The sequence below is a fragment of the Phragmites australis genome, chromosome 16, assembly GCF_958298935.1.
Source record: "Phragmites australis chromosome 16, lpPhrAust1.1, whole genome shotgun sequence".
Taxonomy (NCBI): domain Eukaryota; kingdom Viridiplantae; phylum Streptophyta; class Magnoliopsida; order Poales; family Poaceae; genus Phragmites; species Phragmites australis.
Genome location: NC_084936.1, coordinates 17,675,365 through 17,817,524, shown reverse-complemented (window position 1 = coordinate 17,817,524; position 142,160 = coordinate 17,675,365). Strand labels below are relative to the sequence as shown.

General features: G+C 43.5%; 11 protein-coding genes, 3 long non-coding RNA genes and 1 pseudogene across 19 annotated transcripts in view; 9 read left to right on the top strand and 6 right to left on the bottom strand.

Annotated features, from left to right (window-relative positions):
* The first annotated feature begins 20,551 nt into the window (after positions 1-20,551).
* On the top strand, positions 20,552-22,537 carry LOC133894840 (thioredoxin-like protein CITRX, chloroplastic). Its single transcript, XM_062335015.1, has 4 exons — positions 20,552-20,906; positions 21,017-21,139; positions 22,013-22,093; positions 22,207-22,537. Exons 1-4 carry the CDS (start codon positions 20,658-20,660, stop codon positions 22,321-22,323), a joined length of 570 nt encoding a protein of 189 aa, XP_062190999.1. The 5' UTR covers positions 20,552-20,657; the 3' UTR covers positions 22,324-22,537.
* Positions 22,538-50,876: 28,339 nt separating this feature from the next.
* Positions 50,877-51,679, top strand: LOC133895098 (uncharacterized; annotated as a pseudogene).
* An 11,464-nt stretch (positions 51,680-63,143) lies between these two features.
* On the top strand, positions 63,144-70,073 carry LOC133895609 (uncharacterized). The gene is made up of 7 exons (XM_062336044.1): positions 63,144-63,501; positions 63,607-63,691; positions 68,727-68,835; positions 68,934-69,022; positions 69,093-69,157; positions 69,246-69,324; positions 69,540-70,073. The coding sequence occupies exons 1-7, from the start codon at positions 63,206-63,208 to the stop codon at positions 69,705-69,707; spliced, it is 891 nt and encodes a 296-aa protein (XP_062192028.1). The 5' UTR covers positions 63,144-63,205; the 3' UTR covers positions 69,708-70,073.
* On the bottom strand, positions 65,137-67,790 carry LOC133895608 (uncharacterized). The gene is made up of 5 exons (XM_062336043.1): positions 67,284-67,790; positions 66,900-67,198; positions 66,190-66,822; positions 65,962-66,104; positions 65,137-65,877 (listed from the first exon to the last, which is right to left on the bottom strand). The coding sequence occupies exons 1-5, from the start codon at positions 67,771-67,773 to the stop codon at positions 65,304-65,306; spliced, it is 2,139 nt and encodes a 712-aa protein (XP_062192027.1). The 5' UTR covers positions 67,774-67,790; the 3' UTR covers positions 65,137-65,303.
* Positions 69,929-71,199, bottom strand: LOC133895610 (uncharacterized). Its single transcript, XM_062336045.1, has 3 exons — positions 70,815-71,199; positions 70,486-70,730; positions 69,929-70,390 (listed from the first exon to the last, which is right to left on the bottom strand). The coding sequence occupies exons 1-3, from the start codon at positions 70,980-70,982 to the stop codon at positions 70,030-70,032; spliced, it is 774 nt and encodes a 257-aa protein (XP_062192029.1). The 5' UTR covers positions 70,983-71,199; the 3' UTR covers positions 69,929-70,029.
* A 20,300-nt stretch (positions 71,200-91,499) lies between these two features.
* LOC133896203 (nudix hydrolase 15, mitochondrial-like) lies at positions 91,500-95,271 on the bottom strand. Its single transcript, XM_062336757.1, has 4 exons — positions 94,964-95,271; positions 93,527-93,669; positions 92,336-92,455; positions 91,500-91,933 (listed from the first exon to the last, which is right to left on the bottom strand). The coding sequence occupies exons 1-4, from the start codon at positions 95,196-95,198 to the stop codon at positions 91,709-91,711; spliced, it is 723 nt and encodes a 240-aa protein (XP_062192741.1). The 5' UTR covers positions 95,199-95,271; the 3' UTR covers positions 91,500-91,708.
* Positions 95,272-96,472: 1,201 nt separating this feature from the next.
* On the bottom strand, positions 96,473-98,426 carry LOC133895097 (nudix hydrolase 15, mitochondrial-like). Its single transcript, XM_062335292.1, has 3 exons — positions 98,361-98,426; positions 97,332-97,616; positions 96,473-97,029 (listed from the first exon to the last, which is right to left on the bottom strand). The coding sequence occupies exons 1-3, from the start codon at positions 98,424-98,426 to the stop codon at positions 96,781-96,783; spliced, it is 600 nt and encodes a 199-aa protein (XP_062191276.1). The 3' UTR covers positions 96,473-96,780.
* Positions 97,336-101,247, bottom strand: LOC133896075 (putative pentatricopeptide repeat-containing protein At3g25970). 4 transcript variants are annotated; one of them, XR_009905701.1, is made up of 3 exons: positions 99,072-101,247; positions 97,851-98,648; positions 97,336-97,451 (listed from the first exon to the last, which is right to left on the bottom strand). XR_009905701.1 is itself a non-coding variant. In XM_062336584.1 (2 exons), exon 1 carries the CDS (start codon positions 101,204-101,206, stop codon positions 99,101-99,103), a length of 2,106 nt encoding a protein of 701 aa, XP_062192568.1. In that variant the 5' UTR covers positions 101,207-101,247; the 3' UTR covers positions 97,609-98,697; positions 99,072-99,100. The 4 variants fall into 4 exon arrangements, 2 of the variants coding, with proteins under 2 accessions (XP_062192568.1, XP_062192567.1); XR_009905702.1 differs by having other exon boundaries at positions 97,358-97,451; positions 97,899-98,648; XM_062336584.1 differs by lacking the exon at positions 97,336-97,451 and having other exon boundaries at positions 97,609-98,697.
* Positions 101,248-107,899: 6,652 nt separating this feature from the next.
* Positions 107,900-109,422, bottom strand: LOC133894818 (uncharacterized). The gene has a single exon (XM_062334988.1). The coding sequence runs from the start codon at positions 109,305-109,307 to the stop codon at positions 108,093-108,095; it is 1,215 nt and encodes a 404-aa protein (XP_062190972.1). The 5' UTR covers positions 109,308-109,422; the 3' UTR covers positions 107,900-108,092.
* Positions 109,423-112,712: 3,290 nt separating this feature from the next.
* LOC133896389 (uncharacterized) lies at positions 112,713-113,774 on the top strand. The gene is made up of 4 exons (XR_009905747.1): positions 112,713-113,223; positions 113,363-113,437; positions 113,537-113,611; positions 113,702-113,774. It is a non-coding gene; the product is annotated as an uncharacterized LOC133896389 (long non-coding RNA).
* A 3,461-nt stretch (positions 113,775-117,235) lies between these two features.
* Positions 117,236-117,920, top strand: LOC133896390 (uncharacterized). The gene is made up of 2 exons (XR_009905748.1): positions 117,236-117,275; positions 117,362-117,920. It is a non-coding gene; the product is annotated as an uncharacterized LOC133896390 (long non-coding RNA).
* A 1,937-nt stretch (positions 117,921-119,857) lies between these two features.
* Positions 119,858-128,309, top strand: LOC133896388 (UDP-glucose 4-epimerase 2). 2 transcript variants are annotated; one of them, XR_009905746.1, is made up of 9 exons: positions 119,858-120,278; positions 123,525-123,574; positions 123,697-123,832; positions 124,776-124,877; positions 124,967-125,194; positions 125,951-126,032; positions 126,396-126,478; positions 127,392-127,508; positions 127,583-127,728. XR_009905746.1 is itself a non-coding variant. In XM_062336982.1 (9 exons), exons 1-9 carry the CDS (start codon positions 120,054-120,056, stop codon positions 127,821-127,823), a joined length of 1,239 nt encoding a protein of 412 aa, XP_062192966.1. In that variant the 5' UTR covers positions 119,859-120,053; the 3' UTR covers positions 127,824-128,309. The 2 variants fall into 2 exon arrangements, 1 of the variants encoding a protein (XP_062192966.1); XM_062336982.1 differs by having other exon boundaries at positions 119,859-120,278; positions 127,417-127,508; positions 127,583-128,309.
* Positions 128,310-128,433: 124 nt separating this feature from the next.
* LOC133896387 (uncharacterized) lies at positions 128,434-133,635 on the top strand. Its single transcript, XM_062336981.1, has 4 exons — positions 128,434-129,054; positions 129,702-129,802; positions 129,896-133,050; positions 133,203-133,635. Exons 2-3 carry the CDS (start codon positions 129,764-129,766, stop codon positions 133,007-133,009), a joined length of 3,153 nt encoding a protein of 1,050 aa, XP_062192965.1. The 5' UTR covers positions 128,434-129,054; positions 129,702-129,763; the 3' UTR covers positions 133,010-133,050; positions 133,203-133,635.
* Positions 133,636-135,654: 2,019 nt separating this feature from the next.
* On the top strand, positions 135,655-136,743 carry LOC133895546 (uncharacterized). Its single transcript, XR_009905624.1, has 3 exons — positions 135,655-135,785; positions 136,443-136,556; positions 136,675-136,743. It is a non-coding gene; the product is annotated as an uncharacterized LOC133895546 (long non-coding RNA).
* A 4,259-nt stretch (positions 136,744-141,002) lies between these two features.
* The window catches only part of LOC133895313 (uncharacterized), a 5,492-nt gene continuing 4,334 nt past the window's right edge, over positions 141,003-142,160 (top strand). For both annotated transcript variants that reach the window (XR_009905584.1, XM_062335539.1), the window contains exon 1: positions 141,003-141,232. The gene's annotated coding sequence lies outside the window, so the exon portion shown is untranslated. The remainder of the gene's footprint in view (positions 141,233-142,160) is intronic.

The window sequence follows — 142,160 nt, the reverse complement described above, 5'->3', positions numbered from 1 at the left end:
AGGCAGGGGAGAGCCGGCGCGCGTCAGCTCATCGCCACAGTGTCTAGTTCCACCTGTTGCCGTCGCTCCTGCCGATCAGGCTCTGGAGCACGAGAACTTGCAGGAAGCGAACCAAATCGAGCTCGAGTAGGGTGGTTGCAGACCTCAATTTTCGGGCGGCCCGACCTCGATAGGGGCGGCTGTAGACCTCGATTTGGGCGGCGCGACCTCGATTTCGGCGGCGCAAGCTCGACTTGGGCGGCGGCAGAGCTCGATTTGGGCGGAGCAAGCTCCATTTGGGTGGTGGTGGAGCTCCCATTTGGGCGGTGGCAGCTCGACCAGGCGGGCCTGTATGGAGGTTTCACACTGCAGCGAGATCGAGAGAGGCGACGCAGGCAGCAGACTCCCTTGGATCCCTTCCTGCTGTGACGGATCCCCTCCAGGTCATGCCCCTCTCTCCACCCTGTCCTATCTCTACTTGCTGCCAGTCCTCTATATAAACTGATCTAATTTGGGCCATTGAACCAAACAGATGAGAGCCTGTAAGTAATATTGGATCTATTCCAATTGGAAACTATTGAATTCACCGTTGTTAGTTTTGTAGCATTTGTTTGGCATGGCGTTCATCTAATCCTTGCACTTTCTACTACCTCTATTCAGCTAGATGGACCAGGGACAAGAAACATTTGCATAAGAGAGAGCTGCAGGTTTTGACAAGATAATTGCTGTTAGCCATCCTAAATGTATGTCATGCTCTGAACAACTTCAATTCAAAGAAATAGTGAGCAGGCCTTTGCTCATTGCTCTTCAAAATTTCTGTATTCGGTGATTCCTTAAATGCAGTCCTAGGCTTATTCTTCATATTAGTTTTTTTACCCATCACATTTCATATGCTAGCTTGCTATGTTAGTGAATAATGTGATTTTAGGAACCAGATTGATGACTAAATAGGTAAATAGGCATCTCAACGACTCTTTATTTAAGATCAATTCACGTGTCTTAGTACTCGAAAGATCATAACTTGCAAAGAAATAAAAAAATATGAATACCGAGCAACGAAACTCCCCTTGATTGTCTATAGGCAAGGAAATTGAAGACCTCATCATATAAGCGTGTGTATATGAATTTTATATCTCTACAACAAGAAAATGACCTCACAAGGTGTCGAAATTTCAGCTTAAAATCAAAACGAAAATCAAATTTGGAAACCGAAAAACTTGCAAACTTGCAAGTGAACAATAGAGGGAAACTAGAAGGAGGTGAGCAAAATAATATGAAGAAAAATAAATTTTATTGCAGCAGAGGTCAGCCCTACTTTAGACAGATTATAAAGATTTTTTCTCACAAAACTCTCACCTAATATATAGGCCAAGCATTTCTCGTCCTTTCCTTTAAAATCCTACCATAAGACTCTCATATGGATGGCACAGAGGGCACAAAATGGCTAGTTCATCTCCTCTCATAGCCCTACATCTATATTTATAAGCCTATGAAACTTGATCCATAATTTTCTTAGCTTTTTTCCAAAATATCCATATCTTGTAGTACACTCCTATCTAACACCAAGGATATTTTGGTCTATTTTCTTCTCGATTCATCGGATGGCCACAACGCATTCATGACTTAGCTTCGCCTCGACGCAAACTTCGCTATGGTGCCACGTACTCCTCAAATCCTCCTACTGTTTTAAAACCAAATTGCGAAACTCTAGCATGCTTCTCAAAGCATGACTCCATACTTCTTTACATCTTAAGCAAGCACTCCGATGTCGAAACGTGTACTCTGCCTTGCGATCCTTACCGTCGGCAAGTCTCTCCCGCTCCCGATCTCTTGAACCGTCTTGTGTAGCATCTAGACCACTAGGTAAGTAGTAAGTGTTTCAGTGATTAATGAAAATCATATTATTGCGACTAACAATTCATTTTGAAGGGAATCAAAAATTTAGTTCACAATGATAATTAGGTATGCTTACTCCCTAAAGCGATTATATAGACGATAAAATGACATGTGTGCCAAGATTAATGATCTTCTAGTTCTAAGTGTCACAAAGGAGATGAATGACATTAGAGTAGTATAGGTCTATTTCCTTAGTCTTTTGACCATACTATAAAGAGAGACTAAGAGTAGTAGCTTGATCTAATGAGTCTAGACTTGGTTTGATGCACACTTATGAAATTCTAGTACTAGGTAGCTCAAATAAGCCCATGGTTGAGATGTCGAGAAGTTGGAGCTCAAGAAAATTTGAATTGGACGAGCTAAGAGTCTTTTTAGTTCACGGATGATCCGATCTTGTGAAGCTTGTTCTCACAGAATCATGTTTGTTCATCAAGTCAGAAAACACTTTTCATACACAAGATGGTGGTGATTAAAGTTGTAGAATCATCGGATACTTTTTTGGGTGACACATGTCCAAAAATACTAGAAGTGTTACACCAGATGGTCTGGTGTTAGTTTATTCAGTGCATCAGACTAATTTCAGCATAAGTGGAATTGTTCAAGAAAGAATTAGTTCAACTCACCAGATTATCCAGTGATGCAACGATAAAACACTAGACTATCTATTCCAGGGGAGATTCCAAGTGATGAAGTTCATCAGATGGTCCGGTGATCATGATGTGTGCACCAGACTCTTATCACTGGAGCAATATTTTCGGAGAGGGTTTCTTCGAATGGTGTGAAGGAGTTCTACTCACCGGATAGTTCGGTGATGGATAAATATGTACACCGAAGCATTTTCTGCAGAGAAATTTTTAAGGGCAGAAGAAGTTCAATGCACCGGATAGTCCGGTGCTAAGTGTGTGCTCACTGGATGATAACACCGGACTATTTCTCAGTAGTAACGGCTAATGACAGCTTGCACAGTGGGGATTAAATTTTGTACTCACCGGATTATCCAGTGTCAGTAATACCAGATCATCCGGTGTTAACAGAAAAAGTGAGTGGTCAAGCAACAGCTAAAATTTGGATCTCTAGCCTATAAATACCTCTCCACTTGATTTTATTTGGCTCTCTCACGATCCAGAGGAGTTCATGCACTGTGTGTCATCAAGAAGCAAGAGATAGCACTTGAGTTGATTTTCAAGTCCCTAATTGAAGGCCAAGGACATCATTAGTGCTTGGAGAGTAGCAAGTGTGCACTAGCTGATGAGGGCATGCCCGATCTTTCGAAGGTAATATGATAAGTCGATTAGTGGAGTTTCGATGTTGATGATCCAAAGGCTCCGATCAGAACAGATCAAGAACCCTCGCAACCACTACACCAGTACTCCATGGTTACCAACCGTGTCAAGATGCGGTTGACCTCACTAAGAAGGCTTTTCTTTCAAGAGAATCGAGAACACAAGCAAGAACAGGTATATGCAATCTAAATATTGCTAATTACCAATAAAGCACTCGAATTTGGGGTTCAATAAACCGATAAACAGCGAAATTGTATTAAACAGAATAATATAAGCTAAACCTAAGCTTAAACTACGACAACTACTGTGTATATATAGGGGGCGTGAGGAGGTCAACCTAGGGTTGTGCAACCGTGGAGAGAGACGTGCACAACCTGGACTCCGACTCTGACACGATTACAAAACCCAACATGGTTCAAAACGGTGATGCAACACCTTATTCCTTTTAATCTAACTAAACTATAAGGAATATTTGGTCGAGCTCATATCCATTGGAAAGGACTCGTCGTAAGCTTTCCAGAATATCCAAGATTGCCTAAAACGAACTTCGTATAAGGGAGTTATGCACGTTTTACTTACGTGCTGTTCTGGAACTCGATCACGACAACGACCACAACTTTGACCACGACCATGACCACGACTTCGACCAGAGGTCAGCCTTGAGTCCGAGTAGACTTGGCCTTCGAGTGATGACGTCCAGGAGGGGTTGTGATGCTTCTCCCATAGTCCTAAAAATAACACAAAACTTAGTAGTACTCTATTCTTTTACGAAGAAAATATAAACAATAAGGGGCGAATTCACCTTGTGTGTATCTGAGGGAGTCGTGCCCTTATCACTAGCTGTAGTCTAGGCTTGATCTTGGTCAAGTGAAACTATTGACTTGTTACTTTTGGTGATTGGCAACACCTAACCAGTCTTTGGTGATTGGAGGTGTCTCGGTGAGCTCTTGGAGTTTTTGTGAGAGTTCCGAAACGAGCTATATACTTGGTTTGATGTTCACCAATCTAGATATGGAGAAGTGGTAATTATGAGGGAGCACTTGAGTCTTGTTGACTCAAAAGGGAGCGATATCCTTGGTGGATGCTCCAACGAGAACTAGGGGGAGTGCCAACTCCTAGATACCTCAAGAATAAATTCGGTGGTATCTTATCCATCTCTTTACTATTTCGCAATTTAATTTGAGCATCTACTTTCTTGCACACTTTAAATTCTATATTTTCTTAGTGTCTTTGCTTGATTGTTTTGTTGCCTTCTCCTAACTTGATCATGTAGTTGTATTTCCTTTCTTTTAGGCTAAGGTTGCTATTTATTCTAGATTACAGTAGAAGTTTTAAATTGCCCAATTCACCCCCCCTCTCTTGGGCCATTCGATCATTTCAATTGGTATTAGAGTCTCGTGCTCTTGATAGGCTTAAAATCCTAGAGCAATGGTCCCAGGGAGTGGAAGTAGCGTGCCAAAGCTCGAGAGAAAGAACTTTACCTATTGGAAAGTTTGCATGACGAGCTATCTTGAGACTATTTCCCCTGAAGTTTGGCTAGCCGTCTTCATTGGGTTTGATCAACCTTTTACTGACCAACAAATTAGGTGGAATGCTAAGGCAAAGAATGATATATTTGAGGGAATTAGTGAAGAGGTTTTCTCTAGAGTTAGGAGCAAGGAATTCGCTAATGAGATTTGGACCGCTCTTTGTGAAATTCATGAGGGTTCTAGGAAAATTTGTAAGGAAGGATATCATGTGCTTATGAATGCTCTTAATCAATTCAAGATGCTTTATAATGAGCTATGCAATGATATGTATTCTCGCATTAATATGCTTGTGGAAGAAATCAATTCTCTTAAACTCACTCAATTATCTTAAGGAGACGTTATTCGTAGGATTTTGATGGTGCTTCTCTAGCCATAATATAATATTGTCATATCTCTTCTTCATAAAAGGGACATGAATGACATGACCATCACCAGCGCTGTTAGGAAGATATATGCTCATGGGATGTTCTTGTTTGGATATCATGAGTATTCATCCAAGAAAAATTTTGCTCTCAAGGCAAATACGGTTGACAAGAAGAAGAAGAAGAAGTTCTCATCATCAAGTGAAAGTGATGAAGATGATGATGACTCCGACATTGAGCTTGCCCTTCTCATGAGAAGAACCACAAGGATGATCTCCAAGTTTCAAAAGAAGGGCTTACAACTATGATTTCAAGAAGAACAAATTTCGTTCAAAGAAATTTAACAAGTTTGGTGGCGGAGGTAAAAAGAAGTGCTACAACTATGGTAACCTTAGCCACATATCATATTATTGCCCTCATCTCAACAAGAGAAACAAGAATAAGTCCAAGAGGATTGATGCAATTGAGAAAGAGGACAAGCATAAAAAGAAGGATCAAGACAAGCGAAAGAAGAAGCTCTTCAGCAAGAAAGGTGGAGGCTGCAAGGTTTACATTGTTAGTGAATGGGTCTCTGACAAAAGCTCAAGTGATGATTCAAGCAATGCTGAAGATAACAAATTCGCAGGCCTCGCCATCACCAATGATGATCCACCTCTACCTCCACCACCTATATGCCTCATGCAAAAGGTAACAACAAGGTGAGTAGTCAGGAAGATAATAGTAGTGATGATGATGGTATTTCTCCTAATGATCTATCTAAGCTCATGAATGACTATGCTACTATCATCAAGAAACAAAAAGCTAAAACTATCATCAAGAAACAAAAAGCTAAAACTAGTCTCTTGAAAATGCTAATGCTATACTTAGTTCTAGTCATGATGACTTGTTTGCTAAATACAATAACGTGCTTAAGAAATATGATGAAGTAGTTGCATCTAGCAAGTCTCTTAAGGCTAGTAACAAGAAGCTAAAACTTGAGCATATTGACTTGAAATGCAAATATCAAGAACTTAAGTTAGCTTATTATGGCCATTGATCCTAGCATGAATGAATTGCCTACTATTGATGTTGTTAAAGTCAATACATTTACTTCTTGTGAGGATCTTCTTGATATACCATGCTCCTCTTCATGTGATAATATATCATCTTCTAAGGCTAATCATGCAAGGGAATAAGAGCTTGAGAATGAGATTACGAGTCTCAAGTCATGTATGGCCCGGTTGACTAAGGAAGAGTATAAGCATAAGGAAATTCTCATGAAGAATACATTGTACTATAACAAGAGAGGCACTGGATGCTTCTCGAACCCGGTGAAAAAGGTCATCAAGACACCGAAAATCAAGAATTGCTTCATCAATAAAGTTGGTTCATATTGCCAACATTGTCGAGTCACTAGTCACAACACAAGGGAGTGTCTAATTCTTACTAAATACCTCCCTATTTTACCTTCTAAATATAAGTCCACTTTCAATGATCATCATTTCTTATTGCATAAGCTTAAGAGTGAAAAATTTATGGCTAAATTCATTATAATTCAAGCTAAGGATAAACTTCCTAGGCAAATTTGGGTGCCTAAGTCTCTTGTGTCTCACTTTAAAAGTACCAAACTTAGTTGGATACCTAAACAAAAAGCTTGATTTCATATGTATAGGTGAACTATAAAGCTGGTGGAAATCATTGAGTGTTTGATAGTAGATGCATATAACATATGACCAATAATGTAAAGATGTTCACCTCACTGGAAGATGTGGGAGATCATGACTAAGTCACATTTGGTGATAACGCTAAGGCAAATGTGGTAGGTTTGGGTAAGATAGTAATCTCTAATGATCTTTCTATCTCTAATATTCTTTTAGTTGAGTCTCTTAGTTTTAATTTGCTTTCCGTAGTTCAACTATGTGATTTAAGCTTCACATGCTTATTTAGTGATGCTGATGTTATCATAACTAGCAAGAAGTATAATTATATAATCTTTAAAGGCTTTAGACATGGATATATATATATTGTGGATTTCTCATCTAATGAAGCTAGCTTGACTACATACCTCTTCACCAAGACATCTATGGGTTGGCTTTGACATCGTTGATTTGCACACATTGGAATCAAGAAGTCGTACAAGAATGGAATGGCAGTTGGTTTGAAAGATGCTGTATTCAAGAAGGACAAGTTATATAGCGCTTGCCAAGCGGAGAAGCAAGTTGTAAGCTCACATCCATACAAGTCCATAATGTCTACATCAAGACCCTTAGAGCTACTACACATGGACCTCTTCGGACCAAGTACTTACAAAAGTCTTGGTGGTAATCTCTATTGACTTATCATTGTTGATGATTATACACGATACACTTAGACTTTCTTTCTAGATGACAAGAGAAAAATCGTTGGGATCTTCAAGAAGTTCGCAAAGAGGGCTCAAAATGAATGAGACAACACTTGTGAAAATCCAGAGAGATAACGATACGGAGTTCAAGAACACATACATTGAATAATTTTGTGATGATAGAGGCATCAAGTATGAGTTTTCATCAACCTACATCCCTCAACAAAATAGCGTGGTGGAGAGGAAGAACAAGACCTTGATCACTCTTGCAAGAGCAATGTTTGATGAATATGGTACGCCAGAGAAGTTTTAGGCAGAACCAATCAACACAGCATGTCATGTATCCTATCGAGTGTACCTCCACCGACTATTGAAGAAGACGTCGTATGAGCTTCTCATTGGGAGGAAACCCAATATCTTATACTTTCATGTGTTCGGGTATAAATTCTTTATCTTCAAGAAAAGAGAACGACTAGAAAGGTTTGAAAAAATGTTGCGATATTTGTTTTCTTGTTGGTTATACATCTAACTCCAAAGCATATCGAGTATTCAACAATGCCATTGGTCTTGTTGAAGAAACATGCGATGTGAAGTTTGATAAATCTAATGTCTCCCAAGAAGAAGGTGTTTCTTATGATGATGTAGGTGACGAACCCTTGAGAGATGCAATGAAGAATATGACAATTGGGGATATCAAGTCTAAGGAGGAGGATGCATATATATCTTTCACTTCCATTACATACACCTCCATGGCATCTCAAGTTGATGAAGATGAGGACAAGGATGATCAACCACTTCCATCACATGATGTCCATATCTCTCAAAAGGAAGCTCAAGCTCAAGATGTTGCACCACCTAAAGATACACCTCAAGAACAACAAGTAAAGCATACGCATATTTTCAAAGATCACCCCATTGACTTGATCATTGGAAGTCCATCTAGGGGAGTACGAACTCACTCTCATCAATATGCTTCATTTTGTGAATATTACTCGTTTGTCTCTTGTTTGAAACCCACACATGTAGATGAGGCTCTTAAGGATCTGGATTGGGTGATGGCGATGCAAGAAGAACTCAATAACTTCACCCGCAATGAAGTATGGATTCTTGAAGAGAGGCCTCAAGACAAAAATGTAATTGGAACTAAGTAGGTCTTCCGCAACAAGCAAGATGAATATGGTATGATGGTACGCAACAAGGCAAAACTCGTCACGCAAGGATTTGCGCAAGTTGAAGGTTTGGATTTTGGTGAAACATTCGTTCCCGTAGCAAGGCTTGAGGCCATTCGTATTATTCTTGTATTTGCTTCACATCATAACATTAAGCTTTATCAAATGGATGTCAAGAGTGCATTCTTAAATGGCTTCATCAATGAACTTGTTTATATTGAAAAACCCCCAATTTTGAAGATCTTATATATTCTAATCATGTCTATAGGTTGCACACTGCATTTTATGGACTCAAGCAAACCCCAAAAGATTAGTACGAATGCCTGCGTGACTTCCTCATCAGCCAAGGATTCAAAATCAGGAGGGTAGACACCACATTGTTCATAAAGATCATCGACAAAGAGCTTTTCTTGTGTCAAATTTATGTTGATGATATAATATTTGGTTCAACTAACAAAGAGTTTTGTAAAGAATTTGGTGACATGATATCTAGGGAGTTCGAGATGTCAATGATTGACGAGCTCAACTACTTCCTTGGATTTTAAATCAAGCAATTGAATGAAGGGACTTTCATCCATCAAGAGAAGTACACGAGGTACATGCTCAAGAAGTTCAAGATGGATGATTGCAAGCCAATCAAAACTCCCCTGCCTACTGGACATCTAAGTTTTGAGGACTTGCTGTAATCGACAGCCCCAGCTCAGGAGCCCCTAGTTGTGCCTCCAACTATCTCGCAGCTTGTGCTTGATGCGGTTGATCCAATTCTTCAGGAGTGCTGAGTCAGGTTAACCAGGAGATGGCTGGGCAGGTCTCGACACCTCCAGCTCTGACCCCCATCCAGACTCAATGTAGAGTCAGCCTACAGCAGGAGCATCCTCATCTTTCGACGACGCTGACGTTGAGATTATCTCGTCTGCATCTAACTCCGAGATTGATGCTTCTCAGTTCGTGGTGCAACCTTCTTCGGCAGCATCGGCTCCCTCATCTCCTCTATTTCCAGATGTGTAGATGTGTTCTCTTTTTGGTGCTTAGATGCAAAAGGGGGAGAGAGACTAGTGTTAGGGGGAGTTTTGGAGAGACATAGGTAGTCTTGAGTGTCTAGAGAGCTTGCTAATTTCAGGGGGAGTCTTGTTTAGTTTTTGGGTATCTAGATTCAGTTTGTTGGATCTTATGGATTTTCATGTAATGATATGCCATTTAATTCTTAATCGATGTGTTTAGCTTGTCATCACATTGTGTTTCATTTCATGCGTGCTTGATTGTATTTGTTCTGGCATGTTAGGTTGTTCTAGTGCTAGGATTTCTCTTGTTTTATTGTTATATGCTATCAATTGCCTAATATGATTGCGTATGCTTTATTTCATATCTCTATATTCTCATTTGTGTTGTAATTAATCATCAAAAAGGGGAGATTGTAGCATCTAGGCCACTAGATAGGTGATAAGTGTTTCGGTGATTAATGACAACCGTATCATTGTGACTAACAATTTGTTTTGAAAAGAAATAAAAAAATTTAGTTCACAATGATAATTGGGTATGCTTGATCCCTAAAGTGATTATATGAACGATCAAAGGACATGTGTGTCAAGATTAAGGATATTCTAGTTCTAAATATCACAAAAGAGATGAAGAACATTTAGAGTAGTATAGGTCTATTTCCTTAGTCTTTTGACTGTACTATAAAGAGAGGCTAAGAGTAGTTGCTTGACCTAGTGAGTCTAGACTTGGTTTGATGCAAACTTATGAAATTCTAGCACTAGGTAGCTCAGAGAAGTTCATGGTTAAGATGTCGAGAAGTGTGGTAGGAGGAAGTAGTGGATCATCCTCATCATCACCAAAAGCTAGAATGTCATTATCTACAAAGATGCTTTCGCTCATTTCCTGGTCACCTGCACACTCAAAGACAGAGCTAGCACAAGGGATTGATTCATCAAAGGTCACATAACAGGACTTCATGATGGTGTTAGTGTCAAGATTAAAGACCCTGTATGAATGACTATGAAGAGAATGCCCCAAGAAAATGCCATCGGAAGAACACGACTCGAACTTGTCAAGATTGCCATGCTTTAGGGTGAAGTACCGACATCTAAAAACTCTCAAATGTGAAACCTTCAACTTCCTCCCAAAACGCAACTCATAATAAGTCAAATTCAAGATCGAGTGCAAGAAAATTCGATTGGAGACGTAGCATGCCGTGCTAATGGCCTTACCCTAAAACTTCCTACGAGTTCTATGCTCATCGAGCATCGTCCTAGCCATCTCCACCAAAGTGTGATTCTTCGTCTCAACCACGCCATTCTACCGAGGAACGCGTCGGGTAAAAAATTGATGCTCAATACCATGCTCAAGACAGAAAGTATCAACGAGATAGTTCTTGAATTCGATGTCGTTATCACTGCGAATTGCTTTCAATACACCAGGAAGTTGTTTAAACAATCTCAAAACTAAGCTCTGAAAGTGTGAAAACATTTTATCCTTGCTCACAAGAAAGAAGACCCAAGAGTAGCGAGAGAAGTCATCAATAATAACAAGAACATATCACTTTCTGCCCGCCAAACGAACCCGGGAAGGACCAATAGTGTCCATATGGAGAAGTTCTTCTGGTCGTTTAGTCATCACCAGATTGACTGGTGGGTGAAGAGGGGCAACCATCTTGCCATACCAACAAGGAGCACAAACAAGGTTCTTCTCAAACTTGAGCTTGGGCAATGCTTGAATCAAACCTAGGGCACTCAAATGAGTAAGCAAATCAAAAGTCATGTGCTATAGTCTCCTATACCACATCCAAAGCTTAGAAGAAGGCTGTGCAATCAAATAATGAGAAGAATCAAGAGACTCAGAAAAATTAGCTCCGAAAACTCTCCCAACTCTAGAAATTTGGCAAATCAAAGCTTTGGAAGAATCAAGAATTCGAGAAGTATCGCGTTTGAAACGCACTTTCAAGTCCTCATCTAGTAATTGAGATACAGAGAGAAGATTGTATCCTATATGCTCCATCAAAGCCACATTTTTTAGAGTGAAACTCTCATTCATCCTTACCATACATTTGGCCTTCACTCTTCCTTTCGATCATCCCCGAAAGTGATGTACTCATTCCACTTCAGCGGGGTGAGGCTAGAGAACCATGATGCATCTCCAGTCATATGACGCAAACAACCAGAGTCGATGAGCCACTTGTTCTCCAGGCCTCGACCTGCCACATACATATGAGAAGAATAGTAGGTGGATGGCTCAGTACTGGGGTTAGACAGAAATCCCTTGAGAATCTAGTATTGGGTCATCCGTCCTAAAGCAGTGAAAGTAGGTGAATGCAGATCAACACTAGCACACTGGGGGTGAGAACTACGATGAGGAAAGTGTGGTCCTCCAAAGCGCTGGGACTCAAAGCCTCTTACATGTGGACCAAAACCATATGAGTCATGGTAAAATCCACGCCAGACAAAGCCTCTAGAAGAAAACTGATGAGCGTATAGGACTCATGGGCGAGAGCAGAGAGAAGGCTCATATACACCAACAGAGGACGGTACATGTCCTGGGTACTCCACTCCCACTCACGCCGCTCATCTCTCCTATGACAAAAGCGAAACCCAACAAGGTGACCCTCTCTCTGGTAGTAGGTGTAGTTGTAGCGCCTCTCGAGAACTCGACTGCTGATCACTCTAGGCTCTCTCATTGGGACTCTCACCTTAGGTTGTAGAGCTTTCTTGGATTGTGGTGCTGGATTTTTCTTGTTAGGCTGTGGTGTTGGTTTCTTCTTGATGGGTTATGGTGTGAAATTGATTTTGGACTTCCCAGCTTCTAGGGTAGTAGGTGTGGTGAAAATAGTCTTACTATCTCCATTGTAAGCAATCCTCTCAAATCCCAACTAAAGAGCCAAACCCGCCTTGTCAGCACACATCTTGATCTTGGCCAAGATTAAATTAATTTTTCTCTTTCCCTATGAGTACTTCTCATCTAGAGAAAGGAGATACTCATTCTCATCCAAGAGTTTCTGAACTTGCCCTCTAATCCAGCTGAGTTTATCCTGAAAGACTATGCAAGTAGAATAGTTCAGTTGCACATCCTTCGAACATCTAGCACTCGCCAATCTAGATTCTAGCTCTTTAAGACACTTGTCTTTTAGTTCAATATACTTTGCAAGAAAAGGGCAATTCTTACAAGCATCTAAGAGAGTATACCTAGACTCCTCCTCAAAGAGTTTCTTCTCGGCATTCTCAAGCCGACTGGCGACTTGAGCATGCATATTCTGAAGCTCGACAAATTCAGTCATAACCAACAACAACTCTCACACTCCTCATCATCAAACCTAGACCTAAGAAATGCAAGCTCAGAAAAAATAGACTCATACTTAGGCATAAGCTCCGTCAACTCACGCACAACTTTCTTAAGTAACTTGTCATGGATAATGAGAGCATCATTCAAGGTATCAATTTAGACAGAAAGTTAGTTGTAGGAAGGTAATACCTTGGAGGGATCAAGCTCGGGGTCGCTTGTCACCCGCCATGAAGCAAAGGCCGGTGAAGTCATTGTTCTTTTTCTTCTTGTCCTTCACGGGAAGCTCCTCCTCCTCCGAGCTCTCCTCCTCGCTAGAAGAGGTGTCGATGTCGTTGAGAGCAGCCATGAACGCCCTAGAAGCCGCCTTGGCCGCCTTCTTGATCATCTTGTGGCGGTTCTTCTTGAAGAAGGGCTTCTTATTCTTCATCTTATGCTTATTGTGGTCGTGGTCGCGGTCTTCCCTCTTCTTGAGCTTAGGGCAGTCTGTCTTGAAGTGGGTGGTATCACCACACTCAAAACAGGCACATGAACTGCCCCTCCTCAGGTCTTGGTGATTATTGTAGAAGTGTGCAAACTTCTTCACAATAAGAGCAAGGTCCTCATCATCCAAAGTGTCTACCTACTCCTCTATGATAGAAAGCAAAAAAGATAAAGCAAAACCACTTGATGAACTATTAGCACAAGAGAAGCTAGCTCCAGCCTTATTGCCACCATCCGATCCGAAACCAACGCCATGTTCTGAGACCGAGGGTTTCCAAGACCTATCCAAGTCGCCTTGGCTATCTTGGTGGATTTGAGCTTGCTTAAGAGTTCATCACAAGTCAATGTGTCATAACTTGGTACTCTTCAATACTCGAGATCTTCACTTCACATATGCTACGGTCAAGAACATAGAGAAGCTTGATCGCTCTCTCGTGGTTAGAATAGGGCAGAACACTAGTGGATCAAAGATTGCTAATGATCCCATCAAAATGAGCAAATATTGCATCCAAATACTCTCCGGGGTCTTGCATAAACATTTGATATTCTTGGTTGTATATACTTTCGTATCTAGCCTTAATTTGATTAGTGCCTTTATGAAAGACACTCAGAGTAGACCAAATCTCCCAGGCAGTACGGAGGTGCTGGACCTTGTCGAACTCATTCCAACTCAAACTTGTGAACAAAATATTTATGACCTTGTTGTTGGTCTCATACTGTTCGATTTGAATCTAAGTCGTGTGAGCAGTAGTAATCACATAGTTGGAATTAACTATTTCCCCAATTGCACTTCCTTGGCTTAAAAGATAAGTCACCACGCGCAACTTCCAGTACGAAAAATCTCGACCATCAAATAAAGGAATCTTCTCACTTCTCTCCATTGTTATCTACAGATCACAAAGCTGGCAAAGGTCAACAAGTGATCAAACCGGCTCTAATACCAATTATAGGAACAAGATTGGTAGCTAGAGGGGTGGTGAATAGGCGCCTCAACAAATTTCTTGCGAAATCGATGACTTTCTCCTATTTGGATCACCCAACATACCTCAAAATTCAAGCGGAAGTAAAAATATAGAGAAGTTTTAACAAAAGAAAATCGAGGCAACATGACTCCATATATGGTATATGAAACATAGGCTCTATTTAAGATCAATCCATATGTCTTCACACTCGAAAGATCATAACTTTTAAAAAAACAAGAAAAGATGAACATCGAGCAACGAAACTCTCCAAATTGATTGTCCAGAGGCAAGAACATTCAAGATCCCATCACATAAGCATGTGTATGCAAATTTTATGCCTCTAGCAACAAGAAAAATGACCTCACATGGTGCTGAAATTTCAGCCAAAAAATCTAAACCTAAATCAAATCCGGAAACCCAAAAACTTGTAAACTTACAAGGAAACCAATAGAGGAAAACTAGAATGAGGTGAGCACAACAATATGAAGAAAAATAAACTTCATTGTAGTAGAGGTCAGCCCTATTTTAGATATATTACAAAAAAAAATTCTCACAAATCTCTCACCTAATACATAGGCTAAGCACTCATCTTCCTCTCCTCTAAAACCCTAGCACAAGACTCTCAAATGGATAGCACAAGGGGCTCAAATGGCTGGTTCATCTCCTCCCATAGCCCTACATCTCTATTTATAAGCCTAGAAAACTTGATTCCTAAGTTTCCTAACTTTTTTTTTCCAAAATACTCCTCTTTTGTAGTATACTCATGCCTACCACCGAGGGTATTTTGGTCTATTTTCTTCTTGATTCATCGGACGATCATAACGCCTTCATGACTTAGCTTCCCCTCGACACAAGCTTCGCGATGGTACCATGTATTACTGCAGTCCTCCCACGGTTTTAAGGCTAAACCGCGAAACCCTAGCACGCTTCTCAAAGCATGACTCCCCACTTGCTTACACCGTAAGTAAGCGCTCCGATGTTGAAGCGTGTACTCTGTCTTACGATCCTGACCGTCGGCTAGTCTCTCCCGCTCCCGATCCCTTGGGTCGTCTTTTGTAGCATCTAGGCTCCTAGGTAAGTGGTAACTATTTCGATAATTAATGACAATTGTATCATCGTGACTAACAATTTGTTTTGAAGGGAATCAAAAATTTAGTTCACAACGATAATTTGGTATGCTTGGTCTCTAAAGCGATTATATGGACGATCAAAGGATGTGTGTTAAGATTAAGTATCTTCTAGTTCTAAGTCTCACAAAGGAGATGAATGACACTTAGAGTAGTATAGGTCTTTTTCCTTAGTCTTTTGACTATACTATAAAAAGAGACTAAGAGTAGTAGCTTGATCCAGTGAGTCTAGATTTAGTTTGACCCACACTTAGAAAATTCTAGTACTAGGTAGCTATTGGGGGTCATTATTAAGGACCCCCGACGGCTCCTTAGCTTAATTAGCTCAGCCTCCCAAAGGCTGAGCCTGTCTCCGCCTTCTGAAGCCCCAGCCTTCTGGAGCCTGGCCTCCCGAAGCCTCCCCCTTCCGAAGCCTCGGCCTTCCGGAGCTTAGCCTCCCGAAGGCCCAGTCCCGGAGGCTTCAACCTCCCGCTGCCCGGACCGGCTAGGTTACTGGGTGAGTCATTAGGCCTCAGGAAAAATCTGCCAAAAGGGAAGAATCAGTCGTACTTTTCCTGCGAGGAAGTGACCGGCATTAAATGCCTAGGCTAGTAGACACCGCTCTGACACCCCAGCACGATGGTACCTATCCTAACACCTCTGGCGGTGCGGCGCCGGGGCGCAATTGGCGATCGGCTCACCCCCTTCAGGGGGCAGGCACCACGATAGTTACTACGGTGGATATTTATCTCCTAAGAAGGGTAGAAAGTAGTTATCTAGGATAAGGCTCAGTAATTTGGCCGGATCTCGGATATTTGTATATTATGATAACTTGTACACCAAGCTACGCATGGCCCTATAAATAGGAGACCATGGTCCTCTGGGCAGGAGACGACAAAAAGACACAGAGGTGGAAAAACACCAAGTCATGTTGTGATACTCCTCTAGATCGATCCATTTTTTCTACTATCAATACATTCGTGGTGTTCCTTCCTCTTAAACTTCATCTCAAAGCTTGAGTCTCCTCCTTAGAAGAAACTCTCACCGTACTTGCTGGGGCAAGATGAACTCTTGCTCCAACAGCAGCTAATAGAAGCCCATGGTTGAGATATCGAGAAGTTGGAGCTCAAGAAAGTTTGAATTGGATGAGGTAAGAGTCTTGTGAAGCATGTTCTCACGGGATCATGTTTGGTCATCAAGTCAGAAAACACTTTTTATACATAGGATGGTCTGGTGATTAAAGTTGTGAAATTACCGGATAGTTTTCTGGGTGACACATGTCCAAAAATACAAGAAGTGTTACACCAGATGGTCTGATGTTAGTTTGTTTAGAGCACCAGACTAATTTTAGTAGAAGTGGAATTGTCTAGGAAAAATTTAGTTCAACTCACCAGATTATTCAGTGATGCAATGATGAAATCACCAGACTATTTATTCCCGAGGTGATTCCAAGTGATGAAGTTTACCGTATGGTCCAGTGATCATGATATGTCCACCGGACTCTCATCACCAGAGCAATATTTCCAGAGTGAGTTGCTTCGGATGGTGTGAAGGCGTTCTACTCACTGGATAGTCCGATGATGGACAAATATGTACACCGGAGCTCTGAACAATTTCAATTCAAAGAAATAGTGAACAGGCCTTTGCTCATTGCTCTTCAAAATTTCTATACTCGGTGATTCCTTAAATCTAGTCCTGGGCTTATTCTTCAAATTAGTTTTGTTACCTGCCACGATGTCACATGCTAGCTTGCTATGTTAGTGAATAATGAGGTTATAGGAACGAGATTGATGACTAAAGGGGTAAATAGGTGCCTCAACGACTCCACGGATGGTATATGAACTATAGGTTTCATTTAAGATCAATTCATGTGTTTTAGCACTCGAAAGGCCACAACTTGCAAAGAAACAAGATAAGATGAACACCGAGCAACGAAACTCTCCAAATTGATTGTCTAGAGGCAACAGAATTGAAGACCCCATCACATAAGCGTGTGTATGCGAATTTTATATCTCTAGCAACAAGAAGAATGACCTCACAAGGTGTTAAAATTTTAGCCCAAAAATCAAAACGAAAATCAAATCCGGAGACCGAAAAACTTACAAACTTACAAGTGAACCAATAGAGGGAAAGTAGAAGGAGGTGAGCACAATAACATGAAGAAAAATAAACTTTATTACAACAGAGGTCAGCCCTATTTTAGGCAGATTAAAAAAAATTCTCACAAAGCTCTTGCCTAATACATAGGCTAAGCACTCATTTTCCTCTCTTCTAAAATCCTACCACGAGTCTCTCATATGGATGGCACAAAGGGCTTAAAATGGCTAATTCATCTCCTCCTATAGCCATATCCCTCTATTATAAGCCTATGAAACTTGATCCCTAAGTTTCCTAATTTTTTCTAAAATATCCCTCTTTTGTAGTACAACCATTTCTCCCACCAAGGGTATTTTGGTCTATTTTCTTCTCGATTCATTGGACGGCTACAATGCCTTCACGACTTAGCTTCACCTCGACGCAAGCTTCGTGATGGTGCCACGTATTTCTCTAGTCCTCCCACGGTTTTAAGGCCAAACCGCGAAACCCTAGCACGCTTCTCAAAACGTAACTTTCCACTTTTTTACACCTTAAGTAAGCACTCTGATGTCAACGCGTGTACTCCGTCTTCACATCTTAAATGACGGTAAGTCTATCCTGCTCTCGATCCCTCGGACCGCCTTGTGACTTGCACCAGCATCCCCTTCGCTTGACTTTGTCAACACGCCATCTTCATCCGCCTTCCATGCTTTGCTTGACCTCTACATGTTCAGATAGAATCACCCTTGACTCTGTCTGGCCTCCTTGATCGTCCGACACCAAGCACTGCCCCTTGGCCCCAATCATCCCGCCGTTAACCGTTAAGATGCATTCATCACCTGCACACTATGAGACAAGCAAACACATATCTCCAACTCTAATTCTAATTAGTTCATAATCAATATACTCAAATAAAATCCCAAATCAATTCAAATCACATTAAAGCTCATGCAAACCGAACATTATGAAACCAAATAAATAGTAATATCAATCATTTATTATAAGTAAACTAATTCATATTTTAACTTGGTTTTTCAGAGGTACGCTATGATTTCAATTTGCATGAGTACCAGCTTATCAACAAAGAATTTGTCATCTCATCTCTATTGCATTCTTGCCTTTTGGCGCAAATTACTGTCATGTTTCCAGTTTTCTCCTGGCTCTGGAGAATTGAAATCTAATATGACTTGTGAGATGTAATATTACTGGTCCATGCCTTCTTAGGGTTATACAACTATGCCTTCTTTGGTTATCTGGCTTACATAGTGTTTTAGCTATCCAAAATGCTGAAATGAGAACCAATGGGAGATAACCTACTGCACTACTGCTGCAGCAACCAGCTTCAATGAAGAGGTCAGGGTATGGTCCTGTTTTATGCTGATTTTATGACGTCGATGTTTGCTGCAAGGCTAAAGATTATGGGGAACATGTAACCAATTTTATGCTGAAAAAGTAAATTTGTTCCTCCTTATTTAACTTTCGTCACAGATTACAGTGTCGAAGCAGAACAGGGGAGAGGGAGGTAGAGATGCCAGTGGGCCGCGCTGGATAATTAGCAGAAGTGCATGAAATCCCACTCTAATCTCCACGCCAAAGCTCCCACTAAACTGATTCAAAATTTTGCGCAGGATTTCGTGGGAAAGCTATAATTCACCAGGAATCCATTTGAATAGGTTTCAATTCAAAATCTTGAGTCAAATTTAAATTACAATTCTCCAAAGTTAACATCTTTTAAACTTCATTTCAAATTTTACAAGTTCAATTTTGGTTCCAAAAATCTTGAAAAATTCACTTATATCCAGTACACCTGGGGTAGTTTTTGTGAAATTATTTACAACTACATGTTCTGTAGCGAAAATTTGAGTTCCTTCAACCTGCTCAAATTGGATTTATAAAATTCGGTAAAATTCAGTAATATTCACCATTAGAGGGTTAATGATTTATGAAATTTTTACATGTCATGTGTTGTATTAAATTTTTTAAAGTTCATGCATATTGTACTTCCTGATCCAATTATAATCAACTTTGACTTTAAAAAGCATTAAACATATGCTCAGAGATACTTCTCCTTGACATAGTGATGAGGTATTCTCAACAGCAGCGACTAGTACCACCGTCGCCTCGCACTTCGTCCCACCAACCACGCACCTTCCGAGTAGCTTGTTCTTCGTATTGTACTTCTCCGTGACATATTGATGGGGTTTTCTTAGCGGCGGCAACTAGTGCCCTCAGTGAAGGCTAAATGGGCCAGTCGGGCTAGTCCGATATAGCCCGGTTAGACATAGTTCGATAGGTCTGATTAGTGTAACGGGTTATATCATATTGGTTCGTGTGCCGTGTCCTTGGTCTATAGTATGATCCGTCATGCATCGTGTTGTGTCGTGTCGGGTCGGTCTGGGTACGATTGCGGCTCGATAGCACGGTCGGCCTGGTGAGCACGATGGACACAGTGCCAAGAGCAACCCGAAAAAATAAAAATAAAGAATACCTACAAAATTTTAAAAATATATAGAAAATCAATAAAATGGGATAAAATATAGAAAATAGATTAAAAAAATAGCTAAAAAATTAAAAATATATATAGAAAATACAAATATCAGGGTCCAAACGTGTCAGACCGGGTCGTACCCATCCGTGCCAGCCTGTGCTGGGCCGTGCCTGTGTCGGCCCGACTTAATCTGACCGTGTCGTGCCGGCCTGCGGTGCCGCGCACTCGGTTCAAGCACGACCTATGATCTCATGCCGGTCCAATTCAGCTCGGCTCGAGCCGTGCTGTGCCTAGACCATGTCTACAGCACCGGACTTTGGACATATCTAACAAACACGACCTATTTATCCATCTCTAAGGGCCACCATCCCGCCAACCATATGCCTTCCAAGTGACTTGTCCTCCCCTCTATATGCAAATACAAATTCATAGTTATATATTTTTCTGCTCTTAAAAGAAGTCTTGTACTATCAGCTGATCAATTCACATGTAATTTCCTAGTTCTGTATTAATATGACTAAATTATATTTCTTATTTTCACTTCCTACTTTCGCATTATGGCTTGACCACACGGGCCATAAAAGCCGCGCCAACTTTCTAGTTTTGCTCTAGACGGGGACCCGCCGTTGCGAATTTCCCGGTTGGCATCCTAGTCTGACTCTGACACTACACGGACCCCCGCTCCATTTACACGCGCGGACAGGATAGGATTCGTCTCCCTCCGCTTTCGCCATGGCCATCGCCGCCTCCCTCCTGCCGGCCTCTGCCGTACGTCCCGTTCCCCGAGCACCCGCCCCGCTCCCGCAGATTCGCCTCGTACCCGTCCCGCTGGCCCCAGCGCGCAAGGACGACCCTCGCGGATGCAGCGGCGTCGGCGCCAGCGTCAGCAACCGCCGCGCACCAACCGTTCGACGGAACGCCGCCGAGACGACGGCCTACGTCCCGGGCTCCGGAAAATACATCGCGCCGGACTACCTCGTGGTACGCCATCGCGCTTTGCCTCCGGGCTCGATCGGAAACCTTGCGCTCGCTGCCCTCCGGTCTGGGGAGTCTGACTGACTGAGTGGAGCTTTTCTTTTTCGTGGTTGCAGAAGAAGGTGACGGCCAAGGAGGTGGAGGAGCTGGTGAGGGGTGAGAGGAAGGTGCCGCTCATCGTCGACTTCTACGCGACGTGGTGCGGGCCCTGCGTTCAAATGGCTCAGGACATAGAGATGGTACGCCCCTGCCAGTTCCGCATCCTTTGATTCTGTTGGTTGCTGTGTGATTCCATTGTTTTTTGGCCAACGCAAGACCTGTCTGTAAGGCTGTAACCGATGGTAAGTTTTTCCACTGTTAACCTTGGGATTGATGGTATGCACGAGGTATTCCATTGGTGGCACCTTCAGAGATATAGCAAGGAGATGGAATGGAAAGGAATGCGCCACTTTGAGCTATTGGAGCAGCCGGTTTAGGCAATTTGTACAAGCTCCTGAAGATCTCTATTGGACGATTTAGTCTATAGCAGTACCTGCCGGACATCATTTGGTAGCTAGTGTAGTCTGGTAGTGGTCAAGCTTTATGAGTAGACAGTTTAGAATCTCACCTTAATGAAGACAATTATTTTTTATATAATGAAAGACTTGCTTCCTCAAAAAATATTGGTGTACCTGACTATTAGTGATTCTTCTTTCTATTCTTTTGAAGAATATTGTGAAATAGCGTGGTGTCAACATTGACTAAAACCAATTTAGGATGTCTAGCTTCTATTAAAGCATATAGCATAGTCTAGGGACTTTGTTCAATTATTGCTGGTATCTTGAAACTTGGAGCTGGTAGCACTTCCATGCGCTCTAAATTTTTGTGAACGTTCGTTCGCATTGGGATACCTATCATAGGGAAGATGGCCTTACATCATAGCTGGAAGGGCATTATTAGGATAAAAGGTGTTTGCGGAGCGCCTCAGTTTGGCATCCTCAATGATTACATGATCCAGGGAAAATAAACATATTGGGTTGAAAGGATATTTGGGAGAAGATAAACTAATCGTTCTGCCTTTCTCAATACACCTTGCAGTATCTTTAAGCATTTCTTGCAATATATTGTTGCAGCTTGCAGTTGAATACGAGGACAACGTCCTATTTGTGAAGGTGGACACAGATGATGAATATGAATTTGCAAGAGACATGCAGGTAGGTACACATCCTGGCACACATTTGAGCCATCAAAGCATTGATCACAGTCTTCTTTGTGTTCTCTTCTTTTCCTTCAATTTCTAAAGAGTCACCAATGCTGAAACATTCAGGTAAGAGGACTTCCGACGTTGTATTTCTTCAGTCCAGATCAAAGCAAAGACGCCATACGCACGGAGGGGCTAATTCCTATTGATATGATCAGAAACATTATCGATAACGAGCTGTGACTGTCTGCTAGGCTTCTAGGCAAATAGTGCGTGCTGTGTTTGCTGTACCTGCTGAAATTTTGGCTCTAGACTAGTTGCTGTGCTGAGTTCGAGTTTTGTATTGCTCCAATGATAGGGTTTCCTGTGTGCAAAATCTGCAGTTTTAGCATGTTAGCGTGTAGCTTGGGATTGGTACTTTGAGACTCACGCCTAAGTTACTCTTGTTGTTGCATTATCGTCTTCTTCATCCTCACCAAAATCCTTACTGTGTTGTTAGTGATCATTATAAGGACTAATTTGGTCCTCCAAATTTTACAAGGACTAAGTTGGTCCTACAACTGACATGTTTGGGCTGAAATTAATCCATATGAAGGCCCATTATAGGATCATCCCCACCCCACCCCACCCCCTTTTATTAGGATGACATCATTCCCGACTGTTATGCGTACGAGGAATAAGTGGACTAGTCGATTCCAATGCAAGTAAAAAATCCATATTACCTTTCTTAATTATTACTCTAGTCTGTTTGTCTTTCTCAAACCGTAAAATTAGATATTTTACTTCTTCCAACTATTTAAATCAGTGTAATTTACCTCCTTAACTGGTTTTAATAGTGATTTTGTTCTACGTGGTGATAACTCGGCCTGCCTTGTTGGTAGTGTTTCACTGGCGCGACATCGGCCTTGATGACTCAGTAGCTGGGTTAAATGGGCTCGTCAGTGTCAAATCTTTCGTTCCCAAACTGAAAGGATAATAATATCGCCTAATAAGGGTGAATAGATATTTTTACGAAAATTTGTTCCTTTTTAACTGTTGATCTAAACTTGCATTAGAAAATAAACTAACAGATTTTTCACAAGTAAAAATTATAAATATACTAAGCTCAACTAGTGCATAATCACCTAAATAGTTGTGAATGTTACAACCCTAAAGTAACAAAGATTATTAAAATCTAGCAAAAAGATATGAAAGAAAACTCTATTCGAAAGTTCTGAAATTACTGTTTATCAAGAAGTTCCGAAATTACTATTCATCGGAAGTTCCAGGTTCACACAAAGAAAGGGCTTGAAACTGAAATTAAAGTACGCCTAATGAGTTCTAGCTCAAACCAAATGAAGTCGTGTGCTTCAAATGATGATCCCAAGTAAATCTACGAAGAATCTATAAACAATTTTACACGAACAAGTAAATCAAGCAAATATGCACAACTAGAAAGCAAAAACTCAAGAACAAGAAAACAAGAGATCAGACATAAGATTTGTTTTCCGAAGTTTAGACACATCCCTTACAAGTTCCTACGTCTCCATTAAGGGGCTTGATCACATTTGAGCCGGGTTTCTCTCAACCCTTTTCCTCGCCAAAATCGGTCACACTTAAGCTTGGGTTTCCACTTTTGATTTCTTTCCTTCCAGAGGCAAAATCAAATCCTTAACAAACTTCCTATAGCACACCACAACCTTGGGTGCTCTCCATGCAACACCTAGCCACCTAGGAGCTCCAAGCTCCAAGAATAACAAACGTAACGATGAACTTCTTGTCGATGAACTCAAGTGCTTAAAAATAGAGTTTAGCTCACCTACACTCAAACTTCCAATCTATCAACTCAACTCGCTTTTTTTCCTCAAATCTCACACTAGATTAGAGTGGGAGGGAGTTCTTTTGGCTCTAGAAAGTTTTCTCATTCGTGCCCAAGCAGCAACCCCTTCAAAAGAGGTGAGGGGGTATTTATACTCAACCCCAAAAACTAGCCGTTAGAGAGTTTTCTGGCTCAACCTAGAACTTTCGGATTGCTCAAGTTAGACCAACCCAAGACCCTATCCGGATCAAGTCTGGAACCTCCGAACTAACCATAGAATCTGGAACTTCCGGGTTCAACCCAAAACTTCCAAATAGAAACTTCAAACTAAAACCGAGAACCCTAACTTGGATTTAATTCGAAACTTCCGAGTTAACTCGGAACTTCTGAGTTTAACACAGCAGACCATCTGAAAGAAGCGATAATGTTTGATCCCGATGTCCGATTTTGATGATTTTGAACTCTACAGAAAGCTTATTCAGAGGGCTACACCTCCCAACTGAATTCATGATCTCAAAAACATTGGATCAAAACTAGTAACACTCTGAAACATGATTCGGACACTTCCATACTTTCCGCATCAGACTCCTAAAGTGAACTCTCACTTTGGGTTGGTTAGAAACTCTTGAGCACTAAGACACGACAATTATCTCTACGTTGCATCCCTCTTAATAGTGTGGTATACCTATACTCAAATTTAAATGTAAAACTCGTTTGAACCAAATTGAGCCTTTGAACACCTTCAAGTACCACTTCCTTCTTTCAAACTTAGACGGTTGCCAACTTTTATATTGTCTCCACTCTATCTCTTCTTGATTTTTTATGTGATTGATGTGAATCACTCATAGCTTCCCATGGCATTGCACGGTATTAGCGCAAAGCCTTCACTCGCTCTTCACCACCACCTTGGTCCTTCGATGCCAAGCTATTTGTTTGTCCTTCACCATCGAATGGTCCATCGCAGTCGAGTCTCATTTGCCTTTCACCGTCTTGCCATAGAAAATAACTTTGTATCCAACATCTTCAATGAATTCACTTTATCAAATATTGAGTCCAATCTTTGTTGTTCACAAATTTCAATTCAACTTATGTCTTCTTATAGATCATAACCCCCCAACTCACTCTCAAGCACAAAGCATATGAGTTAGTCCATAAAACGTAACTGACAACTTTATACCTCAAGTTACTTGATCTCCACAAGTAACTTAGCCTTCATGCTTATTGTCATTCTTCATATGGAACCTAACTCTACTCATTTTCAAGCACATAGCATATGGGTTAGTCTACAAAACTCTATTGACAATGTCACGTTTAGTTACTTGATCTCCACAAGTAACGTAGCCTTCATTCTTCAAGCTTCTTCTTCTTCTTATGAGCATCACTAAGATCTCAATGACTATGATGCAATTCTTTGAACTCGTGGCATTTCTCAACTAATTCATGCTTCATCATTTATGCATCTCATATGGAATAATCTAATAACAATTCTTAACATAATTATTAGTCCGTATGTATTGTCATTAATTATCAAAACCACACATAAGGGCTAGATGCACTTTTAGTCTCCCTTATTTTGGTAATTGATGACAATCTCACTAGATTATTATATTTGACAAAATTTTAAAGTTCTAAGTAAACATTTAATCCAAAGACGAATATATACAAAAAAACATGTTTTGGAAATATCAAACATCACAAAGATATTTGAAGTTAACAAAAACTAGTTTTACTAGTATCAAACATCACTAAGATTTTGATGTTAGTAGAACTAAACATATGTATATAGCAAACTCCACCACAATCTATGCATGTGTAAATGAATATTGAATATCATTGCATATATTGTTTATCTCAAATTTTGGAAGGGGTTTCCTTTATACATATGAAGCAAGCATGACAAAGTATATATCAAAATGAATATGCACATATTCTTTGCAAACAAAACATCTATTCTCCCCCATAAGCAAAGACATCTTACAAAATATAACAACCAGTACAAATTCTCCCCCAAATGACATCAATGCCAAAATAGAATCAGCGAAATGAATTCTCCCCCAATTGAAGTCAATTCGGTAAGAAATTTGGAGGACTTCGCCAAAAAAGAGAAATTTTCCTCCAAAGCACATTAGCTCTATCCCATAAGAGGAAATCATCGAAAGGTAGTACATGACCATGTATAGTGTAAACTCCTCATGATATGTGTATTTCTAATAATTTGAGTGAACTCAAATGCACTTATCTAATTGTGAACTATGTGAGAAGATCATGCTATACAATAGAACAAAGGGGTTTAAAGATGTACCAAATGAGATTTCAAAAGGCTACCAATAAAAATTTCAACGGATATCAATTTAATACCCGCAAGAGATACTGTCGGAGGATGAACTCCTGTCGCAGGGATCCCGAGAGACCCCTTTTTAAAGATTCGGCCGGGGGGATGATCCTGAACGAGCTCGTCGGGGAAATAAATGGAAACGGAAATAAATACAACGGCTGGTGGTGGGGGATGATCGACCTAGTGCAAAAAAGAGATAGATGCACCGGGGTTTAGACAGGTTCGGGCCGCACGGGGGCGTAACACCCTACTCCTGTGTGAGTGCAATATCTTTCCTTGAAGGGAATTCTTCAAGGATGTGTCTGGTTACAAGGGTGTATTGTCTACAGAGAGCTTGAGGCTCCCGTGTTCTAGCTCTGCTCGAGCTTGTTCGTGATGTTCTTCGTCTCTTGATCTGGGCTTCTGATCATCCCTTTTTGGCTTGGGACTGGACTTAGTTTTGTACTCAGTACTTAGTCAAACTGCCTTCATGTGTTCTCCATCCTTTCCTTTTATACACACGCCGACCTCGACTTATCCTAAATGGGAAAGAGGGGGCGCTAGTGCCAAGGCACCACGGAGAAAGGCGTCACCATTCCGTCTCGGTGAAGTGACAGGGGCGGTGGAAAAATGCGGCGCGCATCCGACCACCCGCCACTGTGGACGTCCTTCGGCGCCATTGAGAGGGCCCACCGGGCGGCCACAGAGGCACCCGGCGCGCCCACCCTGTCTTGTTCTTCTGTCAGGGCAGGGTGGCAGGCGGAACGCTTCGAACCTGGCAACGTTATCCCGAGGTACCCGGATGATACGGGACGGGACCCGTGCAATTAATGGACCCATGCCCCCCTGCCAAAGCATGGCAGGGACTGACACTAGGGCGTGGGCAGCTGAGAATGTCAGGATGTCAGGATGTCAGGCCGCGCATGCCTATTAAATGCGGGATTGGACCTTTGACTGGCTGACACTCCGCCGACAGGACCCTTCGGGTCGTCGGGCGATCTTGCGCGAACCTTCGGGGAACCAAGTGCTAGGGGGCTGCCACGTGCAGCCCCGAGCACTCTCTCCCGAGCACTCCTGTAGGACCCTTCGGGGAACCGAGTCCTCGGGGACTGCCACGTGCAGCCCCGAGCACTCTCTCCTGAGCACTTGGGCAGAACCTTCGGGGAACCGAGTCCTCAGGGGCTGCCACGTGCAGCCCTGAGCACTCTCTCCCGAGCACTTGAGCAGGACCTTCGGGGAACCGAGTTCTCGGGGGCTGCCACGTGCAGCCTCGAGCACTCTCTCCCGAGCACATGGGTAGGACCTTCGGGGAACCGAGTCCTCGGGGGCTGCCACGTGCAGCCCCGAGCACTCTCTCCCGAGCACTTGGCTGTTCGAACCATCGGGGGACTATGGTACTCGGGGGTGAGTGGGAACTCTTCCGAGTACTTTCTTCCCGGTACTTGGACTCTGTGGGTCATCGGGGAACTGGGGTGCTCGGGAACCAGAGGCTGTGGCCCCGAGCACCTTCTCCCGGAACTTAGATTTTCCTCATCCTGCAGGGGGGACCTCGCGGGATGGTGACACGTGGCGGACAGCCGGCCTGGTCTCGGGACTCTGGGACCCCTGGTTCCTGATACACCGACAGTAGCCCCCGGGCCCATTGGTAGGCGATGGCACAAAGACTGCGGATGGGCCCTTCGTCGCGGCCGAGGCCGAGGCTGGCATGGACGCCACATGGCAGGCTTTCGAGAGGCGGTCGCGATCGAAGGCGTCCAGGTGGCGGTCGGGCGGCTGGGCGCGGCAGTGGGCGTAAAGGAGGAGCAGCTCGAAGCCGAGCGCGCCCGCCTGGCTTCGGAGAGGGCGCAACTTGCGGGCGCCCAAGAGGAGGCCCGCGCGGTGGCCGGGCGGGAACAGAAGCTCCTGGAAGACACCCGCGCGGAGGTCGCGCGGGAGCAAGAAATTTTGAAGGCCGCGCGGGCGGAAGCCGCGCGGGAACGAGAAGACGCCGCCCGCCTGGCTGAGGCGTCGAGGCAGCAGGCTGCCGAGGCCCTTGCCAGGATGGGGCAGGCACAGGAGAAGGAGGCGGCGGTCGCAGCTCGCGAGAAGGCGGCGGAGGAGCTGCGGGCCGAGCTGACCCGCCGGGAGGGTGAGGCCGAGCAGATGCGCGCCGACCTCCAACATTGGGAAGATGACCTCCGGAAGATCAGAGAAGACATCCGCCACTGGGAGGAGGACATCTCCCTTCGGGAGGTGGACAATGAGATGTCAGCGGCAGATCTTGGTGCCCGGGAGGATTCGATGACCCAACAGGAGGACGCGCTGGCCCGGCGGGAGGGCGAGCTGAGTCATCGAGAGGGCGAGCTGAGTTGTCGAGAGGGCGAGGCTGCTGCGGCGGTAGCGGCCGCTGCTACTAGGGCGGAGGAGAACGCGAAGCACGAGGCGGAATTAACCGCCCGTGAACGCGCCTTGTCCGAGATGGTGGCCAAGACGAAGCAGGCTGCCAGCTCCGCAGCCGTTGGCGGTTCTTCTGGCCCGCCCGGGGACCAGGGACTTGAGGCGCAGCTGCGGGCTGCCAAGGAGAAGCTCGAGACCGCGTTCGTCTCGTGGGTCAACCTGCAGCACATGTTGGAGGATATACTCCGGCGGATGCGGCGGGCCGTGGAGAAGGGCGGTCTTGGACGGCTCGTTGAAGACCAGAAGAACGACAGCCCTGCACGACAAGTGTTAGGGCTTCAGCAGGTTTGCGAGCGCCTCGACGCCCTGCCTTGGGCTGTCCAAGAACTCGCCGCCCGGGAGGGACGCGGCTTGGCCCATGCAGTGGCCGAGCACGTCCTGGCCTGCTACCGAAGCAGAGACCCGAACTTCCCGCTGGAGCCGGCGCGGGAAGGAGTGGTTGAAGCTGAGGGAGAGGCTGCCCGGGAAGTGGTTCAGAGTACCGCTGCCGAAGTGGCGGCCGGCTTCAGGCGGGAAGTGCCGCCGCCGCCAGCCCCCGGGGACGACTCAGAAGACTCAGCTGCCGCTTTTGCTGCCGACTAGACCTTTTGTAGTTGTTTTTCTTTCTTTTGTTGTTGTCTTGATGGATGTAAATATGGGAGTGATCCCTCAGAAATGCTTGTATGTGCCTTGTGAATATAATAGCAGCTTTTCTTTGGGCTCGCAACTCCAGTTTTCTTTAGTGCTTGATGTTCCTTCTGATATTTTGCCTTGAAGCCCCGGGGAGTACTCAGTCGGACCGTTCCCGACCTTTCCATCCCCGAGAATGAAGTTGTCCCGGTTGCTGTTGTTGGCGCGGTCAGCCCTCGAGCTCTCGCGAGTCCGCATCGTCTAAGTTTGAAAGACAAAAACACGAACTTCCTTGCTCGGGAGATAGATCGATCCAGCACGGAACACGCCGTGACCGATGAACACTTTTTCACCTCGCGACCACTCAGTTAGTAGACGGGAGACGCGTGCGGGCAGAAATGTGATCAAGAGTCCCCGTGGTCCGGTGGTGCCCGGGCTTAAGACGGACCGGACCGAGCACTGACAGCCCGCCCCTGAGGCCTGAGCTCCGGACTACTCGAGCAGCTCGAGCGATAGGATTACCCAGGGCACCCAAGGACTCAGTAGTGCTCAGGGTCCTTAAAAGCGGACCGAACACCACGACCACCACGAAGGGCTTCGGTCAGACATTACCGTACGCGCGGTACTCCTTTCTACGAACTGCTCTGTCGTTCCAAGAAAAAGTAGACACACGGTAGGGTTTTGTGCGCGAGGAGATCATCTCGCCGAACAGATTAAAATGCGAGAGCCCCCGAGGATGACTCGGGAACATAAAATTATTGAACGCAGACTTGTCTGAATGTAACCACTCACCGGACAGCTGTTGGCCTTCCGGCCAACCGATCCAGGAGGGGTGTGTGCTTCCGAGCTCGGGGTACCCGGGGACTTGGTTCCTTCAGCGAAGTGCCCGAGCGCCCAGAGGCACATGAGGATCCCGGGGTCGGGTGATCTCGACCACTCATGCCTAAGTGGTAGGACCACCCGAGGACCCTTGGGGCCGACCAGAGACCGGGGCATTGAAGCCCTCGCGGTCGAGCTGCTCTTGATTGTCGGCCTGTGACTTAAAAGGGAATAGAGAATTTCTTTGCCTGGTGCGCTCTGTTAGTGCAGTACTTGTTATAGACTGCTCTCGTTTTCGACCCGAGACCTCTTGAATACCCAAACCGGCGGATGAGAGCGGACAGAGGCATAACCCAGAGGTCCTATGGTTCGGTGGCGCCCGGGTATGACAGACCAGACCGAGCACCAACAGCCCGCTCTGGGGGCCTGAGCTCCGGACTACTCGAGCAGCTCGAGCGATAGGATTACCCAAAGCGCCCCAGAACTCGGTAGTGCCCGGGAGCCTGCCACGACACCGAACACCACAGCCTACCATGCCGGACGTAAGTCAGCGGCAACTGCCCACATGCATATCGATTGGGATTCTTTTATCAGCGGGGAAAATGAGAGAGCAAACTTTTTTCTCGCACAACCGAGCACCTCACCAGACAGATTAAACATACGGAATCCAGAAAAAATGAATTTGACATAGCGATTGCCTATTGAGATATTGAATTTACAATGTTTACAAGGTTGGGCGACGGTGACTTACCCAATGGGTGGAGCCCTCGGTCAGCTTGGGCGGGGGGAAGCCCCCGGCCTGGTTGACTTGAGCCGCGAGCACGGCCATCTACGGGTAGAACCTGTGCAGGTGCTCGATGTTCCACGGGTTCGGGAGTGGCTGCCCATCCTCTGTCGCCAACCTGAAAGAACCTTCTCGCGGGACCCCGATCACGGTGAAGGGACCTTCCCACATAGGGGACAGCTTATTCATTCCTTCGCGCGACTGGACGCGTCGGAGAACTAGGTCCCCCACCTCGAGAGATCGGGCCCGGACATGGCGCAGATGATATCGCCGCAGACTCTGCTGGTACCGAGCCGCTCGGACGGCGGCATGCCGCCGGCGCTCTTCCAGGTAGTCAACATCATCGCGCCTTTGCTGCTCCTGCTCACCCTCAGAATACGCATGCACCCGAGGGGAGCCCAGAGTGAGCTCGGAGGGGAGGACCACCTCGGCGCCGTAGACGAGGAAGAACGCAGTCTCCCCGGTGGTGCGGCTTGGCGTAGTCCGATTAGCCCATAGCACGGCGGGCAGCTCGTCCACCCATCCCTTCCTGTGCTTGGCGAGCACGTTATAGGTCCAGGTTTTGAGGCCCTTCAGTATCTCCGCGTTGGCGCGCTCGACTTGCCCGTTACTCCGAGGATGAGCGACGGAGGCGAAGCAGAGCTTGATGCCGAGGTCTTCGCAATAGTCCCCGAACAGGGCACTCGTGAACTGGGTGCCGTTGTCGGTGATGATCCGTTCAGGACGCCAAAGCGACTGGTGATGCCGCAGATAAACTGGAGCGCCGTGTTTTTGGTCACCTTGATGACTGGGACCGCCTCCAGCCACTTGGTGAATTTGTCAACGGCGACATATAGGTATGCATAGCCCCCGATTGCTCGGGGGAATGGACCCAGAATGTCCAACCCCCAGACCGCGAAAGGCCATGACAGGGGGATGGTATGAAGAGCCTGAGCTGGCTGGTGAATCTGCTTTGCGTGGAACTGGCACGCCCTGCAGCGCCGAACCAGCTCGGAAGCATCCTGGAGAGCTGTAGGCCAGTAGAAACCTTGCCGGAAGGCCTTCCCGACCAGCGTGCGGAACGATGAATGGCCACCGCACTCGCCCTCGTGGACCTCAGCAAGAAGATCGCCGCCTTCTGCCCGGGAGATGCATTTCAGGAGGATACCTCCTGCGCTACGCCGGTAGAGATCCCCATCTACTATAGCATAGCATCTGGACTGCCGAGCAACTCTTTCGGCAGACGCCTCATCCCCGGGAAGGAACTTTTCCTTCAAGTACCCTCGGATGTCAGACATCCATGAGGCATCTTGAGAACATTCGGTGAGCGCAGCGCACTCACCGGACGGTGGCGCCCTGACGGGGCTTCCCACTGAGGGCACCGCTGGGGTCCCCTGAATTGAGTTCGAGGTTTCCCTTCATCCTGTTCGGCAGGCAGGACGGAAGGCCGTGCGAGTCTTTCTTAAAAGACTCCGGCAGGGACGCGCGCACGGGAGGAGGCCAGGCGGGAGAGCTCGTCGGCCAGAGTGTTGTCGCGGCGAGGGATGTGCCGCAACTCCAGGCCATCGAAGCGCCTCTCCAGCTTCCTGACCGCAGCCACGTACGCCGCCATTTGAGGATCCGTGCACTGGTACTCCTTGGATACCTAGTTGACGACCAGTTGGGAGTCCCCTTTGACCAGGAGGCGACGAATCCTGAGCCCCACCGCAGCCCGGAGGCCGGCGATGAGACCTTCATATTCCGCCATGTTGTTGGATGCGCGGAACTGCAACTGCACGACGTACCGGAGCTCTTCACCCGTTGGGGAGGTGAGAACCACTCCGGCCCCTGCGCCTTTCAGCGAGAGGGAGCCGTCGAAGTGCATGACCCAGTACCCGGGCGCGTCGTGCCCGGGATAGGCAGAGATCTCTTCTGGGACGATGTTGGGGACGGGTGTCCACTCTGCCACGAAGTCGGAGAGCGCCTGGCTTTTGATCGCCTGGCGACTGACGAAGTGCAGGTCAAATTCCGCCAGCTCCACTGCCCACTTGACAATGCGCCCGGTGCCTTCCCGGTTTCGAAGAATGGGTCCCAGTGGATACGTGGTAACCACCGAGACCTTGTGCGCCTGGAAGTAGTGGCGCAGCTTCCGGGAAGCGATGAGCACGGCATAAAGCAGCTTTTGTGCCTGGGATATCTTGTCTTGGCTTCCCGGAGGACTTCACTGATGAAGTATACCGGTCGCTGTACTAGGCGGGCCCGGACGGCGGCTCTACCCGGGGGGCTGCTGCAGCCCCCAGGCTCGGCGGCACGGTCGGGGCTGGCCGGCACTCGGGCTCTACTCCCTGACTGGGAGGAGCGGTGTACTCGGGCTCGACCCCTTGCTCAGGGGGAGCCGCGAGGACGGGTGAGTGCTCGGGGGCCTCTGGGAGCTGGGACCCAGCACCTGGTCCCAGACACTCGTCACGCTCCACCACCAGCACCATGCTCACGACCTGAGGAGTGGCCGAAACGTAAAGCAGCAGGGGCTCACCTTCGGAGGGAGCCACCAGCACGGGTGGCGAAGTGAGATACTTCTTTAGATCGCGGAAGGCCTGCTCGGCCTCCGACGTCCAGTCGAAACGACCAGACTTCTTCAGAAGCTTGAAGAGGGGGAGCCCTCGCTCCCCGAGCTTGGAGATGAAGCGCCCGAGGGCTGCCATGCAGCCGGTGAGACGCTGGACCTCCTTGAGTCGAGCCGGGGGTCGCATCTGCTCGATGGCCCGGATCTTCTCTGGATTGACCTCGATTCCTCGGCCAGAAACCAAGAAACCAAGGAGCTTGCCCGCCGGCACCCCGAAGACACACTTCTCCGGGTTGAGCTTGAGGCAGGTAGTGCGGATACTGTTGAAAGTCTCGGCAAGGTCCTCGAGCAGGGTGGCGCGGTCTCGGTTTTGCCACGAGATCGTCGATGTAAGCGTCGACGTTGCGGCCCACCTGTGAATCAAGGGCAATACGAATAGCACGCTGGAAGGAGGATCCAGCATTGCGCAAGCCAAAAGGCATTGACATATAGCAATAAGTCCCCACCGGAGTGGTAAAAGCAGTTTTTTCCTCGTGCCCTACGGCCATGCGAATCTGGTGATACCCAGAGTTTGCATCTAAAAAGCATAAAAGATCGCATCCCACAGTTGCATCTACAATTTGATCAATGCAAGGTAAGGGGAAGGGATCTTTAGGGCAAGCCTTATTCAGGTCGGTGTAGTCCACGCACATGCGGAGCTTGCCGTTAGCCTTCGGGACGATGACTGGGTTTGCCAGCCAGTCGGGGTGGAGGACTTCTCGGATAAATCCAGCGTCGAGGAGCTTGCTGACCTGCTCGCGGATAAACTCCTGGCGCTCAGGCGCCTGCCGCCGGACCTTCTGCTTCACCGGGCGGGCGTCCGGACGCACCGCCAAGTGATGCTCGATCACCTCCCTAGGGATCCCGGGCATGTCGGACGGTTGCCAGGCAAACACGTCTGCGTTAGCCCGGAGGAAGGCGACAAGCGCGCTTTCCTATTTGCTGCCCAGGTCACCGCCGATCCGGATGACCTGGGTAGCGCCTTCGCCTATCACGACCTCCTTCGTCGGAACAGAGGCATCGGCGGCGAGTCGGGGTTTGGATGAAGAGGGTCCCGGGCCCCCTGTAGAGCCATCGACCTCGGCCTGCGCTGAAACCAGAGCCATGTATGACTGCTCAGCGCAGGAGACGGCACCGCCGGAGTCGGCGATCACGGAGATGGGGCCCGCGGGGCCTGGCATCTTAACCGTGAGGTATGCGTAGTGCACGGCCATCATGAACTTGGCGAGCGCCGGACACCCGAGGATGGCGTTGTAGGAGAGAGGGAGCTCCGCGACGTCGAAGAGGACGCACTCCGTGCGGAAGTTGTCCCGGCTCCCGAATGTCACGGGCAACTCGACCTGCCCGAGGGGCAGGGAGTGCCCGTGGGTCACTCCGCAGAAGGGGAGCGATGGCCTTAGGCGCCTGGAGGACACCTGCAGCTTCTCAAAAGCCTCCTTGGAGAGGAGGTTGAGGCCTGCACCACCGTCGATCAGCACTCTGCCGACCTTAACATTGCAGATAGTGAGGGACACCACCAGGGGTAGTCGCCCCATGGATGCAGTACTTGCGGGGTGATCGGCCATGCTGAATGTGATCGGAGCGTCCGACCACCTCAGGGGCCTAGCGGCCTCCTCGCTCGGGGTTGCCGAGCACACCTCGCGTCGCATGACCTTGATGCCACGGCGCGAGGAAGGCGTGTACGCGCCTCCGTCGATGAAGGCGACGGCATGCTCGGGCTCCTGGAAACCGAGCTCGGCGTTGTCGGGGGTGACCTCAGCATCGCCTCCTCCGCGAGACTCGTCGCGCTCCCTCTGGCGCTGCTCGACGAGTCCTTTGACCGTACGACACTCCGTGAGGTCGTGCCATCTGGTCTGGTGTATGGGGCACCATTTGCCTGGCTCGGGCCCCGCGGGAGCGGGGACCCTCGCTGGAGCAGGAGCCCGGCCGGGGGCCGGGGCTCTTGCGGGAGCCGGTGCCCTAGCTGGTGCCAGGGCCCTCGTGGGCACGGGGGCCTGAGGAGGGGCCCTAGCAGGGGCCCTTGCGGGCCGTCGGTCGACGCCCGGCCGGCGCTCTTGCCGGCGGTCGGGCTCTTGAGCCGCCCTATGGGCGGGGCCCTGGGTCGGCTCGACGGGAGCGGCCTCGCGCTTCCTTCTTTTCTTCTTTTCCCGCTTGTCGGAGCGGGAAGAACTTGGCTGGTCGGTGGCGGGGCGGGGAGCATGTCACGCCCTGGCCTCCGCAGCCTTGGCGCACTTATCGGCCAGTGCGAAGAGCTCCGCAGTGGTCTCAATCTCGTGCGTACCTAGCTTTTCGAGCATCCGCTCGTCGTGGACGCCCTGCCGGAAAGCAACAATAACAGCATGGGGGGCCACTCGCGGGATGGTGTTGCGGACCTGGCTGAAACGCTGTATAAAGCGCCGCATTGTCTCCCCTTCCTGTTGTTTGACGGCGTGGAGGTCGCACTCCAAGCCGGGGCGCGTGAATGTGCCCTGAAAGTTGGTCACAAACTGGTGGCAAAGGTCGTCCTAGGAGCTAATAGACCCTGGGGGTAAGTTCATAAGCCAAGAGCGGGCAGAGCCCCTCAAGGCAACATGAAAATAATTTGCCATCACCTTTTCGCTGCCTCCGGCCGCTTGAACGGCCGTTGTGTAGATCTGGAGGAACTCGACGGGGTCGATGGACCCGTCGTACTTCTCCGGCAGCTCGGGGCGGAACTTGGAAGGCCACCTGACCCGGCGGAGCTCAGCGGTGAAGGCACGGCAACCGGTGCCGTACCCCGCAGCGCGAGCGGGGGTCCTCGGTGGCGAGTGGCGACGAGCCGGGGATTCCCGGTGATCGTGGGCCGGGAAAGAGGAAGCCTGGTCCTCTGCCCCGACCTCCTGCCGGGTTTCCCGCTGGCGCTCGAGAGTAACCCGGGCGTCCTCGTGGCCCCTCCGCTCGTTAAGACGCAAGCGGAGGTCCCGGGCTTCGGACACGGCCAGGGGGACGGCACTCCACCTGGAGGCCCCTCGGCCCGTGCGGACGTTGCCCGTTGAGGATGAACTCCTGTCGTAGGGATCCCGAGAGACCCCTTTTTAAAGATTCGGCCGGGGGGATGATCCTGAACGAGCTCGTCGGGGAAATAAATGGAAACGGAAATAAATGCAACGGCTGGTGGTGGGAGATGATCGACCTAGTGCAAAAAAGAGATAGATGCACCGGGGTTTAGACAGGTTCGGGCCGCACGGGGGCGTAACACCCTACTCCTGTGTGAGTGCAATATCTTTCCTTGAAGGGAATTCTTCAAGGATGTGTCTGGTTACAAGGGTGTATTGTCTACAGAGAGCCTGAGGCTCCCGTGTTCTAGCTCTGCTCGAGCTTGTTTGTGATGTTCTTCGTCTCTTGATCTGGGCTTCTGATCATCCCTTTTTGGCTTGGGACTGGACTTAGTTTTGTACTCAGTACTTAGTCGAACTGCCTTCATGTGTTCTCCATCCTTTCTTTTTATACACACGCCGACCTCGACTTATCCTGAATGGGAAAGAGGGAGCGCGAGTGCCAAGGCGCCACGGAGAAAGGCGTCATCATTCCGTCTCGGCGAAGTGACAGGGGCGGTGGAAAAATGCGGCGTGCATCCGACCACCCGCCACTGTGGACGTCCTTCGACGCCATTGAGAGGGCCCACCGGGCGGCCACAGAGGCACCCGGCGCGCCCACCCTGTCTTGTTCTTCTGTCAGGGTAGGGTGGCAGGCGGAACGCTTCAAACCTGGCAACGTTATCCCGAGGTACCCGGATGATACGGGATGGGACCCGTGCAAGTAATGGACCCACGCCCCCTGCCAAAGCATGGCAGGGACTGACACTAGGACGTGGGCAGCTGAGAATGTCAGGATGTCAGGCCGCGCGTGCCTATTAAATGCGGGATTGGACCTTTGACTGGCTGACACTCCGCCGACGGGACCCTTCGGGTCGTTGGGCGATCTTGCACGAACCTTCGGGGAACCAAGTGCTCGGGGGCTGCCACGTGCAGCCCCGAGCACTCCTGTAGGACCCTTCGGGGAACCGAGTCCTCGGGGACTGCCACGTGCAGCCCCGAGCACTCTCTCCCGAGCACTTGGGCAGGACCTTCGGGGAACCAAGTCCTCGGGGGCTGCCACGTGCAGCCTCGAGCACTCTCTCCTGAGCACTTGGGCAGGACCTTCGGGGAACCGAGTCCTCGGGGGCTGCCACGTGCAGCCCCGAGCACTCTCTCCCGAGCACTTGGCTGTTCGAACCATCGGGGGACTATGGTACTCGGGGGTGACTGGGAACTCTTCCGAGTACTTTCTTCCCGGTACTTGGACTCTGTGGGTCATCGGGGAACTGGGGTGCTCGGGAACCAGAGGCTGTGGCCCCGAGCACCTTCTCCCGGAACTTAGATTTTCCTCATCCTGCAGGGGGGACCTCGCGGGATGGTGACACGTGGCGGACGGCCGGCCTGGTCTCGGGACTCTGGGACCCCTGGTTCCTGATACACCGACAGATACCAATTGAAAATTTAAATTATATCAATTGAAAGAGATACCAATTCCAATTGAAATAGATGTCAATTGAAACAAATTCAACTGAAGGCAAATCAAGTATGACTCCAAAATTAACATCCAAAATATAAGTGCAATGGATTAGGCTCAAGGTTGAACATAGCATAATTATTGATATTATAACGAATTTCTCGTTTATCATAAAGTGTCAACATCACATAAGCATATATGTCCAAAAGAGCCATTTAAAGTAGACTATAAATCTTAAGTAAATGATTTTGCCATTTTCATCAATGTTGTATATAAGAGCAACTCAAGCATTTGATATAAATTCTTTTGCATATTTGGGATTGGATGAATCATAAACATGATTATAAAGTTCCCATAAAAATATGCAACTTTAAATTACTCATATTTACTATAAAGAAGTTTTTAAACACTTGCAAGAAAAATAATTTTTCACAAGTTATTTTCATGATATGATGAAATCTACATGAGGTTGAATATATGACATTAAATACATGAATTAAGAACCCGTAACCGAGATGACATTGGATCGATGTAGTAGATCACTATTCAATCTTGTCTAGCTTTACTTTGATATGATTCTTCTTTGTGATTCCAATTGAAGTTGGAGGAGAGAATCTTCTTTATAAATTTCAATTGAAAGATGAAAACCTTCTTCATGAGCTCCAATTGAAAAGATCTTCCTTTTGGAAGGACCTTTATTATGATTAACCTAAGATTCCAATGCATCTCCATTGTACCTAAAACTTATTCAAGTATAATTTGTTCCTCAAACTCATTAGGTTCAAAGAGGTTAGCAAAAACCTACCACATAGAGCAAACTCTCTAATAAATGGTGCATATGAAATAGATACCAATTGAAGATATAAACCAATTGAAAGATTGAATGCATATAAGACTTGAAGATACCAAATGAAAGGCTAATATTCAAAAATGATATCTAAATTGCATCTAAGATAAAAGATCGATAAATTATCACTCACAAATTTTAACTATAGAACTAAGTGAATGGATTGAGCATATAGAGAAATGAATAAGTTTCAAACATGCTACTTATCTCAAGAAATTATATTGAAAGAGATACAAGTCATTGAGATAGCAAGCTTCTATAAACTCCAAAAGGAAAGTTTCTTTGAAAAAACCAATTTTCCTAACATAGTAGTTAAATGAAATCTTTCACAAAGAAAGAAATCACTAAGAAGCAAAAATTGAACCAAAGATGATCAACAAGGATTACCACTTGTATCACTATCAATTGTAAGAAAATAATGGTATATGGAGACATCACAAGATGGCATTTGCATAATTGCATGGATCAACTTTCACTCAAAGAAGCATATGAAGAAAGGTTTAGAAATAAAACAACATGCTTCAAAAAAATTCTTCACAAAATCAACTATTACAAGTATACACATAAAAATAATAGTTTATTTGATTCAAATGAGGAATAATTCAAATTAAAATCTTGAGATTACATAGATCACTAAAGAAGTTCCAAGAATCTCGAGTTTCAATTTAAAACCAAATATGGATCAATTAATGGATTCTTGCGAAATTGAGCTTTATATGAGCTTAACATACCATATAGATGCTAGATAAATAATTATATCAATTCCAAATGGTATTGCTCAAATGTTCACACTTTACGGGTATTTAAGATGAACAAAGCATAATATTTCCCAATAGTGTGATGATTCATTAATATCTCCAAAATAGTCAAAATATAATTCAATAAGACGAATAAGATCAAATAAAGCTTCAAAACCACACAATCAACATATGAATGTGCAATGCATTATACACATAGTAGTTATAAGACCTACACATACTAGTTGGTAAGAAAAGCTAGATGCGCTAGAAATAAATTCATAACGCACTTAGCAAACAATCAAGACATGTTAGGATATAAAATACAAGCATGATAAGATTGCAATAAAGTATATACATTCTAAGATAATCATAAACTCTAAAACAAGCATAGATATAAAATCTATACATGCAAAGAGCTAGAAATTTTCAGAATCCGGAATTTTCGAATAGAACCCAAGACTTCTGATTTTTGTCAAACCCGTAACTTCCGGTTAAAATCGGATATTCCAAATTCTATAAATTCCAGTAATTGTATAGAACAACAAATCTATCACAAAGATGTAAACTATGAATTTAAGTACATTGTGATAGAAGGGTAACTTCATAGAGTGGTATTGGATAGATAATAAACATAATTCCACACAATTTGGCTCTTTAATTAATTAGACAAATCTTCAAATAATTGAGTCAAGTCTCCAATTCTCTCCATATCACCAAGAGACTAAACATAAATTTCACTTGAAGAAAGATTAGTCTCAAAGCACAAAACATAGGATGAGCTCTCGCTAAATATGTGCATCTAAGTATTTGAACTATTTGTAATATGCACTTAGTTTATTTAAGAATCTAAAGGAGCTTATCCTATATTTTGAGTTAAGGCACAAAAGAAATTTACAAAGGAAATACTTGTGCCAAGAATGAACTTACAACTATGAGATCATGTAGATTACCACAAGATTTGAATTATGGCTTGGCAATCTGCATATTTTTTCACTCGCTTTTTCTTCACATGGTAGATTAAGTTTATCTTCCATAGCCATCGCCAAGTCCAAATCCTCTAATGTTTCTTTTACCTTATATATCTCACAAAGACACAAAAAGGTAAAATTCACACGAAATTGTAATTAGAGTTTTTAGCAATTACCATATCTCTTTCAAATGTCTCCTTGAACATCATTGATGGAATTGTTTCTTGGACACTTGATGAGCTCTTGAACGAAGCACTTGAAGTGGAGATCCAATTTTAACTTCTTTCTTAATCTTAACATACCTCCAACCTTTTGTAGATTTTAGAACTTCCGAATTTAGCCCAGAATGTTCGGCTTACAAAGACAAGAACTTCTAGATTCAATCCGGAATATCCAGATTATCTAGAAAAGCTAAGATGCTTGGAGTTTTCATGAGCCTTGATCTTTTCTTGATATTTTTTATGACCACCATTAAGTATTCATTGCATGCATCACTTACAAAATTTTGTTCTACTAGAGAGCCATTAAACGCATCACTTAAAAAATATAGAAATTTAAGCAAAACTACCTAGCCAACTTCATATGTTCACAATCACCAAAGATTGTGAATGATTCATACCTACACAAAGTTAAGGAGGCTAGATATTCCAAAGTAGATACTTTTTACCGAGATATCATTGGTTCTTGATATTGGAACAATAATCTTCATACTTGGCACCCTTTCCATAAATAATGAGAAATACCACTTGAAAGGAAACTTGATATGATATGTGCAATATAATTCATCTCAAATAAGCAAGTCTTCAATGCATCTTTAAGTAACTATTTAGCAAATTAAGCATTTTGTGGTACCAAAACCATGTTGGGTCCTTTAAGGTTAGTCATGAAAGACTTAGGTATCCTAATGACCCTTGCATTAGCATGAGACGAGCTAATCACCTTAGCAACACAAGTACCACTCTTAACCTTAAACAAATATTGATCATTATTGAAATAGAAAGGCATAGTAATGTTACCCTTCGGATAATTTTTATCAATATGTCCCTTTTCACGGTATGTGTAGCAAATTTTATCGCCAATCCACTTCACTTGAAGCTTCTCATCTTGATAACCATTTATTTGACCTCTTCGCTTTATGATCTTGAAATGGCTTGGGGCTTCCTCTTTTGATGTTGGTCGTCTTGATTAGAACTTCCTTGATTGTTGATGATGAAGGAGATTCTTCCTTTACAGACCTCTTATCTTGTTGTGTCTTGATCAAGGATATCTTCTTCTTCTTCAAAAGGCATTCCCGAACATGATGACCCTCTTTATTGCACTTGAAGCAAGTCATAAGTGTGGTGGTCATCTTTTGACCTTGACCCCTCTTCTTGGCATTGTTAGACTTATTCTTGTTGGAATTGAATTTAAGTCCACTTTTATCTTTTAGATGCTTTTGGTCAACTAGCATCTCATTAAGAGCGGTCTTCTCTTCGAAGCACCAAGTCAAATCTTTCTTCAAACAATTGACTTGATCCTTGAGCTCCTTAAATTTCTCTACAAGATTAAACTCACAAGTGGAGCTAGAGGATATATTAATATTAGAGCAACAAGGAGTAATAGGTAATTCATCATTAGATATATAATTGACATTAAATGAATTGCTAGGACTGCCACATGTTAAATCTACATTATGCAAAGAATGTGTGTTATTGTTCACATGAGGTTTATAAGATTCTACTGTTGTGATTATTACCTCATGAGCTATTTCTAGAATGGTATGAGAAGCTACAAGATTTTCATGAGTGTATAAAATCTCATTATGATTTTCTTGTAGTTTCACATACTTGCTAGTTAGCTTTTCAATTTGAGCCCTTAGCTTAATATTTTTCTTCTCCAAAGATGCTACATGAAAAATATAGTTGTCCTTAGATAAAATATTGCAATTAGAACATGATTTTTCTAAATCCACTCGATGCATAGCATCTAATTTATCAATTAAAAAATATGCTTAACTTTAAGATCCACATAAAGATTAGATATCAAACTATGAGATTCTTGAAGTTTTTCATATTTCTCATTTAAGATCTTAAGTTCTTCTATTTTCTTAATGAGATATTCCTCTTGCCTCTCGAGCCTTTCCTCATGGGCTTCTATTACGCGCATGAGTTTGATCATTTTAGGCATATTCTTTTTATTCAAGAGATCAAACCCGAGCTCATCACTATCACTAACACTAAAACTAACATTGACATAATTATCTTCATTTACCGCTCTCTTTTTACCCTTTTTCCATAAGGCACAGTGGAGAATGAGCACCTTGGATAAGTGGATCCTTCACTTTTACATTGAGAACAATCCATGCTATAATATCCATATTGATGACATATATAGCATGTCCGCCTTGATCTTCTCTTAGGTGGACCTTTCTTCTTGATTTTTCTTGAGGCCTTTCCATCTAAGCTTTGTCTCAAGTAAGCCTCAATTTCCTTCAAAATATTAGTCTCACAAATACTAATCAAAATAGATGTGTTACAATGAGGATAATTAACCATATCGTCATGATAAATAGGAATTTTTGCACTAGATGATATGCAAAGGTTAACAACACTACTAGATATTAGAATTTCATTGCAAGTATTGTTAAAGTCAAAAGGAGGGATTGAAAACTTACTAATCTCACTCACCATATCATTATCTTACTCATATTTGTCAATTGGTGAGGTGGATGACAAAGTGGCATCCTCTTGGACAAAGGAGGAAATCATTTGGCGCTTCATGATGTGATGATGAAGTAGAGCACTCTTCAAATGATGTCTCGATGATGAAGTAGAGCACTCTTCAAATGATGTCTCCGGAAGAAGAACCTCATCATCACATTTAAGCTTGTCATATGTTTCTTTAAGTGTTGTCCAAATGAGATGAGCATCCTCAAGTGGCATGATCATGTCAAAAACATCTTCGTTCAAAGCATTGAATAAAGCAGTAGTAACTTAAGCATTGAGATGTATGCATTTCTCTTTCTCATCAAATGATATGAGTTTATCATTAGGAGGGGAAATGTTCACATCTACAACTTGCTCTATTTGAGGACCCATAGTCCTAAAATTATGAAGCATGCAAGTACTTCACTCAAAATAATTAGAGCAATCTAATAAGAGTGGTTCTATGTGTACTAATCCACTAGTCGATATTTTTACTTTCTAGACGGTAAGCTCTAAAAGAGAGACTTGACTTTGATACCAATTGAAAGGATAATGATATCGCATATGGGGGTAAATATGTGTTTTTACAAAAATTTGTCCTATTTTTGCCGTTGGCCTAAACTTGCAGCGGTAAATAAACTAATGAATTTTTCACAAGTGAAAATCCTAAATATGCTAAGCTCAACTAGTGCACAATCACCCTAAATAGGTGTGAAGGTTAAAATCCTAGGTGACAAAGATTATTCAAATCTAGCAAAAGATATGAAAGAAACTCTAATAGAAAATTCTGAAATTACTATTCATCTAGAAGTACATAGGTTAGTCTATAAAATATAATTGATAACTTTATACCTTAAGTTACTTGATCTCCATCAGTAACTTAGCCTTAATGTTTATTGTCATTCTTCATATGGAACCTAACTCCACTCATTTTCAAGCACATAGCACATGGGTTAGTTCATAAAACTCTATTGACAATAGCATACCTTTAGTTACTTGATCTCTAAAAGTAACTTAGCCTTCATTCTTCAAGCTTCTTCTTCTTCTTATGAGCATTACTAAGATCTCAATGACTATGATGCGATTATTTGAACCTGTGGCATTTCTCAATTAATACATGCTTCATCATTTATGTATTTGCTACAGAATAACCTAATAACAATTCTTAATATAATTGTTAGTCCATAGGTATTGTTATTAATTACCAAAACCACATATAAGAGCTATATGCACTTTCATGAACCACTCCGAAGCCCATCACCGCCACGAGCGCGTACCATGATGGGCATTAGCCCCTCCAGGTGCGTGGACGCCGCACTCCGTCGTGTACCGGTGTTCACCGTCGCTTTCGACTGTTGCCTCGTCAATGCGTAGCGCGCCTTTCTAGGGTGTCCACCGCTACTAGCTCACCGATGCCACCGCGCATGTCCATCGGAGCTCCAGCACACCCTCTCGCTGGTCCAGCACTGGGTGCCCTCGCCGCTACTCTGGGCCCGTGTTGACGCCGTTCTTTGCATCGCAGGGCTCGAGGGCAAGAGGGAGCTCTCACTGGCCAAGTTCAAGGAGTTTGCAACTGACCTATTTAGGGAGGCCATGCTAGACGATGTGGCAGAGGCGGCGCTTGTCCACGCCTCCCTAAACAGCTTAGCCCAACTCTCCCGACCACCGCGGGGGCGTCTACATCGTCTATGTTGTCGCCATGATGATTTCCTCGACCACCGCAGGGGTGGCGCACCACCACGCCCACCTCGACGATCCTGGGCGTGTCGGCAAAAGATCGACGAGCACCGCCTCAACCCTCTATATAAGCTACGACCAAGCCCACCTATCTCTCTCTTTCACCACACACTACATTCATATTGCACCAAGTCGCACTACCGGATTTTGAGACTTTGCCGTGTGCCCAGGGCACACGGCAAAGCCCTAAAAACACTCGGCAAAGTGTTTGCCGAGTGTAACACTCGGCATAATACTGTCGGCATACACAGTGCCGGCAAACAGCTGTTTGCCGAGTGTTTTATATCACGCACTCGGTAAACATATTTGCCGAGAGCCAAATACGACACTCGGCCAAAAAAAGCGACCTAACGGCGCCAGGGCCTTAACGTCCTCTTTGCCGAGTGTCTAAGGGATACACTCGGCAAACACGAGGACACGTGGTGCTCGCACATCGTCCCTTTTTTGGGCAGTTTGCCGACTTTGCCGAGTGTCCATGGAATACACTCGGCAAATCACGGCACGTTTGCCGAGTGTATTGGAGGGTACTGGCAAAGTGAGCACAGAATAGCGCCCAGATAGCATAGTTTGGCGACACATGGCACTCTTTGCCGAGTGTATTGGAGCACACTCGGCAAACTGGCATCCAAAATGCCAGATTGAACAGCCTTGCGACACGTGTCACGTTTGCCGAGTGTTACACTCGGCATAGCCTTGTTTACCGAGTGTTACACTCGGCAAACTGTTATATACCAGATTGCCAATTGATCCATACCAGATTCAAAATTATCGCTGCAATTCAAAACAATTTATATATATTTCACAGATTACCACCTTCACATAAACATCGCATATTACACAAACATCACATAAACCGTCGCATAAACATCACATATGCCACAAACATCACATAAACCGTCGCATAAACATCGCAAGTGACACAAACATCACAAATTGTCGTGACAAGATAGCAAAACATAGTCCAAACAAAAAGAAAATGTTGCAGGCCGTAACGGACTCCACAGTTGATTACCACCTTAACCTGCATCAATCAAGGAGTAGAAACACTAAGTAAGAAGTATGCATTTGAAAGTAAACAGAAATGCTAAGTATGGATATGGGGTTACAAAAGTAAGTTTTCAAAGTGAGGAGAACAAACCAAAGTGAGGTGGAGTACCAAAATGCGAACCTCCAGCTCCAGGCGTATTCGATCCCTCTGATGGATACTGCACAAAGGAGGAGATAGTTAGCACAACACTCTATGGTTGCAGGAATGGCAATAATGGTGATTACAAGGTTATAAACTAACTCACAGGAGTGTGTGGAGCCTGTGGAGCAAGTGGACGAGAAGGGGTTGGCATCGGTGGCGGAGTTTGGCCCATTGCAGCATAAAGGGGCGTCATCATCGCATACCATTGGGATTGTTCTGCCGCCATCCTCTCCTCGAACGATCTCTCTAATTCGTGCCGGAGCCTCCTTTCTTCATCCAGCTAGGCCTACAGTATGTCATCGCAATCTCATCATCGTTCCAATGCAAAGCATGTAAAGATCATGGAGGATGAATGAAATAGAACTAACCTGGATTTCGTTCATCGCAATCCGTGTAGGCTCTGGGCGAGGGCGTATACCCGGACCTGAGCTCGTGCTCTGAGCTCTAAGCTGAGAGAGAGAGGGAGTGGTGGCCGTATCGAGTGTGCCGTCGCCAATCCAGAACCAGCCATGTTTCTTGCCTCCTCCTACCCTCATAACCACTTCCCCATCAAGATCATGCTCGCTCGGATCAAAGTCTGGGCCATGGACCTCCTTTGCCATCGATGTGTATCCATCCAAGCGAGCCTTGAGGTTCTCGTTGGTGTACACTGAGGCCGGGTCATTCAGGTCATAAGCAACCCCGTACATCGCCTTTGACTTATGGGCCAAAGCATAAGCCTTGAACTGGGAGAGAGGCTGACCATCATTTTTTGCCGACTGCAACAGAAAAGCAATAACATTCATAAAGGGGGCGCCCGCACAGAAATTAAGGAGAACTGAGCTTGGGAACAACAGATGCTATTGCATACCCATCTAGCCGCAAAACCAGCCAGCCCAGGTTTGCTGAGTGCCAAATCACGGACACTCGGCAAATCACTTGTTTGCCGAGTGTGAACGCAAGAACACTCGGCAAACACCTGAATTTTTTTTGGCTACAAATGCACTTAATGAATTAAAAATAGCAAACGGACCCACAAAAATGCCAGATTTTAACATCGAATATGCTATGTTGTATGTTGAGTGTAGAAAAAGTTTCAAGGTCAAACGACGATTCAACCGTCACTTCGGCTTCAAACCTGATCCTTTCCCTCTCGAAACCACGATTCTTCCTCGAAGATGTTTCGGTTTCTAAGCATCGTACGTGATAACTTTTGCGAAACCTTCTCAAATTTTTATCACAGCCTCTACGTATCATATCATGACACTATGGCAAGTCTCATATTTTTCAGACTTCGTTTGTTTTTTTAGAATTAGAAAACCAATAAGCTACATGTTGGTGGTCGAGTGTTGCCGCCCAGATGTTTCAAATTTCTTTTCATTTCTTGGGTAAGGCCTAAAAATAGACTCAACAACATGAATATGATTTTTCTACCCATTTTTGTTCATTATTTCATGTACTTGCAGATCAAATTTGACTTATATCCATTAAAAGCCAAGAAATGCACTTAATGAATTAAAAATAGCAAACAGACCTAGAAAAATGCCAAAGTTTAACATGGAATATGCTATGTTGTATGTTTAGTGTAGAAAAAGTTTCAAGGTCAAACGATGATTCAACCGTCACTTTGGCTTCAAACCTGATCCGTTCCCTCTCGAAACCATGATTTTTTTTCGGAGATGCTTCGGTTGAAAAGCATCGTACGTGATAGCTTTTGCGAAACCTTCTCAAATTTTTACCACAGCCTCTACGTATCATATCATGACACCATGGCAAGTCTCATGTTTTTCTACCCATTTTTGTTCGTTATTTGACTTATATCCATCAAATCATTTCTTATGCAAAAGAGTTGTCCATAAAGTTGGATTTCGATGGAACATAGCAAACATGTTATCCATCCAAGAATCACCAAATGAAGTCACTTTTTTGTTCCACCACTTCTCACTATGCTACCAGCTACCTTCTCTGATACACTTAACGATGAACCAAGCAAAACCCATAGATCAGAAGGGCAACTTGGTGTGTCAAGCTGATCTACTTTTGCTTCTTCCACTTGGCAAGCATTGAAAATTCCTTCTTTGTCTGGATGACAGCTGGAATGATAGTATATAGCAGAGAAATTCTTTTTTTAAGGCAAGGAAGAAGAATTATCATTCTCCTTTGTTTGTGAGCTCAGCTCATCACACGGTAGCATCTTTGACACATGTTCAGAGCACAACTGAGTCCAAGGGCTGCTCCCAGGAGTCCACATCTGCTGCATCTCAATCTTGAAGCACGACTGAATTCTAACTCCAAGTTCATAACAATATCATCCTTAAACCATACTGCAGTAGTACCGGAATCGATATGTGACGGCCCTTGGTTGGTTGTTATTACGAGAAAGAAAAGAGAACAAAAGGAAACCAAAAAGAAAATAAAGGAAAAAAATAGTTTGCCGAGTGCTTAATATCGGGCACTCGGCAAACATTTATGCCGAGTGTCCGTTAGACGACACTCGGCAAAGGGGCGACTCGCCGTCAGCCGCCGAACGGAGGGACACGTGACGCGTTGTTTGCCGAGTGCCCGAATTCGCCGAGTGTTTTTTCTCTCTTTTGCCGAGTGCTATTGTTTGCCGAGTGTTTTTTGAGGTATTTACCGAGTGCCTAATTGTTTGCCGAGTGCTTTCGTCGGGCACTCGGCGTAGGTGGTTGTCTACCGAGTGCCCGATATAATGCACTCGGCATACACATCGATTCCGGTAGTGTCAGCCGAAATGGCTTAACTCGGGAGAATTCTCCTCTTCGCATAATTCTGGCCATCGCCGCCATTGTCGGCCTTTCTCCCTCTTCGGTGAGCCATAGCCTGATTACTCGCGTCTATGGCATCTCTAGCACTTTTCTGATCGTCCATGTATGCTTCTTGTTTGCAGTCCTAAGTTATAGCCTAGCCCACGATTGTTAGCTCCTCCGCTCCGCTACTGTACCTCGTCATCCGGCCACCGTAGGGCTCCACAGCTGCCGACTATTCAGCAAGCTTCACTACGATATGTAGAGACCAACGACATGGCAAGTTGATCATAAAACCCATAGCGACGAGGTCTTCTCCTTTCCGCCACCACACACGTCTGCTTTTCCTCACTGCCGGCATGCTCTAATGATCATAGAATCTCATGCCTCACCCGCATGCACTCGCAGTAGTTCTGCGAACCTAAGGCAACTCAAAAACCCCGCTAAAACCCGCTGCCATTTCATTTTTCTTAATAAAATTGTTTTAGCCAGGACTGGGTCTCAGGAATTTAGGGCTATTAGCAGTAATCTGAAGCCTAACAAAATGAGCCATAGAATCGAACCGAATCGATCAATTAAGTTTGTGGTATTCTTGATGGAATCAGCTGCTCGTCCTACTGTTGACCTACAGCAACGATTGTATGTGTGTGTAGGTACAGCAAGAAAGATAGGTGGTTCAGTTGTTGGGATTTGAAAGCCCTATTCAATCTGTTTGGTTGAGGCCTGGATGGCTTAGGTTCATGTAATTTGTGTTTCCTCTTTATTCATAAGTTTTAGATGTATCTTGGAAACAGATCCTTGGATGTTCAACTAATCAGATACAATAATGACAGTAGCAACGTCCTCATATTATCATCTGTTTTCAATTTTTAAGAGATGATTTTCCCCCCTTGGAAGTCATGATGAGATGAAAAATGGAAGAAACAAGCTTACTAATTCTGTTATAACGTTCAAATGGCCCATTAGGCACATTTTGGTTTGTGGGCTGGCCATGTCTACTTGTCTAGGCTAGTGCTTCACTTCATTGATTGTTCGCTGCTTTGTAGCTTCATTTGTCATACTTGTTAATTTACCTTTTAAACCTGGTGAGTGTGTTTTAGATACAATGGACCCCCTCATGCCAATATGACATGCTTGTTGGATTCAGTTATAGGGGCCTCATTCCTTGGTGATTGCGGTTAGTAAGGCTGTTACATCTATGATATGATCTGCGATGTAATGAGGCAAACAGGTTTTTCTGTTTACACACAATGAAGCAGTTAATACGATACCAGTAAAAGCACTAACGAGATGAAAATTAAAGTACAAATTGATGGGTTTAGTTAATTAACACTTGACGGATTAGACTTAGGCTTAACTATAGTGGAGAAGGTTGACTAAACTGGAAAGTCATGTTACAAATTGAAGCCAATAAAGATATATGTTTGCTAAAGTGGAACTGTAGTAGTCGGTTTACCCTTATTCTTCACCAAGTACATTTTATACTTTTTTACTGTCTTGAAGTACAATGTTATGCTCTTTAGTTTTGCTCTGCCCTCCTTTCTCTTCTAAATATGTTGTTTCATATTTTGGTGTATGTATAGTTAAGTTCCATTACATAGCTTTTGTTATCACGTTACATTCCAAGTCTGCGCAATATATAAAAGGGCTTTTTAGATTTATGCCATTATAAATATTACGGTTTTGAAATATGTCACTGCACTTTCGTTATTTGGAAAGATGCCATTATAAATCTCCTAAAATTGGATCCATGCTATTATGAATCTTCTGAAATTGGATTCATGTCATTACAGATCTCCTAAAATTGGATCCATGCCGTTACAAAATGTGCCTAGAGACTAAGGTAATGGTATGGATCTAATTTCATTAGATTTATAATAACTTCTTTCCAAATACCGAAAGTTTAGTGGGATATTTCAAAACGGTGATATTTATAATGGCATAAATCCAAAAAAACCCTATATAAAAATATAAAAATTCAATTGTTTCATTTTCAAATCTTATCAGGTACTTTTCAAAACAGTAAGGAGGCTTTGCATTGTGTGCATAAAAGACAGTATGAACACTTCACTAGCCACGCCCAGTATTTATGATGAGGAACAACCTCCAAAAGTTTCCGCTGATCTATCATGTTCAAGGAACAACATCGATGAGGATGATGACTGGGTAATAGTCGAGAAACAGCGGATCACCATATTAATTCCTCCACTATCGCCTGATGCTGCAAGCCCTCAAGCAGATATGCCCAAACTAAGTTCTCAACATTCTAGCTTAACAAGAAGGAGCAAGAGAGATTGCGATGCTGCCAGAAAGAAGCACCCAAAGCAGATGTCTGCCAAGAAATCTCAGGACTCTTCTCCAGAGGATGGCAGTAGCGAGAAAGCTCAAGTCATCCAATCTGAAAGTAAAGTCCATAAAAAAGTTCCAAGGATGACAGGTGAGATACCGACGCAAGGTAGGCCTACTGCCCCTGTTGCAAAATCAGAATGGACTAAAGGTGCAGGTCATGCTGTTCAAGGTTTGTTTCATCAAGGCAGCGAGAAAGTGACCAGTTCATTTGGAAGAATGGATAAGCCAAGGATGCCAGTTGTTTCTTCACGCGTTGCAAATAAGGAATGCGAGCATGGCTTCTTGAGAGACGAGTTGCTGTGTTTGGCGGACAGAGGAATTGGCTTTTCGATTGTGGTCTTGGATGGTTCGTCGACATATTGGACAGTGAAAAGCTTGGGATGTACCAGCTAGTCTCCCTTACAATGAACCAGCTGAAAGAGATGGGCGTTATTGCTGTAGGTCCACGGAGGAAACTGATCCATGCCATCGACAATCTCTGCCGTATGCACAAGTTTGAGATGGTTTCTTAATCTCAAGCACATCTTAGTCGGTTAGAGATTTCCAAAGCTATTCTAGGAAGGAATGTATGAAGTGGTCTTTGATTGTAGGCAGTTCAGTAACTGAAGCCATACACGTCCCTTGGATGTCCAAAAGGTTCTTTCATGACCAAGGCCAGAAGATGGAGCCAGTGCTGAAAATTTTAGAAGTAGAAAAACTAAACGCGATAGAGAGTTCGTCCTGCTTCAAAACGCATTTTCGAGATTATCCTCTGTAAGAACATCTGACACAGAAATAGATGGTACCATGTAATCTTGCATATATCATACGGTATATGGAGCGACATTTTAACAGCCTTTGATTCTTTTAAGAGCTGAGAACTTTGATGGACGTGTTGGGTCTCTTCCCGGGCGACTTTGAGATGTCTCAGTGGGAAGTGACACAATTGTATAACTTTTGTGTTTTGAGCAGCAAGTTTAATCTAACATCTGTCGTGCATCAAAAAAAAAAAAGTTTGTTCCGCATGTTTCATATAAATTTCAGCGAAGTACCATCTTGTTCCGCAAGTTTCAGGCTGGTTTCAAATTCGTTTCAGCAAGGTTCCATCATATTTTAAAAACGAACACCTGCGCTGAGGAGACGCGATGAACATTCAGCGGCAAATTGAAGGGGCAGTAGAGTGATTTGTAAGTGGCAAGTATGTTAGACCACTCAACTAAAATGTAATTTCCCTTAACTGATAATTCATGCTGTCCATGGGTTATAGTCATCAAAATCGGCATCTGGTGTGAGTGTGATATATGTGTGCGTCTTGTATGTAATCATGACTCCACCTCTAGCTCTTGCCTTTGTCTTTCTCTAGTGCCACAGCGCGGGTGCTAGCTATGGCCATTGGCAAGTATCAGTGGTGGATTTAGTGCCAGAGCGTTAGGTAAATACCTAATTAATTTTTTCTTTTTTTTCGTTTTTCTTTGAACGAACCGTGGGCTAGGCTACACAAATGAGGAACAATGATATCTTAAGAAAGGGTGAATTAGGACACTTAGAGACTAAACCAAATTGGCTTCAAAAACTTTACAAGATAAGTTTATCTCAATTTCTATCTAAATATGCTCTATATTTATCTAATGTGTCTACTCTACCGTTCGAGAGGATTGTAACCTACTCTAGAAAGGTAAATTGCAAGTATGTAAATGTGAAAACGTACATAAGGTAGAGAGATAAACTTGACACAAGGGATTTTTTCCGTGGTATCGATGGCATGAATATCACCCCTAATCCGTGTCGGAGCTTCACAAAGGATATGCTCCGGGTCGCCAAGTCTCTTCCAGTCACAGCTTTTGAGCTACCAAGTCACCAAGACAACATCTCAAGCACGATGAGCCATCAAGCCACCAAGTCAAGGTCTTATCACTAGCATCTCTTTCGGTCACTTACCATCATGATCACTTCGGAGCTTGAGTCACCAAAATAAGGGTCTTTGCGTCCCCGCATATGTGTCTTGCCGCCGCTCCACACTAAGTCGGAGGGTCAACAAGCTTGAGCCACTAAAGCCCAAGATGTCGGCGAGTCACCAAGACTACAAAACATTGACGTACCACTTAGTACAAGCTAGGATCACTCTATGATCCCTTCTTCAAGCTGCAGCACATAGCTACAACTTACTCTATGCCTATAAACACTAAACACTCTCTAATCTTGTGCTTAATTGTCTTAGATAAACACTTTAAGCACTTCAGTGGCTTGAATGTCTTCCCAAATATATATGGGCTTCCTCTAGACTCCATGTCACGTCCCGAAACTGTAATCACGTAATTAAGTCTAATTATACATCATTAGGGTCATGATTAATTTTGGGGTAATTTATTTTGGCACATCAGAGCACTTCAATTTGAGTCAATCGAATAAGAGAAAGAAATTCAGGAGAGAAAAGAATGGATTTTACAGTTAAAACGGACTAGTTTCTCTAGCGTGGGGCCCACATGGGAGGCCAACCACTCCCTCACTCCCTTGGAGCAACCCCACCTGCTCTCTCTCTCTCCTACTCACTCTCCCATGCTCTCCCACCCGAGCAGCACAGCAGGCGTGCTGCCCTCTCTCCCTCTCAAGCTCCCTTTCTCTTTCTCCCTCGAATATGCACTCTAGAAGCCGAATCAAGGTACGTATGTGGTACTCACGCGATCAGTAGCTCATGAGCTTCCCATTCATCTAATTTATTTTCGTTTTCCTAGAATATTTGAGCCAGTTTTGACTCGTTTTGGTGTTCTTGGTTGAAGAACGAGGAGCACCGGCGTTCTTCCTCTTCCCAAGTGTTTTCTCCATCCCCGACGGTCACTAATCTCCACAAGCACCATGGGTAAGTCCCTTAGGCTTCCTCTGACGAGAATGCATGATTTGGTTGGTCGATTTTGAGTTGGAGTAGAGTTCTTGAGTTCTTGAGCTTTGGAGCTAATTTAGAGAAATTAGATGAGGTTTGAGTTAGGAATTGTGTTGCTAGGTTAGTGAGTGAGTTCTAGACTCCATAAACTATCAAAAACATGTTTTCCTTTAGATTGGTGATGCTCGCAAATCAAATCGGTCGAGTTTTCCCTTAAAAGAGCCTCTCTTGACAGTCCAGAGAGTCCGAAGAATTGTTCGGAGACTCCAGAATCCAGAGAGTCCGAAATATTGTCCGGAGACTATGGAGTTACTGTTCATTAGGCCTTTTCTTTTGTGCTGATAGCTTATAAATTTCATAATTAGTTCATACGGACTCCAAAAATCATGAAACTAGTGTTAGCTTCGTATGAGTATGAACTACATGTTAAAAATATTGGAACTCAAGAAAATACTTTTGATAATTAATTAATTAAATTCATTTTAGCTTGATTAAATCATAGTTGATTATACCTGATCCTAAAATTATGAAACCTCTTGTACAATTCATGTTATGATTATTGCCATTTAAAAAATATATTTTCTTGCATTATAAAGTATAGTTTATGGCATTTCATCATATGTATATTGTGTCATACTTTGTTGCACTTCATTCATACTCATCATTGCACGTGTTCTTGTTTAGTTAACGAAGAACTGGCGAGTGACCCGACCGCGGTTGAAGACGATGCCAATCTCTTGGAATTTTGCAAGTGTTACGTGGGTAGCATTAGGCGGTCACCCGAGCAGCATACTTCTCCCATTGATTTGGATCATATGCGTCATATGTGATAAATTGCGCTTTATGTATGTTATGCATGAGGTCGAGTCGATGTTGGGTTTATGACGGGTAGAACCTAAGTTGATACACTAATTCTCCTGTCTTGAATAATTTCTTATCTGTGTCATTATAGCATGGGCTTTATATGGTGTTATCTAACTTAAAGTGTCATTCATGATGCTTAGCAAGTGCTTAGGTCATCGGTAGAAGTCGAGCGGTGAAATATTTCATCGTTTGCGAGCATAAGCTTTAATTACTTGCACAATAATCATAATGATGGGTTGATGGTATTGGTTGGATGAGTGGTGAGGATGAGACGAGATGTGGGCGGTGTTATGGGTGTTTGTCCTGCCCGGATGTGGAGTTCCCCTGGATAGGTCGGGAGAGGGACCTGGACACCGTAGACCGTTTGCATCGTTTAAGCATCGATCGTTGTTGCAGTTGATTTTAGTACTTTTCGTGCTTACTACATGTCGCATATAGGAACGATAAGCCGAATACCTTTGTAGCTGTGGCTTTTTGGCGTGCGGTCAATGGTGTCAGGCATGAGGTCAGTTCGGTATCCATTTTGCTCTGAAAGTAGTTATGGATGACCCCCTACCCATCGGTACATGATCAAACAGCCGGGGTTTATTGGAAAAGGTTGACATGAGTACCTCCTTGTATAGACATGTGTGGTCATGCAAGCCGTATGATCCTTGAGTCGTTTAGGTAAAGGAGTATCCTTCTGCAGGGTGTAAAAATATTTTAAAATGCCGCGCTTTTGGTCACGAGCACGCTTTTGTCCATTTGCAGCAGTCGTAGAGTTGCGAGTGTAGATTGATGTGGTTGATGGTTTGAGATAGTACTTTACAGATATTAGTCCTATGGTTCCTTTTACATTATGTTCAGTTGATGCTTATGGGCTAGTATGTTACTTTAGTCAAATATAGATGCTCACATATGTGTATGTCAAATTTACTTTTGCATATGAAATTTACTTAACCATGTGACCGCATCCTTGCTAACATCCAAATACATAATTATTGGAGTTGGGCTATTTATAAGTGCACATTATGGATTAAGTCTTGCGAGTACCTTCGTACTCATACTGCTATTTCAGGTGCTATCGGCGAGGAGGAGTTGGTCTTTGGCTACTTTATGCTCACCGAGGGTGGTGGCAGGCATGAGTAGGAAACTACTCGGAGGTCGCGCTTTTGGGGTGAAGTCTAAGAGCATATGGCTTCATCTATCTTTTGCAGTCTTTAGCTTTTGTTTCCGCTTCGTAGTTTCTTTTGTTGGTTATGAGTTGAGTTGGTTTTTTATCTTCTCCTAGCTCTCTTTTGCGGTAAATTGTAATAACTTGGTACATGCTTAAGAACTTGTAAGTTCATGTTAATTGCTCGCTCTTTATTGAGCTGTGTTGTGATGTTAAATGTTAGAAAGGCATATGTTTCGATCTTGGACACAAAACATGTGTCGGGACTATTGAAATAGTATTATAGTTAATCATTGAAGTTGTTATTAAGTAAATGATCGACTTAATGATTAATTAGAATATTGTATGGACGATTCCTCACACTCCAGCAACATGCCACACTTTCAAATGACTGAGTGGAGGGGTATTTATAGCCTCAAACCCGCCAACTAACCGTTTCCCGGTAGCTTAGAAAAGTTGTTAACACCGGATAATCCAGTGAGAACAGTAGTACTAACACCGGACCATCCGGTGAGTACAAACTCAGAAACTAACCGTTGAAACTCCATGTAATACCTCTGTGAACCTAGGATACTCCGGTGTGCCTTCAAATCCATCATCCAACCTTCCAGTGAGTTATCTTGAGCCATACGAGCATTTGCAGCCTCTCTGTGTAAAATACTCCGGTGCATTCATCTAGTGTTCATTTCATTTACATCGGACCATCTAGTGAGTTAAACATTCTCTCTTTTTTTTTCCTGGAAATACTTCGGTGCAACTATCTCTATGATCACCAAACAATCTAGTGAGTTGATCTTCATTCTTCGACACTTGCAGTCGTCTCTACAAGAAATGCTCTGGTGCTAAACTCCGGTGTGCACAAATCAAGCACCGAATCTTCTGGTGGGTTGATCTTCAGTCTTCTGCACTTGCATTCTTCTCTGCAAGAAATGTCCCGGTGTTACATAGAGCAGATCACCGGACTATCCGGTGAGGTCCTCAGCCTTCTCCCTCTTTGTCAAAAATACTCCGGTGAGTTCAATACACAAAGTACCGGACCTTCCGGTGAAGTCATTAGCCTTCACTTTGCCTCTGGACACAATGCTCCGGTGAGTTCAACCCCTCTGCACAAAACCTTCCCGTGGGGCAAATCTTCTTGGGACTTTCCAATTAAACTTTATCTCGGCTGCAGTGGCTTCTTGATCTATTACATCCATGAGACATACTAACATATATTCTTGACAAACATGTTAGTCCCAATAACTATATTGCCATTAATCACCAAAATCATAATCATGGTCTAATAGGGTCATTTTTGTTATAATCTCCCATTTTTGGTGATTGATGACAACACAACCATAACAAGTGGCAAATAATAAATGATACCAATCGTAAAGATCACAAAGCTTTACCACATTGATTGGATGCATATTCTTACCATTTAGTCCCCTATTGTTGTAGCTCCCCCTTTCTCCATTGCCATTATCTCCCTTGATCAACTCATGAAAGAGCTTCTCCCCCTTTATCAACCTAGGTGGCTCATATTGCTTCTTGTATATTCTTCTTCTCCACTTTTGCCAACTTCGACATTCCTAGACATCTTGTATCTCGCTTCTTGCTTTAGCCATCAAACTTCTTTCCCTTTGTTAGCAATCTCAAAAAAGGGCTACAAAAATATATTAAACTTGAGAAAGAGCGTTAGAGTACATGAGAGAGAGTTTCATAAATCATGATCCAATGAAATGATACCAATTGAAAAGATATACCAATTGTAAGGATAAGAGGCATTAGTATCAATTGAAAAAGACAAATAAGGATCAAAATTTATGAAACTCACATGATATAATATAAACTCCCTCTTTATGTGTGCATACATATAATAAGACCCACTTATAAATACCACTTTTAGGAATGTAACAATATATGCATATATAGATAATAAGTAGAAATAGGAAGTTTAAGTCATATCATGCATGGAGGTAGCTTAAATGTAGAAATAAATTGACATTGATACCAATTGATGTATTTAAGCATTGTATTCCTCCATGGACGTGTTGATTTCTCTATAAGACTACAAAAGATATATCTAGCAACATATGTTAGTCTCAAAATCACAACTCATAGGATATACTCCCCATAAATATGTGTATACAAGTTTTGAATACTTGCGAGACATATGCACTTGTTATTAATAACAATAGGAAGAGTACGTTATAGATTGGTTCATGGCACATAAAATATACCAATTCTGAAACTAGTGCCATGTAAGTGACCTACAACTAATAAACCATGTAGGTTGCTCATAAGAAAGAGAGGAACACAAGCAACCTATCACATAAAAATCTACACTAGGTATTGCAATAAATTAAAATATGTACATGCAATCCTAGACAAGGCAATGGTTTAAAAAAACATAAACAAAAGTCTAGCTACCATTACCTCATTACCTTTGGATGGGGATTTGAGTATATGATGATCATGATCTTCATCAAAACGTCCAATCTTATACATTTGGCTTCTTTGCTTGAACTTTCACTTCATTATGTGAGCCAAGTCTCCAAATTCACATAGCCACCTAGGGCTTCAAGTTTTCTTTGGAACCCAAACTGATTGGAGCCCCTTCATGTTGGTGATGACTTTCTTGGACACCCAAATTGGTTGGTTCTACCCTCAGTCCTTTCTCCCAACCATATGTGAAACCACCTTACTATTGTTCATCTTCTTGAGCTTGTAGTGGTTACTCTTGGCCTTGATGTTATAATTACGTTTGGTGTAGAAGGTGGATGTCTTTTTGGAGAGGCTCATTGCTTTCTTCTTCTCCTTGGTCTCCTTTTCTACTTGCTTTCATTGGAAGAATTTGTGACCTTCTTGATGACATTTGAAGCATGTCACGGTGGACCCCTCCATAAGCTTCTTCACTATGGCTGCACGGTTATCTTGAGGAGGATGGATATATGGTTCTTTCCCTTTAATCTTACCAAGTCCTTCTTAAGTTTTTTCTCTTTTTGCTTGAGCTCAATCTTTTTTTTTTTGCAATGAGTTCATTAGATGGTTCTACAAAAATATTCTTAACACACATCTCATTGCAAAGGGATAAGCTAGATAAACCAATTAAATCATCACAAGAAGTGCAAGCATCTACCTTATGATTGAAATTAAATAGAGAGGTAAAATGCTCTAAAGGGGTCTCAGATTGAGATTCAATGCACTCAAATTTTGCCTTAAGCTCTTCATGCTCCTTGTTTAGAAAATTAAATTTGCTCAATAATTGCTCATAATTAGAAACAAAGTTAGCATGAATGTCACTGAGGGCATTGAATTTCTTAAGTTCCTTATATTGTTTCTTAGAGCCCTTTGTTCCTCATTGATTAAATGGAGTTCATCGTAGGAGACAGAATCCTTATCGAATTCATTATCACTTACCTCGCTATCCATACCTTTGACCATAAGGTACTTGTGTGATTGACTTGCGTGGTGATGACTTGCATGATGACGACTTATTTGATGATGACCTTGAGGAAGAACTTCTCTTAGAGGAGTGAGTGGCAAAGCTCTCGTCACTTGAGCTTGAATCTTCATCTTTACTCACCCATCTTCCCATGCTTGCAAATGCTTTGGCTCTTTCCCTTGTCTCCCTCTTGCTCTTGGTCTTCTTCTTTTTGATGCGATCAATAGTTTTGACCAAATCTTTTATAGAGATTCATTAATGAATCATGACATTGATCTTCTTGATGTTCTTCTCCACTTGAGAGATCATCTTGGTGACTTCGGGATCCATTTCTTCATCACTTGATATGCGTTGCTCATCATCTTCATTGCTCTCTTCATCTTCATCTTCATTATTTTGCTTGAGCTTGACTCTTACTCTTATCTCCTCATCTTCATCTTCATGTGTGGTCATGATGCTTGCTTACTTGTGAGAGCATGGTTCTTGACGTCGGATGAGGAAGAGGTTTCCACCCCCATGTTCATAGTCATCTCATGGGCAGTGATCTTACCGAGTACTTGACTTGGAGTTATGTTCTTTATGCAGTTATTGTCATAGATGATGGAGACTATCAACTTGTAGTTTGGAAGAAGAACTTGAACTATTCTTCTCATCACTTTATCATCATCAATTTGTATCAAACCTAATCCATTGATCTCGTTGACAAGAATATTCAAATGTGAGTATATGTCATTAGCATTTTCATGGGAAATTGTTTCATACTATTAAGCTTAGTAACAAGCACATGATATTTCTCATTGCGCATATTCTTTGTAGCTTCATGTATTTCAATGAGACTATTTAAAATATCATGTGCATTGGTGAGAGAATAAACATGATTAAATGCATTAATATTTAATGACGATAAAACGATACTCTTTACTAATGCATCTAAGTGCCTCTTCTTGTTGGTGATATGAGGTCTCATCCCTTCCTTGATGACTCTCCAAACATCTAAACCTTTAGCTTGCAAACAAGATATTAGAATTTTTCAATAAGGAAAATTTGTGCCATCGAAAAGTGGAGCGCTTTGGGTATCCATCTCTACTCCGGACGTCACAACTCTAGGATGTTTAAGCCTATCAAGAGTACGAGGCTCTGATACTAATTGTGAGGAATGATGACGTCCTAAGAGAGGGGGAGTGAATTAGGACACTTAGAGACTAAACCAAATTGACTCCAAAAACTTTACAAGATAAATCTATCTCAATTTTTATCTAAATATGCTCTAAATTTATCTAGTGTGTCTACTCTACCGTTAAAGACGATTGTAACCTACTCTAGCAAGATAAGTTACAAGTATGTAAATACGGAAATGTAAATAAGGTAGAGAGACAAAATCGACATAAGAGATTTTTATCCCGTGGTATCAGTGGCATGAATGTCACCCCTAATGTACGTTGGAGCTCCACAAAGGATATATTCCAGGTCGCCAAGTCTTTTTCAGTCACGGCTCTTGAGCTACTAAGTCACCAAAACAAGGTCTCAAGCATAATTAGCCACCAAGGCACAAAGGCAAGATCTCACCACTAGTCTCTCCTCTGGTCACTTGCCGTCGTGATCACTCCGAAGCTTGAGACACCGAGAAAAGGGTCTCCACGTACCCGTACATGTGTCTTACCACCGCTCCACACCAAGTCGGAGGGTCAACAAGGTTGAGCCACCAAGACCCAAGATGCCAGCGAGTCACCAAGACTCCAAGTCACCTACGTACCACTCAGTTCAAGCTAGGATCATTGCTTGATCCCTTCTTCAAGCTGCAGCACCTAGCTACAACTCAATCTAGGACTATAAGTACTAAACCTCTCTAATTTTGTGCTCAATAGCCTTGGATAATCACTTTAAGCACTTTGGTGGCTTGGATGTCTTCTTAAGTGTACATGGGCTTCCTCTATACTCCAGCAGCATGCCACACCTTTAAATGATTGAGTGAAGGGTTATTTATAGTCTCAAACCTGCCAACTAGCCATTTTCCCAATGACTCATAAAAGTTGTTAACACCGGATGATCCGGTTAGTATTAACATCGGATCATCCTATGAGTACAAACTCAGAAACTAGCTGTTAGAACTCCACTCAATGCCTCTGTGAACACATGACACTCCGGTGCGCATTTAAATCCATCATTCGACCTTCCGGTGAGTTATCTTGAGTCATCCGAGCATTTTCAGCATCTCTGTGTAAAATACTCTAGTGCATTCATCCAGTATTCATTCTATTCACACCGTACCATCTGGTGAGTTAAACATTCTCTTCTTTTGCCTAGAAATGCTCTGGTGCAACTATCTCTGTGATCATCGGACAATCCAGTGAGTTGAACTTCATTTTTCAGCACTTGCAGTCACCTCTGCAAGAAATGCTCCATGCTATACTCTGGTGTGTACAAATCAAGCACCGGATCTTACGGTGGGTTGATACTCAGTCTTCTGCACTTGCATTCTTCTTTGCAAGAAATGCTCTAATGTTTCCCAATGTAGATCACCAGACTATGCAGTGGGGTCTTCAGTCTTTCCCCCATTTGTAAGAAATACTTCGGTAAGTTTAACACACAGAACACCGAACCTTTCGGTGAAATCATCAGCCTTCACTTTGCCTCTAAACACAATGCTCCAGTGAGTTTAATCCCGCTGCACCGGACCTTTCGGTAAAGCAAATTTCCTAAGACTTTTTCAATTCAATCAAATTTTGTCCCGTCTACAATGACTTCTTGATGTATTGCATCAATACGACCTACTAACATATATTCTTGATAAATATGTTAGTCCGAATGACTATATTATTATTAATCATTAAAATTATAATTATGATATTCTAAGATCATTTTCATTACAACACACTAAATCAAACTTAAGCTAGATCCAAAATAATCTCAGTTCCACTGGACTACCCTCTAAGTTCACTGTTGGCCAGCACTGCCTAATGAGCTGTTGGCGCTAATCGAGTTCACCTTCCCCATCCCACATCGACCCTTTTTCCCCGTCCCCTACTTGTTTAATCCATGCACCTTTGCTACAGTTCACCACCCTACCGTCTCCTCAAACGTCGTGTTTTCATGTGGTTGCCACTACTGACTATCATTATGTCTCTATTGTCTTATTGATGTAATGTTTTTTCTTTTGTTAAAAGGGCCGTTTTTATTAGGCCCCGACTTCTGATGAATAAGATCTTTTACAACAAAGCAAACAAGATCAACGTTGGAGCTTCATTATTTGAAATCAAACCCTAACTATTTGAGTTAATTCCTATATTTTCGTATCTCTAATGTTTCAGATGTGTAAATTTAATGTTTTAGACGTTACGAAAATTCGTTTCTATAGTTATTTTTATATGTTACACCTAATTTTACACCACGTAGGTTTTGCATGAAATGTTGTGTGCAACATGACGGGATGCTGCGGTGAGAATTTTTCTCTCGGAATCAGATGCATACAACGAGCTATTTTGTTGTATTTTTTCGATGTTACAAACGTTAACTTCAGATATTAAAAACATTATTTTTTAATATTGTAATGGACTACGATGAATAACTGAAAAAACGTCCGGACGCTAGCATCTTCCTTAAAAAAAATGACCGAAAGTTTACTAGAAAATTCAAGTCGTCTTTGAAATGGGCCGGAAGGGGCTGATCCAAGAAAAACCCTCCGACCCAAAAAAAAAACCCCCACCGGCCCCCTCCCCTTCTCCCGCGCCGCAATCATCATGGCGGCTCCGCCGCCGACTTCCACACCGCCGCCGGCAGCCGCAAAGCCCAACCCTAACCGTAACCCGAAGCGGAAGCCAAAACCGAAAGCAGCCGGCCCCTCGGTCCTGAACCCTAACTGGGCGCAGCTCCAGGCCAAGCTCCCCCATCGCCCCGCCGCCACCCTCCTCGGCAAGCGCAAGGACCGGACCGGCCCTCCTCCGCCGCCAGAGCCTGTGGAGCCGTATACTCCCACGGAGGCGGCTGCGGGCGAGCAGCCGGAGGTCAAGCTCGAGCCAACCTCCGATGACACCAGGTGAGCGTGCCTTCCCAGCGAGATTCTTGGAACGCCTTTTTTTTTTTTTTGAGATGTTTTTGTTTTTGACTCTGTGGTTTGGTAATGGTGGTGGGGGTTGGTTAGCTTGACGAAGGCGGTGGCGGTGGACTGCGAGATGGTCGGGGTAGGCGCCGGCGGCGGCAAGAGCGCCCTCGGCAGGGTCACCTTGGTAGGCATAATCATTTTTTCCTTTATTTTTTCTTATTTATTTACAGTGTGTAGTAATAATATGCTTAGTTTCATTGAAAAAAATGCTTAGTCACCAATTCATACGGTGGAGTAGAAAGCGTTTGGGAGTCGGAGTGATGGCCGAGCAAGAGGTCTGGAGTTGTTCATTAAAATTGAATCGGAAGGGTCAGGAAGCGCAAAAAGCTGTTAATCACGAAACAGCAGTGTAATGCCCTGCTTTGTACATGGAATGAGATTGCAATTATTTTCTACCCAGAGTTCGTTCGGACATAGAGATGTTGTGAAGTTGCGTTGGACAATCCACAGTGGGAGGGTGGTTGTTCATAGATGTTTGGTTTAGCAAATAGGTGGTTTCAATAACTCTGTGACTTGGATGGATGTCGCATCAAGTGCTTGAAATTGGATGGCTTTCTGTGGCTGCTGGAAAGTGGTTGTTACATGTTTGCATTTGAAACTAGTAGTATTCAGGTTCTTATCTCTATAACATGTGATTAGCATATGTTTGGGTTTGGCAGTATGGTAATGCAATTTCCTTCTGTTTGGGGTTACACGTTTTGTTTTATTTACCAGATGTTTAGCTAATAAAGTATTTGAATGTGGTTTTATTTAGATAATGTTTAGCAATAGCGTAGTGTAATGTGGTCCTTTTCACTTGTTATGTGGTTTTCTCTCTTAAATTGTTATGTGGCTAACTGGCTATTTGCTAGTGCTATAAAAATGTATAAAATAACTGTTTTTACTGTAGTAGCTTAGTTGTTGATAACTCTTGCATGAATTTCGGGATTTCGAGTAATACAATAGGGTGTGCATATCATAAAAAATCATTGAAATGTTCTAGTGATTTGTGCATCAATTTGATATCCCTGATTCTGAAGTTTAAATATGAGACCTACTTCATGTCAAATTGTTAATGCTCAGTGCTCACCCTGTGCAGAGTCAATATATGGTAGAATCAATAAAATTTATTTGTAGGCACCCTGGACTGAATATTGGAAGGAATGAAGGAAGCAAATATCATACCATTCTTAAGTTTTACGGAAGAAGAATGTTGCATTGTCTTCAAAATTTATAGGATAAGTGCGCATTCATTTATCTTAGACAGTTGATGTGATGTAAATGGTTCAAGGCTTCAAGAAGTGAAGGTTATTCTTGAAGTTTGTGAATTACGTGCTTAAGTTTGATGGAAAACTGATGAGAAGTGTAGGCCATGTTTACCTAGCCTTGCCTTGGGGAAAGAGTGGGTGAGGATTTCCTTGCTTTTAAGGGAGGGAGAGCCAAATTTGCTCCAACAAGGATTTCCTATATCAGTAGCAATTCTGGACAAGGGAACATGCCCTTACTGCTTTTGTTCAACATTCTGTAGTACTTGCTATATAGGCAATGTTACATAGTACGGGGATACGGATACGGGGATACGGATACGGGGATACGGGGATACAACATTTTCCAAAAATAGCAATACGGGGATACGGTAAACCCCAAATACAAAATTACAACCATAGTCGAATATTGTGCATTACATAATAATATCAAAATATCATAGAAATATAAGATAAAGAAATATGCTAAGCTCTTCAAGAACTGATAAGAACTCAATCTTCCCCTCCTAATATCTCCTCCTCAAATTCTGGCTCATCAAGTGTCAGATCAGCACCTTCTAAAAAGCCAACACCAACAAAGCTCTCGGTGCCATCTCCCCCGACATCCCACATTCGGCTTGGTCCACTTTGATAATCATTGGACTTCCTTGAAAGAAGACGCAAGTTGTTATGCACAAACACCAAATCCTCAGCTCTCTCAGGAGTGAGCTTATTCCTCTTCATGCTATGTATAAAAGCATATGTGCTCCAATTCCTCTCACAGCAAGAGGAAGATGCTGGCTGCCCAAGTAGCTTTAAGGCTAAATCTTTCAACTCTGGGGTGTGAACTCCATAAGTGCCCCACCATTGCTTTGTGTCAAAATGAGCTCTATCCTCAACTGAATCAGGGTCATCAAAGGCACCCAAAAATAGTGAGAAATCAGCAAATTGTGTCTTGATTTTTCTTAAGTCATCCGGATCCGGAAAGAACTTTCTAAAACATTTGTTCCTCTCAGTATTAATTTCAACATCATTATTTGGGCTGACACGACCAGATACTTCATTAAGCCAAGCTGGAGTATAGTATCTATCACCACAATAACAAAAAGAATCATCAAAATTGTGCAATTCAAAACATTTAAATGACAATGTAAGGTTGATATTTTGTTACCTTGGATTTAGTGAGTGTGCCAAACACTGGAGAGGAGTATTACTCTTGCCCCACCTAGATAGTAAAATGCTTTGAACAACATCAAAAAAGACACTTGTACCACCATCCATAATTCCCTCCTTCCGATAGATACAAGCTCTCACCTAAGATATATATAAAAAAATCAGCAAGCATAGGACAACAAAATCAGCAAGCATAGAAAACTAAATGTCAAAATCAGCACATCACCTTCTCTATCATAGAGTCCCACATCTCATAGACCAAATGGAGACATGGCTTGTCTGTGTCAGCTGCCCGTAGCATTGAATAAATAGGATCGGTGAAATCAATAATGTATTGAACTTGATCCCACCATATATCATTGAGAATCTTTTCCTTCACCGCTTGAGCTTTGGTTGGATCGTCCTCCCTATAAGCCATCCACTTGTCACCAACAACCATGAGCACCAATGCTTCCTTGATAAGCAAGAACCTCTTCAACATGACAATGACACTAGCAAATCTTGTTTCTGCAACTGCAAGAAACTTGAGTTTGGTAAACTCATTGAACATGGACAACCTCATGCCATGATTCATGATGTAATTCTTGATATAGGAGGCATCTTCTGAGATGTGTTTGATCCAAACAAGTTCTTTATTGTCGCCTTCATCGTCCTTTGGTGCACAAATATTCTTCAATGCAAGGTTGAGGGTGTGCACAACGCAAGGAGTCCAAAAGATGTTCTTGTACTTTGATTCAATCATCAATCCGGCGGCTTTGCAATTTGCCGCATTGTCAGTGATCACTTGGACCACATTCTTTGATCCAACTTCCTCTATCACCTCCTTCAACCTATCGAAGATATATTCCTTGCTTTTCACCTATCAAGAGTTCAAGACAGGAAGACCATAATGTACCAAAAAAAGATCAAAAAGACAAGCTCAAATTGATTTTGTACCTCTCCTTCGGAGTCAATTGATTTTAGAAAAATTGGAGCACCCTCTGTCACAGCTATAAAATTTAAAATTGGGCGTCTTTGCGGATCAGTCCACCCATCAGCTGCAATAGTCACTCCTTTGAAGGGCCAAGTGGATTTGATAGGTTCAAGCATCCTCTCAACATGTGCCTTCTCTTTTTGGAGAAGAGTTGTTCTCAATGCATTATATCCCGGAGGCACATAACCACCCATTTTGTTGTTTGCAACAAAATTGTAAGAAGCCCGATAATTGGGGTTCCTTGCCACATTGAAAGGTAGCCCTGCAAAATAAAGTACTAGCATGCTTCAAACGAAATGAGAAATGCAAAATACAAGTACAACATAATTAATTGCAATTATGCAAACCTGCAGTGTAGAACAATCTTGCAATATGACCATCGGCAATGTGTCGGGTTTCAGCATTAAAACTTTCTGAAATCTCTGATTGCTTCCCTTTTCTTTTCTTTGATGATGGTGGCAAGCCTGAATCTTCAAAAGGGGGTAAGCGAAGTAGCTTATTCCTAGGGGCACTAGTTGTTGCAACCTCTGTAGCTTCACGATCTTCCTTGCGAAGTTGTTCAAGGATAGGGTACGAAATCTTCTCACAAATCGCAACACCCGTATTTCTCACCTTTAGAAGATGAGACCTCACTCTTGAATAGCTGCCCGGATAATCTTTTTCACAAAAATGACACCTAAATCTCGCATTGCCTCCACGACCGGGTGTCACATATCTGGTAACATGAACCCACAATGGATATTTGGGGTTCCTGTACTCAATTTCTTCATTTTCTGTTTCATGACTACCAACAGAGGATCGTGTTCCTGTTCCACTTCCACTTCCACTTGATGCCATTACAATGCCTCAGCTTCTATTCATCAGTTCCAACATTTCATTGCTTAAGATATTAAACTCATTGCTTAAGATATTAAACTTGCAGACTGCAGCATTAAGCATTCTCAAATCACAAAATTTGAGCACTGGATGAGGGGCTTACCTGCTGCTGCTGGCCTCTGTTGCACGGAGCTGGACGAAGCACGCAGCGCTGGCTGCTGTACTGGATGAACCCCGCGCGCGTGAGCTAGACGAAGCACGCAGCGACAGGAGAGGAGGGGCGGCACCGGCGGAGAGGAGGGGCGGCGCTGGCGGACAGTACGGGAGCGGCGCCGACGGAGAGGAGGCAAGGCGGCGCCGGCGGACAGGAGGGGCGGCGCCGGCGGAGAGGAGGGGCGGCGCTGGCGGACAGGACGGGAGCGGCGCCGATGGAGAGGAGGCGCCAACGGAGAGAAGGGGAGGCGCCAACGGAGAGAAGGCCGAAGGGGAGGCGGCGCCGGCGGAGAGGAGGAGGGGCGGCGCCGGCGGAGAGGAGGGGCGGCGCGGATGGATGGCGGAGAGGAGTTCCAGCAGTATTTTGGCGGCGGCGGAGAGCAGTTCCATCAGGTTAGTAGCCTCCTCTGATGGGCCGGGCCGTATTTCGGCCGTATCCCTCGCGTATCCCAGCGTATCCCGTGCGTATCCCTTTAATTTCGTATTTTTTTTAAATAAAAAAAAGGGATACGCGGGGATACGCGTATCCCCGCGTATCCCCGCGTATCCCCGTTCTGTACGCGTCCTGGACGGGGATACGGTGCCTCTCGTGCGTATCCGTGCAACAGAGTATATAGGTTTATGTAGTATTCGCAATACAACAAATGTTCTTGATAAAGTTTATTCTAAATGTCCAAATATTTGGGCGATAGAGAATGATATTTCAAATGCATTCCTGCATTTGAAATATCATTTTCTAACCTTAATGTGCTTTTTGTTAGGTTAATTCCTTTGGCAATGTTGTATATGATGAATATGTCCGGACAGTGGAGCGAATAGTGGATTACCGTACCCGTATTAGTGGGATTAGACCCAAGCACATGAATAAAGGTGAGTCATCACTACATTGTCAGTCTATCACTATATGATATTTTTGTAGGTGTAGAGGGTCGTGATCTATATGGGTTAACTGTCTTATGTCACTGCAGCCAAAGAATTCTGGATTGTGCAGAGGGAAGTAGCTGAGCTGATTAAAGGCAGAATTCTTGCTGGGCATGCACTGCACAATGATCTTAAGGTTGTTGGTGGCTGTAACTTCATTCTTTATGCACCCTGTGTTCTTGTCTAATTTAATTCACATTTTCCAGGTCTTGCTACTAAGTCACCCAAAGAAGGACATCAGGGATACCTCAGAATATGAGATTTTCCGAAGGTTAGATGGTCTGAGCATCTACAATGATGTAATTATGCTTGTTATGATTGCCCAAAACTGTACTGACATGTGAATTTCAATTCATTAGGGAGGGAAAGAGGCGATCGTTGAAGGATCTTGCTGCTCAAGTACTTGGTGCTAAAATACAACAGAATGAGCACTGCCCTGTATGTGTGATGTTGTATGCATGGTTATTTTCTATGCAATATGGATTTATTTGTTCCAACCTTTTCTGATTTGTTCTTGAACGGTTTACATTATCTATCACCTAGTCACTTAGTTACGTAGCCACTTCCTTCTGGAGTGAAACCTGTTGTTATTAGCCATTGATGTCAGTTCTGCTCATGATTGCTTGCATGGCCATGTTTTGTACTCTTTACAGATCGAGGATGCCAGAGCTGCGATGTTCATTTACAAGAAGCACAAGAAGGCATGGGAGAAGAACATGAAAGAACAATTTAGGTTCAAAAAGAAGCTCAAGAAGCGAGGCAAGAAGAGACCTGCTGAGCCGAAAGGGAATGACCCCAATGTGCCCACTGTTCTTCTATAGAGATGAAAAGGAAACCTGGGAGCCTGTGCAAACCATTTCCCTATTCAACATGGATTTGACTATGACAAGGGGTTAGGATATGATAAATCCTAACGGAATTTTGTCTCAAGTCAGTATGCTAAAGCCCAAATAACAGCTGAACCATGAACTTCCAGATAAAAACTTGATGACGATGCCGTGATTCCATATAGTTGATTCATAATTATGTGTAGCATTTGTCCTAGGGAAACAATATTTGTAATGAAAATTTTGTACTTCAACATTCATGTAATGTAGTGTAAATTCACACTACATTCAGATTTTGTAACAAATATGTTCACCATCAATTGAAAACTGTAACAGGTGACAAGATTGGGTTGCTGAGAATTGGATTTTGACTGGGCTGCCTTACAGCAATCGTAGATGTGAGGGCTCTGTGCTCATGCCGTTTCCTAACTGTAAACTGGTGTTGGTGCAGTGGCAGGTAGTTGCTGTCCAGCATGTGCAGGATGACGACCATCAGCACGGAGCAGGCAAACATCGGTATCGGCCCAAAGATCCACATCAGCAGCGATGTTGCGAAGTAGAGAGCTCGGAGTCCCATGGACCAGAAGTTGCCGCCTCGGATCACGGCGTGTTGCACGTAGCTCGCCGGGACGTCGGAGTCCAGGGTGGTTATCAGGAAGCTGGCTTGGACATAGTACCTGTGGCGTAGCAACAAGTTCTGAAACTCTGAACCTGATGCCGTGGTATTCAGAATTCGCAACGGTTGGCTGACTCAGAAGCAAAGAAAGGTTACCTTGCAGAGTGGATGAAGCAGGTGAACGACGCCACGAAGCAGACTAGGAGCGAGATGTACTTGACGGTGGTCGTGGACTGGCTCCGGTCGCCGTAGACGAGCCCCGTCATGAACACCTTGGTGGTGCTGCTCACCCACGCCCCGATGAGCGAGCCCAGCGCGATGGACAGCGAGGCCAGGTTGGTCGACGCCGAGATGTTGCTGGAGATGACGCTCAGCGCCAGCCCCGTCTCACCCGGAGTCGCCTGCAGCAGAAGGTCAGCAACAAGCAACCCCCACCATTGTCACATGGTTCAGTTCAGGTTCTTGCTGGGAGTGTTTTTTTATACCTGGACCATGCTGCGGACCCATGCGAGCTTGTTGTGGTTCTCGTAGCCGATGACGGTGGTGCCGGGATGTCGGAGGATCCGGTAGAGGAGGAGGAGGTGGTAGCTGAACATGATGACGAGCCCGCAGGGGACCAGCACCAGGTCCAGGGAGCCCTTCTCCAGCTGCATCTCCTCCTCCTCTGTTCTTGTGTTCTAGGCTTCTCCGGTCTCTCGCATTTCGATGCTATTTCTTCGGATTCTGCAGAGAAGGTGAGATCGTAGTGGCTTGTGGTTTAAGTTTTTATTTGGATTTTGTGTGTGCTAGTGGTGGAGTAATGGCTTGTCGCTTGGGGTCTTATGATTTTGTGTGTGCTAGTGGCGGAGTAATGGCTTGTCGCTTGGGGGCAAAGACTACAAGCACGGCAAGCAAAATTTTGTGGGCTTGCTTCAAGAAGGCGGGGAGATAAATTGCTTTACGGGTTGCTGGGCTCTTAGATCCAAAGCCGATTAGAGAAAATGTTAGTCTTTCAACTTTCTTTTCTGCCATCCGAAAAATGGCATAAAATATTTCTCATGCCAGGTACCACGAATTTTCTTTAGTACAATACTTTTTCACTGAGAAACACATGGAGACTGACTCGTGGAATCATAGAAATTGAGAAACACATTGAATTTTCTTTAGCACAATACGTTGCAAATTATTGAGCAAACCTAAATAAAATTTGAACCATTGAATCTATGGAAGCCTTCCGAGCATATATCGATGTTGACGACTTGGAGCCCCTAGCATTCACCCTGGTTTATATCCTTGCACCTTAGGAAAAAGTTCAAAAAAAATCCTTAGTCAAAAAGGCTTTGTGATGCAAACCTTATAATAGCAATCCTGCAATTTAAAATGTTCAACATTCTCGAAAAAAAATGTCCATAGCTCTATACAAAACGTGAAATAAGCTGAACCTAAAAATTGAACCACGGTTAAATACTGTCGTTTGCTAGCTGGTACCAGGTACAAGAGGTCACGAACCAGTTACGTCAGGTCCTGTGTACCATGTGTTTGCTTGTACTCAAGGGCAACGAGATTATTCTAGCACATCATTTAATCGACTCATGAAGTCAAATCCCCAAAAATATTCGGTGGTCACATGGCCTTCACTGTTCATATATATTAGCTGGATTAAGTTGTCTAACCGCGATCAAGTTTGGCGGTGTAATCTATCTTTTTTGTTTAGATGTGAGCGTAAGCCAAGCTGGCATGTCATGGCACGTCGTCGTAGTAACAATGGCCATTAATCGAAACAAATTTTGCTACAGGATAGAGCTTTCACTTTAAGAGAAAAAGGTTTCTGTTGCGAAAATTATTGTCATAAAAAGGTTTTTTTTTTCATCACAAAACAATGTTTCTGATGTTTTTTTTGTCGCTAGTCGTCAGAAATATTCAAGTCACAAATAATATAGTGATAATTTTTTATTTCCTACAATTGATTCTGCTCACTGGTGAGGAATGAAAGTATCACTACTCATCTACACATTGACAATATTAATGGTAATAAAAATATATAACCTAGTGATGAAAATTAGCATCACTTATATTTTTTGCATTGACGACAAAAGTTCACACAACTAAAAATTATTTATGGCAACTTAATCACCACACTTATATTTGTAACAGTGACGACATATATGGTCAATATAAGTGACCAAAATTCATCACAATGCGTCTTTATTGTGTCAATGTTCCCTCTAACTATTGGAATTAAAATTGTGATAAATTAGATCGTCACACTTGTATTTTGCAAAAGTGGAATATTTGTCATGACAAATACATATTTTTCTCACCATGTGCAACACATGCAACAAACATATTCATCAACCAGAGGCAAAGAACCAACAACTTGAATTTGTTGAAGCAAATGATTATGTACATTGCACAAAAAATTGGTGATACAAAGAATCCATCGTAATATAACATTCCAGATAAAAATAAATTGTGCGAGATATCCAAAATGGTAACCTTTTTCTTGCTACGGGATCCTTGAACTTAATTCTTTGGTAAATCGTAATTTGCAAACCATAACTAGTTTATCCTGCATGAAAATATTGGCTGCTCCGGCAGATAAAAAATTAAGAGGATAAAAAGTTAAATGAACAGCAACGAGAAGATATCTTGTCACAGAAATACATTGCAGAACATTTCTGAGTGAATGAAACACAAGTTAACTGATGTACCAAAAATAATTGTGTACCTGACCGACAAGTACAATAAAAACGGAAGTTCGATCCATCCAGTATCACGGCAGAAGCAAATACTCAGGTTAGCCATTCACCATTCAAGTTCCAAGTAAAATATTCATGAACCATAGGGTTTTACCCATACAATTTAAATTCTAAATATCTCTATTACTTTAAAAAAAACATAGTGATCCATTCTAAACAGGCAAACGTCCTACCACATGAGCCATATGGGTCATGCAACACCGTCCTGCGCAACATGAACAGATCATCGGGGCTCTTGCGCCAGGGTCCACCCCACCAACCTAGGCCGTGTGCCCCTTGCCTCGCTGGGTGTAGCGGAACATCTTAGGTATACATATGATTTTGATGATTAATGACAATATAGTAAATATGACTAATATATTTGTATATACTTTAGTAGATCTTATGAATACAATACATAAAAAAGCTACCATAATCAGGATAAAGATTGACTGAATTGGAGAAGTTATAGGAGAATTTCTCTCACCGGATGGTCTGGTGCTCTGTGTGTTGAACTCATCAGAGCATTTCTAACAAAGAGGGAGAGAATGCTAAAGACCTCACCAGAAGGTCCAGTGATTAGCAAGTATGCTCACCGGAGCATTTCTAACAAAGAAGAGTGTTGTGCTGAAGAATAGAGAACAATTGACCGGATAGTCCGATGCTTGACTTGTGCACAACGGAGGAAGTGCACCGGATTATTTTTCAGTGCAGAGGAGAAGATGAAGACCTGATCGGATAGTCCGATGCTTGAGATGTTCACACCAGATTATAACACTGGAGCATTTCTCATAGAGGCGGCTGTAAGTGTTGAAGAATGAAGAACAACACACCGAAAGGTCCAGTGCTCTGAAGATCAACACATCGGAGCATTTCTTGCAATGAAGAAGTGCCGCGGTCTGGCTCAAGTGAACTCACCGGAAGAACCGGTGATGGAGTTAAAGATCTCACTGGAGTATCCGGTGTTCAGGATGACTTTGAGTGAGAGTCTAATGGCTAGTTTCTGATGATGTACACACCAGATTGTTCGGTGATTGTACTACTGTTGTCACCGGATAATCCAGTGTTAACAGCTTTTCTAAGCCATTGGATTAACAATTAGTTGATGAGTTTGAGGCTATAAATACCTCTCCACTCGGTCATTTGAAGGTGCTGGAGTCCAGAGAAAATCATAGACACTTGAGAAGACATACAAGCCACTGCAGTGCTAAAAGTGATCATCCAAGGCAGTTGGCACATAGATTAGCGAGTGATTAGTGCTATTATGCCTAGAGAGTAGAGTTGTTAGGTGTTGTTGCCTAGAGAGTGGATTAATGAGTGATCCTAGCTTGTACCGAGAGTTATGCTGGTGCCTTGGAGTCTTGATGACTCACAAGCCACTTGAGCCAGAGTTGCTCAAGCTTGTTGACCCTCTGACTTGGTGTGGAGCGGTGGCAATGCGATTGTGTGGGGACATGGATACCTTTGCCTTTGTGGCTCAAGCTCCGAAGTGATCACGACAGTAAGTGACGGGAAGAGAGGCTAGTGGTGAGACTTTGCCTTTGTGGTTTGGTGGCTCATCCGGCTTGAAGCCTTGCCTTGGTGGCTTGGTGGCTCAAGAGTTGTGACCGGATGCCGATCGGGAGCATATCTTTGATGGAGCTCCAACGTGGACCAGGGGTGACGTTTATGCCATCGATACCACGGGATAAAAATCTCTTGTGTTGAGTTTACTCTCTTTACCTTATTTATGTTTTCGCATTTACATACTTGCAATCTACCTTTGCGCATTTATCTTCCTAGAGTAGTTTTCTAGAATTAGCTATAGGTTGCAAAACTCTTTTGAGCGGTAGAGTAGACACACTAGATAAATTTAGAGCACATTTAGATAAAATTTGATATAGATTTATCTTGTAAAGCTTTTGGAGCCAATTAGGTTTCAAGTGTCCTAATTCACCCCCGTTTTAGGACGCTACCGATCCCTACAAGTGGTATCAGAGCCGGAACTCGCACCTTTCACAAGGACACGCCATTCAAGTAGCATTTGAGACCCCGTCTCATTTTGATCGGTTAGGCTTCACCACCTAGTGAGTTGTGACATCCGAGATTGGGATGGATATCCATAGTGCTCCATTTTTTCGATGGCACAAATTTCCCCTATTGGAAAATTCTAATGTCTTGTTATTTGCAAGCTAAGGGTCTAGATGTTTGGAGAGTTACCGAGGAAGGGATGAGGCAACGCATCACTAACAAGGAGAGGCAATTAGATGCATTGGCGAAGAGTATCCTTTTATCATCTTTAAATGTTGATGTATTTAATCATTTTTATTCTTTCACCAACGCACATGATATTTGGACTAGTCTTATTGAAATACATAAAGGCACAAACGATGTGCGCACTGATAAATATCATGTGCTTGTTACTAAGTTCAATGGCATCAAATAACTACCCTATGAAAATGCTAATGACATATACTCACATTTGAATATTCTTGTCAATGAGATCAATGGGTTAGGTTTGACGCAAATTGAAGATGATCAAGTGATGAGAAGAATACTTCAAGCTCTTCTTACAAAGTACAAGTTGATAGTCTCCATCATCTACGACAAAAACGACATTAAGAGGATGACTCCAAGTCAAATGCTCGGTAATATCACTGCCCATAAGATGAACATGAACATGAGGGTGGAAGCCTCTTCCTCATCCGATGCCAAGAACCTTACTCTCACAAGCAAGCAAGTACCATGCCCACACCTGAAGGCAAAGATGAGGAGGCAAGAGCAAGAGTCAAGCTCAAGCGAAGATGATAGAGATGAAAATGAAGATGAAGAGAATGATGAAGAAGATGAGCAAAGCACATCAAACGAAGAAGAGATGGATCCCGAAGTCACCAAGCTCATCTCACAAATGGAGAAGAACATTAAGAAGATCAATGCCAAGATTGATCACCGAATCTCATAAAAGACTTGGTCAAAACAATTGATCATATCAAGAAAGAGAGGAAGACCAAGAGCAAGAGGGAGACAAGAGGAAGATGCAAAACATTTGCAAGTATGGGAAGATGGGTGAGTGAAGATGAAGATTCGAGCTCAAGTAATGAGAGCATCGCCACCTACTCCTCCAAGCGAAGCTCTTCCTCAAGGTCGTCATCGCACAAGGCATCACATAAATGTCTCATAGCCAAAGGTATGGGTAGTGATGTAAGTGATGATGAATCTAATGAGGATTCTCCCTCCCAATAAGAACTTCTTGATTTGATCAATGAGCAACAAAGGGACTTAAAGAAATAATCTAAAGAACTTAAGAAATTTAATGCACTTAATGACATTCATGCTACCTTTTTTTCAATTATAAAGAATTATTGAGCAAATTCGAATTGCTAAACAAGCAGCATGAAGAGCTTAAGGTAAAAATTGAGTGTATTGTATCTCAATCTAAGGTCCATTTGATGCAATCCACCTCTCTATTTAATTTCAATTCTAAAATAGATGCATACACTTCTTGTGATAATTTAATTGATTTATCTAGCTCTCCCCTTTGCAATGAGATATGTGTTGAGAATGTTCGTATAAAACCATCTAATGAACTCATTGCACAGGAAAATGATGAGCTCAAGTAAGAAGTGAAGAAGCTCAAAAAGGACTTGGTAAGATTAAAGGTCAAGAATCATCTCCAACCTTCTCAAGATAACCGTGCAACTACGGTGAACAAGCTTACGGAGGGGTTCACTATGATATGCTTCAAGTTTCATCAAGAAGACCACAAGTCTTTCCAATTCAAACAAATCAAGAAGGAGACCAAGGAGAAGAAGAAGATCATGAACCTCTCCAACAAGACCTCCAACGTCAATACCAAGCCCAACTACAAGACCAAGGTTAAGAGCAACCACTACAAGCTCAATAAGGAAAATGTTAAGGTGGTTGCATATATGGTTGGGAGAAAGGTCCGGAGGTGGAACCAACCCATTTGGGTGCCCAAGGAAGTCATCACCAACATGAATGGGTCCCAATCGGTTTGAGTTCCAAAGAAGATTTGAAGCCCGAGGCGGCTATGGGAATTTGGTGACTTGGCTCACAAGATGAAGTGTAGGTTCAAGCAAAAAAGCTAAGTATATAAGATTGAACGCATTAATGAAGATCATAATTATCATATGCCCAAATTCCCATCCAAAGATAAACAAAGAAAAGGTACTAGATGCTAAATCCTCTAAATTAATGAATTCACTTGCCTTGTCTAGGATTGCATGCTCTCAATTCAATTTATTGCAAGTCGAATTTGCAGAAGGGACTAGAGGTTTGTCTAGCATAAGTTTTTCATATGGTAGGTTGCGTGTGTTTCTATCTTTCTTATGAGTAACCTACATGGTTTATTAGTTGTAAGTTCCTTACATGGCATTAGTTTTTCAATTGATATTCTTTATGTGCCATGAACCAATCTATAGGGTATCCTCCCCATTATTATCAATAACAAGTGCATATCTCTCACAAGTATTCAATATTTGTATGCACATATTTAGGGGGAGTATATCTTATGGGTTGTGATTTTAAGACTAACATGTGTTTCAAGTAATATCTTTTGTAGCCTCATTGAGTGATCAATAAGTTCCCGGAGGTATGCAATGCTTAAAGGCTTCAATTGGTATCATTGTCAATCCATTTGTTCATTTAAGCTACCTCCATACATGGTATAGTTTAAACTTCCCTCCTCTACTTATTATCTAGTTGTACATATATTGCTACATTCCTACAAGGTGGTATTCACATGTGGGTCTCATTATATATGCACATATATAGGGGAGTTTATATTATATCATGTGAGTTTCATGAATTATGATCATTGTTCGTCTTTTTCAATTGATATCAATGCCTCTTATCCTTACAATTGGTATATCTATTAAATTGGTATCATTTCATATGGATCATGATTTATGAAGCTCTCTCCCATGTGCTCTAACGCTCTTCCTCGAGTTCAACATGTGTTCGTAACCATTTTTGAGATTGTTGACAAAGGGGGAGAAGTTTGGCGACCAAAGCAAGAGGCATACCTAGTGGAGAACAAGCAAGATGCCAAGGTTGACAAAGGGGGACTCATCTACATTTGGCATCAAAAGCATGCAATGGAGAAGCTCTTGTATAGGTCGATCAAGGGAGATACTGACAATGGAGAAAGGGAGAGCCACAATAAAAGGGGGACTAAGTGGTAAGAACATGCATCCAAGTAATGTGGTAAGACTTTTTACTTTTTATAATTAGTATCATTTATTATTTGCCACTTACTTTGGTTGGGTTATCATCAATCACTAAAAAGGGGGAGATTGTAGTGGAACATCTTAGGGCATGTATGTGATTTTAGTGATTAATGACAACATAATCAATAGAACTAACATATTTGTCAAGTATATGCTTTAGTAGGTCTCATGGATGCAATACATAAATAAGTCACCACAGCCGGGATAAAGATTAACTGAATTGGAGAAGTCCTATGAGAATTGGTCTCACCAGATGGTCCGGTGCTCTGTGTGTTGAACTCATTAGAGCATTTCTTACAAAGGGGGAGAGAATGCTGAAGACCTCATCGGAAGGTCTGGTGATTAGCAGGTGTGCTCACCGGTGCAATTCTTCCAGAGAAGGGTGTTGTGCTGAAGAATGGAGAACAGTTGACCAGATAGTTCGATGCTTGGCTTGTGCACAACGGAGGAAGTGCACTGGAGTATTTTCCAGTGCAGAGGAGAAGATGAAGACCTAACCGGATAGTCTGGTGCTTGGGATGTTCACACCGAATTATAACACCAGAGCATTTTTTGCAGAGGCGACAGCAAGTGTTGAAGAATGAAGAACAACACACTAGAAGGTACGGTGCTATGAAGATCAACACATCGGAGCATTTCTTGCAGAGAAAAGGTGCCGCGGTCTGGCTCAAGTGAACTCATCAGAAGGTCCGATGATGGAGTTAAAGATCTCACTGGGGTATCCGGTGTTCAGGATAACTTTGAGTGGGAGTCCAATGGCTAGTTTCTGATGATGTACTGGATTGTTCGGAGATTGTACTACTATTGTCATCGAACAATCCGGTGTTAACGGCTTTTTTGAGCCGTTGGGTTAACGGCTAGTTGGAAAGTTTGAGTCCATAAATACCTCTCCACTCGATCATTTGAAGGTGCTGGAGTCCAGAGAATACTATAGACACTTGAGAAGACATCCAAGCCACCAAGGTGCTAAAGTGATCATTCAAGGCAATTGGCACATAGATTAGTGAGTGATTAGTGCTATTAGGCCTAGAGAGTAGAGTTGCTAGGTGTTGCTGCCTAGAGAGTGGATTAATGAGTGGTTCTAGCTTGTACTGAGAGTTATGCCGGTGTCTTGGAGTCTTGATGACTCACTAGCAACTTGAGCCAGAGTTGCTCAAGCTTGTTGACCTTTCGACTTGGTGTGAAGCGGCAGCAATGCGATTGTGCGGGGACATGGATACCCTTGCCTTTGTGGCTCAAGCTCCGAAGTGATCACGGTGGCATGTGACCAGAAGAGAGGCTAGTGGTGAGACCTTGCCTTAGTGGCTTATCTGGTTTGAGGCATTGTCATGGTGGCTTGATGGCTCAAGAGTCGTGACCAGCTGCCGATCGGGAGCATATCCTTGGTGGAGCTCCAACGTGGACTAGGGGTGGCGTTTATGCCATTGATACCACAAGATAAAAATCTCTTGTGCCAAGTTTGCTCTCTTTACCTTATTTACGTTTTCATATTTATATACTTGCAATCTACCTTTGCGCATTTATCTTCCTATAGTAGTTTTCTAGTATTAGCTATAGGTTGCAAAACTCTTTTGAGCAGTAGAGTAGACACACTAGATAAACCTAGAACACATTTAAATAGAATTTAGTATAGATTTATCTTGTTAAGCTTTTGGAGTCAATTAAGTTTTAAGTGTCCTAATTCACCCTCCTCTTAGAACATCACCGATCCCTACACTAGGCCACCGCGCCCCTCATCTGCCTGGACTATCCCTCTCCACGGACACCTCCAGTCGCACGGGCCGCTCCAGGCCCCTGGGCTGCTCGACCGGCCACCCTCCAGCGCAACCCCACCTGGGCTGCTACCCACAACAGCTGAGCTGACCTGGGACAGCACCAGCCGCCTGACTCTGCCATGGCCAGCCCACCTTTGCACATGAGCAAACAATTATGAGCCAATGTGCTTCTAAGCCACTTGCCACACGCACAAGCCCCACGTGCACCTGCTAAAATAGCCAACAACTCCAGCAGCCTTTTCACGCATAACAGAACACGATCTGTATGTGCCTGAGACACCAAAACCATGTGGTCCACCTTGCATGCCTGATCAGGAGAGATGTTTGTTGGAAGAAAAAAAATATATTTCGTGTAAATTTCCGGCTCCTGTTACAACGCACAGGCACTCAACAACTTTATTTCGTGTAAATTTCTTATGGTTCACAACGTTTGTTGGTTTAACTTGCAACTTTGATATTACGCTTTGCATGGCTTGTGTTTCCATTGCAACGCACGAGCGCTCACCTAGTAATTATCCAAAACTACATAGTGTCGAGATAGGAGCTAGTGAAAACCCCGCAAATTCAAGTGGAAAAGTCTAGCGTATTTTCCATGCAAAGTTCTACGCAGAGTAGAATGTCTTAGACCACATATATTAAAAACCATGCACTAGATTTTCCCCACTTGATATGAAATCCAAGACAAAATCCTTTTCGTGTATGTTTTTTGCTTGGCCTATTGGTCTCTATGTACAAACTCAAGTGACGCAGCCTTATGCATATCTGAAGCAAGACAACAAATTTGCACAAGCTCATTCAAGAATGATGGTAGAAGCCATTAGATACATAAAGGGATCAGAGATTAGGTAATTCTTGAACTAATGATTTGTGTACGTATTAGTAGTCCAAAAACATATTGGTTAAAAAGAAAATCACTCCTTGTTAGAGTATATGGTATAGGATACATAATGCTCCAGTTGTTATGATAGGATATGATTAGATTTTATCTTTTCTCTAGGGTTGCTTGATATCCAAGCCATATGTACTCTATATATTCCGCCCTCGATGCTCAATGCAATATACACAATATTCCACCAATCCTCGTACTCTTTAATGATATCACGAGTTTAGGTTCTAATCCTAGGCCATAAACCCTAGCTGCCACTAGCTTCCGCACCACGCGCCCCAAAGGAGATGGATCTCCATGATGTCCATCGGGGGCAGCATCGCCCGTACCTAAGGTTCACGCTGTTGATTGTGTTGATCGGCCACCATAGTGAGTCTTTTACCGATCCATTGATCGGGTTTTCCTCTCTCACCGGTCGTTGATCAGTATTTCTCTTTGGTTTTTTCGATCCAAGATCGGTTTGCGTCCCCCGCTGCTCATCGATTCCGCGCGCCTCTACTCTGACCTCGGCAACACCTCCACCGGCTAGCTCCTCCACTCGTGCGGCATGGCAATCGTGCAAAGAACGCGTGGGTGCGTGTGCGCCCTTTTCACGCTCTGCCACCCAGTTGCCTCCTCTGCATGCATCACCAACGTCGACTCCACCACCTGACCACGTCACCCGACCCACCATCGTCTTCATCCTCCACACGTCTCCACATGTCTGGACACCTCCACGTGCCTGGATCACGTCACTCCCACCGTCCACCGCCTGTCTCCACACGTCTGGACGCCTCTATGCGTCTATTCACGCCTTCGTCTGCACGCACCGAAGCGCCTCTGGTCGATCAACATCGCATGTCGCTCGACTCCCGCACGTCATCGACCACTTGCCTGGCTGCATCGACCACGTCGCACCTGCATTGACATATCGCGTCTGTCGTCCACGCCCCTGGTTCGATCTGGTCCTCACTCAGCACCACCGATCTGGCCATGAACCTGCCTGCCCTTACTCCATGTCATGCCCTCGACCACGTCACGTCACCCATCACGCTGGATCTTCCCAGTGTGCACCACGGCTTGCACCGCCAGTCTCCACGTGCCGTCACCAGCACATCATCGCCACCGGTTCATCGTCGTCACCTCCACTCGGGATGCCTATGCCTCGACCTACCTTCGCGCGCCCTCGGTCTGATCATTCGATAGCATGCAATTTGTCCCGGCCGATCAACAGTGGCTCCCGTCCTCCTCGTCCATGAGTATGCGCGTCTTCCCGAGCACCTGGTCTGCCACTGTGTCACCTTCTTCCAGCCGCAGTGCTACCGCCTGTGGTCGTGCCTCCACAGTGCCAATGCGCCCTCCCTAGCGTGGTTAAACCGAATGGAGGATCCCACCATCACCCTTCATCGCCATCGCGAACGCCACAACAGTTCGACTGACTAACGTCGCCTCTCTCGACTCTCGATGCGTTATGGCCTCAGTCATTGGTGCCCTTGGTCTTCATCATGCTGTTCGGGTGTTTCTCGAGCACCGCCACTATGCTTTCGGATCCCGCCGTCGCCGCTCCAGGACACTGGTTCTGCCTCTACTGCCTTTGTCCATCACAACCTCGTCGCCAACATCATAGTCTCCTCCTCGGTCTCTTCATCTACTCTGGCATTTGTGGGCTGCATCGGCATCTTCTCCTCCTCGCTGCTTTGCGCACCGCGATCGTTGTGGCCTTCTCTGCTGGTCCCGCAGACACTGGCGCATGGTTGGGATCCATACCTTCGCACACCCAGTACTGGCAACACCGGTGCGTGCCTTCATCCCCGATGCATTCCCGGGCCTAGCATACCCAGTGCACGCCTCATCCTCGACGGCCTGGGCTACATCGACCTCCTCTTCTATGATTGCCTCGTCTGTGTCACCATCTTCTTCCCTTGGGTCTCCTTACACCCATCACCATGGCGCCTTCTTGCACCCGTGGCTTCGTGTGTAGCTCCCTCGTCCACGGCAACCCCGACTATAGTTACGTCGACCACGACATCCAACGAACAGCATCCTCGACCACAGCTATTCGCCTCGCTCTCGGCTACCTCGACATCAGGCACAAAGGGCTACTATCCGTATGAGCAACTCGTCGGTTTCTCCAGCCACAACATTTGCATCACGCTGTTTCGACTGCGGGGGGATTTCATTCATTTTCCTCTCCAGTCTCATCATCTGCGATGCTCCCGCTGCGACTGCGAGGGGATGTTAGAGTATATTTTTCAGAGAGGGTTGCATTGGCTCGGCTGGCTGAGGATGAAGTGATGTGCACCGGGAATACACTGGAGCAATTTACACAGAGAAGAAGTTGGCTCGGATGGTTAAGGTATATTCACCGGAATGTCCGATGATGATGTTGCAGTATACACAGAGTATACAGTGCTCACAGAGATTTGAGTGGGGTTCCAATGGCTAGTTTGTGAGAGTGTACTCACCGGATGATCCGGTGTTAGTACTACTATTCTCACCGCCCGGTGTTAACAGCTTTTTAGAGTCGTTGTGTTAACGGCTAGTGTGCAAGTTTGAGGCTATAAATACTCCTCCACTCAGTCTTTTGAGTGTGCTGGAGTCTAGAGAAGTTTATATACACCTGAGAAGACATCCAAACCACCAAAGTGCTTAAAGTGATCATCCAAGGCGATTAAGCACACCATTAGAGAGTGATTAATGCTTATAGGCCTAAAGAGTATGTTGCTAGGTGATTACTTCCTAGAGCGTGGATCAAGGAATGATCTAATAGTGTACCTCTTGGTATGCCGGTACCTTGGAGTCTTGGTGACTCGTCGATAAGCTTGTTGACCCTTCGACTTGGTGTGGAGCGGCGGCAAGGCAATTGTGCGGGGACGCAAAGACCCTTGCCTTCGTGGCTCAATCTCCGAAGTGATCACGGCAGCAAGGAACCAGAAGAGAGGCTAGTGGTGAGACCTGTCCTTGGTGGCTTGGTGGCTCATCCAAATGGAGGCTTGTCTTTGTGACTTGGTGGGTCAAAGGTTGTGACCGGGTGTCGATCGGGAGCATATCCTTTGTAGAGCTCCAATGTGGACTAGGGGTAGCATTCATGTCATCGATACAACGGAAAAAAAATCCTTGTGCCGAGTTTGCTCTCTCTACTTTATTTACGTTTCGGCATTTACTTACTTGCAATTTGCCTTCTTAGATAGGTTGCAAGCGCTTTCATCGGTAGAGTAGACACACTAGATAAACCTAGAGCATATTTAGATATAAATTGATATAGGCTTATCTTGTGTTATTTCTTTGGAGCCAAAAAAGTTTTAAGTGTCTTAATTCACTCCCCCCCTCTCCTCTTAGGACGTCACCGATCCCTACAAGTGGTATCAGAGCCTCATACTCTTAATAGGCTTAAAATCCTAGAGTTGTGACGTCCGGGGTTAGGATGGATTCCTATAGTGCTCCACTTTTCGATGGCACTAATTTCCCTCGTTGAAAAATTCTAATGTCTTATTATTTGCAAGCCCGAGGGTTGGATGTTTGGAGAGTCACCGAGGAAGGGATGAAACCTCGCATCACCAACAAGGAGAGACAATTATATGCATTGGCCAAAAGTATCCTTTTATCATCTATATGTGTTGATGCATTCAATCGTGTTTATTCTCTCACCAATGCACATAATATTTGGAACAGTCTCATTGAAATATATGAAGGCACAAAGGATATGCGCAATAAAAAATATCATGTACTTGTTACTAAGCTTAATAGCATTAAGCAACTACCCTATGAAAATACTAATGACATATACTCACGTTTGAATATTTTTATCAATGAGATCAATGGGTTAGGTTTGACGCAAATTGAAGATGATCAAGTGGTGAGAAGAATACTTCAAGCTCTTCTTCCAAAGTACAAGTTGATCGTCTCTATCATCTACAACAACAATGACATCGAAAAGATGACTCCAAGTCAAATGCTTGGCAAGATCACCACCCATGAGATAACAATGAACATGAGGGTCGAAGCTTCTTCCTTATCCGACACCAAGAACCTTGTTCTCACAAGCAAGCAAGCTAAATGTCAACACATGAAGGCAAGGATAAGAAGACAAGAGTAAGAGTCAAGCTTAAGTGAAGATGATGATGATGAAGATGAAGATGAAGATGAAGAGAGCTATGAAGAAGATGAGCAAAGCACCTCAAGCGATAAAGAGATAGATCCCGAAGTCACCAAACTCATCTCACAAGTGGAGAAGAACATCAAGAAGATTAATGCCAAGCTTGATCACCCAATATCTATGAAGGACTTGGTCCAAACAATTGATCATGTTAAAAAGGAGAAGAAGAAGACCAAGAACAAGAGGGAGACAAAGGGAAGAGCCAAGGTATTCGCAAGCATAGAAAGATGGGTGAGCGACAATGAAGAGTCAAACTCAAGTGATGAAAGCTTCACCATCCTTCTCTCTAAGAAAAGCTCTTCCTCAAGGTCGTCATCATAGAAGTCGTCATTGCACAAGTCATCTCATAAGTGCCTTATGGCAAAAGGTATGAATAGTGATATAAGTGATGATGAATCCAGTGATGATTCTCCTTCATATGATAAACTCCTTCACTTGATCAATGAGCAATAAAGAACCCTTAAGAAACAATCTAAAGAGTTTAAGAAATTCAATGCACTTAATGATATTTGTGCTACTTTGTTTCTAATTATGAACAATTATTGTGCAAATTTAATTTGCTAAACAAGAAGCATGAAGAGCTTAAATCTAAATTTGAGTGCATTGAATCTCAAACTCTCTATTTAATTACAATCATAAGATAGATGCTTCCACTTCTTGTGATGATTTAATTGATTTATCTAGCTCACCCTTTTGCAATGAGATTTGTGTTGAGAATATTGTTGTAGAATCATCTAACAACCTCATTGCACAAGATAATGATGAGCTCAAGCAAGAAGTGGAGAAGCTCAAGGAGGACTTAGCGAGATTGAAGGGCAAAGGACATGTCCAACCTCCTCAAGATAATCGTGCTTTCATGGTGAAGAAGCTTGCGGAGGGATCAACCATGACATACTTCAAATGATATCAAGAATACCACAAGTTCTTCCAATGCAAGCAAGTGAGGAAAGAGACCAAGGAGAAGAAGAAGATCATGAACCTCTCCAACAAGACCTCCAACCTCTACACTAAGCCTAACTACAAGAACAAAATAAAGAGTAACCACTACAAGCTCAAGAATAAGGAAAATGGCAAAGTGGTTGCACACGTGGTTGGGAAGAAGGATCGGATGTGAAACCAACCCATTTATGTGCCCAAGGAAGTCATCACCAATATGAAAGAGCCTCAATCGGTTTGAGTTCCAAAGAAGACTTGAAGTCCGAAGCGACCATGTGGATTTGGAGGTTTGGCTTACAAGATGGAGTAAAGATTTAAGCAAAGAAGCCAAGTGTATAAGATTGGACGCATTGATGAAGAACATGAATATCATATACCCAAATTCTCATCTAAAGGTAAAAGAGGTAATGAAGCTAGATGCAAAATCCTTTTATTTGTGTAGCTCATTTGCCTTATCTAGCATTGCATAGGTTTATTTTTCTATTCATTGCAATGCCTAGTGTAGACTTTTATATGGTAGGTTGCTTGTGTTTCTCTCTAACCTATGAGCAACCTATATGGTTTATTAGTCGTAGATTATTTACATGGCACTAGTTTTACATTTGGTATCTTTTATGTGCCATGATCTAATCTATAGGATAAATATCCATTGTTATCAATAACAAGTGCATATATCTCACAAGTATTCAATACTTGTATGCACACATTTAGGATGAGTATATCCTATAGTTTGTAATTTTGAGACTAACATGTATTGCAAGTTGTATCTCTTGTGGTCTTATGGAGCAATCAACATGTCTCCGGAGGTATGCAATGATCAAACACTTCAATTGGTATCATTGTCAAATCTTTGTTCATTTAAACTACCTCCGTGCATAATATAGATTAAACTTCCTATCTTGACATATTGTCTAGTTGTGCATATATTTCTTTCTCATCATATGTATGCACACATATAGGAGGAGTTTAGACTATATTATGTGAGTTTCATGAATTATAATCCATGTGCTTTCATAGCTTTCAATTAGTATCATTACAATTGGTATCATTTTTAATTGGTTCATGATTTTTGAAGCTCTCTCCCAAGTGCTCTAATGTTTTTCCCTTTAAGTTCAACATGTGAATATAGTCCTTTTTGTAAGATTGTTGACAAAAGGGGAGAAGTTTGACAACCAAAGCAAGAAATGCAAGATGAACTATGTGGGGAGATTGTAGCAAAGTGCAAGATACATGAAGGTTAACAAAAGGGTATAAGCTCTTGCTTAGGTCAATCAAGGTAGATAGTGGCAATAGGAGAAAGGGGGAGCCACAACATAAGAGGGACAAAGTGGGTAAGAATATACATCCAAGCAAAGAGGTATGGTTTTGAGAACTTTTTGAATTCATGTAGATCTCAATTGGTATCTGTCGGAGGATGAACTCCTGTCGCAGGGATCCCCAGAGACCCCTTTTTAGAGATTCGGCCGGGGGATGATCCTGAATGAGTTTGTCGGAGAAATAAATGGAAGTGGAAATAAATGCAACGGCCGGTGGTGGGAGATGGTCGACCTAGTGCAAAGAGAAACAAATGCACCGGAGTTTAGACAGGTTCGGGCCGCACGGGGGTGTAATACCCTACTCCTGTTTGGATGCAATATCCTTCCTCAAAGGGAATCCCTCAGGGATATATCTGGTTACAAGAATATATTGTCTAACTGAGAGCTTGAGGCTCCCTTGCTCTAGCTCTGCTCAAGCTTGCTTGTGGTGTTCTTCGGATGATGTCTTCGATCGTCTCGATCTGTCTTCGAATGTTTTCTTGTGTGTCTTTGTCTCTTTTTCCTTGATCCCCTTCGCCCTTTTTTGATCTTCTGTCCTCGATGGTCCTGTGTTGTCCATCCCTTCCTTTTATACGCTCGCCGACCACGACTTACCCCAAATGGGAAAGAGGGGGCTCAAGTTCCAAGACGCCACGACTGAGAAAGGCATCATCATTCCCTATGGGCGAAGTAACAGGGGCGGTGGAAAAACGCGGCGCGCATCCGACCACCCGTCACTGTGGATGTCCTGGCGCCGTTGAGAGGGCCCACCGGGCGGCCACAGAAGCACCCGGCGCGCCCACTCTGTCTTGTTCTTCTGCCAGGGCAGGGTGGCAGGCGGAATGCTTTGATCCTGGCAACGTTATCCCGAGATACCCTGGATGATACGAGACGGGACCCGTGCAATTAATGGACCCACGCCCCCTGCCAAAGCATGGCAGGGACTGACACTGCGGTGGGAGCAGTTGGGGATGTCAGGATGTCAAGATGTCAGGCCGCGCATGCCCATTAAATGTGGCCTCGGACCTTTGATTGGTTGACGCCTCGTCGACGGGTCCTTCTGGGTCGTCGGGGCATCGGGTGTTCTCGCGCGAACCTTCGGCGAACCGAGTGCTCGGGGGCTGCCACGTGCAGCCCCGAGCACTCTCTCCCGAGCACTTCTGTAGAACCTTCGGGGAACCGAGCGCTCAGGAGCTGCCACGTGCAGCCCCAAGCACTTCTGTAGAACTTTCGGGGAACCGAGCGCTCGGGGGCTGCCACGTGCAGCCCCGAGCACTCTCTCCCGAGCACTTGGCTCTTCGGCCCATCGGGGGACTATGGTACTCAGGGGCGAGCGGGCACCTCCCCGAGCACTTTCTTCCCGGTACTTGGACTCTGCGGGTCATCGGGGAACTGGGGTGCTCGGGGACCAGAGGCTGTGGCCCCGAGCACCTTCTCCCGAAACTTAGATTTTCCTCATCCTACATGAGGGACCTCGCGGGATGGTGACACGTGGCGGACGGCTGGCCTGGTCTCGGGACTCAGGGACCCCCGGTTCCTGATACACCGACAGTATCATTTGCCTCTTGCTTTGGTTGTGTTGTCATCAATCACCAAAAGGGAGAAGATTGTAGCGAAAATTGCCCTATTAGGTCATGATTGTGATTTTGGTGATTAATGACAATATAGTCAATGGGACTAATATGTTTGTCAAGTATGTCTCATGGATACAATACATGAAGAAGCCACTGAAGCCGGGACAAACTTGTAGATTCCAGCCAGCGATAAACACGATCAGCCGAGGGAATCACACACGCGAGGAACACGCACAGAGGAAGCTAACAAGCAGAACACAGAAAAGGAACACACGCAAAAGTCTTTGCGGCACTACCTATGCCTTTTCCTTGTTTTTTTTTTTAATCTTCTAAATACTAACTACATGCTTATTATAGACAGAAGTCACTAACTAAAACATGCAGATCTGCACACACGTACTAACTTAACTTCCCTTCCTGGCCGTTCTACGACGTGCACCACTAGCCGCACGAACCGGACAACACATGACTAGCCAAAGCCTATCCTAATGCATCTACATGCTAACAACTCGTTCACGTCCAACAGCAAACTCGTAAGTACTAAGTCCACCGACGATGCATGCGTCCATGCAAACAGCTTTACCTTTTCCTGCTCTTGAACGTGCGCCACGGCTCAACAAGCACCTGTCTGCAACCACATGCAAAGCTAGCTCCCATGACACAAACGTGCACTCAACTCCTGGCTCCCGATCCACTCACTACTCACTGTCGATCGGCACACAATGCCATGCAGCACGCTCTCAAACTAACTTAGACACTTGCCTGCTCGAAGCTACACTGACACGTGAACACAACTAACATACTACTAATGAAAAACAACAAGATTAATCTAACAAAACTTTGGTTGAATTGGAAAAAGTCCCAGGAAAAATGACAACACCGGATGGTCTGATGTTCACATAGTTAAACACACCAGAGCATTGTATCTAGAGACATTTGACCTCACCGGAAAGTCCGGTGCAAAGTGTTTGCTAAACACCGGAGCATTTCTTAGTGACACATGGGCAAAATGGACACAAGTGTTACGTCGGATGGTCCGGTGTGAATGAAGTGCACACACCGAACAATGAACAATGCAAAGATGAAGAAGAAACAGAAGACCCCACCGGATAGTCTGGTGATTGATTTGAACACACCGGAGAAAAGCACTGGAGTATTGTTGACAAAGGAGAGAATGCAGTGACCTCACCGGAAGTTCTAGTGCTCTGAAGATGTGTACATCGGAGCATATTTTCCAGAGAGGGTTGCATTGGCTCGTCTGGCTGAGGATAACTCACCGGATGGTCCAGTGATGAAATGATATTCACCGGGAATACACCGGAGCAATTTACACAGAGAAGAAGTTGGCTCGGATGGTTAAGGTATATTCACCGGAATGTCCGGTGATGATGTTGCAGTATACACCGGAGTATACGGTGTTCACAAAGATTTGAGTGGGGTTTCAATGGCTAGTTTGTGAGAGTGTACTCACCGGATGATCCGGTGTTAGTACTACTATTCTCACCGCTCGGTGTTAACTTTTTAGAGTCGTTAGGTTAACAACTAGTGCGCGAGTTTGAGGCTATAAATACCCCTCCATTTAGTCTTTTGAGTGTGCTGGAGTCTAGAGAAGTTCATATACACCTGAGAAGACATCCAAGCCATCAAAGTACTTAAAGTGATCATTAAAGATAATTAAGCACACCATTAGAGAGTGATTAGGCCTAGAGAGTGTGTTGCTAGGTGATTGCTGTCTAGAGAGTGGATCAAAGAGTGATCCAACAGTGTACCTTTTGGTACGCCGGTACCTTGGAGTTTTGGTGACTCGCTGGCAAGCTTGTTGACCCTCCGACTTGGTGTGAAGCGGCGGCAAGACAATTGTGCGGGGACGCGAAAACCCTTGCCTTCGTGGCTCAAGCACCGAAACGATCACGGCGCCAAGGAACCGGAAGAGAGGCTAGTGATGAGACCTTGCCTTGGTAACTTGGTGGCTTGGTGGTTCATCTGGGTGGAGGCTTTGTCTTTGCGATTTGGTGACTCAAAAGCTGTGACCAGGTATCGACCGGGAGCATATCTTTTGTAGAGCTCCAACATGAACTAGAGGTGGCATTTATGTCATTGATACAATGGGAAAAAATCCTTATACCGAGTTTACTCTCTTTACTTTATTTACGTTTTCGTATTTACTTACTTGCAATTTACCTTCTTAGATAGGTTACAAGCTTTTTGATCAGTAGAATAGACACAATAGATAAATTTAGAGTACATTTAGATAGAAATTGATATAGACTTATCTTGTGTTGTTTTTTAGAACCGAAATAGTTTTAAATGTCCTAATTTAACCCCCCCCCCCCCCTCCCGCCCGCCCCTCTTAGGACGTCACTGATCCCTACAGTCATCAACGACAAAGTGAATGACCCAGAGGAGATCAACTATCAGCCAAAGGGAGGCCCGAAGGTGCCCACCATTAGGCCTAAGGGTTGGCCGACACGCGGGGTTAAAGACACATGTCACGTCATGGTCGATATAACAGTTGTAATAGTGTAGTAATTATAATACCTTCCAAAGAATAAGGGCATTAATGTAATAGTGATTAGGGTGGTTGAGATATAGCTATAAATACCCTCACCCCAACTGATGTGATGGAGATGAACAATCAATATACCATTAATTGAGAATTATACGAGTATTGTTCATTGTGTTATGATCAAGATCTCAATAAATATAAGTTACGTGACTCCCCTTGGATTCTACAAACAGTTTCATGTGGTGTAGCCTGCTGTAGGCTCAGTGGTATATGGTTGAGATTGCGTTGTAGACATTAGTGTTTAGTAGGTGGTGCTGAACTTGGTGATCATGGCATTGAAGAACACTCCTTTGAGTACTTTGGCAAGTTGAACTGTGCTCTTTTCTCAGAAAAGTCTGGAGATCGCTGGTATACAACTGAAGCAGCATGGATCAGGATGCCAGCCGTCAGACCCCAGATTATATACTTATGGTTCCCTTTCTCATAATTGAAGTGATGAATTGTGAAGGGCTGCCCCATCCATTCTAGCTCCTTGGATGTCCTGTTCTCATCCTGGACCATTCAACACATATGGATCAAGGAATAAATAGCATTGAGCATAATCCAAGGTATCAAGGAAAATGGAACAGCTTCCTTTTGTCTTTATTTGCAAACAATCAATAATTCTATATGTCAACCTATCATAGTTTGTTATTCTGGAAAGTAAGAGATACAGAATATCATGTCAGGACAAATTACAATAGTATGGTAGCACTTAACATGTTTTATCAGTAAACTAGTTTGTTTTTGTGGTAAATGGCAAAGATTAACATGTTTTATCAGTAAACTAGTTTGTTTTTGTGGTAAATGGCAAAGACAGTTATACACTAATAATTACCATCTTATAAAAGAAAAAATATATGATAAATCTTACACAGCCCATAGTTAGCATGGCAAGAGCAGAAAGGTACAAACCTTGAGGAACATCTCCAGGGGTACATCAAAAATGTCGTCCACCTCAGCAACATTAAGAACAGGTCTAAACGCTTGTACGTCTGAAAGTATGCCAACAACAGGAACAACTACCAGAAGATGCTGCCAAAGACATGAAGAAATTCAATAGTGATGAGTCTTAAGAATTATTATTATTATTGAATTACAGTCTACAACTTCAAAGAGGTTTAAGTTGTATACATATTCTATAATAAAAAGAGTGAGGCACATCAGGATTCACCAGGATTTGCCATTCCATGTGTCACTGACATATGGGACCACATGTCAGGTGGGAATCCTGAAATGAACTTCTTTCGGTTGGCAAATTATGTATGCAAGTGTTGCAGTGAAAGGAAGGGAACTCCAGACCTACTTGATTAGACACTACAGATTCTACAGCTAAATTTTAGGAGCTTAGCTTCTGCTCTATATCTGAATGATTGGATCATTCGCAAAAAAAAAATGATATGGATCGACATAACTAGCATGACCTTGTCTATGAGTTTCACATTATTCTCATCTTCATGTGATGATGTGATAAGTACCGCAGCAATCATAAGAGACATTTGACAAGTATGGTTTAAAGACAAAATTCAACAAACAAAGCATTGACAGATCAATGATAGGGCTAACATGTATACTGTATGCCTTAACCAAATCTTAAACAAGACCACCAAGACTAAGAAAATAACCATGTGTATGACTCCTTAAAAACAAATACAATGTGCACCATCTTAACAAGCTGCATAGTTCAAACATAGCCATTGCAGCACAATTTAGTTGACAACATATCACAAAATCATTTTTTTCATATTTCAGATTGGTATAGCATTTGCTATGCAACTAGTCCAATAGAAATTATGATGGTAAGGCAGGACATTGGAAGGATAAAAATATGACTTCCTATGTAATGCAAAAAGATTGCTGTCCTGGAGTAAAAAAATTGATTAATAATCGAGATCCGGTAAAAAAGGATTCTTGAAAGAATAGCCTATGATATGATTCTCAATAAATCTATAAGCAGATCCTGAGTGAAGTTAGTTTAGCTGCACACATGTGTTTGGTTCCAACATCTGAACAAGAAAAAGAGAAAAGTCCTATGCTTTTTGATTGATGCACCAAATTTGAAAAACATTTCCACAGGGATTCAAATGGGAACAAAAGGAACTGTACTTTGGACAAGAAGTGTTCAAGAGAAGTAACGACAGTTACTAGAGCTGGATCAAGCCCTATCTCCTCCTTTGACTCCCTTAATGCTGTTGCTGCATCATCAGCATCACCCTCCTCGGCCTTTCCTCCTGGTAATGCAACTTCCCCTGAAAATCCCAGATGGAGGAAACAAAATCATAAATAAATGCATATAAGTGGTTATCCGTCATCTTCGTCATAAACCTAATCAAGTCTTCGCCTACCCTTTTTCATGTATCTCAAAGTAAGCTATGCTCGAATGAACTGTAGGTTAAACATGGATCAGCTCACTTGCACAAGCTGATTTGAGCTAAGCAAGCTCTCTAACTCAAACCAAAGATAGGACCAAACCACTCATGTCTGAGACAAATCTAGAAGCTTGGGGGTGAGCTTGATTCTCCAAATGTAAAAGGTATGGCAAGCCTAATCTGAACAGAGCAGAAAGGTAGGTTGGCTCTACCTGGAATTAAGGTGCCCTCGGCTTATTTCATTTCAGGAACAAACCAAAGTTAATTATAATTCCTGAACTCAAGCCTTGTCCTAAGCCAGGGCAATAAGGGCACCTAGTGTAATGCCACTCCTGCAGTTTCTTTGATTCTCAATTCAATACTCCATCACTTAATTTATTTGATATGCCTGAAACAACTATTGCCAACATGGTATGCGGAAACAAAAGCTAAAATTTTCTTGACACCTAAGTATTTTTGTCTCAACTCCTAATCTTGAAATTGCAACTTGCATCCAAAGATCCCAGGTACATCCTTTTTTAACTTTATAATTTTGTGCCACATCACAACAAGTATTGAATAGTTTGATGCGGGACATGTTTCGAGTGGAGGACATGCAGGGATGTGCATGCAGCTGCCTGGTCTATCCACAGGGTCGTGGTGGGTGAAAGCTCCCTTATTCTAAAAAATGTATGGTCCATTTCTGACCTACTATCTATCACAAATCACCAACAAGTTATCATCCTGTCACGTTTTATAGAAAACAAATGCCTCTTTTGTTTCTAAATTACAATAAATGATCACCAAAACTTTGGAAGTCCTGCTATGCTTTTAGATCAAAGTGCATCAAAGACTCCGATTTATGAAAGTCTGAACAGGACATGATCCTAAAAGAGCAGCCTCACAAGCATTAAACTAACTTTTTTTAACACCATGGTGAGGGTCGAATAATCACTTGAAACACTACTAAAAGAAACCGAAATTACTACTAGGTTCTGTTCCAATTTTTGGCCTGTAACCCAATCCTCTGGCTCATTTCAAGTTACCAAAATTTGCAGAACTACATGCTGAACCCTAAGCCTCTACCCACTGCGTAGATTGACACATTGTCCATCACAAACACTACTAACATTGGGCCAAGATTCGGATCGATCGCGCAGAAGAGGGGAAGCGAGCGACAGAGCAAGATGCTCACCGGAGTGGGTGGAGAGGGAGGACGATCGCTTGGTGAGGAGTACGCGGAGCTCGCCGGCGCCCCCCCGGAAGATGCAGACCAGCACGGCGGCCCTCCGCGGCCGGAACAGCTCGCCGGCGGCGGGGGTCACCGCGGGGGAGGGGTCGTACGGGGAGGGCCCCGGCCGGTGAAGCCTCAGCCGGCGGATGAGCGCCTCGATGTCCGCGCTGGGGTCCTCCAGCTCCTTCCCCTCCATAGCGGCGGGAGCTGGGAATCGGAGGAGTTGGTGGGAGCGGCGGAGGGTTTTCTTTGGCCGACAGCGTTCGATGGGTTTGTCTGATCAGCCACGATTTGCCACGTGGCCCACGTTTGAACAAGCTCGGCTGTTGTGGGCCAATCTTTGATTCATCATGGCGCTTTGGTGTGCTAGATTTTTTGAATCTAATGTTCTGCTTCATTCATTTTCGTTTACTGATCACTTTGACTTTGAATTAATACTATTGTTTAACCGATATAAAAGCTTAATCAATCAATGCGGAAGAGTGGCATTTAATTACGTAAAAGTGAGAAGGCCCTCGTTTGACTTTCATTGTTTCAACTTTGATCGAGAATAATTTTTCTAATATTTAGTTAAGTAAATCTTGGTTTCAGAAAAAGTTAAGTGAAACGAAAAGGGCATACATTTGCCATATAAACTACTTTAATTAACTATATGGACACATATTTATGGAAAAACTATTGTTGAAGTTTTAATAGAAGTAACAAATTTTAGGTGTGTTTGGTTGGGGATGAGAGTGAATGGGATATGGCAATCTATTTTTTTTTTAAGGCGTTTGGTTGGAAGGGAGTGGATGTGACCATCCGATTTTTGAGAATATTTTTCAAATATGTTGGATGGAGTGATCCATTCATTTTGATCGGATGAGGCTATTCACTTTGACTCATCATGATCACTAGTAAAATAATTAGTGATAATTAGCATGTTGTATTGCTAATTAATATTTATTACTATGAGATTATGGTTGTTAAGTGTTAGTGTGTTTATTAGTGCATTATTGGTGTGTCGATTAGAGTACGATTATTGATAATTAGCCTATTTTGTTATTAATTAGTAATTACTATGATAAGAGTATCATTAATAAGTATTAATATGTGTTGATTAGTGTATGGTTAACCATTATTATTTAAAATTAAGAAATATAATTTAGTTAATTACTCTCATCCTATCCACCTTTATCCCTACAACTAAACAGAAAATTAGTTTATCCTATTCACCTAACCAAACAGACAACTTGGATGAACATATATTAAAAAATAGGAACGGTTATATCCCATTCATACTTATCTTACAACCAAACGCACTCTTACTTGCTCAAACATGGCCAACTAGTTTTTTTGCCCGAAAAACTATAACAACACCAAATTATATGTTATAGAATTGAAGGATAGACAAAGATTGCAGAAAACTGGCAACCTGATTCCAGAAGCATTAGGCCAATGCAGAACCAATAGGACCATGACCATGAAAGGTGTTCACAAACTTCTAATCCTTATTATAGAACAATGAATTCAGCAAAACAATCTCATTTATACATACAATCCCATTGCATTAGAGCAAATGCTTGATGATCTCATCAACAGCATCAATAAAGACAATTGGCAGTGTACACAGATATAGTTAACATTGTTCTAATTGTTTATGTTGTCACTGTAGTAAGTAAAATAGTGTGCAAAGAATATAAATTAGTATGACAACATATGATTTTAACTCCCCTTGGATTCTATAACAATTTCTTGTGGTGTAATCTCCTGTTATATAAAGGAGAGCATCGTAGACACTAGTGTCTGGCAGGTACTGATCCCAACGGCATTGAAGAATACTCCTTTTGGTACTTTGGCAAGTTGAACTGTACTCTTCGCTCAGGAAAGTCCGGTGGTCGCTCGTATACAACTGAAGCAGCATGGATCAGGATGCGGGCGGTCAGACCCCAGATTATGTTCTTCCGGTTCCCCTTCTCATAAGTGAAGTAATGAACTGTGAATGTCTGCCACATCCTTTCTCGCTTCTCGGATGTCCTGTTCTCATCCTGTACCATCCAACACAAATGGCACAAGGAATAGATGGCGTTGAGTATATTCCAAGATACCAATGAAAATGAAGCAGATCCTTTGGTATTTGCAATTTTTAATTCTACATGTCAACCTATCATAGTTTGTCATTCTGAAAAATAATTTGACATACAAATTATGAGAAGAAATGGTAGCGCATGCAGTTGACATGTTTTTTAAACTAGTGATTTTTGTGGTAAATTGCAGAAGGCAGTTATAGTTACCATCTTATAAAAAACTAGATGACATCTTAGAATGGTAAGAACACAAAGGTACTAACCTTGAGGAACATCTCCAGGGGTAAATCAAAAATTTTGTCCACCTCAGCAACATTGAGAACAGGTTTAAGCGCTTGTATGTCTGACAGTATGCCAACAACAGGAACAACTACCAGAAGATGCTGCCAAGGACAGGGAGAATATTTATAGTGATGAATCCTAAATAGTAATATTATTATCGAATGGAAGTTTATCGCTTCAAAGAAGGTAAACTGTGCATAATCAAAAGACTGGGGTAAAACAATTTGTTTGCAAGTGCTGGAGTGAAATGAAGGTAACTCCTGAGCCTACTAATAGGACATTTTACTATAACTGTGCAAAAAAAAAACTTGGTTCACATAAAAAAAGAATTAGGCTCTCTCTAGTGGTTTTTCAGGAGGTTAGCTTCTGCTCTTATATCTTTATCATATTTTTTTAGTAGAACTCGGGCAGATGATCTGCCATTTCATTATAGTAGAGAGCTAGCAGTATTTACACTATCCTAGCCAGGGCTGAAGTGCCAGGCCTAGAACAACACTCACTGAGATCCGGCACAGCAGGAAAAAAGGAACAAGGAAACGGAAGACTACTCTAGTGAATCTCGCGCCTGGCGTAGAGCATCAACATCTCGCCTAATTAACAGAGCTATCTGCTGAACTGATATTGCTTTGTTGTCAAAGACCCGTCGGCATCTTTCCTTCCATAAGTTCCAGGCTGTATATGTCAACGTCTGAATTCTGTCCATGTAGATAGGACTTGCTGCCGCGCAAATCATTACCGTCCACCATGATTTCAGCTTTGAAGATGTCCCAGCCTAACTAATGTCCTGAGAGCCTGACCACCGTTCCACATGATCCCATACATAAGTCGAGTAGGTACAGTTTGCAACCAGATGAATTCCTGACTCGTTCTGAGTTTTGCATAGCTGACAGATTGGGTTTGCTTGCCCGCCTCGCTTCAGTATCCTATCGGCTGTGAGGATTGAGGAGCTATCTCTGCAGAAGGATCCACGAGAAGGACCTACATTTGTTTTCAACCTTAGCTTTCCACACCTGATCCCAGTTGTAGTCCGAATGTGATCCCCGGAACTGAACCTCATATGCTGAATAACCCAGCATACCTCCAGAATATTGTACTCAGGGTGGATATGCAGATGTTAACCTTCACCAAGCTCAGTAAAAGAATGCCGCTTCAAGAATTTGCAGAGCTGTCTCTGGGACAACCATATGGGTTCTACATGTCAGATGTGTCCACCCATAATGAAATAATTGGAATTATTGGAACTGCATGATCTCTGGATGTCTGTAAAAGCTTTTGTTGTGGCAGACCACTTCAGGCATCTGAAAACACATGTTGAAGATGTTCATGCCAAGTTGTATGTACCCTTTGCTGGGGACAACAAACAAGCAATATGTGAAAAAGTTTTAATAAGGATAAGAACTCAGAATAAGAAATGAAAATTGTTATTATCTGCATTATAAATGTATATATGCAGTAATTGCATAGGGTTGCACCATGCAGGATAGCCAAGCCAGATCACTCGAACATATACGAAATATTACTCTGAAAGTTGCCTAAAAATATACTGAAGATTTTTCCTACAATTTGAATCACCTAGATGCAAAGTGAAAATAAAAAAATACTAATCGAATAGATGTTCAAAAGAATAGTATTGATTATGTATCCACATTAATTTTAAGAAACTCTCTTAAATTCTATAATTTCCAGAGCCTTGGCTCCCAACATTAAGAGAAAGAACATACAGAAAATTGTGTATAGCAAGTATTGCGGTTCATGTGTCGCTGGAAATTATCATGAGAATCTCTTCATCCTCACAAGAAGAAAGCCTCTGTGCCACTCGAAACAACATTCTTAACATCTCGTAGATTTCATTGGTCCTTGGGTGCAACCTGTCCTCTGCATTGAAAGAATGCACCTCATTCTTCACCTCGATCCAGCTCCATCCAGGGACTTTGCTTAAACCTCTATTCTTCATTACCCTCTGCACTATTGCTCTATCACTCCACATTCCAAGACCAGAATACATGCTGGAGAGGAGAACATAGGTGGAGTGCTCTCTAGGTTCTACCACAAATAGATGGCTGGCCACATTGTTAGCTAGCTCCATATTTCCATGGATTCTGCAAGCACCTAAAAGGGTCATCCACACCATGGCATTTGGTTCAAATGGCATAGACTCAATAAGCTCTTTTGCTTTGTCAAGCTGCCCAGCCCTCCCATATAGATCAACTCCACATGCATAGTGCTCCATCCGTAGAGGAACCCCATACCTAGTTTCCATCGTATTGAGAATTTCTGACCCTTCATCTACAAGACCGGCATGACTGTAGGCGGTAATTAGGCCAACAAATGTAACATGATCCAGAGGAACCATAAGCTCTAGCATTTCATTGAATAGGTTGGTCACAGTTTGTGCCTGCCCATGTTGTGCATAACCGAACATCATAGAGTTCCAGGGCACCGAGCTACTCTTATCTGCATCTTCAAAAGACTGTCTTGCACCATCAAGAATTCCACTCTTAGAATACATGAAGATCAGCGAGCTTGAAACAAAATCATTGGAAGCAAAACCGGATTGGATGACTAAACTGTGTATTTGTCTACCTAGCTGAAGTACAGCAAGGTCTGAGGAGGACCGCAGAGCAGCAGAGAATGCATACTCATCGGTCCTAATATTTGCTGATCGCATACATCTGAAAAATCTCAGAGCATCAGCACTTAAACCATGCTGTGAATATCCAGTTAACATAGAATTCCAGGAGATTGTGTCCTTAAGCACCAAAGAACTAAAGCACTTATATGCATCTTCCATCGTACAGTTATCAGAGAACCTAGTGTACATGGCAATCAGAGCATTGCTAACAGATGTGACTCCTTCCAACCCAATCTTGATCACCAAACTATGAATTACTCTCCCTCGGTGATCATCACACCCATGATCTGAACACACACTTATCATACTTGTGAAGCTATATATGTCAGGCTGAACTCCACTCTCTTGCATCATCCTGACAAGGAACCTCATTGCCTCATCATCCATCCCATGGTAAGTGTAAGCTCCAAGCATCGCATTCCATGATATCAAATCCCTACTATTCCAAATTCCATCAAAGATCCTTCTAGAGTCGGCCAGAGCTCCACATTGCGAGTACGCAGTGATTGCTGCATTCAGCACTACCAGACCCAACGCTGCTCCATATTTCATAATCTTCCCGTGTAATTGCTGCATCAAGAAACACCAGCTCGGACCGTCGATTGCTCCGAGCAAAGCAGCGAATGTTGCGTCATCAGGGACCAACCCCTCACTCTCCATCTCAAGAAACAGCTCCATTGCTTGCGCCAGCTTCCCATGTTCCGCGTACCCAGCAATGAGTGCATTCCAAGAAACTGTATTCCGCTCAGGCATTTCATCAAACACGCGGCGAGCATCCCTCATGCGGCCACATTTGGCGTACACGTCGAGTAATGCACTAGCGGGGTAGACGTTATCGGCAAGGCCAGATTTGAAAGCCAAGCACTGCAGCTGGGCGCCGAGGGCAGGGCAGCGCGCCGCGGCGGCGGAGCGGAGCGCGGAGCCGAGGGTGAAGGTGCTGGCGGCAAGGCCCCGAGCGCGCATGGCCCGGAGAAGATGGCATGCGTCGCGGTGCGCACCGGCAGTGACGTGCGCAGCGAGGAGGGCGTTCCAGGAGACCGCGTCCGGGCGGGGTATCTCGTCGAACACGCGGCGCGCGGCGGCGAGGCTGGACCCGGGTGGGAAGGCAGCGGAGTACGCGGTGAGGAGCTGGTTCCAGGGCGTGGGGGAGGAGACGCCGGACTTGAGGAGGGCGGCGTGGGACTTGGCGGCGGCGAGGGCGAGGTGCTGATGGCGGCGGCGCATGCGCAGCGGGCATTTGCGGAGCCAGGTCCAGACTGCTGGGGGTGCTGGGCAGGGTTCACAAAACCGTTCAAAACCGCTAGCCAGTCAAAAAATCGGACAATTCGATCCGCAGTATTTTGAATTCAACCGATTTTCGAATTAAAATTTAAAAGTTTAAAAATATTTAAAAATAAAAAAATAAAAATACTATAGACAATTCTGAGATCTTCTATGAAAAAAATTAAAAATAATATTATTTGTATCATATTTAGTGGAGGGGAAGTTAAAAAAAGAAAAATGGTGAAATAGGCCATATCAACATGTTGATTTGGTCTATTACATTAAGAAAAAGCTTAACATACAAACACTTTTTTTTAATGACATATCTTAAGAGTATCTTTAAAGTTGATTTCATTTCATTTAGAATTTTATTAAAAAAAATTATAATTTTTATAAAGTTCACTGAACATGTTAAAAAACAATATTTTAATTAAACTTTTTATGTCTACCATTATTTTTCCTATATAAAGTATAATACAATTAAACTAATAAAAGTAATTTCTCTAATTTTGGATGTGTGATGGGTGAGTTATGAATTAATCTAGTTGCAACATATTTACACAATCATGCATGTTACAATAACTATTTCATAAGTTTATGTAGTTTTAAAAGACATAGAATCATATAATATGTCTAATAAAATTGGTTTCATGATTTGGATTAGTAAAGAATTAACTATGTATTTAATTAAGTTTAGCAAATACATTTTCTCACAGAAAATATATAATATTTTTATGAGCATAAATACTTTTATGATGTAGATCATGGTACAGGGAAACCAACAAATTGTTTCGCTTGATTTGAAGATCAGATGAATTAGTTATCGATTTTACAAGATTAAACTATTTTTTTATTTTCTTGAACTTCACCTAAATTCGAGAAAACTGAGAGGTTTTCGTAGGAAAATCGAGCGGTTTTAGACTATAAACAAAATGTGAAAAATACAATCGGTTTTTGGTTGAATTCGAACGGTTATCAAATGTTGATTCAGCCAAATTTTTCTATCCGATTTATAAATTTAGTCAAATTCTTACCGAATTTTGAGTGGTTTTTATGATATTCGCAAATTTCGGAAAATTGCCGGGTCCCAGATTTCGACTCTCAAACGAATGTAAACCCTTGGTGCTGGGTACCAACCAGTCCTATGATTGAAGGGAAATTTATGTTCTTGCCATTGATTTAAAAAACTTTCGGTCTTTGCCATCGCCGTGTATCGGGAGGGAGGCAGACAGTGTCTGGTCAGGGCATTTGACCGTCCAAAAATCACCGTTCTATGCTAAGTTTACAAGTTTGACCATGCATCTCTTGGGCAAAAATCACCATTGTGGGTCAAGTTTGACCGTGCAAAAATCACAGCATTCTTGGCATTTTCGTGCGCTTGATGGTTGTCCGTGGGAAATTCTTGATTCGGCAAAACAAAATGTGTGCTGACAATTTAGTAACTGAATAACGATCCCCATATCAAAACAGTAACCGCCCATGACGCTAGTAGCAAGGACCGTGCAAGTTTTTAAAATCAATGGCACGAGACGATAGCTGAAGTCCAAACGGTAATGGAAGCGACGAAAATAATCTAGATTTTCTAGGATTGAACTTTGTCTAGTTTAATTAAATTATAAAAATATCTAGTTTATAAAAAAATAATTAAAATGTAACTTCGAAGACTAAGAAAAAAATATTTACTGTGTGAACGGGGAGGAATTAGCATTCTTGGTCACATGCACTCACATGTTTCTTTCCAAAGATCCGTGATGCCTGCGAGATTACGGATGTCAACAGGTCCCGATCCCTATTCCTCGATGGAGAATTCCCCTATTAGGGGATGGAGATGGAGCTAATTTTCCCCCGCAGGGGTTTAATGGGAGAAAAGTCTCTTCCATCGGGTATGATGAGAGCGGGGATGGTTCCCTATCCTCCGTCCCTATTTCCCCGTGGGGTCGATTCTCCGAAATTCTTAAACTCCTCATGGCCCATATATGCAAGAAACGGCTCAACTAAAGCCCAACCCACCAAAGCTCGTGGAGCAGCAAGCCCGCTGATTGCCCTTTACCGTGCTAGCGTAGTGGGGATGAGAAACCCGTCGGGTACACATTCCCCGCGCGGGGACAGGGATGGGAGAATTTTCTCCCCCGCGAGTGGGGACGGGGAAATTTCCCCCAATCGAGACGGAGATGATTACCCATTCCCTGCGCGAAATTTTTCCGCTGTCATGCCTATGCGAGGTAATCTAATCACGGAGCTGTCTTTCTTTTCCAAGATGCTCAGATGGTATCATTGGTTTGGTCTCTGATTTATCGGTGGAAACACTAGACTTCCGAGCCTGAAATCCCTTGGCCGAACACAACCTTCGATGTACCTGAGTTAACAATAAAGCTCCATCAACCCTCTAGGGCATATTAGATGTGATTGATTATCCGTACGAATAGATACTGGTTCGGTAAATACGTATAATCTCTAGGAAATACATATTTGGTTGTTCTCATGTACTATTTCAGTTTGGTTCGGTGGATGCAAATTTACATCCGCAATCTGACCCGGTGGATATAGGCTCCTACATCCGCTCATACGAGTATGTCCACTTATTAATGTCATAAAATTATTTTCATGTGAGCAACTAATCACAGTCTCAACTCTTATATCCTCCCATACGACCTCAGATTTGATCAATCAAACAGAATCTCAGTTCAACCTATCTAGACAGATACAACCAATCAAACACTCTTATTTTCAACAAATATGATTCCGCTCAATTTGCTTCTCTTCAGTCTGCATATACGATCCATACGGACAAAACTTATACTGGCAACCAATCACATCCATTATGAGTAAATTGATCTACGTACTCATCTTTGTATCCTTTTACAAATTGAGAGGCAAAGAACATCTCTTCTACAAATGGCAACTGGGCTGCACCCGCTGGGTAGTGCCACCCCTACCTGCCTCGTGCTGAACCAAAACTCCCCTGCATAACCTATACCCGTATACAGGTAAAATATTTCCCCATGGGTTAATGGGTATGAGGAGTAGCAGAACAGGCCCTCATTCGCTCCACCTAATGGATGGTGGTTTTACTTGTTAACATACCCAAATGAATGAAAATTGTCTCGTTCCAGGTAACATGCACCATTGTCATCCCTAGTCTCATCTAAACCAGTGGTGTGCATAAACGCTTGGTAGCGAGCTTCTTCAGACGCTTTGGCATAATCTTCAATAGAACCTTTCTGCCTGAGCGACAGCAACTCATTCATAGCCTTACGGTAATCATATGCCCTAAATTTTATTTCTAGTGTCTCCATAAACTGATCCCAATTGCCCAACCCATGCTGAATCTTAAAGCCAACACACTGCATTCCCCTCCACGTGCAGTGATGCGGCATTGTCCCACATCACGGGATTGACATTGTCCCAAATCCTCGGACCATCTCCATCAAACTTCGGAGGAATGCATGTCTTTCTTCTCCTCCACTGCTCCTCTTTCTTCTCCGCTGCCGCCATTGCCTCCAAGACAAATTGTGTCTGTGCAGAAGGATTTGAGGGTGCCATGTTGATCGCTCCTCGAGCCAAGCCAACCGGAGGTGGATTTGCAGGATGTTTCGCTTACCACGACGCGAATAGGGTAAACTCGATCTCAACTAGTCGCTCCTGGAATTTAACAGATCCAAGCCTAAGGGATAGTGCGATCGGAACACACACCCACACCGAGGAAATATTGTTTCTTATATCATTTGTGATACCCTATGGCCACCGACGGTGAGGACCGAGACATGAGGATCTCGTCGGCGATCACCTGGTTCAACTTGCACGGCAAGAACAAAGAATTTGGGGACATAATTCTCTTTCATTCATCAGATAGATTTACGAGGTTGGTTACTTGCGCACAACAAAATTCCAACTGCGAACAAACTACATAAAAGAAACTGGCCATGCGATACGAATTGCTCCGTCCTTGAGCGTGAAAAGCGAGAAAAAGTTGTGAGAGAAGAGAGGAGGAAAGCAATATTACTTTGGCGATGGCGAATGAATGGGTGGTGCGAATGGATGATCGATCAGCCTATGATGGTTCCTCGTGGGCTTGTGATGAGCATTGAAGAGTCATAGGACTCAATGGATGGAGACATTGGCATCAGCAATGTCCACAAAGATTTCACATGCCTTTTGTCGGGTTGATAATCATCATCGGTTTACCCATCCCGACGTAGAACGAGGTGAATGTAACAAGACAGTGTACTTTGAGCTTGTATATATAACAGGTGGAAAGCTGAAGAGAAACAATGGAAAAGTACGTTAAATAAAAGAACATCCTTAAAATATAAGGGCACAGATGAGAACTTATGTGAATATTCACCTCCGCTTTGTGCTGTAAGGACAAAAATCAGGATGAATAATGTTTGTACCGAAAATTTCTCTTTTTCTTTGCCATTTTCACTTTCATATCTCACAAACGAAGTCGAGTTTGATCTTGAAAACTTACATGGATGCATGATATCACTTCCTCTACATATGATATTTTTTGTGAGATTTTCTAAAGGAATAAGTCTACATACCCCTGAAGTATTGAGCATCTCAAACTATTCAAAACCGACTAAATAACCTCCTAGGTGGTTTTGCTAATGTGGCACATTACATGGACACTGACATGGCGGTGACTCAGTTAATGACACATGGGCCTTCCTTGTCAGAAAGAAGGGTTGTCTTCTTGACTGTGCAGAGGGGACCACCAATCCACCATGGCTGATCTGACCAAGCTTTTGGCATGGATGGATGGCTTTCACTGAGTGGACCGCCTTCTCATGGCAGGCCACCTTCTCCCGCACCACGTCTGAGCCAGATCCAAGCTAGTCGTCTCACCGAAGACGTGGATCGATGAACAGTAGCATGGAGGCCGAAATGGCACAGTGGAGACAAGCTGCACTTCTAGATCTAAGTCATCCATCTAGCCAAAGCCATGGACCGGCAAGGTGGAGACAAGCCGCACTTCAAGATCCACATTTTTTTGCCGATGGTGTCGCGCAAGATGGGGGCATGGAGGGAGAGGGGCCGAGAGGGCGTTGATGGTGTCGTCAAGAAAGAGGAGAGGGCCTCAGAGCTAGCATATTGCTTGGTCTGGCTCGATGTTGTGGTCACCGGTGATGGAGAGATAGAGGTAAAGAGAGTAGAGAGAAGGAGAGAGGAAGACTAATGTGTGGCAAGTTTATCCATGGCAGCATGCCATGTATGCAATACCATCCTCCAAAACCACCTAGGGAGTTATTTAGTCGATTTTGAATAGTTTAGAGAGGATCATTACTTGGTTTTATACTTTGAGGGTTAAGTAGACGAACCTCAATACTTCAGGGGTATGTAGACTTATTTATTTTCTAAAACTTATGTAGACTTATTTTTATTTTCTAAAACTTCTAAACATGCATTTTGAAATGGTTTCCATGTTTCCACCTAGCAGGTGGTTTCCCTACATATTTCCCCGCAGATATTGTACTCTGAGCTTGTATGTATAACATGTGGAAAGCTGGAGAGGAACAATGAAAAAGCCTGTTGAATAAAATAGGAATGTTTTTTTTCCTACCATTGCAGAGAACTAAAATAAACACAGTGAAAAATCCTACTTCAAAATGTCTTTCCATAGAAAAGCTATTGAAATTCAAGTTGTATGCACATGTAAAGGTTGTCAATTGTAAATGTGACAGAACGGTTAACATACACAGACATGAATAAAAACACACACTAACGTGATCACAGAAACGTAGTTATTGACGATGGTGCAATGAATTCTCAGCGAATGTTATTGCAAACAGGTGAAAGAACAAAATCAAATCATCAGTGATGCCTTGAAAGTATTAACGCAACATAAATATGACTTCTTTCAAAGAGGAACATTGGAGAGTACACAAATGCACCTAACTTTTGGAAAGGACCAGTTCTCACAAACGAGGCCAAAGAAAGAATTTTGCTAGCATATCCAAAACAGAGAGACAACCGCGACTACAATTATCTCAGCTGAGAAAACTTGTGTGGATATTCTAGAAACAAGACTGTCTGAGTGAAAAAGTTACAAGGTAAGAAAAATATGAGGCGTGATTTTTACAAATTTAAATCATGACTTGAAATGTGAGGTAACAAACCTTAACTGGAACATAAGCACACAAAGTCAGACCTTGAACACTTGAAAGCACATCCGGAAGCACAGTCATCAGGGGTTACATAGCCATAAAAGTAGTGACTTGCATTTTTTCAGTTCTAGGGCGATGGTATGAGCTCCATGAAGCTGAGTTCTACCTTGGTCATCTGGCAGTTTGCAACACAAGTATAGCAGAGAATACTATTCAACACCAATGAATATGAGTACTAGATGTGTGATTCTAGAGTTGGAACTTGGAACTGCACTGTAACATGTGCTTGTCAAGACATGTTGTTCAATTATAACACGCTGCATCGCATACTGCATTCTTATTTAGCCATGCCAATTTGCACGTTTTTGTTTGTCCTTAGCATGAGCACTTCAATCTTTTGTTCTACATCTTTATAGACTGATTAACTTTCTAGCAATCTAACATTCTTATTTGACTATCGATATTGATGTATTTAACATGTCTAGTGTTCTCAACATAGTTTTCCTTAGACTTGAAATGCCTAATCGTTCACGAAACTCAGAGAAACGAACACCAAAAGGGATGTAAATCGGTATTAAAGAACAGCAAACAGGACCTAAGTCATTCTTTGACTCCAAGTGCATTGCATTTCATGATCTCAGATAGAAAAGCATGCAACTAACAAAATCGAACAATTGAGGACAAGGGCAAGGAGAAGACAGTGCCTTTGTTCCAAGGTAGAGCAAGGCAGAATCATTCTGCTACTTCACAGCAATAGCTGTTCTGGATCCATAAGCTTCCAATACTTGAGGAACCACTTCCTGGTATCTTGTGACATACTTCTCCTCGAACTTCTTCTCCGACATCGTCAGATGACTCAATTTTATGCCCTGCTTGATGATACCCCTCGACGCCAGTATGTCCAGCACCATGCACCTCGGCAAGACCCGCTTCTCATAGCTGAAGGAAAGAAGTGTCGGGCTTGACGACACATACTCGGGGCTCCAGCCAAGCTTCTCCGCGAAAAACTGCATGAGTTGCCTGACCTTGTCATCCGACACCGACATGCAGTACGGGTGCCTGACGAACGCCCGCCTCACCTGCTCCTCGGTCCACCCCAAGCTGAGGTAATTGTCCATCCTGCGCTGCCATTTGGACTCGTACATTTTCGAAAATACCCCAAAGGCGTAGGGGAAGATGCCGGAGGACGGGCTGACCCCAAGGTCCTTCATGGCAGCCAAGCCGTCATCGAAGCGGGAGGACCTGTGCACGAGAGCCTTGGGGTGCGTGGTGACCAGCTTGATGAGGACCTCCTCCGTGACGCCGTGGTCGCGGAGGGCCTTGAGTTTTGGGAGAAGCACGACCTGGAGGTTCTCGTAGATGAGGTCCATGGACTGCTTGACGGCGGAGAGCACATTCTTGTCGGTGCCGAGGAGGTCCCTGAGGAGTTGGTGGTTGGGGCGGAGGCGGCCGTCGAGGCCGGCGGTGATGGTGCGGTTGGGGCTGGCGAGGAGGAAGCGGCGGACCTCGGCGTCGGAGAGGCCGAGCTCGCGGCGGTAGAAGTCGAATTTGGCGCCGATGGTGGTGGAGGAGAGCACGGCAGGGAAGGCGGCGACGAGGCGCGCGACGGAGGCGGGAGGGAAGCCGAGGCCGCGGAGGAGCGCGAGAACGGCGTGCCCGTTCTTGGTGGAGCGGAAGCGCACGCGCGCGGCCACAGCGGCGGCCTCCGGCTCCGCTAGGCCGCAGGAGTGGCGGAGGAAGTGTACCGTGAGGGAGGCGGGGTCGCCTCCGGCTGTGGCGGCGCTGGGGGCGGCGTGGGAGAGCGCCCCCGTGCCGCCCAGGAGGCGTTCGAGGAAATGCCGGACAGGGGGGAGGGAAGGTAGGGAATCGCAGGCGGCCGCTGTTTTGGCGGGCGAGCCGCGGCCGAGGAGCAGTGGGAGGAAGGCACGGGGATTGGGGTGGCGGCGGCGAAGCATCTGGTCGGGAGGAGGAGGAGGGACGGCGGACGGGAGTCTTTGACGTCGTTTGGGCGACGTGAGTCGAGTTCGTGGGGTGGGGGTCTAGTCTAGGCGTGCGGCCGAGGATCGGTAGGAGGCAGGCTGCGAGCATTGAATTATATATATATATGTATATATATATATATATATACATATATATATTAATTATGTGTTTATGTTCTTTTCTATTTACTGTTGCGTCATCTCTGGTTACAATTAAAAAATAGTAAAATTATAATTCGTAATATAGGAGGTTATAACCAGACATAAAAAAATTTAAATTGCATTTACGTTATAGATGAACGTAACTCTAAAAAATTCATTATTTAATGATGTACAACCTAAAAAATATTATTGTAATCATAGTATAATCTAAAACGTAACTCGTTAACTTCTCGTGTACTTCTAGACATGCAGTTATAACTGATCTACTTAGCGGATTATAACTGATAGTTGTTTGAGTTGTAACTAGAAGGTGGTGCAATAATAAATTATAGTGCGTCTAGGTGCAGAATATATTTTATATATATGCAAAATTACACAACCGTTTCAAAAAAAAAAATAACAGCATTAGGCAGCACCATCCTCCTATGGGATGATCTTTGGACTGGCTCCATCCTTCAACATAACTTTCCTGAGCTTTACTCTTTTGTGAAAAACAAAAGGCTAACTCTTCAAGCCGCTGCTCACAGGGATAATCTTTATCATGCTTTTAAGCTTTTGAGCAATTTCAGGTTCTTCAATAGAACATTGATGATTCTTCTGTTGGTTCAAAGGATGGCATATGGAAATATATTTGGGGAAATTTCATGTTTTCAACTAATAAAGCTTATAGAGTTTTAATTGGACACTGTCAAGTGCATCCAATCTACAATTGGAATTGGAGAAGCTGTTGTTGGATGAAGCATAAGGCCTTTCTTTGGCTTCTTTTCAAGGACAGACTAAACACAAGAGAAATCCTTTGCAGGAAAGATATGCAGCTACCCTCTTACACATGTGACCTCTGTATTATACAAATTTAAGAAAGTACATTGCATCTCTTCATACTTTGTAACTTCGCAAAGAATTGTTGGGCTCGGTTGGGACTGAAGATTAGCAGTATCATCGGGTCTTCCATTCTCTCTAGTGCTTCAGGAAAAAGTTGGGGGTTCTTTTTGTAATGGAAATTGTCACTATAATGTGCTAGAGTATTTGGTGTATTAGAAATGACCGGATCTTCAACAATTCAGATCCTTCAACTGAAGCAGTTTGGACTCTCTTCAAAAAGGAATTTGCCATGGTTATCCATAGGGCAAAGTGCACCAGAGCTGATTTAATGTCGCAATAACTTGCATCTTTAGAATAACATGTATATGCCTGTTTTTGGTTTTTATCTTTCGCCTATAATTTTCCATTTGTACCTTTTGTCCTTAATTTTAATATATAACCACTAGAGGATAGTCCTACTATTTCATAAAAAAAAGTGAGAAAATGGTAAGGTGGTAAGTAACTTGTCTCCCGTGAAATTGATTATGGGTTTGAACCCAATACCCTACAATTGGTTTTGTTTTTTTAATCGAACCCTCGGTCTGGTTCATTCTTAATAACTATGCTCTTTCCTCTTCCTCTCTGTTCGCTTTTATAACACAGTCTTTGGCTTGTGCTTGGCACACATGCAGATGGTACTACTACTATAGAAAGACACACTATTGCTGGTTCAAAATAACATCATTGTTGGTTCTAGAAGGCAGTGATAATATTATTACTGTCGATTCTACTCGGCTCATGAATTGAAGCCAAAAGATATATAAAAAAATATTTTTGACCCCCGACTAGCCATCTAGACTATACATGCTCGCATCACACAAGTCACAAGTTTTTCCGTACAAATTATGTGCATGTGCAATGGGAGTTAAACCTAGGAAATTTCACATTACACGTAGTCTTCTTACCATCTCACATATCACTGATTGCTGAGAATAATGTAATTTTTTTTCTTTTTACCCTTGTTGACTGAAAGTTGTGAAGATTATTTGTATATCAAAATAATTTTAAATGAAAAATTTGTCAACTACAAAGTTGTAGATCTCATTGAAAGCTAAAATTTTCATATAAAGTTTGTCTCTATCTGGCTTTGTATGAAAAAATTATGAATTTCTAAAGATAAGATATACACTATTATCACTGCCGGTTCAACAAAAACCAAGGTGAAACTATAATTGTCAGTCCATAATACGAACCGACGATGATAATCTAATGATATATTTTTTCTAAATGACTTCTATTTTCATAACTTTTTATGATTGTTTGGATATTAAAATGACTTTAAATGAAAAATTGTCAATTACAAAGTTGTAGATCTCTTCGAGAGCTATATTTTTCATATAAAATTTGTCTCTATCCAACTTCGTATGAAAAAATTAAGAATTTCTAAAGATGAGACATCTAACATTATCACTGTTAATTAAAAAAACCAGTCAAAGATACTCCCTCCACTATTGTTGCTGGTCCATAATTACCGGTAGTAATAGAATTAGTGTCGATTCTTGACATAAACCGACAATGATAATTATTTTTATTATCAATTTATTTTTAATAAATTTTTAGTGTCAGTTCTCGATAAAAACTAACAGTAATATATTGTAACGGCTGGTTATATCTGAACTATAGTCATATGAAAAAAGAAGAGTGTTTATGCGATAGTGTACTGCACCTAGCAAAATGCAGACTAAATCATCACGTGGCATGCATTCAAGAATGGGAGTTGCTCGGGTGTGGACCGGTGGGGGATATGAAAAACTATTCATTTTTGTCTAATAGAGAATGACGAGTACATACCAATAATGATTTTCAGTGGCACTCTGACCTCATTCCTTAGAATCCATGAAATCACATATGGGTTGGATTGTACATTTTAAGTGTATGTAGCCAGGTTGAATCGTGGAAATCGGTTCCAAAAATTGGGCCGTTCGTTTTTCTTTAACTTTTAGGACTAAATCGAATCTAGAATCTTTACTACTTAAAAAACACACAGTGATTCTCACATCAGACGGGACGTTTCTGCCTCCACATCCTGCAAATTTCTTCTAAACTTCATAAAAATTACTTATATTATACCATTTAATAAATACTCAATTTTCTTACACCATCTTAAACCATATTCTCTTTATTTCGTTCCCTTCTCGAATCTCTTATCCGTTCATATTCTCTTTATTTTCTCTCATCTCCAACAATTTTCTTTTGAGAAAAATTATGAAAGGAAAAGAGAGAAAATCCTATCTTGAAAGAAATAATTTAAAAAAAAAATTCCTTCGTGATAAAAATCGTAAAAAAAATCGTTGAAATAGATTGACCTTCTTTTATCTCTTCACCCGTTCAGCCTCTTCTCAACCCTGTCGTCGCCCTTCTCTCCACCCAACCTACGATTCTAGAGTTAAGGACACCGGTGTTCCCGCTCCTCGCGTTCCTCCAGTCTCACGTGTTCCTCCTGCCTGCCGCCCCCACCACGCGCCTGCCCCTAAAACCCTACGCGCAACTGCCGTCAGCAATGGCTGGCCTCCTGCGGCTCGCCGGCGCCACCCAATCCCTTTCCCTCTCCCGCCGCGCGCTCGCCCCGCACCCCACCCCGGCCCCGCCGCACCGGAGGTTCGCGGCCTCGGCGGCTGCCGTGGTGGAGGACTACTGGACCGAGTGGGAGGAGGAAGAGGAGGACGCGCGTCGCCGCGTATCCGCGCCGGCCACGGAATCGGACCCCGCCGGCGAGGGGCCCAGGGGCGTGCAGTGGGTGGTGATGGGTCGCCCGGGACCGCAGAAGCATGCCCACGCCGCGCACCTCACGGAGGTGCTCGACGTGCCGTACAATGTTATGATCCAAGCCATCATCGACGTCTGATCTTGTAACTCAGAAGCAGACATGGTAATCAACGCACACGCATCTGATCTTGACTGCTTGCTACTTGATTCGTTCCCCTCCAAGATTGCATCTTTAACACCTTAGGATGAGCAGAGCTTTAGGTGATTAGATCCCACTCTGATTTCCACTCTTCCTGGTCCAGAATTACATCATCGGCGCCTTCAAGCCGCCGTGCGACATCTTCGTCACCTTCTCCGATGAGAGGAGCCAGAAGCAGGTACCGTCCCTCCGCTTTCTTGAATCTTGATAGTGCATAGCATTGTCTGAGTGGCTGCTGGGTTGATTGACCGATTCTATGATGTTGTAATTCTTTTAGGTGCTAGTAAAGAAGGACAACGGGTAGACGGCCATGGTGCCGGCCTTCCAGAGCCTGGAGAACATAGCCGGAGAGGTAGTGCCAGTGGCTGTATTTCTTGCTATGTGCTTGTTCTAGCATGTGAGGTCAAGTGTGGGATTAAGTTGTTATGGAATTGGTGTTCAGGTGTCTATCGTGCTGGTTCCTGGTAAAAGGCTCGAGCACACGGGTGTAAAGATCGAGCTGCTGGGTCAGATAGGTAAAATTTTTGCTAGACCAAATGACAAATGAGGTGCTCGACGTGCCATACAATGTCGATGATGGCTAGTTTTAGATGACTCAACAATATTATCGTGTGCAAATTTTCGGCTATCGTTGCAATGCACAGGCATTCAACTATCATATTAGAAGCAAACTCCATTTAATGCTGCTCTACATCTCAAACTTTTTGAGGGCAATGATTTACTTGCTAATTTAAAGGCTAAACAGTGAGTTAGTTTAATTGAATGCAGTACATTTGATGTTTGTCCTTCAACTACCTGTTAAGTGAAAACAAAAATTTCACTTTCATTGCTTCTCTAGATTAATGGTATAGTCTCTAGATTAATGGTATAGAATCTTCGCTTGTTTTCTGCATTTGTCGGTTTAATTGCACATTCTTTGAAGGTAAATTTTTAAATATGTCAGTAATACATTAAAATTTCGGTCCCTACGCAAATGTTTCAAACTGTGTTCATCATTCTCAAAATATGAGTGTACGATACCATTTTGGTGTATATTTACACCCATGTACGTATTCATATACATATAAAAAAAAGAAAAAAAAGGAGGCGGGCCTTTTCTTGAGGCCGGCCCGAGCCGGCTCAGCCTTTTCCTGCCGCGCGGCCCGGTCAGGCCGGCCCAGCCCACCCGCTGCTCTCCTTATCCACTCGGGCGAGCTGAGGGAGGGAGCCACTCCCTTGCATCCGCCGCCACCTCCCTCGCAAGCGCCGCCGCCTCCTCTCGCGCCGCGCTCCCGAGCAGCGCCGCCACGCATGCGCCTGGCCGCGCCGACCCAGCCGCAACCTGCCCCCCCCTCTCCTTATCCTCGCCCCGTACCGAGCTGTTGCGCCGCATCGCCTCACCCCCTGGTCTACGGGCCGCGCCGCTCGTGTCGCCCGAGCTGTGCCGGCGCCCTCTCTCCCCTTCCCCTTTATCTCCAACAAACCGAATCCTCTCTATCTCTATCTCTTCCCCCGATTTCAAATCGGTTTGGGGATTGCTTCGGATGAGCTCGGCCGCCGCGATTTCCGCGAGTTTGGGTCGGCTACATGCTCTTCTCTCCTCCCGTGGGAACCTCGGGCCACCTCTATAAAAGGTGCAGGGAGGGGGTGCCCGGGGGGGAGTTCTTTTTTTTCGGAGGAGCACGCGGGAGCCCTGCTACTCTGCGCCGCCACCTCGCCGCTACCTCGCGTTGTCGCCTTCGTGCCCTGCCGAAGCCCTGAAGGGTGCCGCCCCTGCTGCTTCCCCGTCTCTGATCAGAGTGCGCTGTTGATCCGTCCCCATCGCCACCATGACGCTGACCCAAGGTGAGCCCTGGCCGTGACTTTTCTCTGTGATGCACGGCCTTGCCGTCGTAGCCGGTGCTCCGGCTGTGCCGTTGCTCTTCCCCCCTTCTGCTCTGTGATAGCCCGGCCTTCGTGCCGTCGTGCTTATGCCCGTTGGCCGGTGATGTTAAAATAAGGCCCGGCTGTCGCATTCTCTCTGTCTGTGATGTGTCATGCCGCTGATGCGTCCTCTTTGCGATTGACCGGTCGTCGTGCCGTGCATATGCTACTGTCTTGCTCACGCTTGTCCCCGGCCTTCGCGTCGGCGTGCTCTTGCTCTGTGTACTTGCCGTTGTGCCTGCTGAGGCCCGACTGTTGCTCATCCTGTTGATGTGTGCTGATGCCGCACCATGCTCTATTCGACCCCTGGCCATGGCCATGTCGGCGAGCCTCTGACAGTGCTGGTGTCGTGCCGTGGATCTCGTGATGTTGCTAGCCCGGCCATGGTGTTGTCTCTCTGTTTATGCGTGCCATTGCGCCGCCCATCTGTCTAGCCGTGCCATTCATGCGCAAGCATATGCCGCCCTTCCCATGGCCGGTGATGATAAAACTGAGGCCCCGGTCAGCGTCATCAATATGTTGTTGCCGTGTAATTTTTCTGTTGATGCAGTCACGTGCCGCGGATGCTAGAGCTCCAGTGGCGTGCCCTTGCAGCCTGTGCTCCGATCATTGCCGTTGAAGTCTCCGCGCTCCGGCATGTCGTTGTAGCCTGTGCGCTGGACGCCCTGTTGAAGCTAGGCATCCTGGCCGTCATGCTGTTGTTGACCTCGGTTGCGCGTGCATGCTTTTGGGCTATGCTGCTGCTGAGGCTTGCTCTTGCTTGCCCAGTGCTCTTGTGGCTTTGATGTTTGGCCGGTGAGGCTGCTGGTTGCTTGCTGGCCCTCTTTGTTGTTACTGAATGCCTATTGCCAGATGGAGCATTATGTTACTTGCTGCCTATTGGGGATCATGTGTTCGATGTTGGGCTCCCTTGAGGATTGTCCCTATTGTTGATTATGCATTCTTATGGATTATTCTTGGCTATTGGGCTACTGATGGCTATGTTGATATCTTGATACTGATGTGGGGATGCTGTCTTGTTCTCATGAGCTAATGAGGTTACCTCTTGCTACCTATCAGAGATGAGCTAACGATGATGTCCGCTGTTGCCTATCAAAGATGTGGTTTATTTTACTATGAGCCTTCATACTATCTTATCGCAGAAAATATATGTGCCATTGCGGTAGGAGCCTGCGTGGCCCAAATAGTGATCACCCTCGCCTTTGTGGCGTTCGCCTTTGTGGTGTGTTGCCTTCGGAGACGGCCGATGAGGACAAGTCCGAGGCCCAAAGAGGAGTTAGTGAGTCAAGCACGGCGTCGGAGCTCCCGGTTGTGGCCATGCTGCTGCTTTCGGTCGAAGCTACGTGTCGTGCCGCGCTCCTAGCCCATCTCTTCATAAAAAACACAATTCTGAGGACTATGTGGTCGATGATGACCCGGGATACATAAACAGTCCAAAAAGTTCATGCTAGACTGTGATCCCGTTCTTTACTGCTTTTATTTCTAACGCTCACTTTGCTTGGTCTTTGTTGCGTGTGACTACAGCCTTGCAGACTCGGAGACGACCTCGGTATGACGACCGCCAGCGCACTTAATCGGAGGTAGCCCGAAGACAGGCGTAATTAACCGGAGAGCCCCACGAGGCCACGGGAACCAAGACAAAGCAATCGCCAAATCATGAAGATAGTCAGATAGCGTGTGCGTTTGAGGAGTAAAACAAGTGTAATCGAAAGATGTACTTTATGAATTCAATATGAATGAATAAAGTTACAATTCCATTACATTGTATCCTGTCTCTTGTATACTCTGTATACTGGCACGCCCGCAATATTACATACATAATTTCAAATACAAATTCAAACGCTTGACGTTTCGAATCCGCGAAACAATGAGCACTGGTGCTCTGAGCTCGACTGCCTCTTCTAACCTGTGTTACATGGACACGGGTGCGGGTGTCGGAGTCCGACTCGTGTCGGGGTGTCCGATTCGGTAAAAAAATTTGAGACACGCCAAATACCACTTGGAATCCGACACGGATTCGCGAGTATCCGACTCGGCAAAAAATTTTGGACACGGGTGTCCGAGTAACACAGCTTCTAACACTACAGGCAACAAGATTATTGATATGAAGTCAGGTTTGCATTTCATATATGTTCCGGTGTTCCCTATGTGTGCTCCCATTGCTTTTTTGTGCTATCACTGGACTATGGCTTGCTTTCAGGACAAAGATCTAAGGACTGATGACAACTTTTCGAGTGAGAGAATAGCTGCAGGCTTACTGTCGATGAGCCCTTCTGATGAATCTTTCAAGCTTGGTGGTGATTATATGGGCAGAATTATCCAACATGATGGTCAAACGTTCCCTGCAAAATGTTGTACGTTGGTATGGATTCAGAACATCATTGCAGCCTGCAGAAGCAGGAAGGAGGTAACTGCTCCACAAATTTTGCTATGCAAATTTTCTTTCAAATGCACCTGAGAACTTATATTTCATTGATATAGAAGGGTGCAGATGAGGCATCTGGCCTTCAATAAAGCCTATGAAGCTTTCATATATTTTCTGAGCTTTGTAGGTTGGATTGAGTAGGTGGGTGTAAGGTATATCATTATCGCACTTGGACTACAGAGACCCTGCTATTTCAGATTGCTGTGATTTTTTTACTATTCCTTTCAATTCAACACTCTCATGTTGGATTGTATAGGACTGAGTTAGCTATATTTGAAGTTTTTCCGCTCGCGACAGATTGAATCCTTCTCCAAATAAAATCAAAATTCAATTATACTCTTGGTCCACATATAGCTTATTGCTTATTTAAGTGTCCAGCAATGCCAACAAATCTCAGCTCTACTCCGGCGACCATCCAAGCTCGTGCGGCCTCGCAAGGACTCACGCGATTTCCATCATCCGATCGTCTATCAATGGCCACGATTAGATCTCCTGTAACGGTTCGCTCTGCTCAATCAATAATATTATTATGTGTAAATTTTCCACTCTCATTAAACCCATGGATATTCAACTAGTGACAACAAAGCCGTCGGTCTCTCGAGCAATATTGCAGATATCCTTAGGTGTATAGGAAGCTGCCACTTGATACTGCTTCTCGATTGTGCGAACGCAAGAGGCTACATTGATGCCCATGACTATAGCAAACCTTAAACCTATTGTTAAACAAGTACAAACACTACCTAATCTATATAACATTCTCCCAAGTCGTGTTGTACATGGCCAGACTTGTCCAAGCATGCTTAACGGCCACACAAGCATTGCATTAGGGGAAAGCGTCAAGACAAGGATGGTGAGATGTGACAGTCTGCCCGCTCCCAAATCCAGCTAAAGCCTCGCACCACATGTGAGCAGTTCAATGCTTCCAAAACCTCGAGTCCTTGGTCACTTCTTGTAATGTTTCTTGAAAAAAATGGAAATATTCCTCGGGATATTCTACGTCCAATGCCTGTGCGTGCATGCATGTCAAATGGGGACTGAACAATTCAGGGATGTCAGTTCCAGGGAGAAAAAAAAAAGAAAAGAAAAGAAATAAGAGGGATGCCACCATTCTTCATTGGGGACTAAAGGTTCAATCATTCATCACTGGGTCCATTATCCCCCACCATGTGAATAGAAGCAATAAACGTTTCGTGTCTGCAAATTACACGTAAGAAAAGAGTGATAGGAAGGAGACATGGCCGTAAGGCCGCACGGCTCATCGTCTTGTTTTCATAGGAGAAAAGATGGGACGCTTGTTTGGCCACAGGGAAGGTTTTAGCGAGCATGATTGGAGCTATTGTAACCTTTTTTTTTTTCCTTATTTGAGAGCATTTTTCTGTTGGAGTGAATTCGCAATCGCATTGGCCGTAACATTTTCTTTTCATGCCTCTCTTGATTTCTTTCTTTACCATACTTGAGGTAAGTAGTTCGGCTCTTTTACGTTAACATTTATGAACAAATATTGTTTGAGCATTGTATCTCTAAGTAAAATCCATGCATCTCCCTAGTGGCGGAGCCAGCCATCTATGGGAGCCTAGGCATGGCCAAATGTCAGTGAGTATTTGGCTGAGAAAAGTTGAATCTGGATAATTGCCCAAGATCACCAGGCGGTAGCTCTACCACTTCATCTCTCTTTGACGTCCTCCTCTTCTTTTCTTCCCTCATGACCGACGCCTTCACAGAACATCTTGCACAGTTAACCCTCTCTCACCTTAACGACCCTCTTTACCATTGGTATCCGCCATTCACCACCTGAGGTCAGTGCCGCCACCGTTGTTCGTCCTGATCTCATCTCTAAGGCTAACTGCAACAGTATTATTTATAGTAGCTGACAGTGGATCCGGGAAAAGCACTGTAGCAATATTGTAGCAGTACTGTTCATATAAACTGACAGCGGGACTGAAAGGAGAAAAAGAATAGTAGAAAGTAGGAAATAGGTAGTTACTGGAAATAAAAAAATAGGAGATATTATAATAGTAATAGAAGATGTTATAATAATATTTTAAAAATAAAAATTTAAAATAACTGTTGAAGGTGACGAAAGCAATAACCATATCTCCAACTCCAAGCAACTGCAGAAAACGGCCAGGTGTCCCGCGGGTGCTGCCCGGCCACGAACCCACCACGACCGACAGGTCCACTGGCCGCAGCCGCTGCCGCGCGGGCCCCACCTCCGTGCCGTCCAGCTGCCTGCACGCAATCCCACGCCTCATAACTAGCTCGCTCCCACGCGTCGTCACCTTCCCCTTGGCTCCCACTCCCACCATTCCGAAGCTTCCACGCCTCGCCTCTCCACGCTCCCGACCAGATCCGCGCGGTGCGAGGAGGGTTGACTTCCTCCAGGCCCGCGCGCTCTGGTCGAGCAGGAGGGGAGGTGGGTAGCGGGGAGAGGTAGCTTCGGCAGAGAGGGAGGGAGACGCTAGCTGCGATGGCGGTGGAGAAGACGGTGCCGGGGGCGGGGGCGGGGGCGGCGGGGAGGACGGTGCTGGTGACGGGCGGTGCGGGGTACATCGGCAGCCACGCCGTGCTGCAGCTCCTGCTTGCGGGCTTCCGCGCCGTCGTCGTCGACAACCTCAACAACTCATCCGAGCTCGCCGTCCGCCGCGTCGCCACGCTCGCCGGAGACCACTCCCGCAACCTCTCCTTCCACAAGGTGAGGACACACTCCAACCGCTGTTCTTCCCGTGGATCTCTCCCTTCCCGCGCAATGCGGCGCTCCTGACGCGCCTAGATCTCCGGGGGTTGTCGCGGAGTGCTACAGTTTTCGAAGAGGGGAAGATTTCCACCTTTTTTTTTGTACATTATAAGATTGTTTCTCCCTAACTATGGGTGGTTTTATTAGGGGAGTTTACATTTTGGATAGAAAATGTGCTGCATTCTGAGGTAACAAAAAAGGGGGTTGTTTTGGATTGCTGATGTTCATTTGGTGAATTGTTGGTTGATGGTGAGGTTATTTCCCACTTCTTTACTGGAAGTTGGGAGCAATCCTTACATTTTACTTTGTCTTACAGGTTGCCAATTATTGATGCTGATTGTTGGGAATTTAACGGAAAATTAATACTTGGTGATGTGAAAGTGAACAATGGACGGAAAGGATTTTCATGACATGGAGTTGTCCTGCTTGTTCCTATTGCGTAATTTTGGTTCGCCAAAATTAGGAGATTTCTGTTCACAGGCATTTTAGCTGTAATTGACCAGTCGAAAGTGATTGTGTGCTGTGTTACTTTAACCCATAGGATCCCGGGATTGGCAGTGCTATTTGAGGAGTTTTAGCTCCAGCTGTCAAAGTTTGCAGTTAAATGCAGAGGTTGGTTGAGGAATAAGGATTGAGGTTGCAAATGTCCAGTTGGGAGCATTGCATGTTAGCTTTTAATTCTTTGGCCAATTCATTCAATTGCTCCTTGTCTGCATTGTTAGGTTTGTACAATTTGCATTAGTTTGAGGGTGGGTTATGGTTGATTTTCTGTCTACGATGGGAGTGGTTGGCTAATTTAAACAAGAGGACAGGCGGACAGCTAGTCATCTACTACCTGTTTTTTTTTTCTTAAAAGAAAAAAGACTATGCTGCTTACCATTCTGAAAGCCATCCTGAACTTATTCTTTCCAGTTGTCTCCTATATCGAAGCAAATCCACTTGAGGTAAATGGTGTAAGATTGGTTACAAAATCACATAATACATTTTTACCAATTCACTTTTAAGAAAATATTTGACTTGACTTCTGCAATGAGTGACAATATATAATTGTGTTTCTATATATTACTATTCACTTACAGCTGGTTGTAGACTAGGCTTTGCCCAGCTATTATTAGAAAGCTAAAGAAGTAGAAGAGGAAGGTGGTTGGGGCCATGAGCACAGCAATTTAGACCTAAACAACTAAATATTTTTTTCTCGAACCAGCATGAGAACTGCCCGTCATTATATTAAGAAAGGAATGAGGGGCCGAACTGGAAAATCCCACAGAACAAAGAACAAACCCACAGACTAAAGGAAAAAAGAAAGAGAAACAACACACACACACTACAAAACTATGCACTCATCACCAGCGCGCCTGTAGCAGTACGAGGGGCGACCATATCCTACTGTGCCTATTGCCATAGCAGGCTCAGATACCGAGCGCCCGCTGCACACCACAGCACGGCCTCTTCTCTGATGGCCCTAAGGAGACCCTGCGCGCTTGAGGTCTCGCCCTCAAACACAAGCATTACGATGCTCCCAAATGAACCAAGCTACCAGGATCACCAAGGAGTTGAACACCTTGCGTTGATTCTTGTCGAGTTGCTGTGCAGCAAGACACCACTAGTCTTGGAAGGAGGCCATGCTCATGCTCGTCGGCACCACATGGTGTAGACCAACCTCCTGCAGAGATCCACCCAAACTTGCCTGGTGAAGACGCATCAACCAGAAGGTGTGTAATGGTTTCCAGTTCCTGATCGCAGAGAGGACACGATTCAGGATGAGGCAACTGGCGTCGAGCTAGGTGATCGGCTCTCCAACAACGATTGTGGCAAGCCAACCATATGAAGTACTTCGCTCTAGGAGGCACCCAAGATTTCCACAACAACTAAAAATTGAGATCCAAGTGAGATTTGTTTGATTCTTGTTTCTTTTTAATGTGTTCTGAGATATGTGGAGGATTTGGTTGGGTTAAGCATGCTTTAAACTGTCTCATAAGATATCAAGATCTGGACTAGGGAATACAAGACCATTGCTTCAGTAGCCAACCTGAAGAAAAATCTATGAATTCTAAGTGTAAAATCAGTTCCAATTTATTAATGATTAGGACCAAATCTCTACTAATCATATTAACTAGCTGTCCAGCTGATGACCTCATTGGGTCTAACAGTTATACTGGTTCTGGTGACTTAGTCAGGACCTCCTTGGTCCCTTATACGCAAGCTTGTCGTTCTATAGTTTGACTTCAATATGTAGTCACATATTAGTGATATATCTAATCAAGTGCAAATAAGACTATGCTTTTGGGGATTGTGGGACAAATCAAATGGAGGTCATGCCGATAAGATAATAATGTATTGTCTCTGATAGAATTATAGAAGTATTACTTGATAATGATAGGAAAATTCTTGACGACTGTTATAACATATATTGTCCTTGATAAACTTTTTATGGGCTTCGATAAGATCAGGTTCTAAAAATCTGAATGAGGAACAAGAGTAATGTGAACTCAATTACTCACACTAAGTGTCATTAGTAGAGATTTGCTCCTAATTACTTTTGATTCATAAACTTGTCATGTCTGATACCTTGTTGTTCCACCCCCCCTGCCCCATCAATTGTTTGTATTGGATTCGATGTGATAATTGGAACCTTGTTGTATTTGGTTCATAGCTGCATCTGTTCACCAGTTTATGCTTGAAGTTTTCTATTTTAATCTGATGTTCCATCTTTGATAATTTCTGTTACTATGGTCTGAATGTGTGCATTTGTATGGTGCATTTTTACATTTAATAAAATAGGTTTTGCAGCCCTGCAAAATCTTCATTTATACTGGAACTTGGATTGCTCAGAGAATGAGCAACATATTTTAGCTCACGTCCCGAGCAATGTTAACGGTTTGCTTGGGGAAGTTCTCCATATACTTCGACGTATTTAGCTGATAAATATGTTAATAAAATAGATTTTAGGATTGCTAGAGTATTTAGCTGCTTTGGTGATATTGAAATTCATGCAGGCAGAGCCTACCCTTCTCTGATCTAGTTTCCTTGTTGCTATAAGATGGCATATGATTTTTAACCGTCAATTTTATTTCTCATCGTATGGGCTAAAAATAGTTACATTATATTTTTGCACCTTTCTTAATGTTAATCCTAAGACTGTCAATAAAAGTTCACGGACATGAATGCGACATTCCAACATTAATACCTTTTCTGATTCTGTAGGTTGATCTCCGTGACAAGGGAGCACTGGAAATGGTTTTTGCTTCAACAAGGTAAACTTACCACTTGTTTAGTTGTAGTATCTCTATTTCATTTGAAAGCTTTTATGTATTTCTTACAAATTCATATCCAGCAACATTACTTGTTCTTTATTGTTAGACAATTTGCTCCTCAGATTTGATGCTGTTGTCCACTTTGCTGGACTTAAAGCTGTGGGTGAAAGTGTGCAGAAGCCATTGCTTTATTATGACAACAACGTCGTTGGCACGATAAATCTTCTAGAAGTGATGTCTGCTCATGGTTGCAAGAAGGTATTTATCTTTATCCACATTATACTCCAATGGAGCCATCTTTGTCAAATTGTTTCCTTTATCTGAATTTATCTGCCCTTATATGCTAGGTTATTGCTTTGATGTAACAGTAGTTATTACTTATTAGGTCATTTTATTGATATTTTTCAGATTCTGAGTAATTTTGACATACTTTGGTTGGATGACCATTGTTTGAATTATTACGTTAGATTCCATTGATTCTTTCAAAAGTCAGATCTGATGATACCTTGTGGATGTTTTCAATTTGCTTATTCATCTTAGTATCTCATGTATTACAGAGGTGTGATCTGTGCTATGAGGCCAAAGTGCAGTTACTCTGAATGCATGGTAGCCAGTCTGGGCATTTCTTTGCATTCATGAGGCATAAGTTTTTTTCAATGAGCATAGACAGGATATTATTTTGTTATTTCTCATTGTGCAATAAAATATATTAGCTTCTGTTGCTGCACTAGTTCACTTACATCTTATTCTAATCTACTCTGTGAATTGATCATTTGATGTGAATGTTATCCATTAATAATCAACCCTACTTGCTCCGTCCGATCTGCTGCAGCTTCTATTATTCCATTTTTGAAATGAACTAACTTTTAGTGTATGCATTTTGTGGCCTTAGGGGCAAATGCACCCTATATCTGTAACATTGAGGATGCTTCTAGCCATGCACCACATGTTTTAATCCAATATTCAAATTTCAAATGGTGTGGGTGTGGCATTCATCATCAGCAATGGTCTGAATATGGGGTGCATGTGCCCCATAGGGCACACTTGCTTCCCCTTGTATTAACTGTTGGCACCCACTAGACATCATCAGAACATCAAATCTGTATATTTTCACTTTTGCATGAAGAAAAATGAATTCTTCACATCAGACTCTGACACTGACACTATGTATCTCCTTTCTTTTGTGTTTAAAATGTTTTAGTTGGTGTTCTCATCATCAGCTGCCGTTTATGGATCACCCAAGAACTCACCCTGCACAGAAGAGTTTCCTCTGACTCCAAACAATCCATATGGCAAAACCAAGGTCTGCAGCCTTTATTTTTCTTTCAATGTGTAAACCTGCTAAAGTTTGCGAGCTCTTTAAGTTGGCTGAAATTTTTCTAATGGTTGCAGCTTGTTGTTGAGGATATTTGCCGTGATATCTACTGTGCGGATCCTGAATGGAAGATCATATTACTTAGGTACTTCAATCCGGTTGGTGCTCATCCCAGTGGATACCTTGGTGAAGATCCATGTGGAATTCCCAACAATCTTATGCCCTATGTTCAGCAAGTTGCTGTTGGTAGGAGGCCAGCTCTGACAGTTTTAGGAAATGACTATGCAACAAGAGATGGGACTGGGGTAATTATTTTGCACATGATACATTCAATTACTTGTTGTATGTGTCCCCTTCAATTTTATTAATCCTATGCATTTCGAGATGCATATTCTGATATTACTTTGTTAATATCTGGTTTTAGTTTTAGTTTTGTAAGAGTGTACAGCCTATGAAATTGCCTTTATTTTCATTCAGGGTATATCCTGTGGGAAATGAGGCTTCAAATTTGAATATTAGGCAAAAATGATCAGTTGTATCATCTGCTTGGGTTTTTTCAACTGTAATTTCTAATAAGGCTATAGCCAATTTTTGTCCAAATGTACTAATCTGTAGTAAACGTAGACTAGAACAAATAAAGAGCCACAGGACCTGAGCAAAGTCATGTCTTACTTAGAAACTTGACCGGGTCTATGTTCATACAACTTGCTGTCTGGTGCCTTGATCCGCTTTGGACCTACATTGCTATGAACTTGTCTGAAGATTTCCTGCTTACGTGGACATATTCTTTGATATGTACCATGTTCCAGATCACTTGAATTCTTTACAATACATAACCTGATAACCTACAAGTTTTCTCCTTTGGAATCACCTGTGAATTTTGGAAGATATTCTTACAATCGAATATATTATGCCATATGCTTCTTATTTTAGTCAATCCTAGTTCTCTAGTTTCACATTTGTTTAGAGCTGATGATTTTGGGTGAAGATATTTAGGCATATCATGGTGACAACTGACAACCTTCACATGTACTATGGAATCATCCTACCTGGTTTCGCAGATCCGAGATTACATCCATGTGGTTGACCTTGCTGATGGACATATTGCTGCATTGCAGAAGCTTTTTGAGAACTCTAGCATAGGTTCACACTTGACCTCAAATGGTTATTCTCATCATGAAATGTTGCTACAGTTTTGTTTATTGTATTTTCCTTAAAAGGCTTAAAAGGACAATTTTTATTGTATTCCCTAGGCTTGTCAAACACAAAAACTAGACTTGCACAACTGCACAAGGCACGATGATACATACTGTTTGGATTAATATAGGTTGTTCAAAATGTACATCAGGAATCCCATTTTATGTAATTTGTTCACAGAAAACTAAACTTTTGGAATACATGGATACTGTGCATCTCTTTTCTATTTGCTTCTCGGGGCACGGGGTACTTAAGTCATTTGTTTTTCATATATTTGAATCCTGTTTTTAAGTTTGATTATATTTGCAGGGTGCGAAGCATACAACCTCGGAACTGGAAGAGGTACATCAGTGTTGGAAATCGTTACAGCATTCGAGAAGGCTTCTGGGAAGGTATACCAGATTAGATATATATTCACATGAGAAAATAAATTTTGCTCCTACACAAAAACTGTTAGCAATAAGCCTTGATGTGTGCAGATTTTCAGCTAGCAAATTAGGGAGAATAATAGCCAATTAAAGCAGTAATGGATCTAGTTATTAGCTGATTGACCCAGGGATTTCCAGCTAGCAGATTAGGGAGAATAATAGCCAATTAAAGCAGTAATGGCTGTAGTTATTAGCTGATTGACCCAGTCCATATTGTAGTGGTTAGCAGTGTCTAAATAGAGAAGAAAACAGAAAAAGGCAGTAAGCCATTGCAGCGCAAAAAAAAAGTACTATTGCTAGTGTACGTGTGTCTTGGGTGAGTTCCTGAGCTACCTGTGAGGCTGTAGGCCTTTCAAAAACTTTATTCTCGTTATCCAAACACCTCATTAATGGATGGTGTAGGCTATTGGGCTTAAGCTACATGAGAAGTACGGAAGCAGGTAACCAACTAGAGCAAGAATTCTTTAGTTTGAACTTTCAATATAGCTACATAGAAACAGCCAGTGTCTACATAGAAACCTGTAGCTCTAGGACCATATCTGATACTGATGCCCATGTCCAGTACCTGAAAGGTTCAGTTAATAATATTTTTATAGAAACATTATTATCATTATTTAACCTTTGAATTATGGAAACTCAAAACAATTTTTTCTTTTTAGGTAAAGTTGTGTTCCATTTCTGAGGCAAAATTTGTTTTTATTTTGAGTATAGACTTTGATAAGCACATAAACTTCTACTTTGTTACTATACCTAACAATCTCATATTACCTATTAAGCTATCTAAGGATTTACAGAATCTTTTTTGTATTTTAAGAAAAAATCTAGGCCTTACTGCCTTGATAGGCTTTTATCTATGTTTCGTTCTTTTGCTTTATAGGTACATCTCTTTGTTCCTTTTGTAGAAAATTCCGCTGATTATCGGCCCAAGACGCCCTGGTGATGCAGAGATTCTGTTCTCATCAACTGCTAAAGCAGAGAGGGAGCTTAACTGGAAGTAAGTCATATGACATGATATAATATGTCATCAAAATTCTTGTGTTTTATATGATTGACATTATCTTCCTCCAGAGCAAAATATGGCATCGAAGAAATGTGTCGTGACCAGTGGAACTGGGCTAGCAAGAACCCTTATGGGTATGGATCACCTGACTCCACCAAGCAGAACGGCCACCACACAAATGGATCAGTTGACTCTTTCAAGCAGAACGGCCACTGTGCGTATGGATCAGCTAACTCCACCAAACAGAACGGTCACCATGGGTATGGATCATCTGACTCCAAGCAGAATGGCAACAGCCACCTGCACTAAGCAGAATGTTTGACCTGTGGGCTCCCTGTATATGTGTTGTATCACGAAGCCACCACCGGCCGAGATTTATGTGGATCAATGGGTTGGCAGGTCATAGAGTATAGACATCGATTGAGCTTGCAAGATTTTATCATTGGCAGAAGATTTCCACTTGTGGTCAAACCTATCTCCTACATTGTGTTTATCTTTTTCTTCAAATTTGCTGTAGGAACTTAGCCGTAGTCTATCAGCTGATTTGATTCTTTCACTGCTAATTGAGCTGCAATGTGCTTCATGAAGCTTTGGTCTGTTCCCATATACAGAAGAATGCAGCGATGTAGATTTATTTATTTGTATATGTAATATCTAGCCTCAGCAGATATTTGTATATTCACTACCACACAACTAGCATCAGCAGATGAAAGTTGGGCTTGTGCCTTTTTTGGGACAAGGACGTTCTGTGTTCTCTAATCAGCAATCAAGAATATTGAGAGGCAGATGTTCAAATGTATGTTTGCTTCCTTTCTAGTTTCATCAATCCAAGGGCCAGGCTATCACACTTTGCTTGGTTTTTTTTTCCAGCTGTTTGGTTTGTTGCCATAGTTCTGGCATGCCACAATTTTTCACTTATAGACCCTATATGTCAGACTCATATCTCAGCCAAACCTTGCGTAAGTATTGTGTGGTAGTGAACCAAATATACCTTCAAGTTATTTCTTTGATGGTAAAGATCACCGTAGATGACGGATCACAATTCTGTATTTGATGGGAAAGTTATTTATTTGTGTGGTAGCTGCTACGGATCACCGTTGCCAGCAATACGCAAATGGGGCGCTTGCTTTGCGATCACCGAAAACAGCACCTGCTTTGTCCAGCAGATTGTCTCAAATAAACAGCATCTGTGAACAATTGCAAGGACGAGACACGAGCGCTGAATAGATTCTATTTGGAGCCATCATCGAGTCACTTCGGCAGGACGACAGATGCATCTTTATCCTTTAGCTGCACCCCAAGCAAAGCAAAAGAACTACGCATGCTTTGCTTTAGTAAAAGCACCGACAAAACACGCCAAGGGCAAAGCTAAGAAGAGCTCAGTAGGAAGGCAATGTCAAGGGTAGATTGTTGCAGATTTGCAAGGAGCTAGCATCGTCAGTCAGCTAGTTCTTTCCTTCCACGCACTGTCTATACATCATCGTTTGCGGCAATATTTCTGCTGTAATACCAGCACAGGGATATGTAGTTGCCAAGGGAGGTATGTAGTAACATTCTTCTTCCTCTTATTCATTATTTTTCACTTCTGCTTTTGCCGATGCGCAGTATATGGAGTAGTGTTAGCTGAGTTCCTTTGGTGTTGGTTTTGTTTTTGTTAAAAACAAGACCCATTTTAGGAAGAACTATGTGATTTTTCATTAAGAAAAAATAGGAACTATGTGTAAGATTTTTTCGTGAGTCAGTGCCATGTTTTTCACCAAATAACATCCACGCTAGCATCCTACCTCCAAAACCACTTCATGGGGCTATTTAGATGGTATTACGAAGTTTAGGGGTTTGTTTAGATGATTCTAAATTTCAGGTTAAAGTGGACATATTATCAAAGTTCAATAAATGATTTGAACTTTTTTTTTCTATTTTAAAAGACCCTGACACTCAAGATTTTAAAATTCTTATTGCACATATATCCAAAACGCACGAGACACATGCATATGGTGGTGTATCTCTAGATGTGTAATGTGATAGGAGGCACACTGTGAGGCATGAGTGCGGTGTGCGTTGGTGCACACGCATGTGCTTCTACCTGGTAATAAAGAAAAAAAAAGCCTGTGTGATCAAATAGAGTATATATCATTTATGTTTTTTTTTTTTGCTTATGGTGCGCTGCCTTGTTGGATGTTCGTACAGAGTATCACGGTTGCAGTGGATGGGTGTTATCTCTCCCTGGTGTCATACTACGTTGCGACAAGATGGGCCACATCGACTTTCCGAACATGACAAACGTCCAAGTTAGCACGTTACCTTGGCTAAGTTTTTCATAATTGGATTTGAATGTTACTCTAGAAAAGGTAGCCTTAAATAATTAACATTAATTATTACAGGGCATTCGCGCCAATACTGTTAAAGTGGCAGTAAAAAGTATAATTCATTTTTTAGAGGGTACAAGGGTGCCAAATCAGGTCATCTACTTTGACGGATGGCAAGGAGTTGGTGCATCTGCAGTGCTTAAATCTATAGCAGAACACCCGCCGCCTTCTTTGAGAAACAAATTTGAGAAAATTATCCATATTGATTGCTCGAGGTGGAAAAGTCGGAGAGCACTCCAAAGGACCATTGCACAGGAACTATGTCTTCCTCGACATGTGATGGATATTTTTGATAGACAGGATGAGGATGATGATTTTCGTGGGGTAGATGGAGGCTCTAGGGTCGAGATAAGTGACGTTGCGAGAGAGATCTATGACGCTCTGCAAGGGCAGAGCTGTTTAGTGGTCTTCCACAACGGGAGCAATAGCACAATTGACTTGAGTGATTTTGGCATTTCCCTATTCCCCTCAGATCGATGGTCAAAGGTTCTTCGGAAGGTATTGTGGACCTTCCGCGGAAGGCTTCGTGCTATCCCAGGAATGAAGGAAAAGGCATGGGGAAGACGGTTGATTGCTAAGTCAGTGGAAAATTCACCTATTTATCTTTATTCACGTCATCATCACAAAGATTGGACTGAACAAATATATGAAGAAGCTGCAGATATAGCTCGATACACACATAAGCTTGGTGTCGCCACAGACCTAGAAATAGCTTCAGCATGTTGTAGGTATTTGTTGTCACTGAATTCCAAGGGTGGTGACATCCCAGACTTCAACTGGGCTACTCATGCCTCTAACTATTGGGTTTGCGATGGGATTCTACAAGAACACCAACAAGACAAAGCATGGGAGGTCGCCGCTGCTCTGCATGAAGAGATACGACTAGAGGACTTCTCATTTGATATAATAGGATTCAACAATTTTGCTGATACAGAACGTTGGATCGTAGCCACATACTCTGATAGAGAAGGAACTATACCAACTATAGAGCCAAAGACAACATCATTCTTTTTGGCAGACAAAAGAGGACATGACCATCACCAAGCATCATTACCCAATAACATATTTCAAGGATCCGAGCAACTTCATGTATTGAAACTTTGCCATTGCACCTTCAACTTTTCATCACCTCCTTTCCTTCATTGCCAATATCTAAGATTCCTTGGATTGGATAGCTGCAAGGATCAAACAAAGAAACTAGAAGAAAACAAAGAAGAAGAGGGGGAGGAGGAGAATGCTAGACGAAAAATGGAATTTTTCCCAAATCTATGGGTGCTTGACGTATGTGACACAGATTGGGAATTGGATTTATCCCCATATATAGTAGAGAGGATGGCTATAAACATTAGGGAGATAAATATAAAGAGGGGAAGAATCTGGCGAAACAATCATGCATGGATATGGAGACATCTACAGAACATCCACAAGCTTCGAGTGATTGCGCCTACATGCCCTTGGGAGACAGGCAACATGGATGAATTCAGGGATATGGTGAAACTGGAGCTCCTTGACTTGAAAGGAAATAGCACGATACAAGTTTTGCCAAGCTTATCAGATTCAACTGGACTCAGTACCCTGATTCTAGATGGCTGTGTTGGATTGGAACATGTTGGCCCCGACGCACTCCCTCTGTCACTTGAAACATTTAGCTTCGATGTAGGGGCCCGAAAGGACCATGAGAAGGAAGCTAAAATCTCCCGTATCTCCATGGCTGGTTGTACAAGATTGGTGAACTTCAGATTGCGTGGGTATCTCCCGAACCTTGAGGAGTTGGACCTCTCAAACACATCAGTCAAAGCACTTGACCTGAAAGACAAGGTGGTGCAGGTTCCACGTCTGCAGCGACTCATTTTGTTGGGATGTGAGCGGCTTCGTGCTATACATTGGCCCGAAGAGGAGGGAATTGACACATTGATGGTGCTATGCATTGACACTCGAGGAGGAGGAGGAGAAGTGGTCTGCCAAGAACGAGAAGAATATAGCCGTGCACGTGTTGCTGTTACGGACATGAGGTTCCTTCAGTCGGTGGCAACAAAAACACCTCGTTGGCGATTTTGTTGGAACAGTGATAGAATCCGTAATGTGAATCTTTGTTTGTCTTGTGCTAAGAGTGACGATGGACAAAACAACGACAAGATGAACCGTTATAGCACTAGACAGTTAGTCAGGCCACCTCTGCACAGGTCATTAATCCCCAAGACACTCTGCACCTACAGTGATGTCAACATTGACAAGGCAACTATCGATCATGATGGCAGCAGTGCTCTGCAACCTGAGCCACTGGACGTCCATGTAGAGATTGGTGAAGGAATAAGCAACACTAATGTGGTCACCAAGCAAGGCATCGAGGCTGTACGAAGTTTCATGTCGATGGCCAAGTCATTGCTCGTGCATGACAATTCTTCCATCACCACTGTTATCCCGGAAAGCATGATTGCCACGAGATGGGATCAATTTACCTGGCCTAATCTGAAGTGGTGCCGCGTCGATAGATGCCCCAGAATGGAAACTGTCTTCGTCGCTATCTATGATGTCTTCTACTGGTTTATACAACTGGAGACCTTCTGCGCGGTTGATCTCTTAATGGCCCGTAGTATTTGGAGCAAAGGAAGGACAGTCAGTTCAGGGGACACTTCATCATTTGCAAAACTGCGGGCTATACATCTGCATTCCTGCCCCAGGCTCACATTTGTCCTCCCATTGTCCGGGTTTACCTTGCCCAGCCTGGAGACCCTTCACATCATCTATTGTGGTGATCTCAGTCAGGTCTTCCCCGTGGAGGCACCTTTTCTAAACAAATTATCTACAGACCACCGACGAGGTGTACTGGAATTCCCAAAGCTGAAGCACCTCCACATGCTTGAACTCCCCAAGCTGCAGCACATATGCGAGGCCAAGATGTACGCCCCCAAGCTCGAGACCATCTTGGTGAGGGGCTGCTGGAGCCTCAAGCGCCTCCCGGCCACCGCCGACCGTCCGGACAGCCGCCCCGTCGTGGACTGCGAGAAGGACTGGTGGGAGAAGCTGGAGTGGGACGGGCTGGAGGCTGTCCACCACCCCTCCCTCTTCAGGCCGCGCCACTCAAAGTACTATAAGAAGACCCTGCTCAGGGGCTCAGTTCTCCGGTGAGCCGACCTGACGACCTACTTGCTAGTTGCTAAGTTCTCCAGGTACACATGAATAACTAGTTTCCTATCCCTTGTTTGTTTTTCTCCTTTCATGCTGCAGTATATATGTATCATACGCAGTATCATCTACAGATCATATGGAATAAGTTCTTGTTCATCCCATTGATTAATCATGTGTATTATCACCTCCGTAGGTTCGGTGGTGGATAGACGGCGATGGGCTCGCTGCTGCTTTCGATCTTGCCGCGTGCTTGCGTGGATTTGCCAAGTCGTTGGTGTGTTTTCTGAAGAATAAATTGGTGTTTGATGCTACTTCCATCCACCAAGTTGCATTTGGTGTGCTTGATACTATGTTAATTCGTGTGCATCTCTCATGGGACTGATGTACCATTTGTTTGGTGTTGCCTGTGTGTTTTGTGTGTGTGCCTGAAATAAGAGAGTGTCCCATGTGCCTATGGTGTGCCTAGATATCGTAGTCGCAGGAACCTCATGGTGTGAGAGTGTTTGAGTTGCAGAAGACTGGAGACAATGTTTGTATGTGGTCGATGCAGCATCATGCTAATGCTGCATATATATTTGCAAATGGTTTGGTGTGATTTACATGGAGTATTAATTATTTCCTTCCAATACTATATTTTGCTCCTGTGTGTATGCAACTATTTTGTTCCAATTAATACTACGCTTCACTGGTGTATGCATGTCCTCCATCAGTAGTGGCTTCAAATAGAGAGTGTGTTCATTCCTTCTAAATGTTTTTTTTTGAAAGGACGGCAAGAGCATTGTCGAAATTTTATATAGAAGAAGAGAATTGACCTAGTTTATAAGGAGGTCGTGCTCGAAAACCTCACAACTGCGCAGTTTAAAAGTAAAAACCGGCAAACAATCTCGAGACAACAATTTTCAACATGTATCTTCATTCCTTCTAAATGTGTTTACACAGATTTCAACATGTATGTTCATCCATTCTGCATTTCAAGAATGTTCTTCCATGATACGCATCGGTGGCAGAAACAAGAATGTACGAACAATCATTTTGCACCACAGCTGTGTTGACATTTCTCACACAGAACACACCAGATTTCCAAACTAGTCGATTGCCCCAGAGATATGTGTGTCAATGCGGGCTGTCAGCTGTCCAAGGAAGTATGTCAGATTGCTATTGCAACGCCGTTTACTCAGCCTTACTGCCTTGCCTTGATACGCTTTCATTTATGTTCCCCTGTTCTTGTGCTTCATAAGTCCATCTTTTTGTTCCTTCGTAGAAATTCTTCTGTTAAGGCCCAAGGCGCCCTGACGATGCAGCGATTTTGTCTCCATCGACTGCTAAAGCGGAGAAGGGGCTCAATTGGAAGAAAGTCTTATGAACAAGATATAACATGTCATCAACTAATCATGGCTATGGATCACCTGACTTTTGAAGCAGAATGGCCACTATGCGTATGGATCAGCTAACTCCACCAAACAGAACGGTCACCGTGGGTATTGATCATCCGGCTCCAAGCAGAATGGCAACGGCAATCGACTCCAAGCAGAATGGCAACGGCCACCTGCGCTAAGCAGAATGTTTGCCCTGCAGGCTCCCTGTATATGTGTTGTATCACGAAGCCACCAGCCGAGATTTATGTGGATCAATGGGTTGGTAGGTCATACAGTATATAGACATCGATTGAGCTTTTAGGAAAGATTCTATCGTTGGCAGAAGATTTCCACTTGTGGGTAAACCTATCTCCTACATTGTGTTTGCTACATTCTTCATTCAAATTTGTTGTAGGAATATGTCCGTAGTCTAGCAGCTGATCCGATTCTTTCACTGCTAATTGAAAAATGCAACTGTGTACGATTTATTTATTTATTTATTTTTATCTGTGATATCTATGAAGGTAAAAAGTGAAGTATTGATGCATACTTTTGGACTCCCACATCAGATTGTCGATCACGCGAATGTAAAAAATGCGTGCTTTTGCAAACCTGCAGCAGATAAAAATTGCATGTTTTGCATCCTTTTCCTTTCTTCGGAGTGGACATTCTGTGTTTTCAGTACACAATCCAGAATACTTTGCAGTTGATGCCAATGTGATGTTTGATTTGCTTCCCGTTTTTGTATTCCATGAATGAAGTCCAAACTCGTGATACTACCTATCTGTGCCGTGTCTTTTCTGAATTTTGTATGGATGGAACTAAAATAACGTTGGAAAGAGCGACAAAAAGTGGGGAAAAAAACTCATGATTCTGGCGACCGTATCTGTAATTCTTGTGCTTGCTCTTCTTTAAATGAAAATTTCACTGTACATACCAAAGCAATTGACAGCTCCTGATCACAATTATGTAACTAGCTCAGGAAGTGTGCGATCTCTCGACCAGCAATTGCAAATGGGGCACTTGCTTTGTGACCTCAAACAGAAGATGCTTTGTTCAGCAAAATATCTCAAATAAACAACATTTGTGAACTATTTCAAGGACGATACAACTGAGTGCTGGCTGGCTGGATTCTGCTTTGAGCCATCATCGAGTCACTTGGCTATTACTTTGGCAGGACGACAGTTGCATCTTTATCCTTTGGCTCCAACCCCAAGCGAAGAACCATACATGCTTTGGCATTAGTAAAAGCACCGGCAACAGAAGCCTAAGAGGGAAAAGCTACGTAGAGCTCATTGCTGGTTTGCAACGAGCTAGCATCGACGGTTAGCTAGTTCTATCCTTCCTCATACTGTCTATCGCTTTTTCCGGCAACATTTCTGCTGCAATACCAGCACATGATATGTAGCTGCCAAGGGGAGGTACGTACTAACATTCTTCTTCCTTATGTTGATTACTGTTTAGTACTTTGGTTTTTGCCGATATCAAGTATATGAATTAGCAATGGTGATGCAGAAAACAACTGGACACTGTAGGGGCTACGAGGTGGGGACTAAGACCACAGGCTTAGTAATTTGCCGTGGGAATTAACCGTCTGCCAAACGCCATTGGCTCAGACCAAAGAAGAAATCCAGCCCGCAAAGAGGTCCCAATTCTGCTTCTCCTTACCACACCGGCGACTCTAGGATCACACGTATCCCACCCGCGGGACAACTCAGTTTCATGGTAAGAATATCAATATTATGAGTAGTTGTGGTAAAACTTTGTTTGAAACGATGTGGTAAAGTGAAACCTAGGAATAAACCCAAAAGAACAAAAAAAGGACAAAAAAAAACCATATAGTTTTAGAGTCAAAGATCTTAAGTTCGAGTCTTGGCTGACGTAATTTAAATAAAAAAATTGTTGCCTGCTTCTATTTCATATCTGAGACCTGACTAAAAATCTTTAGCTTGATTGTCTAATTGCCAATCCAAGCAATAGAAATGATGAGACCACATTCATCACGGATGCAACCACACTTGGGTAATCCATACAGTTTATGTAGTATGTATATTTTTTTATGCATGATTTTTTTTTAGATTTACACATGATGATAAGCTTGCGAGGATGAACAATAGCATGCCACTACTTCCCTTACTTCATGGCGATCATGATACGATGTTGCACGGCCATGATTATGACTATTCTAATATGTACAACTACTTCTATTATTTGACTGTTAGAATAGTCTCATATTGGTTGCAGAAGAGCAATGCACCCAATTTTTTACGGGTCTCTCACCTCATTGCCTATCTTTTGGGGTGTATAAAGGCCCTTTCAATAGGTCAAGCCTACCTCTATTTCCCCTACATCAAGACGACTACAACAAGTTCAAGACAAAGTGACAACATTATTTTCCAAAGGCCATTGTCGACGATTTGTAAATCACCGATCTAACAAATTTGTTGAAGAATAGGGGATGCTTTGAGCAGAAGAATCACAAGGGAAACACACAGGGATTTTTAGACAAGTTTGGTCCTCCCTGAGGATAATAACCCTATGTTGTGTTTGTTTTGTATTGATCTGAGTCTGTTACAATGGGGTGTAGCTAGTCTAAATGGATCTAAATCTAGTTGGAGATTTCTTCCTTGGCTTATGTTGGCTTGTGTGGGCTTATGGAACTCGTATCGCTTCTTTTTTCTTTTTTCCCCCGCAAGGTCCCTCGGTTCCATATATATAGGGGTGTCGCACACCCTCTGAACTCTTCCTTTTTATTCTTGGAGATAAACCTTCTCGGTTACAGGATACCTTAGGTACATGCGAGTAGTTTCCTTTCTTCTAGGGATCCCCTTCCTAGAGATAAAGATATGCCGTGAGAATTACGAGAAACCCTGTAGTGTCCGGATATGGTGACTATCCATTATTCATTGTCAAACCCCCCATCAGTATGTGAAATGAGGCTTATATGGTTCAAGTATATAGCCAGTAAAGATAAGCCTTTTGCCCGACCATATCATCGAATAAACTCGGACTTCCGATTAGGATAAAATATCTAATTGGGTTTCCTAGTTTTTAAGGTTCCCTACTCGGGATTTCGAACTTCTCCGAGTTCTCAAGAAGGTATTCCATCCGGGTAGATTTTATAATTAGCCTGCAAAATTATCCTGTTCTTGCCAAGTACAAGGGAGATAAGGCTCATCGCTAGCTAAGCTCGGAAGTTGAACCGTGGCAGCGAAAAGTTTGTGTAGTGGTGAAAAAGATTCTTCGTCATGAATGTGAAGGAATCATTGTTCCATCCTTTCGACTGCTTCCATGCCCTGGAAAACTCAACAATAAATGATTGCACCGAAGTCTGCCTCTTTGTCTACGTCGATCAGTTGAAAAGATGTAGCTTTGATGATCAAGCATCGCATGGGTGCTCATGACTCATAACACAGCCGCGCCTGAAGTTAAAGCTTGGTAGGTGAGGCGTCTCACCTCTTGACCTGTTGGTCTATATTAACCTTCAGGCGCCGGATCTCAACTGCACCGCACTCAAGTTCGATCATGGATTCTCCTCCTTCTCTAGAGTACATGCCCTCTTACCCTGATTACTCACCTCTCACTCCTCCATCGTCTCCCACAAAGTCCGGTTCAGTGGTGAAGGTCATCAACGTCTCCTCCGATGAGGAGGTTGAAGAAAGGGCTGCGACTCGCGACATCCCTGTTAAAGACGGCAAGCCTTCAGCACCTCAGGTCCAAGATGAGGTGGACTAGGATCTTTTGGAGGCGGAAATAGAGGAGGAAGAGGCGGCGGCTGAGGCGGAGAAGGAGGCATAGCCAAGGCGAGACATCCGTTAAAGATGGCAAGACACCCGCCGCTGCATCCTCTCCATCCTCGTGTTATTCTAGCGAGGATGGTCAGAAGGAGTAGCCAAGGCAGCAACTCCGGCGATGGTGGTTGGGAGTTAATCCCTCACCTATGTCATGGTTGTAGAGCAGCAACCTGCGGTGGGGGGTCCAAATCATCGTCGTTGGAGATGCTGATGATCTTGGGCTATGACACCGGCGAGTTTAGTCGGGAGTTAGGGCACCATTGACCTTAACCTCTCATTGGACAGGTTAAAGCAGTCTCTCCTTCCTCTTTGTTGGGTAGCTCTTTTAGGACTTTTTGTAGTCATATCTCCATTAGCTTATCTGTAGAAGAACTTAAAAAATCTTGTTAATGGAAGATTCCTACTTCTACTAGAATACATGTGTATGACTGTAATCCTTCTTTTGAATACAAGAAAGTTTTAACAAGTATCCAACATCTCTTTCGGATAGTTTTGAGGTTTGTGGAATTTCCTATCGGGATGGCTATCGCGACAACCTTAGGCTCAACTCCAAGCGGAAAATGTCTGAGTTTTTAGGCACCCAGAGATCCGATAAGATCCTCTATCATCCTTAAAAAAAGTTCTTCTCTTCTCAATAGAAAAAAAGATGACAATTTTTTGTACTTGTAATATGTATGATAAGCCCCTGACATGCTATTGGGAAGGATTTTTGGATGGGCAGTCCAAAAAACCGAGTGTGCGCGTGGGTATAAGTTCCTGATTTATGGCTTATCTCAGTTTCTTAAAGGCATCCGTTCGAATATTAATAATATGATAACTAATATTACAAAATATAGTCTAAGTACTTACACACATAGAACTTACGAAGTTGGTCGATATTCCAAGAGTTTTAAGGACTTGACCATCTTCCATAGCTATCCTATATGATCCTGGTCGATTAGATTCGACCACCCTATAGGGACCGTCCCACTTCGGAGACAGCTTGTTGTTGTTTTTCTGACTTTGTATGAGACGTAGAATCAGATCTCCAGGTACGAAAGATATTTTATGGATGTTCTGGTTGTGGTAGCGTCGGAGAGCTTGTTGGTATCGTGCTAATCTTATCAACACTTATTTTCTATTTTCTTCGAGAGCATTGAGGTCATCTTGCCTTCTCGATATTTCATCCTTATTGGCATATAACTCGACTCGGAGAGATTTGATCTTTAGTTCACAGGGCAACATTGCTTCAGCCTCATAGACTAGGAAGAAAGGTGTTTCACCCCTTGCCCTGCTGGACGTCGTTTGAAGTGCTCAAAGTACGTTAGGCAACTCGGAAGTCCAGACTTTAGCGTAGGCGGATAAGCGGTTGAAGACACGAGTTTTGATTCCTTGAAGTACTATGTTGTTTGCCCGCTCGACCTGTCCGTTGCTTTGTGGGTGTGCCACGGACGCATAGCAGACTGTAGTGTCAAGTTTCTCGCAGTAATCGATGAATGACGTGTTGGAGAACTGAGTACCGTTGTCAGTGATGATTCTACTCGAGACGCCGAATCTTATCATGACACTTTTCATGATGAATTTCTTGGCGAGCGCCGAATATTTTGACTGGCTCAGCTTTAATCCACTTGGAGAAGGTGTCAATTGCAATGAATAGGAACTTGAAGCCCCTGGGTGCTACCGAGAAGGGCGCTAGATATCCGACACCTAAGTTATGAATAGCTACGACAAAGGGATCGTCTGTAAGGCTTGAGCGGGTTGATGTACTCTTCTGCTATAAAATTGATAGCTTGTACACTTTTTTACCAATTCACTTGCATCATGGAGAGTCGTAGGCCAATAGAAACCTTGATTGAAAGCCTTTCTGACCAGAGTTCGTAAGAAAGCATGAGTACCACACACCCCTCCATAGATTTCTTCGAGTAGTTCTCTACCCTGCTTTTGAGAGATACATTTCATGAGTACTCCGTGAGTGCCTTTTCGATAAAGAACGTCATTCGTCAAGGTATACATTTTGGATCAACGAGAAATTTGCTCGGTTAGTGCATCATCCTCAAGCATGACTCGATCTTGAAGGTACTTGCGGATTATGGTCATCCACAAAACTTCGCTTTTTAGTTGAGCCACGAGTCCCCCCGCGACTCGTGGCTATAAATAAAAAATATTTACAATGACTATATTTTCAACGGTTAAATTTTGTATAAGTTTGAATTTTGTTTGAATTCAAATTAAATTAAAAGAAGAATATCACATGAAATGGTAAAAATATATATAAATAGAGCATTACAAAGAAACTCACATTTTCACCATATAATCTAGGGCTGGAAATAATTTTAAAAATTACTACATCACATAATAAGAATATTAGTGGATTTTCTTATATTTTTGGAAATTTATTTGAGGTCCTAACGATTGTTAGAAGTTATAAAAATAACCTTTTTGGTAGAATTTTAGTTTAAATTTTACATAGGTTGTTTAGTGAATCTAATTAAAATAGGTTAGATATGGATTATGAAACACCTAAATTTTTTTAGGATTTTTCAGTAATAAAAGATAACTATTTTGAATAAAAAATACAAGATGAAAAAGTGAAGATATGAACGGTACTTCTTACGAGTACTGTTTCTGCAGGGACTAACCGCCCGATCACATAGCGGTAAAGCCCAGTACTCCTATCGTGGCAGCTTACCCTCTCGGGTCTAAGCGTCCTGAACAGGCCCATAATTTTTCTGTGCTTCAAGAGGACATGATTAAGTGGGGTCGAGCTCTAAACCGGCCCGGCCCGGCCCATCAAGCTGAACAAGAGGCCAGTTCGGCCATCAAATCCGCACGAATCTGCATGCACCACAACAGACGCGCGGTTTCACCGTCGCCTTCGCCTCGTCACCAAACCGCCGCAGCGTCTATACCCTGGCCTCTCTCGTCTTGGCCAAAAATCCCCTCCAGAGTCCACCCCACCCATCCATCCGGCCGGCGCAATCAACCCGGCCGCACGCGAGGACCACCGCCGAACCCTAGCCCCCCACCCGCCGTCCCACCGCGAGATCGCGGGATCGCCCGCCGCCCCGCTCTCCTTCGTCCGCCGCTTGGATCCGGTAAGCTCTCGGCTCCTCTCCCCTCCCCCTCTTCTCGAACCGACGGCGGCGCTTGGCGGCGGGGTGTCTGCGTTGTAGGATCGATCGCGCGGCTGCTCTCTCGGTTATTATTGTCCCTTGTTACGTCTAGGGTCGTGGAGAGGTAGGCTTTTGCGTGCGGACGGTACGGTTCGTTCGAGGAATTGATGCGTTCCGCACGGTTGGCGTTGGTGTTGGGTATGGTGATTGAGGACGTGACGATTACCTATGGTGGTGAAATCCGTGAAAATTTGCAGGGATAGATGGTTGTGTTCCTGCTCTGTTACGCTTGGTGGTTCGGTGTGTCAGGTGTAGCTTCAAGTGTGCCGATTGTTGGACTCGATTAGGATGTTGTGGTTCTGTCAGAGCCAGGACACTGCGGTTCCCAGCTTGAATGGGCTGCGGTCCTTGCTGATCAGCTTGTTCCGTTGAGCATTTTTAGCTCCCTTGTTGGGGATTTGGATTGAGTAAGTTTGTATTATTCTTCGGCACCACTTAATTTCAGTCGTTGCCATATGTTGGAGCAAGAGTTTGTCTTGCTTCAACATATGACAACGACTGAAATTACGGCGAGAGTTTCTTCTAAGAAGGAGACTCAAGTTTGGAGACGAAGTTTGAGAGAAAGGAACACCACGAGTGTATTGATTGTAAAGATATAGACTTGACTAAAGGGGAGTATCACAGGAAAAACTCTGCGATTATGCTCCTCTATGCTGTGTTGAGCGTGTCCTCTTTTTTCCTCTTTTGTCCAGGTGATCACGACCCCTATTTACAAGGCAGTACGTAGTTTAGTGTATAATTTATTACGATGTACAAATATCTAGGACCTGGTCGAATTACTGGACTTTATCCTGAATAACTACCTTTTACCCTACATAGAAGATAAATATCTGTCGTGATAACTATGTTG

Coding starts and splice junctions, on each gene's coding strand:
- LOC133895609 (XM_062336044.1), top strand. CDS start 63,206: ATGGCGGCTCCGCCGCCGACTTCCACACCGCCGCCGGCAGCCGCAAAG. Junction 63,502..63,606: donor CCAACCTCCGATGACACCAG/GTGAGCGTGCCT, acceptor GGGGTTGGTTAG/CTTGACGAAGGCGGTGGCGG. Junction 63,692..68,726: donor CCCTCGGCAGGGTCACCTTG/GTAGGCATAATC, acceptor GCTTTTTGTTAG/GTTAATTCCTTTGGCAATGT.
- LOC133895610 (XM_062336045.1), bottom strand. CDS start 70,982: ATGCAGCTGGAGAAGGGCTCCCTGGACCTGGTGCTGGTCCCCTGCGGG. Junction 70,731..70,814: donor GGGTCCGCAGCATGGTCCAG/GTATAAAAAAAC, acceptor CTTCTGCTGCAG/GCGACTCCGGGTGAGACGGG. Junction 70,391..70,485: donor TGCTTCATCCACTCTGCAAG/GTAACCTTTCTT, acceptor GCTACGCCACAG/GTACTATGTCCAAGCCAGCT.
- LOC133896075 (XM_062336584.1), bottom strand. CDS start 101,206: ATGCGCCGCCGCCATCAGCACCTCGCCCTCGCCGCCGCCAAGTCCCAC.
- LOC133896387 (XM_062336981.1), top strand. CDS start 129,764: ATGGGCCACATCGACTTTCCGAACATGACAAACGTCCAA. Junction 129,803..129,895: donor CGAACATGACAAACGTCCAA/GTTAGCACGTTA, acceptor TAATTATTACAG/GGCATTCGCGCCAATACTGT.
- LOC133894840 (XM_062335015.1), top strand. CDS start 20,658: ATGGCCATCGCCGCCTCCCTCCTGCCGGCCTCTGCCGTACGTCCCGTT. Junction 20,907..21,016: donor TCGCGCCGGACTACCTCGTG/GTACGCCATCGC, acceptor TCGTGGTTGCAG/AAGAAGGTGACGGCCAAGGA. Junction 22,094..22,206: donor AATTTGCAAGAGACATGCAG/GTAGGTACACAT, acceptor TGAAACATTCAG/GTAAGAGGACTTCCGACGTT.
- LOC133896203 (XM_062336757.1), bottom strand. CDS start 95,198: ATGGAGGGGAAGGAGCTGGAGGACCCCAGCGCGGACATCGAGGCGCTC. Junction 92,456..93,526: donor TTGAACACTTCTTGTCCAAA/GTACAGTTCCTT, acceptor TGTCTTTGGCAG/CATCTTCTGGTAGTTGTTCC. Junction 91,934..92,335: donor CCCTGGAGATGTTCCTCAAG/GTTTGTACCTTT, acceptor TGAATGGTCCAG/GATGAGAACAGGACATCCAA.
- LOC133894818 (XM_062334988.1), bottom strand. CDS start 109,307: ATGCTTCGCCGCCGCCACCCCAATCCCCGTGCCTTCCTCCCACTGCTC.
- LOC133896388 (XM_062336982.1), top strand. CDS start 120,054: ATGGCGGTGGAGAAGACGGTGCCGGGGGCGGGGGCGGGGGCGGCGGGG. Junction 123,575..123,696: donor ATGGTTTTTGCTTCAACAAG/GTAAACTTACCA, acceptor TTTGCTCCTCAG/ATTTGATGCTGTTGTCCACT. Junction 123,833..124,775: donor CTGCTCATGGTTGCAAGAAG/GTATTTATCTTT, acceptor AAAATGTTTTAG/TTGGTGTTCTCATCATCAGC.
- LOC133895097 (XM_062335292.1), bottom strand. CDS start 98,426: ATGCTGGGTTATTCAGCATATGAGGTTCAGTTCCGGGGATCACATTCG. Junction 97,617..98,360: donor CGGACTACAACTGGGATCAG/GTGTGGAAAGCT, acceptor TCCTATTAGTAG/GCTCAGGAGTTACCTTCATT. Junction 97,030..97,331: donor CCCTGGAGATGTTCCTCAAG/GTTAGTACCTTT, acceptor TGGATGGTACAG/GATGAGAACAGGACATCCGA.
- LOC133895608 (XM_062336043.1), bottom strand. CDS start 67,773: ATGGCATCAAGTGGAAGTGGAAGTGGAACAGGAACACGATCCTCTGTT. Junction 67,199..67,283: donor AAGATTGTTCTACACTGCAG/GTTTGCATAATT, acceptor TTTATTTTGCAG/GGCTACCTTTCAATGTGGCA. Junction 66,823..66,899: donor CAATTGACTCCGAAGGAGAG/GTACAAAATCAA, acceptor AACTCTTGATAG/GTGAAAAGCAAGGAATATAT.